Source organism: Sapajus apella, unplaced genomic scaffold (assembly GCF_009761245.1).
Source record: "Sapajus apella isolate SASKATOON/1434 unplaced genomic scaffold, GSC_monkey_1.0 scaffold41, whole genome shotgun sequence".
NCBI classification, from domain to species: domain Eukaryota; kingdom Metazoa; phylum Chordata; class Mammalia; order Primates; family Cebidae; genus Sapajus; species Sapajus apella.
The window spans coordinates 12,862,483-12,995,464 of NW_022436981.1; the positions used below are offsets into that span (position 1 = coordinate 12,862,483).

The 132,982-nt window shown below is 35.9% G+C and overlaps 2 protein-coding genes and 1 long non-coding RNA gene across 5 annotated transcripts in view; 2 read left to right on the forward strand and 1 right to left on the reverse strand.

The window, feature by feature from the left end:
* The first annotated feature begins 6,642 nt into the window (after positions 1-6,642).
* On the forward strand, positions 6,643-67,510 carry GFRAL (GDNF family receptor alpha like). 2 transcript variants are annotated; one of them, XM_032299744.1, is made up of 11 exons: positions 6,643-6,810; positions 8,204-8,249; positions 10,313-10,442; positions 12,291-12,425; positions 14,023-14,175; positions 21,238-21,291; positions 22,372-22,702; positions 30,405-30,655; positions 64,787-64,882; positions 64,990-65,062; positions 67,387-67,510. In XM_032299744.1, exons 4-11 carry the CDS (start codon positions 12,401-12,403, stop codon positions 67,448-67,450), a joined length of 1,047 nt encoding a protein of 348 aa, XP_032155635.1. In that variant the 5' UTR covers positions 6,643-6,810; positions 8,204-8,249; positions 10,313-10,442; positions 12,291-12,400; the 3' UTR covers positions 67,451-67,510. The 2 variants fall into 2 exon arrangements, with proteins under 2 accessions (XP_032155635.1, XP_032155636.1); XM_032299745.1 differs by lacking the exon at positions 6,643-6,810 and having other exon boundaries at positions 8,158-8,249.
* Positions 47,986-63,589, forward strand: LOC116565862. The gene is made up of 3 exons (XR_004275629.1): positions 47,986-48,109; positions 49,492-49,500; positions 63,576-63,589. It is a non-coding gene; the product is annotated as an uncharacterized LOC116565862 (long non-coding RNA).
* A 34,534-nt stretch (positions 67,511-102,044) lies between the features above and the next one.
* Positions 102,045-132,982, reverse strand: part of HMGCLL1 (3-hydroxymethyl-3-methylglutaryl-CoA lyase like 1) — a 151,810-nt gene continuing 120,872 nt past the window's right edge. For both annotated transcript variants that reach the window (XM_032299746.1, XM_032299748.1), the window contains 2 exons: positions 106,852-106,977; positions 102,045-103,443 (listed from right to left, as the gene is read on the reverse strand). In XM_032299746.1, coding sequence (XP_032155637.1) covers positions 103,342-103,443; positions 106,852-106,977 — 228 coding nt within the window. In that variant the 3' untranslated portion in view covers positions 102,045-103,341. The remainder of the gene's footprint in view (positions 103,444-106,851; positions 106,978-132,982) is intronic.

Sequence of the window (132,982 nt, forward strand, 5' to 3'; positions counted from 1 at the left end):
TCTATATCTCTGTTTTGGTACCAGTACCATACTGTTTTGATTACTGTAGACTTGTAGTATAGTTTGAAGTCCAGTAGTGTGATGCCTCCTGCTTTGTTCTTTTTGCTTATCAGTTTCAGGAGATTTGGGGCTGAGACGATGGGTCTTGTAGATATACAATCATGTCGTCTCCAAATAGAGAATTGACTTGGCTATGCAGGCTCTCTTTTGCTTCCATATGAAGTTTAAGGTGGTTTTTTCCAGTTCCGTGAAGAAGGTCATTGGTAGCTTGATGGGAATAGCGTTGAATATGTAAATTACTTTGGGCAGTACGGCCATTTTCATGATATTGATTCTTCCTAACCATGAACATGGAATGTTTCTCCATCTGTTTGTGTCCTCTCTTATTTCGTTGAGCAGTGGCTTGTAGTTCTCCTTGAAGAGGTCCTTTATGTTCCTTGTTAGTTGTATTCCTATTTTATTCTTTTTGTAGCAATTGTGAATGGCAGTTGATTCTTGATGTGGCTCTCTTTAAGTCTGTTATTGGTGTATAGGAATGCTTGTGATTTTTGTACATCGATTTTGTATCCTGAGACTTTGCTGAAGTTGCTTATCAGTTTCAGGAGATTTGGGGCTGAGACGATGAGGTCTTGTAGATATACAATCATGTCGTCTGCAAATAGAGACAATTTGACTTCCTCCTTTCCTATTTGAATAACCTTTATTTCTTTTCCTTGCCTGATTGCCCTGGCTAGAACTTCCAGTACTATATTGAATAGGAGTGGTGAGAGTGGGCGTCCTTGTCTAGTGCCAGATTTCAAAGGGAATGCTTCCAGTTTTTGCCCATTGAGTATGATATTGGCTGTTGTTTTGTCGTAAATAGCTTTTATTATTCTGAGATACTTTCTGTCAATACCTAGTTTATTGAGGGTTTTTATCATAAAGTGCTGTTGAATTTTGTCAAAGCCTTCTCTGCATCAATTGAGATAATCTTGTGGTTTTTGTCTTTGGTTCTGTTTATGTGGTGAATTACGTTTATAGACTTGCGTATGTTGAACCAGACTTGCATCCCCGGGATGAAGCCTACTTGATCGTGGTGGATAAGATTTTGATGTGCTGTTGCAATCAGCTTGCCAGTATTTTATTGAAGATTTTTGCATCTATGTTCATCATGGATATTGGCCTGAAGTTTTCTTTTCTTGTTGAGTCTCTCGGGTTTTGGTATCAGGATGAGGTTTGACTCATAAAATGATTTGGGAAGGATTCCCTCTTTTTAGATTATTTGGAATAGTTTCAGAAGGAATGGTATCAGCTCCTCTTTGTATGTCTGGTAGAATTCGGCTGTGAACCCATCTGGAACTGGGCTTTTTTTGGGTGGTAGGCTCTTAATTGCTGCCTCAACTTCAAACCTTGTTGTTGGTCTATTCAGGGTTTCTACTTCTTCCTGGTTTAGGCTTGGGAGGAGGCAAGTGTCCAGGAATTTATCCGTTTCTTCCAGGTTTATTAGTTTATGTGCATAGAGTTGCTTGTAATAATCTCTGATGATGGTTTGAATTTCTGTGGAATCTGTGGTGATATCCCCTTTATCGTTTTTTATTGCATCAATTTGGTTATTCTCTCTTTTCTTTTTTATTAATCCAGCTAATGGTCTGTTTATTTTGTTGATATTTTCAAAAAACCAGCTCCTGGATTTATTGATTTTTTGAAGGGTTTTTTGTGTCTCTATCTCCTTCAGTTCTGCTCTGATCTTAGTTATTTCTTGTCTTTTGCTAGGTTTTGAGTTTTTTTTTTTTTTATCTTGCTCCTCTAGCTCTTTCAGTTTTGATGCTAGGTTTTCAATTTTAGATCTTTCCTTGCTTCTCATGTGGGTACTTATTGCTATATATTTTCCTCTAGAGACTGCTTTAAATGTGTCTGAGAGATTCTGGTATGTTGTGTCTTTGTTCTCGTTGGTTTCGAAGAACATCTTTATTTCTGCCTTCATTTCATTGTTTATCCAGTCAACATTCAAGAGCCAGTTGTTCAGTTTCCATGAAGCTGTGCGCTTCTGAGTTAGTTTCTGCATTCTGAGTTCTAACTCGATTGCACTATGGTCTGAGAGACTGTTTGTTATGATTTCCATTATTTTGCATTTGCTGAGGAGTGATTTATTTCCAATTATGTGGTCAATTTTAGAGTAGGTGTTATGTGGTGCTGAGAAGAATGTATATTCTGTGGATTTGGGGTGGAGAGTTCTGTAAATGTCTATTAGGTTTGCTTGTTCCAGGTCTGAGTTCAGGTCCTGGATATCCTTGTTAATGTTCTGTCTGGTTGATCTGTCTAATATTGACAATGGGGTGTTAAAGTCTCCCCCATTATTGTGTGGGAGTCTAAGTCTCTTTGTAAGTCATTAAGAACTTGCTGTATGTATCTGGGTGCTCCTGTATTGGGTGCGTATATATTTAGGATCGCTAGCTCTTCTTGTTGCATTGATCCTTCTACCATTATGTAATGTCCTTCTTTGTCTCTTTTGATCTTTGTTGCTTTAAAGTCTATTTTGTCAGAGATGAGTTGCACCTCTTGTTTTTTTTTTTTTTTTTTTTTTTTTTGCTCTCCATTTTCTTGGTAAATCTTCCTCCACCCCTTTATTTTGAGCCTTTGTGTATCCTTGCATTTGAGTTGGGTTTCCTGGGTACAGAACACCGATGGGTTTTGGCTTTTTATCCAATTTGCCATTCTGTGTCTTTTTATTGGGGCATTTAGTCCATTTACACTTAGGGATAATATTGTTATGTGTGAATTTGATACTGCCATTTTGATGCTAGCTGGTGTTCTCGGCCTTTTTGTGGTGTTCTCTGTATTTCCTGGACTTGAATATTGGCCTGCCTTGCTAGGTTGGGGAAGTTTTCCTGGATAATATCCTGAAGAGTATTTTCCAGCTTGGATTGATTCTCTTCGTCGCGTTCAGGTATGCCTATCAAACGTAGATTAGGTCTTTTCACATAGTCCCACATTTCTTGGAGACTTTGTTCATTCCTTTTTACCCTTTTTTCTCTATTCTTGCCTTCCTGTTTTATTTCATTGAGTTGATGTTCCACCTCTGATATCCTTTCTTCTGCTTGGTCAATTCGGCTGTTGAAACTCGTGCATGCTTTGCGAAGTTCTCATGTTGTGTTTTTCAGCTCCATGAATTCACTTATATTCCTCTCTGTGTTGTCCATTCTCGTTAGCATTTCATGAAATCTTTTTTCAAGATTCTTAGTTTCTTTGCTTTGGGTTAGAACATGTTCTTTTAGCTCACTGTAGTTTCTTACTATCCACCTTCTGAAGTCTGATTCTGTCATTTCATCACACTCCTTCTCCATCCAGCCTTGTTCCCTTGCTGGTGAGGAGTTGTGATCCCTTTTAGGAGGAGAGGTGTTCTGGTTTTGGGTGTTTTCATCCTTTTTTTGCTGGTTTCTTCCCATCTTTGTGGGTTTATCCACCTGTTGTCTTTGTAGTTACTGACTTTCAGATTGGGTCTCTGAGTGAACTTCCAGTTTGTGGATGCTGAAGTTACTTCTTTGTCTTAGCTTTCCTTCCAACAGTCTGGCCCCTCTGCTGTAGGACTGCTGAGGTCCACTCCAGGCCCTGCTTGCCGGGGGATCACCTGTAGCAGCTGCAGAACAGTAAGGGTTGCTACCAGTTTCCTCTTCTGCTATCTTTGTCCCAGAAGGATGCCCGCCAAATGTCAGTTGTTCTCTACTTTATGAGATGACTCTGTGGCTATATGGAGGTCAGGGAGATGCTTGAGGAGATAGTCTGTCCTTTATTGGAGCTCAAGTCCTAAGCTGTGAGCTCCGTTGTTCATTCAGAGTTGCTAGGCAGGTAGATTTAGGTCTGCTGCTGCAGAGCTCATAAACTCCCCTCCTTTTTTTTTTTCCCTCAGTGCTCTCTCTCAGTGAGTTAGGGCTTTATTTATGAGTTTCCGTTGTGCTGCTGCCTTTTTTTTTTTCTTTCAGGGATACCCTGCCCAGTGAGGAGGCAGCCTAGTCACTGTCTGCCTGCAGAGGCTTGGCTGAGCTGCTATGGGCTCTGCCCAGCTGCCATGTGATATTCCCTGCAGTCCTGTTTATATGGGTATAGTTAGAACTGCCTTGGCGGCTGGGCGCAGTGGCTCAAGCCTGTAATCCCAGCACTTTGGGAGGCCGAGGCTGGTGGATCACCAGGTCAAGAGATCGAGACCATCCTGGTCAACACGGTGAAACCCCGCCTCTACTAAAACTACAAAAAATTGGCTGGGCATGGTGGCGCGTGCCTGTAATCCCAGCTACTCAGGAGGCTGAGGCAGGAGAATTGCTTGAACCCAGGAGACGGAGGTTGCGGTGAGCCGAGATCGCGCCATTGCACTCCAGCCTGGGTAACAAGAGTGAAACTCCGTCTCAAAAAAAAAAAAAAAAAAAAAAAAAGAACTGCCTTGGCAATGGTGGCCCACCTCTGTTATGGCGGACTCTCTCAGTAGTAACAGGTTGCCTCAGCCATGGTCAGACTGCCTCCGTAGTGTTGGAGTGTCTCAGTAACGGTGGACACCCCTCCCCCACAGAGCCGGACCATCCCGGTTTCAGCTGTGCTTGCTGTGAAACTCTCAACCCAGAATGTTTTCAATTATTGTTTTTTGTTGTTGTTGTTGTTGTGGGGGAGGGGAGTCGGACCAGCCGAGCCTGATCATCTGGCTCCCTGACTCAGAGTCTTTTTTTTTGTTGTTGTTGTTGAATGGTCGACTCTTTCCCTGTTGAAAAGGTGCTGGGATCTCCCCTGCCGGGACTCACTGAGCCGGCTGAAACAGTGGCGCTGAGATTCCTGGCAGTTTTTTTGCTAGGAATCTCCTGGCCTGGCTCGCTATTTCAGATGAATGGGCAACTCTGCCATCTCAGGGCTCCAATTGCCAGCTAAGAGGGCACCCGGACCAGTGTCTTTTGTATGGAGAACCAGAGAACCGTCGTGCCAGGACGCAGGCAAAGCAGCCGCATGGGCTGAAACAGTCGCGCTGGCAGCCCATGGGGCTCCTCCGCCTGGGAATCTCCTGGTCTGTGGGCAATAAAAATCTGTCTGGAAATGCGGCGTCCACTCACCCTCTACACTTTCACTGGGAGCTGTAATCCTGAGCTGTTCCTAGTCAGCCATCTTCCCCCGATCCCCGCATAGAGTTTTATTTAACAATTTTTCTTTTCTTCCCTTTTTATATGTAGCTTAATTTGCATCCTAATGTATCCAATTCATGAAACTAGGGTCTGTTCCTCATTTTTGTTTTTGTAGAGTGTTTGATACAATAGTCTTTTAGTAAATACTGCTGTCTTTTGCCAAGGTGTGAGGTCGCGTGCATTTAACTGTCATGAGAATTATACCTTAGCTAAAAACAAATTATTAAAAAGCAGTTACATACATTTAGGCAATTTCAAATTAGAATTTCAGAGCCTTTGGATGACTCAGTAGCAGCTCTGGATGTGATGGCAAAGCCCAAAAAGCTTAGAACTCATCATGAAAATTCCCACCAGAGCAGCTGTACTTTCTTTTGTTTTGTTTATATATTACAACATTTTACTTGAAATATAGAATAAATTTTAAAATCAGGCACAAATAATTAGAAATTATCGAAATCGATGATTCTCTCTCTAAAGTGTTATGATTCAATAGCAGCTTTCATTAAAATAATTGAGAGTATTATATTCAGTGACATTAAATTGGGGTTTATTAATATGAGGTGTCTATAATTTGCCTGGCGTAAAATTGTGTTATCTTTTTACTAAACTCATTGAAATTCAGTACTTCCTGTGCTATCTTTGTCACTAATAGAAATTACATTTATTTTTATATGACACTGCATTTGTGGAAGTTCTCTCAAATTAGGATCTATGATAATCACTACACTGAAATTACAGTATTTTTAGACTCACTTGGATCTTGATATTGACTTCTGCAATAAGGAAGCATATATATTACTTACCACAAATTTAAAACGTATTTTGACAAGTACATTTTAACATACTTCATTTCCTTTGTAATCTTTAAAAAATTTTTGCCCTTAAAATATTATTCTGGGAAGGATTCTATATGAAAGAAGACTAATGGCATAATGCACAGGCATTAACTGGTAAAACAGCTGATATTATTTCATGTTGGAAAAGCAGCTATATGCCCACAAGTGCTTTCTATATTTGTAAGTTATATACCTCAGAAGCTGTATTTGTTTGGCAAAGATTAGCACCATTCACTCTGTGTCTTACATTCAGTTTCTGTGTATCACTGCACTCTAGAAAGGAGTACACTATGTATCACCTTCCTTGAACAGAAAATTGTTATGTTGTTCTCTTCATGTGTTTCATAAGTTTATTTTTTTGTGTTTGTTCTTCTTAAACTCAGCACTTAGATGCTTTACTAAGCATGTGGCTTTTGCTGCCCCAAGATCCCTTCAGCTGCTTCTTCTAATACCATAATTTTCCTTCATGATGCGCCCCTTCTCCACCATCAGTTTCTGTGTTTTGAATAGGATCAACTCCACTACAACCCTGTATCTGTGATACTGGACATAAGGTAAGTTCCTTTTGTAAAACCGATGGGCACTTGACACATCTAGAACTGATGTGACTTAATTCTGCAACTTTAATAAGCAAAGAATAACACTTTCTACTCTGCTTTCTAAGAGACAAGGCTGTTAGCCAAAGGCTTGACATTCATCTTCCCACCAGAAGGAAAGAATGGAACTGGTAGAGAAAAAAGCAGCTAAGAGACAGGAGGAAACAAACAACATAGACCCAGAAGAAACAGTTTAAAACACGGCTGAAATTAATTCTTCCCCTGGACTCTTCAATTATGGTAGTAACCAACTCTGTCTCTAGCTTAAGTCCTTTTAAGATGGCTTATATCAAGAAGAACAATTATCTTGGTAGACGTCATTAGAAAAGTTTAGCCACTCAATCCCTTGAAAAGAAGAAAAGACTGATTAGTTTTATGATATTATAATGCTTCTGTTAGGTAATAAATAAGCCAGCGAATGTAATTTTTTTGTGATGTAAGCCCCTCATATACATACTTTATATTACAGCAAACATTAATACGATCAATACATTTTACAGAGGAGTGAATAACTTCCAATGCTAAGTCACTTATCTTAGCTCTATAGAGAAAAACATTGTTATAATTTTTGTTTGTTGGACTCTAGAGTCTGTGTTCTTTTCATTATGCTTGCTGAAAACAAAATATAGTATAACTTCTCTACTAGTATAAAATAAACACGAACAGTATGCAATCAAAAACTCAATTGCGTAACTGCACTAATACCTCTCTCCCATCCTGCTGTCTTCTTACTTTCTTGCTGAAGTAGCATTTTATATCTTTTAAGGATTCGTTATGGAAATGTCGCCAGGTGATTTAAAAGTAGAAGTCTCATGACACCCCTGGGGAGGTAATGTGCTGTAGGTTTACTTGAAGAAGGGCATATCCAAACTAAGATATAAGATAAATAAGTCCCTCTTGAAACTAGGAAAAAAAAATAGTTGTCAAGTGATGAACACAAATGTGGTTGATTATCCTTCCAGTGGAACACAGAATTTCTGCATCACTGGAAAGAGTATTTTTTTTTTACACTGTAGCTGTATTTGGAGGATATGAGATACTATAGCTGAAGTGGCATAATTTTTAAGCATACTGGGGTTTGTGGCACATGTAATACAACATTCCTTGTTTGGGAAGTAGCTTCCAAGTATGTATGATGTATATTAGGCTAATTCTAGTAGAACTTGAATTTTGCATACATTTTCCAGAGCTACTATGCCTCTCTGCTTTTCCATACCCTCAAATGACATGAATTTGCCTTAATGAGGTAATTAAAATGTGGAAGCTGAGTATGCTTGTGTCTTTGAAAATTTTGGGTCATATTTGGGAGGCTTTGAAGTAGTGTACTATTTTAGTTAAAGAAAATCTTTTTTTATGAATGTGCAGATTATGTATCATTTTATTTTGCTCATGGGCTTTCTTAGAGGCATAATATCCTAATATCCAACACCAGCACACTCAGGAGAATAATTGAATTTGAATATAATTAGAATAGTTCACAGCTTAGGAAACATTGGTGAGGAAATGATGACGTAGGAAGCTGACTTGAATTGGTAATGGTTTTAGGAAGCAAACACAGATGCTGATGCCTTATTCTGGACAGTTACTGTTAAGAAAGTTGTCAGAAGAAACACATCTGCCTTTTTTTTTCCAGGTGAACAGCCGTGAGTTGTCCAGCATGATAGTGCTCATTTTCTTGGGTAAGTGAATAGTGCTTCTGGTTTATCTGAATTACTAATAATACTAATTCTTGTAAACTGAACACCATCACGCTTAAACTTAACAGCAGCTTATAATATGAAGTACCAAGTACATTACAGATTTATACTTTAACATGATTTATTCCTCTTGCAAAAATGTACGCTCACTTTTACTTATTTCTAACTCTATACATAATGCAGAATGTAAAAATTGCATTAATCTCTCGGATTGTTTCTGTGTATAAAGTGACCCAATGATTTTGAGCTATTTATTAGGATTAATGGAATTCACACGTGTTAGAACCTTTTAGAAATAAAACCTTCCAGTATCTGTTTACAAGTTATAAGATGAAAAATTTCTAGCTGTTATCTATTTTATTTGCTTTGAAATTAAATAAAAATAAGACTAATTTAAACCATTCAATTTCCTACAGTGTTAATATTTGCTAACAGTCATTTAGTGAAGTAAAACAACTTAACATTATATCAAAATGCCTCATATTTTGATTAATTTTCATAAGCTAGAGCTGAAGCATGAACTTATTTCTCTTTTATTGGATCCTATGAATGTATTATAAGATGTTGATGAAAAATAACTTATTTTTATTTAATGCAGAATCCAAGAAAATCTATTTTCTAGATGTGTGACTGGAGAATATATTATATCTTTTTTAGCGTTTGGTAGAATCTATAAACTGAATTCAGAAAAGAAATAATTGTAATCTTAGCTGGATAGTGATTTTAAACATATGCCATTTTATGTTTAAGCTGGCATATACCTGATGAATAAAGGCATCATTGTGGGCAAGAAAGCAAAGCGGTGTACTTTAAATTGTGTGGGATATAAAAGGAGAGTCAAATCAAGTCACGGAAGCTTAAGAAGGAGAGAAATGCCTTCTGTATTTTCAGTTTGTCTTTGGTTTAAGTAATACTTTTCCATTATTCCAGAATTTTGCTTTTTGTACTTATTCCTAATACATTTTCTTATTTTTGTACAGATTTTGAATATTTATTTACTTTTTTGTTGTAAAGAGAAATATGGGACACTTTAATTTTTATAGATCAGGCAGCAATATAATGAAGCTCTCAAAACGCATGATAGACTCATTATGACCATAGTTGAAAAGGCAATGGCCTCTTATTTTCATCTTTTATTTCTAAATTAACTTGACACCAGGTTTCATGAAGGAGGGAGATAATTTCTTAACATGGTTAGAACTAAAATTTTTCTATTTGATAGGTTGTATCAACATTTCCCATATTATACTCTTCAGAAAGCTTGTCAACATTATCTAAATGGGGAAATAATGAGGAAAATACCTGTTGGCAAAGAAATGTGGAAAATGATGGACTTTAAAAACTGAGAGCATTTAATAGGACAATGAACCCTATACTTCTTTAAAATAGTGATAAAATTTGCAACACTATACATCTTAATAATTTTAAAATAGAAGTTATTTTTCATGGAGCATTTCAGGAGAATTCTTAAAAAAATCCTAGGTTAAATACGAAAACACAAATCATAGGAATGAATAAGACAGATTTTGGAAATGTAAAGTTATATTTTTAATTCTTGTGGAGCAAATCATTGAGGTGGTTTTCTTAGCTGATTAAATATTTTGTCTGAGTAGAAGGTACGAGAAATCCAATAAAATAATCAATTAAGTAGCTTATTAAAAAAACAAAAATGTTAAAGGAAATAAAACATATTTGGGAAACATAACATGTAGAATTTCTAAGTGATCATTACTCTGAAGTACTGATGAGGTTTTGATGATATATCCAGAAGATTGTCACTTATAAGATGCTTGAGGGAGCTTTTCACAGGATATAATGATTAATGGCAAATAAAACGCCATTTTCTTATAAGTTTATGACTTCAAATTCCTATTTCTGTGTTTCTGGAAAACTGGATTTGGCAAAGTATCTTTGGGCTAGGATCAAAAGGGTCCTATTTTTCTGTTTCTGGGCTTGCCGACTAAGGAAAACAAGGGCTTGACTAAATGAGGTTGTCCATGAACACAAGAGAAAACAGAAAGCTGATATGTCCATTTCCACTCCAGCCCTCAGCAAGAAAAATGTTGCCAAGCTACACCCATGGGCCTAATCTCCAAATGCAGTGACCCAGCAAGTAGTACACATGGTCCAATCAGTTGTCTTGGATTCTTCTTATAAGATGATATTTGGAAAGAGGTAAGATTTAAAAAGAAAAAGATTTTAAGGCCTTACTTGAAGTCTATCACTCTACATTGTCACAGGTGATTCATAATTAACAACAGCATTTAAAAATTCAAATAGGCATTTAGTTATAGCTTGACTCTCTTGGTGACAGTTACTGTAACTGTCTCTGTAACACAATTGCGATCCCCATATTTTTTTTCTATTAATCGCTTTGGCTAGTGTCACTTAATATGTTTGCAGAGTCAATTTGACTAACTTGTATAACATATTAAATTAACATTTCTGTTTCCTTGATTGTTTTTAGAAAACTTGCTGAAACCATTTCTCTTCTAGCAAAAATAACTTGTAAATATCTGGAAGGTATTATTTTTAGATGTTATCAGTCATTTACATATCTCATATATAAACAACTAATAAGTTGAATATAAGTCAGTATACATGTATTAGATACTCATAGGTTATCATTGTGTTTGGTGGTGAAAATACAGTTATAAATTATCCTTAATGTCTGCCCAGGTAAATCTGTGCAGTACAGTGGTGTGGAGATAAGCATGTGAATATACACACTGCAGAACAGTAAATCCTGTAATTGGGAGATCCCCACGGTTCTAGTAAAATGGATTAAAGATGTCAAATTCAGTTTGAGTGTGGAAAAATGCGAGTATGGAATTCAGGTAAAGTTTCCTGAAAATAGATAATGATTGTGTTCAGATTTAAACAACAAAAAGGGTTATTCCAGAAGAAAAAGAAAAGGAATACTTAACATGGACCAGACGGTAAGTATGCGGCATGGATCATTTGGAAAACGATAAACGCTTGAGGCCTTCCAGATTGCACATGGTAAGGAATATGAGAGCCTTGATATGAGAAATCATTTAAAAGATATAAACAGAAAAATGGCAACACTAGAATAGTGCATTAGGTAGATTAGGAGTTATAACTTACTTGAATAATGTTCTGAATAAGATTCGAACTAGAGGCTAACTGGCTAATGAGTTAAAAAATGCTCAAAGTGAAAGTCAACCAAATTTAGCAAGAATGAATATGGGAGAGTGAAGTTGAGGATGGAAAGTAGTCTACCACAAAACCAAGATTTCTATTTGCTTATGTTAATTGTGGCATGAATTGTAGATGGAGTAGAGTGGTTCACAGCAGAACAAGGATGGTGAAGACCATGTTAAAGTGTTTCTGAAACATTCAGGTAGAGATAACAATTACATATCTGACTGGAGCACTGGAAGTACTGAGATTGAATTACACATTTGAGAATCATCAGACTAAAGATTTTACTTCAAACCCTAAGAGTACATGGAATTTTCTGCAGAGAATATATAAAATGAAAATAGAAAAGCTCTGATAAGAGAACCTAAGCTAAAATTACACTTTACCAGAAGAATAAAATGATCTGGGAAGAATTTTAGCTGTGGACAGAAAATACAAGGTAGATAAATATCAAGAGAACAAGAAGGCTGGACTGCCAAAGGAAGAGTTTCAAAAACAAAAAGTCATCAAAATGCTCAACGGTGACATGAAGTCTTAAAACCTTTAAGTTGGATTTTAAAGGGGTAGAGACATTTTTTAAGAGTAGTTTTAATGGAACAATAGTAAAAAAAAATATAAGTTAAGAATAAAGAGATGATGAGAAGGTAAAATGAAAAAATTTAACTTATTCGTTTAAAAATCTTAAGAACAAATATAGATCTACAGCTAAAGAGGAGGTTAAGATTATTCTGACAATCAGTAATTTCACTACATGTTATTTTCCATAATTCTGCCCTTTATCATTAATAATCTAGATTTGAAGAAAATGGATGCCATGCTGACATTACAAACTTGTTTTTATTGTTGTTGTTATTCAAGCTGTGGGCCTGAGCTTGGAAAATGAATACACTTCCCAAAGCAATAATTGCACATATTTAAGAGAGCAATGCTTACGCGACGCAAACGGATGTAAGCATGCTTGGAGTGTAATGGAAGATGCCTGCAGTGATTCAGGTAAACAAGTTACTAAAAATGCAGTCAAATTATTTATTTTCATGAAAATAAAAATAAGATTTGATATTTTGTGATTATCCTAGGCACTAAGGTTTTCTCTAAGTATCTTATTCAATCTTGACATCAAATTGATTCACTTTTAATTATGTATTAGCAAATTTAATTACAAAATGATTTTCTTAATTACTAATGGGCTTTAATTACTGATACTGAGAGCAGTGTTATTCAAGATTTCAGATAATTTCTTACCTCTCTCACCATGTATAATGCTATAATTTTATGCATGCTTCTCAGAACCATGGCAGCATTTTTTCAAACGAAAGATTATTTTGATTATATGTCATGATAAAATAGAGAAAATAAAAGTTGCTTTAATAATAATTGTTGTGTATTTGTCCATGTATAATGTACATTTTATATTCTTGAAACTTATATACAGTATTTTCAATTCTATGTCAAGAACAAGTAAAACTATGGTTTTGGTTTTTAACTTTTCCTACCTTTCAAATGTTTGAGGCAAGGTTCAAGAGTTGAGAATGTGAAGATTGGAGAGTGACTGGTATTTTCTTAAAAAGAAAAAATATATATATTTTGAATATTCAAATAGATAAATAAGCATTGAATGACAGCATTGTAGTAAAACTTCTTTTATTAAAAGCAAATAGAATAAACTGACTATATGGTACAACATAGTTTATACAGTAGAACACTGTTATACAGTGTAAATTCAAAGGCATAATTTATTTGCTCAAAGTACCAACTTTAAGATGAGGACAGAGGATGACAAAAATAATTTATTTGTTTTGTTGATTAAACTTCTTGCTACATTTTATAAGGCAGTTTAAAATATGTTGTCAAAGTATTATATTTCATTGTCACAAATTGTAACTTATTTATTAATTTTAGTGTACAAATTGCAAGTTGTTTGCAGTAATATTTGCGTAATTATTTTATATATAAAGCTGAAATATACATATTCTCAAAGGTACAACTGAAATAAACTCAAGTAGTTTTAGTCAGAATAATAAAAGAAAAATTTCAGGTAGAGGAGTATATATTTTTAAATTAATGCAGAAAAATGAAATATTGGTAATTATGAAAGACTTATTCACTTATTCAATAATACTTACTGAGTGCTATGTTCCAGAACCACATAATTTTTAATGATAAATTTAAAACCACCTGCACATCTCTTACTATAGCCTTCGAATGACATGAAAATAAAATAACAGATTAAGACAAAATAGCTGATGAAATAGATAAGCAGACAAAATGTTAAGATTAAAGAGCATTCTGGTCACCTAGGGTGGGAATAGCCTTATTTTTACTGAAAAGCAAGAAATGGCATTCTAAGTAGGAACAAAGCTATTTTAAAATGCAGAAAATTTTAGTATAGAAAGTACATTATGGAAAATATTCAATGAAAATAGATGTTTTTCTTAAAAAGTCACTTATATGGATGTCCTATTGTAACCCCAGATAATCTTACTATATTAATTATTCAGATTAATATGTTAAAAGTACTTTAGGGAGGAAGAATCCAAAATTATAATCAGATTAATATCTATAATGTTATGTTTTTGATTGTGAGATCCAGGTGACACCTGTAAGATGAGGAATTCATCATACTGTAACCTGAGTATCCAGTACTTAGTGGAAAGCAATTTCCAATTTAAAGAGTGTCTCTGCACTGATGACTTCTCTTGTACTGTGAACAAACTGCTTGGAAAAAAATGTATCAATAAATCAGGTAATATTTTGTTATAAGAAATGTTTATAATCATGAAAAAGAAAGCCACAATTTCAAAATTCATATCTATGTAATCTGATTAATTTTTTTTGTAATTCGATTAATTCATTTCAAAGTTTTATTATTTTTAGAATTTTGTTGGTACATAGCAGTTGTATATATTTGTGGGACACATGAGGTTTTTTGATACAGTTTTTGATGTACCTTGGGATTTTGTGAGGCATTAGACCTCAGTAAACACATGACATATTTCTTAAATTGCTAACCACAATTTTAAGCTTCATTTAAGTCATTAGCATTATAGATTGACTCACTCAATTCTTATATTTGTGGGGTTTATTGTGGCTTTGCACAACACCTGGATGATATAAGACAAATAAGATATTATCCTTGTGGTTAAGGAACTCAGAGTCTACCAGGAGAAATAAAAATTTAATTGCTAGAGTTACTTGCCTTTGCATAGGAATATTTAATCAGGCTAATGCACTGGAGTAGTGGTGATCAGCTAGTCTGGTACATTTTGTACCCTCAAAATGTACCTTTGAGGGTACAAAAAAGACATTCCAAGAGAAGTGCAAGATCAAACAGTTCTAAAGTGAACAGTTTTTAGTCTATAATGTCCCTATGTACTATGAAAAGTAGTCAGCTGAGGAATGCACCTGTTATCATAGAGTCCTAATCTCTTCTTTTATAATCAACCTTCTCTCACTTTATAAGAGGCAGATTTACCTCTCATCTCCATGGAATGATCTCATCGTCCAACCCATTTAATCATTCCTGGTGAGCTGATTAGACAATTTTCTGTTCCATAATTTTGCCTTTTCCAGAATATCAACAATTGAAGTTATGCAACATGTAGCCATTTTAATTCAGTATATTTTATTTAACATAATACATTGGAGATTCATTTATTTTTCTCATGCACAAGTTGTTTTCTCTTGACGAGTAGTATTTCATTGTGTGAGTATACCACAGATTGGTTATCCGTTCATTATTGAAAGTAAACTGCATTATTTCCAGGTTTTCAGGGATTAAAAATAAGGCTGCTATAAATATTCATATACAAGACTCATACGAACATAAGTTTTATTTCACTTGGGTATGAAATTGTGGGGTCACATGGTAAGTATGTACTTAATGTTACCAAAAGCTTCTAAACTGTAATTCAGATTTAATGTAACCATCAATGTATAAAATTTCCCGTTGCCTCAAGTCCCCAATAACACTTTTATTTTTTGCCATTCTAATATATATTTAGTGGTATCACATTAAGGTTTTAATTTATACTTAATGTTGAGCATATTTTTATGTGCTATGTGCCATCTATCTTATTTGGTAAAATATTTTTTCAAACTTTTGCCCATTTTTAAATTGGTTTTGGTTATTGCATTGAGTTTTGAGAGTTGTTTCTGTATGTTGAATAGATTTTTTTTAATCTGAATTTCTGCTTTGTATGTTTTTAGTCTGTGTCATTATTTCCTTGAGTGTCTTAAAAAACAGAATTTTTAAAAAATGGTGAAATTCAGTTGATTTTTTTCATAGATCATACTTTTAATGTTGTAGCTAATAAACATTTCACCAATTCGCATTAACAAAAATTTTCTCATATAATCTCGAAATAATGTAGTTTTCGGTTTTATATTTAAGCCTATGTTACATTATGAGTTAATTTTTGTATGCAGTACAAGATACAAGTCAGATTTTTTTTTTCATGCAGATATTTAATTGTTCCATTCACATTTGTGGAAAATAATAACAGTTTTAGTTTTCTCAAAAGTCATTTGGCCATGTATTGGTGGCTCTATTTCTAGACTTTCTATTCCATTCCATTGAATTAATTCTGCACTTTTGCAAATATTCTACAGTCTTACTGTAGCTTCACAGAAAGTCTTGAAATCAAGTAGTGTGATTCCTTCAACTGTTATTTAAAAAATAATTTTGGCTATTTATTTGTCCTTTTAAAAATATTTACCTGTTTTTGTTGTTGTAGTTACTGTTTTTGAAAGGGCCTTGCTGTGTTACCCATGCTGGAGTGTAGTGGCCCGATCTTGACTCAGTGCAGCCTCTGCTTCCTGGATTCAAGCAATTCTCATGCCAAAGTCTTCTAAGTAGTTGGGATCATAGGGGTGTGCCACCATGCCACACTAATTTTTGTATTTTTAATAGAAACTGGCTTTCGCCATGTTAGCCAGGCTGGTCTCTAACTCCTGGGCTCAGGTGATCTACCCACCTCAGTTTCCAAAACTGCTGAGATTACAGGTGTGCACCACCTGGCTGGTCCACTTTGCCTTTCCATAAAAATTTTAGAATCAGATTGTCAATGTCTGCAAAGAAATCCTGCTGACCTTTTAACTGGATTTACCTTGAAATTATAAACCAATTTACTATGTTGAGTGTTCAGATCCATTAATATGATATATTTCTCCATTTATTTTAACTTTATTGATTTAATTCATTGTTTTCAATATATAATTCTTGCACATTTATTTTAGGCTTCTACAAACACATTTCGCTTTTTGGTACTGTTGTAAATGGTAATTTATTTTACATCCTAACTCTCTGTTGATTATAGCGATTATATAGAAATACAATCAACTTTTATACATGGACCTTACTCTATGACTGGCTAAATGCAACTATTAGTTGCTGTTGTTGTTTTTTGTTTTTTGGGTTTTTTTTGGTAGAATCTTCAGGAAATTCTACAGAAGTAGTCTTGTCATCTACAATAGAGTTTCACTTTTCCCTTTCCAATCTGTAGTCTTTCTCTTTCATTTATTTTCCTTGCTTTATTACCCTGACTAGAGCTTTCAGTATATTAAATAGAATTGTTAAAAGTGGGCATCCTGTCTTTTCACCTGTCTTAGGAAAAAGACATTCAGCTTTGTACCATAAAGAGTGTGTGTGTGTGTGTGTGTGTGTGTGTGTGCGCGCGCACACATGTGTGTGTTCTTTGCAGGTTCTCTTTATCAGGTTGAGGAAATTCCTGTATATTTCTTTTATATTTCTGGTTTTCTTTGTTTTTACAATCATAAATGGATAAATAAATGCTGAATTCTGCAAATGCTTTTTTTCTTTATTACTGTTAATTACTTCAAACATTCATCTTTTCTTTTTCTTGGGACTATTCCAATATTTCTGGCAATTTCAAAATATATAGTAAATTAGTGTTAACTATAGTCCCTCTGCTGCACTATCAAGTAGTAGAACTTATTCCTTCTTTGTTACTGTGGATTTGTACCCATTAACCAACTTCTCTCCATTTCTCCTCCCCCATATCCTGCCAAGTGTGATCACATTTTTTTCCTTTAGTTTTTCATATGGTGAAATTTATTATTTGATTTTTGACTGCTGTTCCAGCCCTTCAATTCAAGGCTAAATTCTGTTCAATCATGGTGTATTATTCATTTTGTTTTTCTGGATTCAACTGCTAATATTTTGTTTAAATAACTATGTTCGTGAAGTATATTGGCATGTTGATTTGTTTTCTTATAGTGTCTTTGTGTGATTTGGTATCTAAATTATGCTGACCTTGTAAAATGAACTGGGAAGGATTTCTTCCTGTTCAGTATTCTGGAAAAGTATAAAAAGAATTGGTATTATTCCTTCCTTACATGATTGATTTCATTAGCCAGGAAAGATATCTGGCCCATGCTTCATTAAAAGGTTTGAAAATATAAATTCAATGTGTTCATTTGTTGTAAGACTATTCTTGCTATCTATTTCTTTATGGGTGAGCTTTGGTAGTTTGTGTCTTTCATCTGTTGAATTTATTTTGGATTTTTATTCTTTAAGTTTTCAATTGACTCTTTCTTTCTGGTTTCTCTCAACAAAGATGCTGCTAGCATTTCCTAATTGTGCTTTTTAATGTCTGTAGCAGTTGCAGCAATGTCCTTTTTATGTTTATATATTGATAATTTGTATCTTTCCAATTTTGCTATTTACTGTTTCTTTGTGTGTAAGTCTGATTTGATTTTAAGGTGCTCCCCATTTTCTTGCCATTTAACCTAAAACCCTGAACCACTGATTTGAGATTTTATTCTTTCCTCATGTAAGCATTTAATACTATGAATTTCCTTCCAAGTACTGATTTAGCTATAGCCACATATTTTGGTATGTTGTTTTAATTTCTATTTATGTCAAAATATTTTCTTCTGTTCCCTGCAACCTCCTTCTCCTGGGTTCAAGCTATTCCCCTGCCTCAGTCTCCCAAGTAACTGAGATTACAGGTGCACACCACAATGCCAAGCTGATTTGGTATATTTAGAAGAGACAGGGCTTTGCTATGTTGACCAGGCTGGTCTTGAACTCCCGACCTCAGATGATCCACTTTCGTCGGCTTTCCAAAATGCTGGGATTACAGGCATGAGCCACTGTGCCCAGGCAGAAGGTTGTTTAATTTCCTAATATCTGGGATTTATCAGCTATTTTTATTATTGATTTCTGATTTAATTTCAGTATCATCATATAACATATTTTGCATGATCTCAATTGTTAATTAAAATAATGGCCAAAAATCACCTATACAATGTGATCATGGTATAGTCATCTGTAAGGATACACACATACACACCAGAAACACAATGTCAATTATATGATGTGATACATGCTACACACATGATAAGGATACACACACACACACACACACACACACACACACATAGACAAAGTACTAAAAGCCATAGAGTATGAAATAATGGTGACTCAGAAGACTTCACAGAATTGTCAGACTTGGGCCTTTTAGGGTAGGTTAGGTTTCATTAGGGAGGCAAAATAAAATGGGTATTTTAAACCGAAGAAATAGAATGAAGAGGCGAACATTTGGGGAGCAACAAACCCCTTGTTAAGCTGGCTAGCCGAATGGAAAAATATTTGATGACCCTTGAAAAAAAACAGATATTTATGAAAAGGAGGAAAACTGAACTTACATATATTTGTAAAGAGATTAGATTTCAAACTGTTGTTATGAAGAGTTGTTACATATTTTAAATAGAGGATTATATCATCAGTTTCTCAAAAGGTATTACAGGCAGTAAGGTAGGAATGTGGGGGGTGGGCAGAGAAAGATGCAGGTCAGGAATACCACTAAAAAGCCATCAAAATAATTTGAGATAGAGGTGATGCATGCCTGAACTAACACACTGTTCCTGAAAATTATAATAAAACTCCTGGTGTATTTATGAATAATAATCAATAGGAATTGGTGACCAGTTGGATATGAGGAGTTTAAATGTATTAAGCATAATCTCCAGGTGGCTAGCCTGGAACAAGGGGATTGCTACACACTGAACCAAGAAATAAAAACTTGTACAGGACTGTGGACAAAAGTGATGAGTTGTATTCTGAAAACATTGCATTTGAGGCATGTTTTGGAATATTCGAGTCAGGAATATTAGTATTTTTTTTTCTAACTTTGCAATGATTAAAAAAGTCTAAAAAATGTAAAGGAACATGTCTCATCAAGCTGGCATTGGGAAGCAGGGATCTTGAGGAGAGAAATCTAAAATAGAGATACAGAAGTTTATAAGTAGATACAAAACATAAAGGAGAATAAGGCTGTCTAGGAAAAAACACACAGGGAGGAGAAAAATATTTTCAGAACAATTTTATGATATAGTTGAAGAGGCCAAAAAGAAGTTTTTAAAGACAGGAAAAGAAGTTACAAAGAGTGGAATTTTTGATGCTGGTGAAAGAGAGGACCTCATTTAACCTAAAGACACCTACACCACACAACTGTACGTGGGGAATTACAGCTTCAACGTATAAATTTAGGGGGTATGGGACAAACATCCACAACAGTGAGTGAGGCTGTGGTTTACTTTTGCCTACAGAGTAGTTTATTGAATGTATTTTAGTCAGTGGCACAGCCTTACTGATCAGACCCAATTCAGAGGTATTAATCCATAAATCATGTTCAGCCTAGACTTCTGTACCTGTTACAAAAGCTATGCGATTTACTGGGATCTGCTTACTGGGATTTTATTAAATATGGAATAGTATCACAGAAGTTGGAACCTCCAGATCTTCCTCAGAGAGATAGGATGATGGGTGGCATCAGGAAGAAAGAGTGATTCTCAAGCTGGGGCTTGATCAATTAACCAAACGAAAAACAATGCCTAGTGAGAATAACTTGGACAATGTAAGGAGTCTGGAAGGCCGTGACACACCTGGGGGCAGAAGTAAGTTTCTTGTGATAGTACCATCTTATATGTGCACTAGACTAGTAGGTAGAAAATAAGAACAAGCAGCTCAGATTAGTACACAATCATGAAGGGGCATTTATGCCATAACAGAAGTTAATACCTTAATATCCAATGAAAACATAATAATTTTCCCTTTAAAATGAACATCATATCATCTGATTCCCTCACCACTTTATGAATACATTAATGTTCCTTCTGTTTTCTTTTGGTTTAATTCTATATGTCTATATTTCCTTCTAGGCTATGAGATGCTTGATGACAGGGACTGCAGATTTGCATCCTCAGTTTGTCACCTGGTACATAGTAGGGAGCCAACCAATGTTTCTTTAAAGATCTTGAAATTAGATGAACACTGAGTTCATTTCCATTGATGAAATTTTCCAATACTATAATTTTAATTCCTAAGAACTCTCGGAGGGTAAGATAATCAGAGATGGGATTGGTTTTAAAATTGTATTCAAATTAATTCAAACTACCTTACTTACGAGGGTTTTTATGTTGGGCGGGGGTGGGAGATGGTGCTCAGAAAATATTCCTTCTGTTTTTTTCTCTCCAGTCAGTGTCCACTGTTTGTTTACTCTGTGCACACCATTGAGTCACTAGCATTTGTTTAAGTCTTGAAGTAACTGAATCCTCAGAGTAGGGATGTTTATCTCACTTGAATGATATTTCAGAGGCTTATTTTCTTCCTCTATACCATACTAATTTTGAATAACAAGGCTTAAATAAGTGTTAGACAACCTTGTATATACTTTTGCTTGAATATATGTGGGCTTTATTCATTTATAAATGTAGCCCACGTTTTCCTAGGAAATTTAGAAAGTTGTTCAATAATGAAATAGTTTTTTTGTTTTCCTTCTAGATAACATAAAAGAGGACAAATTCAAATGGAATCTAACTACACCTTCCCATCATGGTAATGTTTATACGTTATTATTTTGATTGGCATTGCAAATACTTGACAATATAATTTAAAATGCAGTTACCATACTTCTTAAAGATACATTAATACAAAATAAATTATGTGGTTTAACAGTTCTAATATAACAAAATGCAACAAAATCATTTCATTTCTTCTGCTAATGATGATATTAAAGCAACTACTTTGCCCATTCATTATCAATTTATAGATGTGCTAAGAAATACTTAATAATTAAAACCAAATAGTAGGTTGGGCATGGTGGCTCATACCTGCAGTCCTAGCATTTTGAGAGGCTGAAGTTGGTGGATCCTTTGAGCCCAGAAGTTTTAGACCAGCCTGGAAAACATGGCAAAACCTTGTCTCTACAAAAACAAAAATCAAAACTTAGCTGGGCATGGGGGCATGTGTGCCTGTGATCCCAGCTCATTGGGAGGCTGAGGCAGGAGGATCACTTGAGCCAATGAGATGGAAGTTACTGTGAGCTGAGATCATGCCACTATGCAATAAGACCTTGTCTCAAAAAACAAACAAAAACCCAAATACTAGATATTGATTACATTTCACGGATATTTGTGATCCTATAAGTTATTTGGCACCAACTGTTTTGTGCATGCTTGTGTATATGTAGAAATATAAACATTTATATATGCTAGAATAACTGTGTGGACCCTCTATTCAAGATTCCCCTCACAAAAATGTACAGCAGAACAAGAATCATTTTGCCTTGAGCCAATGAGCTAACCATAAGCTATATAGTTCAAATGCAGTATCTGAAGATTTATTGTTTACATTTGAAAACCTTGGACCAGGAGATTTTTTCTTCAGCTCACTTTTGGCCCTACACACTTCCCATCACTCTGGATCACAATATCCCATGTAGATGAAAGATGATTCCAATAAGTCTACTATGTCTCAGTAAATTTATACTTGTTCTAAAAAATGTAATGTTTGCCAAAAATAGGACATTGGTACATCATTGTATTTTGCTCATAGACGTCTCACAGTGTTTTATAGATTCTGTATGTACAGTTTTGTATTTACTTTTCCACAACCTGGGCATATCATTGCTTTCAGGATTCAAAAGGATGTGGTCCTGTTTGGAAGTGGCAGAGGCATGTGTAGGGGATGTGGTCTGTAATGCACAGTTGGCCTCTTACCTTAAAGCTTGCTCAGCAAATGGAAATCCGTGTGATGTGAAACATTGCCAAGCAGCCATACGGTTCTTCTATCAAAATATACCTTTTAACATTGCCCAGATGTTGGCTTTTTGTGACTGTAGTCAGTCTGATATACCTTGTCAGCAGTCCAAAGAAGCTCTTCACAGCAAGCCATGTGCAATGAACATGGTTCCACCCCCTACTTGCCTCAGTGTAATTCACAGCTGCCAAAATGATGAATTATGCAGGTGGGTAAAAACACTCATATCTTACTTTCTTATTTTGGCACCTTATTTGTTACAGTCTAGTCCTAACACTTGATCTCATTACATTAGCTAGAGTTCCCACCATGATCCAATACAGTGTAAATAAAGCCAGACAATTCATATTTTTTTTGAATCTGTGGTATATGTACAGTATTGTCTTTGAAATTCAAATGCAGAATGGATTTTTGAAATAAAAAATTCGGTATGTCAAAATGTGGTAGCCATGAAATGGTATTATAAAAATTACATATTCAAGTTAGACTAATGAATTGGTTAATATACCTGACTTATGTATCAGCTTTTTAAATTGTTTCTTGGTTTAATTACATATAGCTTTTATAAATATTATTTTGGCAGGAAGACCCTTCAAAGTTCAAAATAAATTCTTTCTGTCTCAGGCTGGAGAACAGGAAGAAGAAGGGAGCTTAAATACTCACAAGAGTGGTGTAAGGTCAGAGATAACCAGGTCCACACATACTTGTATCTTTTCACGATGTTAGGCTTTAATTAATACTGTTCTATCACAAAAGCCACAAGCTACATGGAATTCCCAAAGAGGCAATCTCCTTACTACTTCTCATTCACTTTGTTGTCAGAGCCATAAGCACACAGGCTCAAGCCACTCCACAAATCAGTCAATATTGCAAACCATACATAATAGTATAGTTAATCAATATGTAAGTGTTATGGGTTAAACATTCCACAACAAAGTAATATTTAACATTAAAAGGGACAGAGAAGATGGTTAATGAACCAGTCCAGGAAGAGTGACAAAAGCAAAAAGATTCTTCTGGTCTTAACTGGGCTGTCCATTGATCCCGCAACGAAGAGTCTTTGATGTAGGCAGAATCGTTGGCAGTAGATGCTGGGTGCTTATCATGAGCAATGGAAAGACAGCGTCAGGTAAGATGGCCATTTTGAGCTGCCGAAGTCCTGCTCTCTTTATGGCCAGAGTCCTCTTGAGAGGACAGATAGTGGAAGAGAATGCTTGTTTATACCCTTATGTGGTCGGATGCCGTCTAGTTTATTTAGCAAAACATTTTGTTCCTGTTGGAAAAGCGCCCTATGAAATGTAAGATGGAGTCTTTTTTGGAATTACTTATGTCAAGGATGCTCTATACAAGTATGGTTTGGACAATCTAGCACACATGTATACCATGATTGTAGGAATGTACTTATTCTCCTCTTTCCAACCTCACACCTCTGATTCCTGGGGGAGTAATGTTAGTTGTTTATTTATTAATTCAAAAAAGTTAATCAAGCACCTACTTCTACTCTAGGCAGTGGTGAATAAGAGAAACAAATGCATATGGATCTTATAGTCCAGGGAGAAGACAGACACTAAATTTAAAAATGTATATGTTGTTTTAAGGCAATGAGCACTCTGGAGTTTAAAAACGAACAGAATAAAAGGAATTGTGAATGGGCTCAAAGAGTTGCAGGGTAAATGGGGTAGTCCTAACAGGAAGCATTTTACTATACTTGAAGTGAGAAAATGGGCCTCTCTCAGTAGGTAATCTGAGAGAAACGATACTAAGCAAACTGACCAGCCGGTGCTGAGGAAAACATACACATGTCATGTCAGAAAAGCAGTGAGGGTAGAATGTGCAAAGGGGAAAGAAAGAGAGGATGAGGTGAGAGATTTAACTGAGTGGGTGCAAACAAGCCTTTATCATATAAGGGCTTGTGGGACACTGCCTAGGACTTCAGACATGTAGGTGGCTCAGTGTGTGATTTATCATATTTGTCCGCTTGTTTCAACTACTGACAAAAGAGAAAAACATAATGACATCAACTTCCTGAAGGTTTTTAGTAATCTTCTTTCTTTTAGCTTTTTAACTATGTCTGCTCTCATTCTCAGTCACTCTAACTTAGTTCCAGATCTTATAAACAGTTGTTAAAAAGAACTGCTTCCTTATAGCACACATTCTATGAAATTAGTGATAAGGAGCTAAGCAGAGTCCTAGAGCATTGACATATTTCTTCAACTCGTCACGTAGGATACCAAAGTTCTTAAAATTTTATTCAAGAATTTTTCATGCAAATATGTGTTAGTTATTTTAAGGCTTATTATTTTTCTTGAGTGAATAATAAAGGCAGTGAAAAATTTTATAATGCAACTTAAGTTATTCAAACTCATTTATCATCTCAAAAATCCTTATTAGATGTGATTTCTTTTTACTTATTTTAACATCCCTAACATATTTGAAATAAATATTAAGGTCAATGACAAAGACATTTGTCATAATTAAGGTCCCAACAGGTGGGGATTTTTTGTTATTGTACATAAAATAATGGTATCACCTAAAATCAATGAAATATGGTAAACATATTTGATTACACTACTTTTCTCACATCAAAGAACTAAAACTATTACTGTCCTGCCTTTCTAATGATCATATTCCTACATCAACAAACCTAATAATATATTAACCAGCCAGGGCCAGAGGACGCCGTTGTTTTAATAGCTATCACTGTAAAAATATCAGATTTATTCACAGGTGGGTACCCCGCTTTGCCTGATTCCAGTGCCAGGGCTTTAGATATGCTATCCAGTTATCTGGAAGCCGTTAGCATTCAACCTTCAAAGCATGCTGTTTCTGAGTAGACACATCAAAGAAAGTATTTTAATAGCAAGTGATGGCTCTGCTTCTACAGTCCTTGAGAATTCCTGTGATAGACTCTGAACCACACACTCTTACACTAACCTCCCCTTGGTATCAATACCTTCTCAGATGAACTGACATAGAGTTCATAATTTTCCCCAATAAAGACTCCCAGGTTTAACCACCTTTTCAAAATATTTGGTGTGGGGTCTGGAATGGGATAAGCATTCAAAAAACATCATCTCCCTTCCTCTCACTTTTGAATATTGTACACTTAATTTTTATATTGTAAGGTACATATACATATTTCTTCACATGTAATTTCTTTCTTAGATTAGTTCAAGAGTAAGGACTGTGTGTCTTCAATTTCCTTTCACTATGTGCAAATAGTCCCTTAATGAGTACTTTAGAGAGGTGACAGAAATGTTATATAATATTAGTAGTCAATGTGAAAAGACAAATCCTATCATTTTCCCAAGCAAATTTTGCCTTAGGGAGATTTCTAGCATTTATATTAAATTATTGTTAATGTAATTCACATGAAAAACATATCTCCAAGTGGCAAACCACTTCAATGAGAATATTAAGCCCTTTATGATACTTACCTTTTTTGCAGAAGTGCCTGTATATAGGCAAAGCAGGGCACTTCAGCTTTAAAATATAATTTCTGTTCCTGTTCCAGATTTTTCAATTCATGATGGAATTTGGAATTCCTTTATTTTTTAAAAGCCAAAGAGGACAATTTAAGAACCATTTAATTTTCTCTAGTACAGATACCCTCTCAGAGGTGAGATTATGTCTTGCCAATTACACAAAAGCCTGGGTATTTACAGAAAATTATAATCCATGATATTTTCATATATTAACTCAAAAAAGTAATAACAAGGTATTTGCTTGGAAAATATTCTAAATACTTTTAAACAGGTATGTGTTCTTATTTATTTAAAACAGATGGCATCATCTTATATACTTCTCTGTACATTATTTTTGTTATTTTTCCCTAAATGTGGATTAAAGATCCTTCCATAATTGCATATAAGAAAATTCACACATTGGGGCCTGTTGAGGGTAGGGGGTAAGGGGAGGGAACTTAGAGAACGGGTCAAAAGGTGCAGCAGACAACCATGGCTGACGTATACCTGTGTAGTAAACCTGCAAGTTCTGCACATGTATCCCATTTTTTTTTTAGAAGAAATAAAAAAAAAAAGAAAATTCTCCAATTTTTGAATGGCTATAGAGTATCCCATTGCATGGAGGTGGCTTAGTTAATTTGCTTAGTCTCTTTTGGACATTTAGACATACTCTAAGTTTCTCATTTTATTGGTAGCTATTGTAAATGGGACTATTTTCAAGATTTGGTTTTCAGATTGTTTGCTGTTATCATATAGAAATGCTACTGATTTTTATATGTTAATTTTATGTCTTGCAATTTTACTGAATTTGTTGATCAGTTCTAAGTGTTCTTTGGTGGAGTCTTTGGGTCTCCTCAAATATAAAATTATATAATCTGCAAACAAGGATAATTTTTCTACCTTTCTAATTTGGGGTGTCCCTCCCCCCCCTTTTCTTTGTCTAATTGCTCAACTAGGACTTCCAGTACTGCGTTGAATAACAGTGATGGAAGTAGGCATCCTTGTCTCATTACATATCTTAGAGGAAAAGCTTTCAATTTTTCACCATTCCATATGATACTAGCTATGGGTCTGGTCTGTCATATGTGCCATTTATTCTGTTCAGGGATATTCTTTCTATATCCAGGTTTTAAGGGTTTTATCATGAAGGAATGTAGAACATTATCAAATGCTTTTTCAGCATCAATTGAAAAGATCATTAGTTTTTGTCCTTCATTTTGTTGATATGTTGTATCAAATTGGTTGATTTGCATGTTGAACCATCCTTGTATCACTAGGATAAATCCCACTTGGTCATGATGAAAACAATGTTGATGTGTTGTTGAATTTGGTTTGCTAGGATTTCGTTGAGGATTTTTGCGTTAATGTTCTTCAGGAAAATTGGCCTATAGTTTATATTCCTTGATCTGTCTTGTCTGGTTTTGGTATAAGAGTGAAACTGGCCTCATAGAATGAGTTTGGAAGTATTATTTCCTCTATTTTTGGAAATATTTTGAGTAGAATTGGTATTCTTCTCTAAATTTTTGGTAAAATTTAGCATTAAGTCCTAGATTTTCTCTTGCTGGGAGACTTTTTTTTTTTAATAGCTTTGATCTTAGTACTTGTTACTGGTCTGTTCAGGATTTGGATTTCTTCATAGTTCAATCTTGGTAGGTTGTATGTGTCTAAAAATTTATTTATATATTTTAGATTTTCTGATGTATTGGCATATATTTGCTCATAGTAATCTCTAATGATCCTTTAAATTTTTGTGCTATCAGTTGTAATATTTCCTGTTAAATATCTGATTATTTATTTAGATCTTCTGTTTCTTTTTATTAGTCTGGCTGATGGTTTGGAGATTTTATCTTTCCAGAAGACCAACTTTTCATTTTGCTAATCTTCTGTAATTTTTTTTGTTTCACTTTCATTTATTTCTTCTCTAAAATTTATTCATATTTATTTTCTACTATTAATTTTGGGTTCAGTTTGCTCTTGATTTTCTAGTTCTTTAAGATGCATTGCTAGGTTGTTTATTTGAAGTTTTTCTTTTCTTTTCTTTGTTTTTTTTTTTGTTTGTTTTATTTGTTTGTTTTTTGAGACAGAGTCTCACTCATCACCAGGCTGAAGTGCAGTGGTGTGATATTGGCTCACTGCAATCTCCAACTCCCTGGTTCAAGTGATTCTCCTGCTTCAGCCTCCAGGGTAGCTGGGATTACAGGCACATTCCTCCACTCCCAGCTAATTTTTTTATTTTTAGTAGAGATGGGGTTTCACCATGTTGGCCAGGATAGTCTTGATCACCTGACCTTGTGATCCGCCTGCCTTGGCCTCCCAAAGTGCTGGGATTACAAGCACGAGCCACTGTGCCCAGCCTGAAGTTATCCTACTTTTCTCATGTAAGTGCTTATTGCTATAAACTTTCCTCTTAATACTGCTTTTGCCATATCCCATAGGTTTTGGTATGTTGTGCTTCCATTTTCATTGTTTTAGTAAACTTCTAAATTTTATTCTTAATTTCTTCATTTGCACACTGATAAATCAGGAGCATATCGTTTAATTTCCACTTATTTTCATAGTATTCAAAGTTTCTCTTACTATTGATTTCTAGCTTTATTCCATTGTCATCAGAGAAAATACTTGATGTGATTTCAATTATTTTGAAATTTTTAAGACTTGCTCTGTGAGCTAACATATGGGTTGTCATTGTGAATGATCTGCATGCTGAGGAGAATAATGTATATTCTTCAACTATTGTATGAAATGTCCTGTAAATGTCCTAAAGGTCCATTTTATCTATAGTGCAGATTAAGCCTGATGTTTCTTTGCTGATTTTCTGTCTAAATGATCTGTCCATTGCTGAAAGTGAGATGTTGAAGTCTCTCTCTTTAGCTCTAATACCATTTGCTTTACATGTCTAGGTGCTGCAGTGTTGGTTGCATATATATTTACAATTGTTATATCCTCTTGCTGAATTGAACTTGTTGTCATTATATAATTACGTTCTTTGTCTCTTTTTATAGTTTTTGTCTTAAAATCTATTTTGTCTAAAAAAGTGTAGCTACTTCTGCTTTTTTTGTTTGTTTGTTTCCATTGGCATAGAACATCTTTTTTCGTCCCTTTATTTTCACTCTATGTGTTTTGTTACAGATAATGTATGCTTCTTAGAGTTAACAGATCATTGGCTTTTTAAATTTTTAATCCATTTAATCCATTCAGCCATATTATGTCTTTTATCTGGAGAATTTAGTCCATTTACATTTCAAATGATTTTGGTATCCAGTGTACCAAAGTTGTATTTTTTCAATTAAATATTATTTAGTTATCATTTTGGCAATGTTTCATCGTTAATTTTCTGAGTAAAAATTTACCTACTTATCTGTAAGTAGCTAAATTATGCAATTTAAACTTAGTAAAACACATATTTAAAATGAATAAATAGCATATAGGTACAGATGTATTTTCTATCGAAATGACAGTCAAAACTTCAAAGTTACATTTAGAGGTTATCTTATATGTAACACTTAACTGCATTGAAAGAATATGTTTGTTCTTCTGGCCTAAAAAATATATGTTCAGAAAATTTGTAGTATTTCCTTAATTATAAGTTTAATATACATTAATTAAAGTTCACTATTATATTAAAAAGCTTGTACTCTGAGTTGAATTAAATATTTAATTATGACAAACAATGCAGCTTTGGTTTTTTAACATAGTAGCACCCAGGTGGACAAATAACCTCATGAAAATGTCATATTCTCATAGGGCTTTCATACATGTTTGATGGCATTCTACTCAAGGAAGGTTAAAAAGCAATTTTAGGTAACAAATATTAAATTGAAAGGTTATTATTCTTGCATCCACTAATAAAAATATGTTCTTATTGTTAAAAATTCAAAAATGAAATTAGTGTACATTATCCATACTTTTATTCAATGTTATTACAGGAATAATCAAATACATAAAAAACTAGTACCTCACAACATATTGTAAATTCTAATTAGTCTGCTTAGTCTGTTGAGAAAGTATAAATCACCTCCCATCCTGTGAGATAACTGACTTGAAAGGTCAGGTAACTTGTTTGAAATCACTTGGTGTGACACAGTGGCCAAAGACTAGCCACAAAACTATATTCAGAACAAAAAATTGCCAATAATCTCTGAAATAGTTCATACCTCAAATCATCATACATGGAATAAAATTAGTCATAAAGGAAAATCCATCCAGGGAATCCTCAACTTAGCCTCTGTCTTTCATCACACACACAAAAAGACAATAATTCACAAGATTACAATTTCTCCCATACTCCCTATGGGAACTTTTAAAATTATAAATTTACTTTTCAACTATCTACTAGCATCTCAAAGGTATTGTGTTTTATGTCATTCATTAGGTGATAGGGGATCACATGTTAATGTGAAATGATATTATTTGAAATTTAATTATTTTTCTTCACTCTTTCTCTAGGAAGCACTATAGAACATTTCAGTCAAAATGCTGGAAGCGTGTGACTAGAAAGTGCCATGAAGATGAGAATTGCATTAGTGCCTTAAGCAAACAGGACCTCACTTGTTCAGGAAATGATGACTGCAAAGCTGCTTATATAGATATCCTTGGGACGATCCTTCAAGTGCAATGTACCTGTAGGACCATTACACCAAGTGAGGAATCTTTGTGCAAAATTTTCCAGCACATGCTTCATAGAAAATCATGTTTCGGTAAGTTCCTCAAACAAAATTCTCTATCTGTATATATTTTGTTTTTGCCTATACAGTACAAAGTGGTAATCCAGCACAGAAAATTTATTTACAAAGATATTTTTGTGTTTCTTATTGCATTTGAAAATTTGCTTTCTATTATGTTCTGTGTATTTGCTATTTTACTCACCTGAAAATAGTACATTTTTAAAATTTATATGATAGGTCACTCTTAATTATCATTTATTGATTTCAATGTCAAAGCACAGAATGTTTACTCTGTCAGATAAATGGGTATATTAAGTATCTGATACTACATAACAAACCACAAGTATCTATACTTGTTATAAAACAATGGCTTAAAACAATAACCATTTATTTGATCACATTTCTACATATTGGATTTGGCTCAGCTGGATGGCTCTTCTGGTGTTCTTTTTGCGGGTCACTCATGTGCCTATAGTCATCTGGTGCCTACAGACTCTGCTGAGCCTGTTTGGTCCGAGATGGTATTAGCAGACACCATTGGCTGGGTTGGTGTGGTTCTCTTCCATATGACATCTTCAGCAGTATAGCCAAAAACTCTTACATGGCAGTAGAAGACTTCCTAATGTCTAAACCCCATTATGCAGCTATCTAGTATCTTCTGCTCTCACATTTGTAAATATTTCACTGGACAAAGCAAATCACAATGGTGAACCTCAGAGTCACTGTGGGAGAGGACTACATAAGGATATGAATATTCAAGGTCAGATTAATCATGAATCGTTACTCTAACAATCTACTATAATTGGCAGTCCTGACCTATGTACAATATATTCAGTCTTCAATTTAGTTTTTCTCCACTTGGTCTTTAACATATCTGCTGATCAAACTAAAATATGAGATGGAAAACATATTTTCCAAAGTTATTGTTTAATTTAGGGACAAGAAAATTCATACTTAGGAATTTAAATAATTTGTTCAGCATCTCAAAGTGAGCAAATGGTCAAGAGGGACCTTTCTGAGTCTTAAGGAAAGAACCTAAAGATGTGATCATGTACTAATTCAAAACTTCTCTTATTATCCATCTTCAGGGTTAGATCATGCAACCGTCTATGTCCCCAAACTTCCACAGCCCCCACCTCCTACCCCCTAGGTCCCTAGCTGTAACTACCATATCTGCAGGTACTGTTTTTAGAAGGAAATAATGGGTATTTACTGTTTCATAGCAAACCAAATCTTTATATTTATTGAAAAGGTTTGACAGATATATATCTATACCTACATCTGTATCTGTATCTGTATACAAATATGCATTTATACATTTATATTTCTATTTTTCTTTATAGATACTTAGAGATACACACTACCTAATGTGATAAAACTGTGATTTGTTGTATATTAGGCAATAGACACACAACTCAGAGTGTATGGTTTTGATTTCAACAGTGTTTTCTGCAGAATATTCACCACAATTTCTATAATTAGCACTACAGATATATTTCAGCTGAAATCATGATACAGAGAAAAATTGCAGTGTTGTATAAGTCATAGTCTCTAATTTTCCTCTCATTAATATTAGTTCTGTTGAAACTGAAAGTATTTACAATGAATGATTCATAAGATTATAGCAGAAAAATATCAAATAACTGATTTGGCATCAATCAAATTAAACTAATAGTAATATATACTGTTACATAATGGTGGTTATTTATAGGCTCTTTCTCTATATTAAATTGTATGAAGAAACATGTTGACTCTTAGGTTATTAATGACTCAGTTTCTTTGGCAAAATTCTCTAAAAATACAGGTCTAAACATTCTAGTTCTAAACCTGTTTTTCTCAAACATAATTACAATTGTGTTAAATTTTCATACTGTTTGGCTACTATAACATTTTCAGAGCAAAACATTTGAAGAGGCACTAAAGATGGACATTTAAAAATCCTCATAGTTATTTCACTTTTCTTTACTCACCTAGGAAGACTCTAAACTGTAGGAAGTTTTTGCTCCAAATATTACCTACTAAGACTAGGAATTTCAAATGATAAGTTTATAGAATTAAAGGAACCTCAAAGGCCTTTGGTTACAGTTCTTGGTAGACTTGTCCCTTCGTATCCATGGGAAGTTAATTCCAGGACCCTAATAGACACCAAAATGTGTCCGTGTTCAAGTCTTTGATATAAAATGGTGTACTATTTGCATATAACCTATGCATATCCTTCCATATACTTTAAATAATCTCTAGATTACTTGTAATACCTAATACATGATTTCCATGTAATGCTATGTAAATAGTGGATATATCTTTTACATTCATATTATATTTTATTGTTGTGCTGTTATTTTAAAATTGGTTCTTTCTCCCAAATATTTTGATCCAAAGTTGGTTGAATCCACGGAGGCAGAACTCACAGATACTGAGTGTTGATTGTACTTGAATTAATAGCAAAAAATTCCAAACGAAACCAAAAACCAAATCCTTAGGCCTTGCCAATTCTAACAAATCTTTATCCATTACCTCAAATATATGGAAGTAGCCCAAGGATATTTTTTGAAGAAAATATGTCTCTCATCCTTGCCCTGACTTCTCATATCAGCCTAGCATTTTCATGCATTTTCAAAAGATCCATCATTACAGTATGTTTTCAAAACCCTTTAGCTTCTGCTTTCTTTACTTGAAAGTGTCAGAACTGAGTAGAACTGAGAGGACAATGAAGGCAGGCTTTTCGGTTTGTCACATTTGCTTAATTAAATGCATCATTTCTCAAACTCATTTGACCTCAGGCCACTCGTTTGACCTCTGTATTATTCATTTGAGTAATATAGAGGTCAAACTCATTTGACCTCTATATTACTTTATTATATTAGTTCTGTATTTTTTTATGTTAGCTCTCTACTCCCTTTTTTATGCAATATACTCTGTTTGTTACAAATTTTTATTGCTTTATTCTATTGTTCCACAATGCTGACCACGACCCACTAAACTGATTTTAAGACTTACTAACAAGTTGTTCACTTTCTTGGAACATAAATTTATCTACAGATAAAATTTATGAGATTAAATAGCTTGCCTGGGGTTCTGCATTGGGGCGTGGTATAGTCATGACCCTAGCTGGCTGACTTGGAGCCCACTATGTTCTCCTGTTTGTGAAATGATAAAGAAAAAAAAAAGCAAAGACAACTTGTATCTGTTCCATATCCTTCAAAGCCCTGTTAGTCCAAACTTCATAGTTCCGTTCTGAGAACTAAGCTTTGAAAATGCACTGAAGAGCCCTTGTCTGTTCCTGTGCACAGGACTAGACTCAGGTAGAAGAGCATCCTGCACATACCATGTGTTCTGTCACCAACCTCCACTTACCTGCTAACCTCTGGATTCACAACAAACTTACTTGTCTGTAATATTCTGTAGCACAGAACAAATTGGTGGCACTTAGAGCTAATAGAGAGATGAGAGACATGGCAGAGAGAGGAATTTGTTAAGAGACAGAGGACCACAAACACACAAAAAAATGAAAGGATCCATTATTGTGTTTAGTTCATTCTACTGAAGGAGTGGGGAGGATATACCTTAAGCTGATAGAAATGTTCTTTTTGCATTTCTCAGAGCATTTTTTAAATACCAGTTGTATAGTCAACTAAAAGAGATATGAAATACCACCATTCTGCCCCTAAAGACTCATCTTCATTTGAATAATTAAAAGAAAAAGGAGGCAGAAGAGAAGGAGGAAAAGGAAGGAGGAGGAGGGAAGGAAGAAAAGAAAAAAGGAAAGAGGAGAAGGAGAAGTAAAAGGAGAGAAAGAGGAGAAGGGGGAGGAAGAGGAAGGAGGAGAAGAAGGAAAAGAAGTAGGAGGGAAAAGAGTGAAGCTGGAGGAAGAGGAAGAGAAAGAGGATTAAGAAAAAGCAGATCAAACCCATATTGAAATACCATCTCACACCAGTTAGAATGGTGATCACTGAAAAATCTGGAGACAACAGATGCTGGAGAGGATATGGATAAATAGGGGTACTTTTACACTGTTGGTGGGAGTGTAAATTAGTTCAACCATTGTGGAAGACAGTGTGGCTATTCCTCAAGGACCTAGAAATATAAATTCCATTTGACCCAGAAATCCCATTACTGGGTGTGTGTATGTGTGTGTGTGTGTGTGTGTGTGTGTGTGTGTGTGTGTATATATATATATATATATATATATATATATATGCCCAAATGATTATAAATCGTTCTACTATAAAGACATGCACACATATGTTCATTGTGGCACTGTTTACAATAGCAAAGACCTGGAACCAACCCAAATGCCCATGGATGACAGACTGGACAAGGAAAATGTGGCACATATATGCCATGGAATACTGTGCAGCCATAAAAAATGATGAGTTAGTGTCGTTTGTAGGGACATGGATGAACCTGGAAACCATCATTCTCAGCAAACTGACACAAGAACAGAAAATCAGACACCACATGTTCTCACTCATAGGCGGGTGTTGAGCAATGACAACACATGGACACAGGGAGAGGATCATTACACACTGGGATCTGTTGTGGGGAGCTATGGGAGGGACGAGAGGGTAGGGATGTTGGGGAGGGATAACGTGGAGAAATGCCAGATGCAGGTGACAGGGGGATGAAGGCAGCAAACCACCTTGCCATATATGTACCTATGCAACAACCCTGCATGATCTGCACATGTACCCCTGAACCTAAAGTACAACTGAAAAAAAAAAAAGAAAAAGCAGAAAACTTCTGTTCAGTAAATCGTACAAGGGATGGAAAACATAGCAATACAAATGTGATACATGCTTAAACAAATTCAAAGAATACAGAAATAACCCCATTCTCAAGAGATAGCCAACGTTAATAGGCTTGGTGTATATTCTTTTGAACTTTTTCTTGTAATACATGCATACTTTGAATACCTTGTATGTACCCAAACATGTCTCCTTTACCCTGACACACATACACCCCACACACATTTTTAAGGCCATTAAACTATATTTACTGATTTACAGCTTGCTTTTTAAACTTAAAAAATATATGGTGGACCCATTTTTTAAGTATTTACATATATGGTAGCTTAATTGGTTTTTAAGATCACGTCATATAATATAGCTACAACATTATTAAGTAATCTCCTATTGATGTGAATATTTTGTTTGAATGCAATTATTTTTGCAGACATTGCTGCAATAAATGTTATTGCACATATTTACTAGCATTTCAATAGAATAGGTTTCAAGTGGTGGAATTACTAGACCGTACAATTTGTGCATTTTTAAATTTGGTAGAAACAAAAAAAATCCCAGTTTGTTCCAATTACATTATTAATGAGAAAAAAATCATTATTTTTAATTTATATTTTTAGTATAAACAATATGGAACATCTTTTCAGTGGCTTTTTGGAAATATTCTATTAATTCTTACCTACTCTTATACTGTGCTTAAAATACCCTGCTTCTTTGGTCTCAGTAAATGACACTTTTTGCCTGTGTCAGCTGTTTGTATGGATATGTGAAGAGTTACTGATCTGCATACCTCCTTAATGATCCTGATAACAAAGTGATGACCTGGAATATGATAGTATCCCCCATTCTCTAAAACAACTAGGACCTACAGAAAAAATGTGAAATATAAATGGAGACAGTGAGCAATCTTGCCTTGCTCCTGATCTTGAAGAGAATTATCTCATCATTTACCATTAAGTCTGACATTTATTGAAAATTTTTTTGTAGGTAACTGCAGATTGGAATAAAGAAATTCTCTCCTATTCATGGAATGAAAATCACTTTAAACAACAAATGAATGTTAAATTTTATTAAATGCTACTCTGCTTTTGAGGATCTCATCTGAAATATGTTCTGTACTTTTTAGTAATTGTCTTGTGGTAGACTGATTGGTCATGGTTCTAATATTGTTAGATTACCAGAAATAGAACTAAAGTATTCATTTCTAAACACATTCAAGAATCTCTATTTGTACAAAAAGAAAAAAAAGAACAGACAAAATAAACCCAACTTATTAATTAGCACCCTATCTTTTCCCTTTCACAGACAAGTTTTTCAGAAGAGTTGCCTGGGTTCATTGTGTCAATTCATTCTTCTCCTACAGCGTGATTGACACTTTCCAGTCTGGCTCCTGGGTTTAGATCCACTCACAAAAGCAACTTTCCCATAGGTTATCAACCACATCCAGCTCAGAGGTCCTGAAGGTCCTTGTCTTATTTGGATTTCAAGCTACCTTCAAGAACAGTTGATATACTTTTCTTTCTTGATATACAACCCTCACACCTTGGCTCCTATTCCTCTGATCACCCTGAGTGCTCCACCTTGTAGGCTTACCTAATTGGCTAATTAATATTTGTGTTTTAAGACTCAGCTGTAGATTCTCTACTAAAGTAACTCTATAATCTTCTCCAAGGAGCTCCCATCCATGGCCATAGCATCATCAATTCTTACATTGACTTACAATCTTTAAGGAAGACCTCTTTTCTAAGATGCCAATTCAATTGTCTGTCTACCTACTTGATATATTCTTTGGGATTTTGAGATTATTATATAACAAATAAGCTTCAGAACCTCAGTGGCTTTACAGAATGGAAGTTTATTCCTTGGGAGTATAAGTCCAATCATCATTAACAATGGTCATTTAGAGGACTAGCCTATTTCCAACATGCAGCTCCACCCCACATAGAACCTCCAAGTCTTCGCTACTCAGGTGAGGATAGAGAAGTACAAAATGTAGAATGCGTCACAGTCATAAAAGAGCATTTTATGGTTTGATGGTAGCAACAGTGCACATTACACACACTCACAGTCCACTCTCCCCAACTCAGCCACATGGCCATACCTATCTCCCGGGAGACAGGGAACTAAAGTCTAGCTTTGTGCCAGGAGGAAAGGCAACCGTAATTTTTGTTGTTGTTGTTGTTGTTGTTGTTGTTATTGCTGGTTTTTTAAAATTTATTTATTTGACTTGAGGTGCATACTATATCTGGCATTCTCCCCATGTTATCCCTCCCGCAACTGTAATTGTTAATAAACAAGCCAGTCTCTGTCACGGTTTACCCTTCCTTTTCCCAAATATCCATTGAAATTTTATGTTCCCATGGAGAATATGCTTATTCCTTTTCCAATAGAGACATCTTAATGTTTTTCAAATTTTTATTCAGGGTCAGCCACCAACTCAAAGGCCCGCATGTTGAAAAACGTGCAAACCAAGTGTTGTGGCACCTTATAGCAGACAGGCAACCCACTGCCATCTTCCTGACACAGACACTGAACACTAACACACCCAAACCCCAACTTTATACCTACATATAGCATCAGGGACAGCATAACTTAAAAAAAAACCCTTCTACTCAAAATCAGGAAAAATGGGAGAACAATACCACACAGTGAGTTCCTACATAATAGGCTTTGTGCAGCCTCTCTGGCAGTGTGGATTTCAGTAAGGAGGTATCTGTGAATCAAATATCTGTGAAGAACCACCCTCTATGACTCCTGTTTTCTTCTCTGAAAGGCTCTTCCTTGACCACTTTTCTCCATGGCCATGTCTGAAACAGGTTTGGGTGAGTACACCCACCTCAGGGAACATGGAATGCTCATATCCTAATCTTGTTCATAGTTTGAAGGATTGAAAGTTGTTTTAAAGTTTATCAGTCACAGACTTTTGCAAGCAGGCTGGTGGCTCCTTTGGCAATATAATCTCGAAAAAATGTGTTAGGCTTCTCATGTACTTGCTTTTTATCAGTTACATGTGCCAGTATTCACAATAAAGAAAAGTTTCTTGACTTAGTTCCCAAGTTTGCCTTATTTCTTTCCTTCCTCACCTCTGTGCCTCTCGTTTTCTCTTTTAATAATTTAAGCTAATCTAAACAATAGACTTGTGTAAAAAGGTAATACCCTTAATCTGATAGTTGTTCCATTATTGAATCAATTTATTTAACTCAGAAATACTAGCCCTTTTATGATTGGAGATATTTTCTTTTTTCTTTCAACTTTTATTTTTAAGTTCTGGGATACACATGCAGGATGTGCAGGTTTGTTACATAGGTAAACATGTGCCATGGTGCTTTGCTGCACAGATCATCCCATCACCTAGGTATTAAGCCCAGTATCCATTAGCTATTCTTCCTGATGCTCTTCCTCCTCCCACCGCCCCCTGACAGGCTCCAGTGTATGTTTTTCCCACCGCGTGTCCATGTGTTCTCATCATTCAGCTCCTATTTATAAGTGAGCTCATGCAGTGTTTGGTTTTCTACTCCTGTGTTAGTTTGCTGAGGATTATGGCTTCCAATTCCATGCATTTTCCTGAAAAGGACATAATCTCATTCTTTTTTATGGCTGTATAATATTCCGTAGTGCATAAGTACCACATTTTCTGTATCCAGTTTATCATTGACAGTCATTTAGGTTTATCTCATGTCTTTCCTATTATGAATAGTGCTGCAGTGAACAGACATGTGCATGTATCTTTATAATACAATGATTTATATTCCTTTGGGTATATACCCAGTAGTGGGATTGCTGGGTCAAATGGTACTTCTGCTTCTAGATCCTTGAGGAATTGCCACACTGTCTTCCACAATGGTTGTATGGTAGTTTTGATTTGCATTTCTCTAATGATCAGTGATGTTGAGCTTTCATATGTTTGTTGGCCACATAAACGTCTTCTTTTGAGAAGTGTAATTCATGTCCTTTGCTCACTTTTTAATAGGGTTGTTTGTTTTTTTTCTTGTCAATTTATTAAAGGTCCTTATAGAATCTGGATATAAGATCATTGTCAAATGGAAAGATTCCAAAAATTTTCTTCCATTATGTGGGTAGTCTGTTCACTCTGATAGTTTATTTTGCTATGCAGAAAGTCTTTAGTTGAGATATCATTTGTCAGTTTTTGCTTTTGTTGCAATTGTTTGTGGTGTTTTCATCATAAAACACCATTTGCCCATGGCTATGTCCTGAATGGTGTTGCCTAGATTTTATTCTAGGGTTTTCATAGTTTTAGGTTTTACATTTGTCTTTCATCCATCTTGAGTTAATTTTTATATATGGGGTAAGGAAGGGGTCCGGTTTCGGTTTTCTGCATTTGTCTAGCCAGCATTCCCAGCACCATTTATTCAATAAGGAGACCTTTCCCTCCTGCTTGTTTTTGCCAGGTTTGTCCAAGATCAGATTGTTGTAGGTGTGTGGTCTTATTTCTGAGCTCTCTTCTATGTGTCTATATGTATGTTCTTATACCAGTATCATACTGTTTTGGTTACTATAGCCTCATTGCATAATTTGAAGTCAGGTAGCATGATGCCTCGAGCTTTGTTCTTTTTGGCTAGGACTGTCTTGGCTATTTGGCTCTTTTTTTGCTCTTTATGAATTTTTAAGCAGTTTCTTTCTAATTCTGTCTAAGAATGTCAGTGGTAGTTTAATGGGAATAGCATTGAATCTATACATTACTTTGGGCAGTATGGTCATTTTCATGATACTGACTTTTCTTATCATGGAATGTTTCTTCATTTGTTTGTATCCTCTCTGATTGCTTTGAGCAGTGGTTTGTAGTTCTTGACAATGTCCTTCACTTCCTTTGTTAGCTGTATTCCTAGGTATTTTGTTCTTTTTGTAGCAGTTATAAATGAGAGTTTGTTCATATTTTGGCTCTCTGCTTGCCTGTTGTTTGCGTATAGAAATGCTAGTGATTTTTGCGCATTGATTTTGTATCCTGAGACTTTGCTGACGTTGCTTATTAGCTTAAGATGCTTTTGGGCTAAAACAATGCAGTTTTCTAGATATGGGATCGTGTCATCTATTAACAAATATAATTTTACATCCTCTCTTCCTGTTTGAATACCTTTATATCTTTCTTTTGCCTGATTTCCCTGGCCAGAACTTCCAATACTAGGTTGACTTGGAGTGCTGAGAAAGGGCATCCTTGTCTTGTGCAGGTGTTCAAGGGTAGTGCTTCCAGCCTTTTCCCATTCAGTATGATATTGGCTGTGGATTTGTCATGGATGGTTTATTTCAAGGTATGTTTCTTCAATAACTAGTTTATTGAGTTTTTAACAAAGTGATGTTTCATTTTATCAAAGGCCTTTTCTGCAACCATTGAGATAAGCATGTGGTTTTTGACTTTGTTTTTGTTTATGTAATGAATTATATTTATTGATTGGGGTGTGTTGAACCAAACTTGAACCCCAGACATGAAGCCAACTTGATCGTGGTGGATAAGCTTTTTGATGTGCTGCTAGATTCAGTTTGCCAGTATTTAATTGAAGATTGTTGCATCAATGTTCATCAAGAATATTGGCCTGAAGTTTTCATTTTTTGTTGTACCTCTTCTAGGTTTCGGAATCAGGATGATTCTGTCCTCATAAAATAAGTTGGAGGGGAGTCTCTCCTTTTCAGTTTTTTGGAATAGTTTCCTTAGAAATGGTACCAGCTCTTTGTACCTCTGATAAGATTCAGGTGTTAATAACATCTTGGTTGGTAAGCGATGTATTAATGCCTCAATTTCACAACTTGCTATTGCTTTATTTAGAGATTCCACTTCTCCTTGGTTCAGCCTTGGGAGTGTATATGTGTCCAGGAATTTATCTGTTTCTTCTAGATTTTCTAGTTTATGTGCATGGCAGTGTTTATAGTATTCCATAATGTTTGTTTGTATTTCTCTGGGGTCAGTGGTGATATCTACCTTATCATTTCTGATTGTATTTATTTGATTCTTCTCTCTTTTCTTCTTTATTAGTCTAGCTAGCAATCTATTAATTTTACAAAGAAAACCTCAGCTCCTGGATTTGTTGATTTTTTTTGAAGGTTTTTCATGTTTCTGTCTTCCTCAGTTCATCTCTGATCTTGGTTATTTCTTGTCTTCTGCTAGCTTTGGTGTTTATTTGCTCTTTGATATTTTTCAATCTTATCTTTTACTATTTGGGACCTATGAGTAGTCAGCTTTTTAAATGTTAGGGGATTCTTATTTTAATGCCTCTGACCTTTGCTTGAAAACCAGCCAATTTCTACCTGAGCTCATTTCTCTTTGGTAAAGCCCTGTTCATTGCAGCCAAGAGTGAGCCATTCATACTATCATTACAGCTCTTTCAAACCACCTTACCTTGTGCTACTGGCTGGGTGGATATCTCATCTCCTTTGCAAGTTGTACCAAATAATTTGCCAATTCAAAATAAAAAAGGGTCTCCATCTTTCCAGCTCCTAATAGGCATTTTCGTACTACCTGACGGCTAAGACAGTTCTACATATCTTAGGTTTACACTACGGCGGAAGCCTACTTCAAGTTGTCAATTTTTATATAGGCTAGGCCATCACTAAGCCATCACTGATAACTCATCAAATACCAGTAGGTTGAGATAATTAATTTCTAATTATTATATAAAATATAAATACATAGGGAAGAGGTAGGATGGGTTGAGTGAGTTAGAGGAATTTAGGTGTTATACAGCTATTTAGTGATTCCAGATGTTTCTACTTTATGGCTGTACCCTCTTCTAAATTCACAGATGCTGCTTTATTTATCCTGCAGATTCAGAAAAAGACATTACACTGGAGATTTTTAGAGGCCAGTCATAATTGCATTGCACATGTGCTTCTGTTTCTAGTTATCTGTGGGGAGGCTGGGAAATGTAGTTTAGCTCAACACCTGGGAGGAAGAACAGTGAGTTTGATGAGTGGCTTGCCAGTCTTTGCCACAGTATTTCCAACAAAGCATATAATCTGTCTTTCTAAAACTATTTCTATTTAAATATCATTTGTACCACTCTATTATAGATGCTGAAAGGTCTGAAATTATTTTTGAATATGGCCAGTATGTATGACAGAGGACAAAGCATAAAGCAATGACTTGTGTTCAGTAGTTTATCTGGAAGCACATGTAAGTGAGATGGGGTGTCAAAGTACAAAGATGCAATATTGAGTTGTTTTCTAATTCAGGTAACTGAAGTTTGCTTCTTTTGCAACCTTCTAAAATGCTTTGTGAAATACAGAATTTTATTCATAGAAGAAAGGTGAAAGCATTTGACCTTTGGATCCTGTCGCTTACTTCTTTGGGGTGACCCCATTAGCTTGATTTTCTAAAACTTGGATACAGTGTATGCATTTCATGCTTCAGTGGCAGAAAAGCACTGGGAAGAGAAAAATGAGAAGCATGGTACAATGTCCAAGACGAAGCACTCTTAGGTTGTAGATGCACAACAATATTAGGCATTCTATGAAACATTTTGATGGTGGGGAAGGAAGACAAATCCATATCCAAAGTAGGTATAAATTTTAGCTGGAAAGCATTCCTACCTCTTTCAAGTAGAAGGGTTATGGTATCATGAATCTGCCATCAAATTGCTAAAATAAGATCTCAGTATACCTATCTGTTGTTGCTGGAAGGTTTGCCATTCAGCATTGGCAGAGCGCTGACTGATCAGCCTTAGGGAGGGGAAATACACTCTCTCAGGTCTATGCATAGCTGCAATCCTTGCCACCACGGCTACATTCTTCAAGCTCATTGCACAATTATGGTCATAGAGGGTCTTCTTTGCTGTGGATACTATCTGCAAGCAAAAGTCTGAGATGTAAAAATATACCCACATCATGCCACTACCATGGGTCCTTCCACAAGTCTTTTTCCCTCATTCCCTTTTCTACAATCTTCCAAGTCGGCTTTTTTTATCCCTTTGTCCAAGCAATTTTCCACTGACCATGAATCTTACTTCTAGCCACTTCTCTTTCCATACAAAGTAACAGTCAAGAGTACTGCTCATGTTCTGCCTGTGGGAAAGATTTCCTTTTACCACTGTCTTCTACAGCCACCTCTACATGTATTTGTAGTCATCTGTGCATGGACAGTTAAGTACTGATATACTGGGCTTGTCTTTCTGGGAATCAATTATTTAACAGATCTGATAATACCCAATAGGACCTACATTTCAAATGGCAAGGAGTCTTCTAATAAAGATGAAATAGCCTTGCTTCAGAGCCCAGGGTGTCTGTGTTGTAACTCTCCTGTTGAGTTCTTACCAGAGACTTCATATACCATCCTGAGAGTTTGAATGAGATTGAGTCTATAAAGTGATTATTAAATAGCCAATACTGTGTATACGTTAAAGACTCTGATTTTATTTTTTCAACTTTTATTTTAGGTTTGGGGGTACACGTGAAGGTTTGTTGCATAGGTAAATGTGTGTCATAGTGATTTGTTGTACCTATTATTTCATCACCCAGGTATTAAGCCCGGTACCCAAAAGTTATCTTTTCTGGTCCTCTCCCTCCCCCTCCCACCCCCATCAGGGAGACCCCAGTGTCTGTTGTTTCCTTCTTTAAAACTCTGCCTTTAAAACCATTATTTTGATTCTGGATTATGAGTTGAACCATTAGGCTTCTTTTATTTGATGCCTTACAAAGGCTATAATGAATAGTGCTACAAAATTTTAGAAATTTATTTTTTATGTTTTGCATTTTCCCCAGATTTATTTATTTTTCAAATTGATACATAAATTATGTGTATTTATCATATACAAATAATGTTTTGAAATACACATACACACATATGCAGACACACACTGTGGAATGTTTAAATCTAATTAAAAATACATAACCTCACATAGTTATCATATTTATGGTGAGAATACTTTACATTGACACTCTCAGCATTTTTTCAAGAATATAATAGGTCATCATTTACTACAGTCTCCATGTTGTACAATAGATCTCTTGAATTTTTTCTTCCTATTTAACTGTAATTATGCATTATTTGACCAACATTTCCCCAACAATCCTTGCTTTTAAACCATCCACCTATTCTTTACATCTATGAGATCAACATTTTTAGATCCCACATATAAGTGAGTTCATGTGATAATTGTCTTTCTGTGCCTGGCATTTTTCTTTCAGCATAATGTTATCCAGTTTCATTCATGTTGTTGCAAATAACAAAATTTCCTTTTTTTCCATGGTTGAATAGTATTCCATTGTGTATGTAGATCACATTTTCTTAGGTTCATTCCATATCTTGGCTGTTGTGAATAGTGTTGCAGTAAACATGGAGTGCAGATATATCTTCAGCACACTAAATTCACTTCCTTTGGATATATGCCCAGTAGTGGGATTGCTGGGTCATTTGGTAGTTCTATTTTTAATTTTTAGAGGAATCTGCATACTGTTTTCCATAATGGTTGTCCTAATTTGTTTCCATCAACAACATGCTATGGGTTTCTATATTAAGTTTTCACTAAAGCCAGTTGATTCCCCAACCCTTTTAGTAACACTCTTTCTATTATTATGAAGAAACATATGGTCACAAAGACAAGTCCAAACTATTGAGGAGTATTACTAGACATTAAATTTTTGGTTGTCAAATCTGGCAAATCCTCAGAAGTATAGAGAGAGTGTATTGAAAATACAGGTATTTAGTCCTAACCTCACTAATTCTAATTCAGTAGGACTGAGGTAGAGCTCAGAAATATGTATTTAAAAAATCATCCAGGTGGTTGTAATTTTCAAGCAAGTTTGGGAATCCACACTTGGGAAAAACCCAGTCACCAGCCATACATCCCAGAGTCTCTTTTCACTTACACCTCTCAGGGAATAAGAAATGTCTGTGCTCAGAAAGGAAAGACTAATAAGACTAATAACGTGTGGCTCCCAAGGTGGCCTGCGTCACTCCAGTGCCCAAAACAATTGTTGGGACAAATTAGCCACTCAATAAGTAGTGAATGAATGAATGAGTAAATGAATAAAAACCTATCATATTTCTATGGCAGCGCTGTTCTTGAATTTGGTCGTTTTTCTTTGCTTTATTGGAAGCTTCCTGATAATACTCCTTCTCTATTTAGAGCCTTGATTCTTTATGTTTCCATTTAAGCTGGAATTTTTAATTCAAATATTTGAGCAAAAGAATTAGGAATTAACAAGACCAGGCTGCTACTGTACACTTCAATAAAAACATTTCTAACTCCTCATATTTTCCAACACATTTCCTTTTTAGAGATCAAAAAGTCTGAGTGGTAGGAAATAGTTTTACAGTTGATCCTTGAGTGGCGTCAACATTGTAAATAAGCTACTGATCATAACACATTTTTGTTTTTAAATGTGTGCATCCCTTTAATGATGGATATGGTTAGCTCTGTCTATTAATGACAGAAGATTGTTCCCAAGATTTGCAGAACCAGTTGGCTTTTGTGAAATATTAACATAAAAACTCTTCAAAATGTGTTTAGTCTTTTAAGAAGCTTTAGAAAAGAACCTTTCTGTACCTGTTTCTACCATTTCATTTCTTTTTATAGCAATGCTTCTCACCCATCTGTCTATTGATCCCTCATGTTAGATGTCAGGATGCTAGCAAGATTGGTTTATTCATCTAGCTTGTCTGCATTCAATGGGTAGATGATTTATTTGGCTGCATTTCATCCTGCCTTACAATATTTCATCTGTCTATTCCCAGTGAAGGTCTGGATTTAAAAATAACATTCCATTAGTGAGCATTTTTATAGAAAGTACTTTAAATACACCCTTTTATATATGGAGGTGCATGTACATAGTCTTACATTTTTTCCTTAGTACATAAAATTTTAAATTAATTTTAACAAAATAATGTAAGGACTGTGCCAAATGAATTAATAAAAGCTCAAACTCACTTTTATAAATATGTGTTATAATTTTTACTATTATCTGATCACTGTCTGAAGAAAGAAGATTACAGACTATAAATAAAACAGTGAGCTAAGTGAATTGTGAAAGACATTTCCATTGCAAAAACTCCTCTCTCTTTCTCTCCCTGTCTTATGCACACATATATACATACATATATACATAAATGCACATACATCACCTTCTAGTATAGCCAATTCATATAAATTAGTATTTCAGAAGCTTTATGTTACGTTTTGGCTTTAAATAAATCACTTCATCTAGCCAAAACCACTGACTTTTTCTTGGTTTCTACACAAAACTCTAATTCAAGTCCAGTTTCCTTCAAATTCAGTCCAGGTGCTAAAAATCCTCTTGGTTTTCCAAGGAACATTCAGCAGAATTTCTCTGTTCTGTATTCATATTTATAACATAACCTGTAAACAGTCCAGTATTTGGTATTTTCTGGATTAAAATGGCTCCATGGTGAATTTGTAGTCCATCAAATTCATAGACATTCACTTATAAATGTTTGTTTTCTATCTTAGAAATAAGTGATTATTCCTTAAGGATCTTGTTTTTTGTTATTTGCATTGTTTTGAATTCTGTAGAGAATAGGCATGTGTTTTAAGTTAGCAATAAAGATAATAAAAGCAAATAAATGTTTATTTAAATTTAGTTTAAATACCATCCAACATAAAAATGTTAATTCATAGTAAACTCTGTAACTTTTAGATTTTATGCTATTTGATATATATGCTTAGAATTCTAGATAATTTTTTAGATTGGGTCCTCAGGGATAAATCAGTGTATTTAACCATGTTTAGCTCTCAGATCTGAAATAATCAGTTCCCGTTCTTCCACTTTACTTCCTCAGCCTTACTCTTACATTTTGATTAAAAACAATGATCAGCAACAATGACTCTAGAAGTCAAGTTTTGTGCTTGGAAATGTAAATAGACCTTATTATAAGACCATAGCCATAGAGAGCGTCTAGCACCAATATGTCTGGATTCAAATAATTTTTCCATCGTTTACAAGATAACTAATTGTAAGCAAGTTAATTCTCTCACTTTCCTTCAATTTCCAGTCTGTGAAATGAAAATAGCAATAAACATTTCTAACTGAGAATGTTGGTACAAAGATTATATCAGGAAAGAAATACCTGGAACATAGTAAAACTCAGTAAACAGTACCTCTTCTAGATTTTGAGGGGTTTGAAAAATCAAGCAAATCAGTACTTTTTGAGTCATTATGATGTTAAACAGGTAATATGGGAAGAAAATTTCTGAATGATATAGATCTATGGTATATTTTCTTAGATTAAGTGACTTCTTAAGTATGGTGTTATCTTTGAGTAATTTTAGGGCAGATAATTAACTGGGGCTATTAGTTGCAAATTTCACTGTGTATAAGAATCACATGATTTCCAGTTAAAATGCAGGTTCTGATTCATTAGGTCCGAGGTAGGGCCTGAGATACACATTTCTAACAAGCAACCAGGTGAAGCTGATGCTGTTGGCCTAAGGATCACATTTTGAATAGAATATCAATTACCTTAACAATTTATTGAGGACATTTAAAAAATTAATTTACTATCCAATCTCATATACAATTATGCGCTGCATAATGATGTTTCTGCCAAAGTCAGGCTGCATATACGATCATGGTCCCATGAAATTATAACACTATATTTTTACTGTGTTCTACCTTGTTAGAGTATGTTTTACCTTCTCTATGTTTAGGTACTTAATAAATACTATTGTGTTGCAGTTGCCTGCAATAGTCAGTATTCAGTAACATGCTGTACAGGTTTGTAGCCTAGGAGCAGTAGGCTAGACCATATAGCCTAGATGCGTAGTAGGCTGTACCACCTAGGTTTGTGTGCATTCTGATATTTGTACAACAGAATCTCCTAATGATGCATTTCTCAGAATGTATTCTCATGATTATTAAGCTACACATGACTGTACATACCTTCCTGTCCTCTACTGGGAAATAGACTAACCTGATTGACACGATGCAGTTTCTAATCCAGTGGGCTTGAAAACTGGGGTATTTACATTTAGGACAAGCTCCCAAGTGATGCTGAAATTATTTGTCCAGGTACCACACTCTATGAAACATGGGCTTAGAGTCCTCATTGATTCTTTTCTGAAAATCAGGTGGCTTCTGGATATGCTCACTTACTTAAATCATAAACATAGCATGCACTACTGTTACCTCCGTAGAAAGAAGTTCAACACTGTTTGCTTGAGATACCATCCTGATGTTTTTGAATTTGCTTACCAAGTCAATGGAACAAAAGATCTCACTCATAATTGGGAGTTGACCAATGAGAACACATGGACACAGCGAGGGGAACATCACCCACCAGCGGGTGTAGGGAGTTGAGGAGAGAGAGCATTAGGAGAAATACCTAATGTCGATGACAGGATGATAGGTGCAGCAAACCACCATGGGACATGTATACCTATGTAACAAATCTGCACGTTCTGCACATGTATCCCAGAACTTAAAGTATCATAATAATCTCCTGCCCTTTTAAAGCAACAGCCAAAGATATTGCTTCCCCTTTTAAAACATCCCCAGATTCAACAGAAAGAGAAGCCTTGTTTTTTGTTTTTCATTAAGTGTAAATAAACTATATTCCAGAGGCATTAGTATCAAGATTACTTGGATCACTGGAAGAATTCCCATTGCCCTCACAATTTTACTGTTCACATTGATAGAGTCAGAAAACATCTGAACACTCAGTGTCATCACTAGATTTTCAGCATCAAGAACACTGTGTTTAGAAAGTAGTGAAGAATTTGTGCTTCACATTGAATAAAATTAGACTTGGAGGTAAAGAGCAACCAACAGATGTGTGTGTGTGGGAGATCAGCTGGATAAGGTTATTTGTTTAAACATCTAATGTCAAACTGGAATACATTTGAGTAAGTCATATTTTCCATGGTAACTTTTGCAACTTTAGAGGTTCTGTGGTCATGGCAATTAGAATGTGCATCAGAACTTTGCAAACAGGAAAGTCTCTGTCCCTTGAGTTCATTCTAGATTTTCCTAACTTTCTCCAAAACACAGCAAAAATGTCATACTCAGCTTCCAGGTTAGACTATGAATAATGCTCCACCCTTGCTGATGGTGTACTTGGGGCTGTCCTGGAAGGCATCAGTCTTTCGAATAGAGTGGTGGAGCCTATGGATGAGGTCCACCTGTGTAATTGGCTTTACATTTGCTGTCACTTCTAACAGAAAGCACTAGAACTATCTAGTGTTTCCCTTTGAGCACACTACTGCTTTCCTCAAAGAAACTAAAGAGATAGTGAATGACTAACGGCCAGAAGCATATCATGAAAACATTACATTAATAGTATTAGTATAAGAATCTGGACAAACTCTTAATTATCCCATCTGACCAACAGTAAGGAATCTTTTCATGGATCTGCTTGCCACTTTATCTCAACATTATAAAATAATGACATGAAGAGAATTGAAGCTATAAAAGCTGTATCTTAAAAATGTAAATTTAATAAACATCTAGGCCAGGTGACATGGCTCACACCTGTAATCCTAGCACTTTGGGAGGCCGAGGTGGGTAGATCACGAGATCAGGAGTTCAAGACCAGCCTGGCCAACATGGTGAAACACTGTCTCTACTAAAAGTACAAAAATTAGCCAGGCATGGTGGCAGGCACCTATAAGAGTCTAGGAGGCAAATTTGATCCCTACTTCCAGAAGGTGGTGTAGAGGAATTTAGTTACCTGCTCCCTAGCATTCATGTTTCTCACATATTAAATTCTAGTAAGGATTTCGCAGAAATAGATGATCTTTGATATTAGATGTGTTCTGATAGTTTTGGATTAGGCAACTGAGGTTAAGTTCAGGGCCATCGAAGCAAACTCCAGACTGACTGTCTATATGGCCACCTCTCGGGTGACTATTTTTTAATGTTAAAAAGACCAATAACCAATCAATAACTTTCCTTTCCTATTACTATACTAAAATTTTAAGAAAGTGTGTATTATTTCTTTCTTTACCCTCGGAAAAATTCTTTCAGAGAGCTAAATTGAGATTTGGGATAACAGAGTTTTCTCTAGTTCCAGATTACTTATCTTTTATTGCTTTGTTCAAAAAATTCTACACAGCTAATAATGTGTCCAGACTCAGTAAACGATTATAAGAAGGCATGTTTCTTTGCTTCTAGTACCTATGTGTTTGAATCTATAAAACTGCATATTTTTAAGCAAGGAAAACAATAATTTTCTCCTAAGGGGCATTCAAAATATGATGTGGAAGTTTTGTCATCTACAAATCCAGTAAGTTAGCCACCATTTGCCATTTTGACCAGGCACTATTGTAAATGTGTGTGAATTTTAGTGAATGTGTGTCTTTTGGCTCTGTTTCTATAAGTACGTGTGCATAGGGAACCTGTATCTGTTTTAATTTGGGCAACTTAAAATTAGATTACTGAGAGAAATCCAGCTTCCCCTCATCTCTCTCAAGATTTGACTAAGAAAGGCATCATATCTGGCTGCATCTTCCACCTTTGTTGGCTAAGATTTCAGCCAGATACTCTAAGAAATTATCTGGAAGATTTTATCTTAGGACCTTTCAAAATTCAAAACTCCCTTAAGAGAAGAGATATGGAGGAATAGTTCCTAAAGATGTAGCCTATTCCAGTGGAGACAAAAATGCTGGCTTTAGTTTCACCACTAGGTTTACTTGCACTCAAAAGTTCCCATTAAAACCCAGCTGGTTTAAATTTTGTCTGCAGACCTGAAACCCTGCATATTTGGCTAAGGCTTCCTATTTTGCAGTAAATGCTTCACAGGGCTGTAATCTGGAAATATTGAAGTGTACAAACCCTCAGCAGAAACAACAGGAGAACAGCTGTCTTCTACCTCCCCTTTCTCCCAAATCTACTCTTAAAGGCATAGGTGTTGTTAAGAGAGGGGAAAAAAAAAATCTGCCACTGAACATGAAATGTTATATGAAGCATCATTTGACTACCTTTATTGTTTGCTCAAAGCCAAAAAATAAAGATTAAAGAGTTGCCATTGATAAGTGAGGCAATTCACATGTTAGTATTGCTAGAGAAGAAAGGAGCATTTCAGATCATGGAGGGAAATAAAACAACAAAACAATACTGTTGCGATTTGAACGATAACAGCCTTCAGTATATGAAATCATAGTGTTATCTTTTCCATTTTCCACCCTTATACTTTCATTGGCTTCATACAATCCTCTTGTTGCCTATAATTGGGAATAAGGTTAGTGCCAAAGCTGCATTAAACAAGCAGTCTTTCCTTTATACTTTCTGTGCTTCGTGATTGTGTATGTGAAGTCATAAAAATCATTTATTATGAGCATGTGTATTCTTGGCTTAAAGAGCCAAGTATTCTTGTGACAACAATATAATAGCATCAGATGTATTGCCATAAAACACCATATGTGGGCACTTAATAGTTACTGCCCTGGCACCTACATGCTAGGATATCATCTTAAAGAGGGACTCCTTAGAAAAAAGAAAGTTTGGTACTTAGACAAGTAAAGCTCCTTGGATGAGGTAGGTGAGTAATGAGTAGAGATTTGTAAAGAATCCATTGATGATGCCAGAGTTCATCTTCCATTAGTATCAGATTTTCTCAACTCATCTGCTTGAGTTCCTTTCATGAGTCCAAGAAAATCCTTTACAACGTTGCAAACATCAATAAATATCTCTCAGGCTAAAAGTTGTAAGAATGTTTTAATATCACATTTGTAGCTAATAAGCTGTAAAAATGAGCACAACATAATTTTTATTCTGCTCACCCATTACTCTTTGGAAAGCATTTATTTAGGGCATTTTGTACAAATCATAGTAAACAAATTAGTTTTCAAACTAGTTAGAAGAATGGAGAGTGTGTGAAAGCTGCTGCATAACACGTACGAACCCTTGGTGATGTTTTGAGCCTCTGAGACAGATACTGCTTCCTATTGTCTCTGTCCTTTGTTCTAGCTTCTGCCTTAGGGTGCAATGGATTCCCTTGGTTGCCACTGAATCTAGAGACTAAGCTTTCCCAATCACAAATGCACTTCAAGTTTGCCATAACTCTGGGACTGATGTTCTACTACGGCATTAGCACCTGAGTCAGGTGCCCAGACACTTGCTATAGACACACGATAGTGTCTTTCAGAACAACTCAGTTGCCAAAGGATGCTACAGTCCACTAGTTCCTGACTGCAGGTCTGCATTAGTTGGAAGTGAAGGCTATCTAAAACAAGAAAAGACACATAATTCGGTAGGTAGGGTTTTCTCACTAGGTGACTCTTCTTAGAGATATACTGCTGCATGTCACTGGGGTCTGTGTAGGAAGATGCTACTCTTGATGTTTTAAATTTCCAGGCCAGACATGATTCAGTCCCTGCATCTCTATTCACTAGTTCTTTCTAGTATAACAGACAGTCTAAAACTTACAATGGTATTTTGTTGAAAGAACATATGGTAGCTATTACATTGAAAATGTACACTAAGCATATGTCTACAACCCTAATAGCTACTTCCAACACTTCCACACAACTGCTTCGACTCAGTCAATTTCTCTCACTGTTCTTTGGCCCACACTGCCATTCCAGCACCCCTACCCCAAAATGGAAATATTGTTCCTTTTAATTGTTTTTGTTATTTTAATACTGCCAGGTAGCCAAAAGGGAACTTTTGAGGTGGTAACATCTCTTACTGATCCAAATATGTTTTTCTTCAGTTGGTAAAACTGGCTTAGCATGTCTGGTTCTTCTCCACCAGCTGATTTTCAAAGGAGTTTACATGTTAACCATAGAACTCCCCGACCTCTCTCTCCTCCAGTCCTTCCCCCAGCTCACCTCAAAAACTATGAACTTCAATTCTACTAGCACACTATAATGTTGTTTATGATCTGATTTCTCTTTTTCATTTCCAAAATCATGAGTTTTTCTCTCTCTACGAGTTGTCTACATCCTGACTGTATAAATATCTTTAATGTTTTTTATTATTTTTTAAACTTTATGTTAAGTTCAGGGGTGCATGTGCAGGTTTGTTATACAGATTATATGTCATGGGGGTTTGTTTTACAGATTATTTCATCACTCAGGTATTGAACCTAGTACCCATTAGTTATTTATCCTGATCCTCTCTCTCCTCTCACCCTCCACCCTCCAAAAGATCCCAGCCAGCATGTATTGTTCCCCTCTATGTGGCTGACCATATATTGAAAGGGCACAGAAAAGGTTTTAAAATTATGGATGCCTAGTACTTATCTCTACTTTCCCCTTTCCCTATTAAATGAAAACCTACAGCAATAGAACCCAGAATCTTTCATTGCTCTGTAGGTAATACTTATGGTTTACTAGTAGTTATACTAGCCAAACATAATTTCTTAATTAAAAAAAAAGATCCTGTTGTATTTCTCCTTTGCTATTGTAAACAGTGCCACTACGAACATATGTGTGCATGTGTCTTTATAATAGAATGATTTATAATCCTTTGAATATATACCCAGTAATGGGATTGCTGGGTCAAATGGAATTTCTGTTTCTAGGTCCTTGAGGAATTGCCACATTGTCTTCCACAATGGTTGAACTAATTTATACTTGTACCAATGGTGTAAAAGTGTTCCTATATCTCCACATCCTCTCCAGCATCTGTTCTCTCCAGATTTTTTACTATCGCCATTGTAACTGGCATGAGATGGTATCTTATCTCAATAAAAAAGGATAAAAACATGAGGGCAAAATCTCAGTAACTTGCCTAAGGTACCTTCTGCAAGATACCTTACATATCTTGTCTCATTTAATCCCCACACACACGAAAAATAAGTATTATTATTCTAAAATTTCCTAGGATAGAACACTGGAGCACAGAAGAGTCAGAAAAAAAAAAGAAAAACAAAAGTAGAAATTTTAGAGCAAGGTTTTCAACCCATGGTTTGAATCAAAGGCTGACCTCTTTCTACTATGCTACACTATTCTTCACTACGCTCTGTTATCTATGTTTCCTAGGAGTCTATTTTTATTTCAAATTCTAATTATGTATTTGTGGGTATATGTAAAGTGATACATCAGCTGGAAAATCCACATTTACAAAAGGCGCTAATACCTCACACGGTAATGCAGTACTGTAAGAAGTTTATGAATAAAGGGAATGCGGCCCTAACTGATGTGGTATAATTTAAATCTCAGTAGAGATAGTGATGTTGCATCCTATACTTTTTGAAAATATGGTGGACTATAAATTAACACTGGTGCATAATAAATAAGGAGCGACTGCAATTAATGCATATCTCACTGCCTAATATTTCCCAAACAAGAAGGGAAATCATTCCCATTTCCAAGGTGGAAATATTCAAGGCTCTCCTAAACTTTCTCCAAGTTCACTTTCCTCCTTTCTCGCCTTTCTTTAAACCCTTTTCACTTTTTCTTCTTTTTTCACCTGCAAGTCTGTTGACAGGTATATAGAGAAGAGAAAAGAAAAAGCTAGTGTTTTTTAAGCACCTATAATCTGTCAAAATTTTCATCTGTGGTCTATTACCCCCCTGAATTAGCTTTTCCTATGTTATATACTAACATGCAATTGCCAAATTTCAGTGGCATGCAAAAGCAAAGATTGATTTCTAGATCACGCTACGTGTAGGCACCTGTCGGGGTGACCGCTGAAGTTCTGCTTCCCATTTCTAGACTCAAGCTGAAGGCACAGTTGTTATTGGGAACATGCCATTTTTATGGAAAAGATAAAAACAAGCAACAAGATCACTCTTAAACGTCTGCATGAACATTATATGTGTTCTTTCTGCTTTCATTTTTGACAGGTGCAAGTCAAGGTGAAGCCCAATATCAGTGGAGTAGTAAATCTACACCTCCCATAGAAAATGGTGCTCTAACTCAACAGGGCATTGGATAGTGCATATATATATATATATAATCTTTAGAGCAAAAGAGTAGTGAATCTGTATAAAAAAATACAATCCATCCCAATTCCCTTTCTATATAGGAGAAAAATGAGGCTCAGAGGTTAAATAAACGATTATAGACTAGTGCATCTAGTGGACGACTCATTTAGGATTGTTTTTTCTAATTCCACAGCCACTGTTACTGCATTTGCATGGCCAGGTTAAAAAGAGGGGACAGACTTAGTTCTTTCTTCTATTATTTTTTCATCTTTCATTCCAAATAGTTTCTAAAACATCATGACATCTTAAGGACTTAGGAATAATCTTTGATTTAATCCTCTTCATTTTTTCATATCAAATAAAGCTCAACATTGTCTAATGCTTAATAATGATACAATTTTTTGAGCACTATTTCAAAGTTTCTTCACCTATTGTTTCATTTAATTTTGAACCATAAGTTTTGTGGTAGGCACTATATCATTTTAAAGACAAATGGCTAGACGTGATGGCTCACCCATGTAATCCTAGAGCTCTGGGAGGCCAAGGTAAGAGGATTGCTTGAGGCCAGGAGTTAGAGGCCAGTCTGGGCTATAATAGCACAGCCGTGTGTCTAGAAAAAATAAAAGTAAGTAGGGCATGGTGACATGGCCCTGTAGTCCTAGCTACTTAGGAGGCTGAAACAGGAGGATTGCTTGAGTCCAGGAGTTCAAAGTTGTAGTGAAGTATGATTGTGTAAGCTGGGCAACAAAGCAAGTTCTTGTATATACGTATATATAAATGTACTTTAGATTCTGGGGTACATATGCAGGCCATGCAGAATTGTTGCATAGCTACATACATGGCAATGTGGTTTGCTGCCTCCATCCTCCTGTCACCTATATCTGGCATTTCTCTCCCTTTTTTTCCTCCCCAACCTCCCTACCCCTCACTGTCCCTCCCCTAGTTCCCCCCAACAGACTCCAGTGTGTGATGCTTCCTCCCCTCTGTCCATGTGTTCTCATTGTTCAACACCTGCCTAAGAGTGAGAACATGCACTGTTAGATTTTCTGTTCTTGTGTCAGTTTGCTGAGAATGATGGTTTCTAGGTTCATCCATGTCCCTACGAAGGACACAAATTCATCATTTTTATGGCTGTGTAATATTCCATGATGTATATGTGCCACATTTTCCTTGTCCAGACTGTCATTGATGGGCATTTGGGTTGGTTCCAGGTCTTTGCTATTGTAAACAGTGCTGCTATGAACATATGTGTGCATGTGTCTTTATAATAGAATGATTTGTAATCCTTTGGATATATACCCAGTAATGGGATTGCTGGGTCAAATGGAACTTCTGTTTCTAGGTCCTTGAGGAATTGCCACATTGTCTTCCACAATGGTTGAACTAATTTATACTCCCACCAACCGTGTAAAAGTGTTTCTATGTCTCCATATCGTCTCCAGCAACTGTTCTCTCCAGATTTTTTAATATCGCCATTGTAACTGGCATGAGATGGTATCTTATCTCAATAAAAAAGGATAAAAACATGAGGGAGAAATGTCAGTAACTTGCCTAAAATGACTAAGTGGGGGTGAAGCAGAGTTGGTTTTTAATCCATATCAGATGCTAACACTTGTGCTGCTATGCTCTGCATCATTCTGCTTTCCAATGAAAATCTCTTTGTTTTAAATATAACCTACACTTTCTCTCTCGACTCCAGCTTCTGTTGCCTATTTTTAGTTTTTATCTTCTATGTCTAAATTTCTGCTGTAGCTTTCTAGTTAGATTTCACTCACTCAACCATCCTATACACCATGACTAGACTAATTCTTAAACTCTGCCTTGGTCACTTTTGTGTGCAGAAGATATTCGTTGCTCTCCCTTCTTCCTACTTTCATCCTTCCCTCATTTAAACTCCTTCATCTGATTTCCAAGAACACCCAAAGTGCAAATTATTCTTATTTCTTACAAGTTCTCAAAGTGCACAATTTACCTGGTTGTCACTTATCAATTCAACCTTGCTTTATTCATTTTTCTCCTTACTGGAAACTAGATCAAGAACTTTATGAGAGCGAGTTCATGTATCGTTCTATGAATATTTCCCCATATTGATTGTCATTATGCTAGCTTTGAAGTAGGAAGTAATTACTTACACAGGTAATCTTTACTTGGGTCCAAAGTTGGTGCCAGGAACCATCACATGGTTCTGTGGACATTTATAGGTAACTGGAATAAATGATCTATCAATTCAGTTCTGGTTCTGCTGTAATGGGTCTCCTGAATAGACAGCAGATTCTAAATTCTCCATATCTCATGGGCACACGCTGAGAAATTGGAGAACGTCAGATTAACTGGCAGCAAAAGGGACTGATGTTGCATCACATTGAGCTCTCTAAGGAACGACAGGACTAGCATTTGAAAGGTCAGGCGTCTTTCAAACCACAGGGTGAAAAGTTTGCTAGAACACATGGACACATAGAGGTAAACAACACACATGGGGGCCTACGGGAGCGTGGAGGGTGGGAAGAAGAAAAGGATTTAAAAAAATAGCTAATGGGTACTAGGTTTAATACCTGGGTGATAAAATAATCTGCACAACAAATCTCTATGACACAAGTTCACCTATGTAACAAACCTACACATGTACCCTTGAACTTAAAAGTTAAAAAAGTAGAATAACATAAAATAAGTAACTAAAAAAGAAAAAAAAACAGGAAAATTTGCTTGGCTTCCAGAAACAGAGACGAAAATAAATTGTGGTTCCTGACAGTTGTATATGTGTGTCCAGTAGAGGTAAGGATTATAAATTAGTACTTTCATTTATCAACACAATATTTTCAGCACGATGTTCTCTTGCCTTTTATTGATTAAGCAAAAATAAAGATCCTCAATGAACATCTTATGCCTGCACAAATTTTATAAAGCCTTGCAATTTAATCACATACATCCATGTTTTCTAATTTGTTTCTTAGATTCTAAAATATATCCCCTGGAGAAAGTGAATTTAGGCAATTTATACAACTATATTATGTTAAAAAAAAAACCTGAAAAATGCTTGCAGCAAAAATGCGTATATTATGTCTAACCCAGAATTTTCTAAATTCATTTACTTGTGGGTTCTTTTGATTGCCTAAACCATAAAAGTATTTTGCAGAACTAGTGTTTTATGGAGCATAAAAACTCAGCCTCTTCTAAAAAAATGTGGAATTTACTGTGTCCCCTTGAAAATAGAAAATTACAGAGGGTTCTTCTGTAGTAAAATGGCCTGGGAAAATCTTTTCCAGGAGGTGGTCTTTAGGCAGAACCTGAAGAAAGAGAAGGAGTCTGCTCTTGAAAGAGGCAATAATAAGGGGTAAGTGCTCCAGCAGTAAAGAAAATATTTAATGTGCTTGGTAAACTAAAAGGAAGTAAGAGAAAGACGAAGGAAGGAAAGGAGGGAAGGAGGGAGGAAAGAAGTCTTTTGGTGGCTGGAATGAAATGGGCAAAGACAAGATTTAACGTACCAAAGAGATTTCTAGGGTTTAGATCATGTAAGACTTTCTAGACATGGTAGAGGCTTTAGGTTTTTATTTAAGTTCAGTGAGAGGCCATTGAAAATATGAAGCAGGGGATATAAATGATTTCATTTGGATGTTTAATAGATCACCCTGACTGCTTTCACTGGAGGCAGGCAGAAGTGAAAATGGAAAAAACGTTGAGATTATTGGGGATTTTTGTTGAAGCACCTCTGTTGGAATATGAGGATCACTTTAGCTAGTTCAGTGGAATTTGCTATGAGGAAAAATAAAGGTATCTATTTACGTAAAGTTAACAAGACAAATTGGCTAACAGGATATGTGATTGAAAGAAGGAGAAAAAATCTAGGATAATTTCCAGATTACCGGAATGATGTGGATGGGCTATATCATTTACTGAGATGAGAAACACAGTGAGAGAAGTTAGTATAGTAAGAGGAAACCTCAATTTAGTTCACAACTTGTTAAATTTGAGATGGTTATAAGATATACAAGCAAACGTATCGAGAAGGTAACTCAATATGAATCTGTAGTTCACTTAAAATCATTGGAAAATTGACATCACTCAGTGAGATTATTAGGTTTCTTCTTACTAAAGGGGAGGGGCAAGACTGAATCTTATTATAGGGAAGGGCCAGGGCTGAACTCCAAAATTCTGAAGTTGAAGACAGCAGGATAAGCCAATGAAGAAGAATACTTGAAATAGCCAAGTAGGCCTTAACTGATCTTGAAAGAATAATTTCAGTGGGATAATGAAGTAAAAACCTGTTTGGAAGGGTTGTAAAGTGAAATGGGTTGAGGAATGGAGACAATTATCAAGACAGCTCTTTCAAGACATTTGGCTATTGAGAGATAGTCACAAAATGAAAAAGGTAATTGTCATATTGACAGTTTAATGCAGTAGTATGAGACCTTTTCAAGATGGCTTGAAAATGTACTAAAGAGAAAGGAAGGAAAACTAGAGGTAACAAAATGTTCTCTGTGTCTTCAGCTTTTTTTTTTTTTTTTTTTTTTTTTGTATTTTTAGTAGAGACAGGGTTTCACCGTGTTGACCAGGATGGTCTCGATCTCTTGACCTCGTGATTCACCCGCCTCGGCCTCCCAAAGTGCTGGGATTACAGGCTTGAGCCACCGCGCCCGGCCGTCTTCAGCTTTTGAATGGTCTTTGGGTAGTGACCACAAAGACATCAAATCTGATGTAATTTTACACCACATTCATCAATACTGAAAAAGTTCATGTGGATCCCTTTTTTTTTTTTTTTTTTTTTAAATCTCCACTCTCTGTCAATAGTAAATGCTCACTAAATACTTGTTGAAGAAAGATAGGAAAGAGAAAAGGAGGGGGAGGAGGAAAAGAAGAAAAATGAGAAAAAGAACCAAAAAGAAATCCCATATTTTATCCTTGTTTTCCCTTCTTTTCTTATAATTGTGCATTCTTACTGATGGAGTTCCCCAAGAGCTGTTAGCCTAATAATAATCTTAATACATTTTAATCTTCAAAACAATCTTGCAAACATAGGTAATACTATTTTACATATACAAAAACCAAGGCTCAGGAGAATTCACAAAATTTTTAAATTCTTTTAGATATCTCTAGCCCAGTGGCCAAGATGATTAATTCTTTGCACATCAGTAAACAAACTTGATTGTAAGAGTTAACATCAGTCAAAATAATTGCTTAACAAATTTTTGTTATTTGGGTGACCATGTGGACTGCAGCTGGGAAACTAAATTTACATTTTAAGAAATGGTGAAAAATATCCGAGTTATGTGAAGTTATAAGCTATTTTTCTTATCTTTAAGATAAGAAAAAATGAAACATAAACAATCATACACTACACCGTAACAGATGTGCTATTTCAAATGTGAAAGTTGCAAATATACACTTTTTGGCCTACTGGATAATTGCATGAGCACAGTATTGTGATAGCCTTATTATATTGTACATTAGACAGACAGTATCGATTCAAAAAGGTTACTCTCTAAGGATAATTAACAACACATTTCATACATTATATTGAGCTTCCTCCTACAGATTTGCAAATATGTGTTCAGGGAAGATATACTGCAATTATTTCTTTTCCATTTCAACATTCAGTAATTTATAAAACTTTCTGGATTATCTCATTATTCCAAATGACTATGAAGACTCTCCAAAAGGTATCTCTTTTATTTTTCCTAACTCTCTTGCCCCCGTTGTTTTCAATCAGCCTATGAAAAAATATATATATGTAAGCCAGCCAGGTAAAATTTTACGCATTTTCCAAAGGGTAGCTGTTAGTGAGTTACTCAATGTCAAATGAAGACATCAAAGCGTATGTACAATGGTACTGTCACTTACATATATTTTTCAGTAAAAATATTCCATACATTGAAAAATCTCCACATATGAAATATAAAGTTTTGAAATGTATAAATTACAGTACAAACTATTTTCATTTGTCTTATTTATTACAAGCTCGCCTAGTGCTTGTGTATTTTATAATTCTAAGTAAAAATTACTGATCAATTTTGTGAACTTAGTTTTTTCCCATTAAATTCATTCTAGATACAGGCATTTTCCCCCCAAGCTGACTCTTCTAAATTATGTTTTAATTAAAATGAAATGAAGGTCTAGAAATTTGCAGTTGGTGATATGTTTAATCTCTATTTCAAATTATAGCTCAAGTATTCCGACATTTATTTCTAAATCACTGCTTTGTCTCTGATCTACCATAACTTCTACAATGCATTTACCATTTCATATCAATTATACAAGCAGCATTTTAGTCTCCACAAACTCTCAACTACTATTGCACAAGGATTTTGGAAAAAAAATAATACTAATGCTCACCTCTCCATAGCTCATTTGAGGAGAATACTATCTAAGTTTGTTCCTAACGCAAAATTTAATTTAATCTTGATTTCCCATCAAATGTACAGGGATTTTACAATATAGTTCATAATCGTGTTTAATTTCTCAAGGGTACAAGTTAAGATAAACAAGTCACTGACAGTGTTTATCTATAAATATAGCAGATGGCGTAGGACTGAGGTTAGTTATCAACTTTGCCGACTTTAATTTCATGGTTATAAAATGCTGTAAACCTCACTGTTTATAAAAGGCAGGGAAGGAACCCCAGTGGGCCTCAGTAGCCAAGAAACCCTCAGTAACATTAATCTCTCTAACTGATATTCGGTATCCTCCCAGGGTGCAATATTTAAGATTGTGGAGTGATTGCTAGACGCATTTAAATTTTCACTGGGATCATTAGCTAACATTTCTGTCATTGATCTACTATAACTTTGTTAATGAGTTCCATGTGAGAGGAATTTCATAAATGAGATGATTCTTTCTAAACTGTGCTAGGTGAATGTTTAACAATCACTGAAGGCAGTTACATATCTTTAAAAGAGGCTTATTTTTTTCAAAATAATTTTTTTCTTTTGCAAAGATGAGCTGTGACACACAAGTAGATTAAATGTACTTAAGGATAGAATTTCATAAGGAAAAACTATAGCATCATTTAAATAATTAATCATCTAATATATATTTAGGCTATAAATCTAGCAACAACTTTTTTTTAAAGGCCATAGGACTTAAAAAGAAATAAAGCTATTGATTCTTCATATTCTGAATTGATTTAAATATATAATTTTATTGTGATTATTTGTTTTGCTAAAAGTCCATATAATCAATGTGATTAAAATTAATTTTTAAAGGAGCCCTTATTTAAAAAGTATTATTTAAAATTTCTCAATTTTTTTCATTTCAACTTTATAGTGAATAAAAAATTTTACAGTCACAAAAGTAAAAATAATTCACAAGTTCTACCTTTTGAGACAGAGTCTCACCCTGTTGCTAGGCTGGAGTGCAGTGGTGCAATCTGGGCTCATTGCAACCTCTGCCTCCTGGGTTCAAGACAGTTGTCTTGCCTCAGCCTCCAGAGTAGCTGGTATCACAGGCATGGACCACCATGCCTGGCTAATTTTTGTGTTTTCAGTAGAGACGGGGTTTCACCATGTTGGTCAGGATGGTCTCAATCTCTTGACTCATGATTCACCCGCCTCAGCTTCCCAAAGTGACTTTTACATTCTTAAGTGGTTTATTTTTCATTCTAAGAAGAAACGGCTTTTTTTTTTTTTTTCCTAGAGTCAGGGTCTTGCTTTTTCACCAGGCTGGACTGTAGTAGCTTGCCCACTCCTGGGTTCAAGTGATACTCACACCTCAGCCTCCAGAGAAGTTAGGACTACAGGTGTGCACCACTATGCCCAGCTAATCTTTAAATGTTTAAGAGATGGGATCTTGCTTTGTTGGCCAGTCTGGCCTCAAACTCCTGGGCTCAAGACATCTTCCTACCTTAGGCTTCCAGGTGCCAGTATTGTAAGGCTCAGCCATGGTGGAGGCTTCTTAAATAGATGATAATCCAATATGCAAGTTGGAGACTAAAACTATTTTACTAAAAAAAATGGCTTAACTGTATTTGAGTTCAGGCTGCTTGAGAATGAGTTTTCTAACGACAAAATCCTTGGTTACTTTTTTGGTCTTATATTGGGCTGCTTCTCTCTGACCCACTCTGGGAAGTTTATTACCGTTCTGAAACTCCAACCCATCTGTCTACTGATTATTGTTAACATAGTGCTCAGATCTTGGCTCCCAGTAAGCTGTCTTCTGAACACCAGCGGCCCTAGATGGAGAGATAACTGAATGGAACATTTGGTAATACAATCATGTACCTCATAAGGGCATTTTATTCAACGACAGACTATACTTCACTGGTCCCATAAGATTATAATAGCGTATTTTTATAGTATCTCTTCTATGTTTAGATGTTTAAATACACAAATATTTACCATTGCATTAAATTTGCCTACAGTATTTAGTCCAATAACACACACTGTGCATGTTTGCAGTCTAAGACAAAGACTATATTGTACAGCCTAGGCGTGTGGTAGGCTATATCACCCAGGTTTGTGTAAGCATATTCTGTGATGTTCACACAAGGACAAAATTGCCTAAGCATGCATTCCTCAGCATGTATCCCCACATTAAGCAATGTATGACTGTAGATTTTCTTATCTCCCTTCCTGCTCAGAACCTGTTGTCACCAGTTTTCACGGGGTGTATAATCCCATCGTTTGAGACATTCACTTTTGTAAACAACTGTCTACTCAGAGTCAGGTCTCAAAAATGCATAAAACATCTGTGACAGAAGACAGCAAAGCCTCTCTAAAGTGGAAGCTTTATCTCATTTTTCTTACTGCCTCAAGACCAGCTTTAATGTTCATTACATAAATTGGTTACTAAACTGTTGGTTTGCTTGACATTCATATTTGTGTCCAATTAAGTCAAAACTAGCAGATTTCACTTTAAAGTTATCGATACAAAATCACCTAAAAGAGATCTGTCAGTTAATTTTAACAATTGCATCTTTCTGTCTTTAAAGTAGAAAAGCCAGAGAAAACACTGCCTGTACAGGGAAGGATTTCTTTTTATGACCTGGCTACTCTGCAGCATGATTTCTAGAGTTGTGAGGCTATTGGAAACTGGTTGGAATGTATTTCTCAGAAACATGGCCAAGAAGACTAGCGTCTCAGAATGGGCAGGAATGCTCTGAAGGGAGGCAAAATAGGTAACAGGAGAAACTGAAGGTTTAGCTAATGGAGAGAAAAAGAAAAAGACAGAACAGGGGAAATAAGCAAAACTAGGATTCCAGTATCTGAGTGTAGCGGTACACAGAGAGCCTGGTGTAGAAACTATTTTTTATGGGAATTTATATACATAGTAGGTGTGAGGAATATGAAATATTCTTAAAAGCACATTAAAACAATCACTCTCATAAAGAAAGGATCTTTTCAATTTCCCAAAGGATGGTCTAAAGTTACTATCTTTTATTTTTCTTGTCTATATATAAGATACAGTGAGTTATGTTATAGTCATTGTACTAATATTGGTTTGTAAAAAAAAAGTCTTATATAGGGAAATTATCTGATTAAAAGGGAAAAACAAGCTATTAACATTTAAGAGCATTGTTTCTAGTTTTATTCAAATCTATCAGATTAAAATAATGTAATAGAAATAATTTGCTGCCTTATAAGATAAAGCAAATTGTAACCCATACAATGAAAATAATGTATGATATGTAAACACTCTTATCTCTTTTTTATTATTTTATTTCAGATTATCCAACCTTGTCTAATGTCAAAGGCATGGCGTTGTATACAAGAAAACATGCGAAGAAAATCACTTTAACTGGGTTTCATTCCCCCTTCAATGGTCAGTTAAAAATCAGTCCTTTATCATATTTATATTATTTATTTCCTCTAAAAATCCAGTGCTTGTTTTTGTCTTAATCTTTTTTGTTTGTTTGTTTGTTTTACTAGGAGAAGTAATCTATGCTGCCATGTGCATGACAGTCACCTGTGGAATCCTTCTCTTGGTTATGGTCAAGCTTAGGTAACTGAATATAAATCAGAAGGAAAGGGCTGAAAGGGAGTCACTTAGCTGTGTTAAAGCATGTTGCACAATGGCTGAGCTTACAAAAAGCCTGCGAATGAAAGCTTCTCTGTTAAGACATACTAAATCAAGTTTTATGTGGCATAGGTCCATGGAAACATTACTTTCAGTCTTCATACATAAGGGAAATGTGATCATAGGAGATTTTTTTATGTTGCATTTAATAAGCACATATGCATTGTATGTTCCCTCAAATTAAGCTCTTATCACTCTTTTCCCTTGGCTTCCCTACTAAATCCAAATTGAACTTTGCTGCATTCATTATCCAAATTATTTGCATGATTGATAGGCTCACATAACTGACCTGGTGTTTACTGCATACAGTTTATATTTACCCAAATATGTATGCTTTACTCAAATTTCTTATATGCTAATACATTTTATTTTTTTAAATATGCAATTATTAAAAGAGACATTTAATAAGGTTGCACAGAGTGCATTAGAAAGACATTACTGTTGCCTGACATTAATTTATTCTCCAAATCTTGGCTGCTCTTATTGCTGGAATGTAGTAATGCTCCAGCAGGCATGTGAGACATTGAGATGAGATATACATCAATCTCTAGATTTCTAAATGTCTAGGGTTTAAAATTTTTCCACTTATTTGGCATTTACAACTATACATAAAGGAGTGTGGACTTGCCTTTAATTAAAAAAAAACAAAAACCTCATATTTAAAGATCAATCATGTCCATTTGCTTATTCTTTGTACATATGAGTACATGTCTGTAAAATTTGAGTAGCATACATATTAATGAAGAAATATACATAAGTGTGTATAAGGCCATATATACATGAAAGTACATACACAAACTATATTCTGTCAGTAAGACTGGGCCTTCAGAGGAACAGAAGTATTCATTGGAGATTTACCTCATGACATTTGACACCTAGAAAGATTGATTCAGTCAACTTATACAATGCATGTAAACATATCTTGCTCCTCCAGAGATCTCAGACTTAAAAAGGCCTTGACAATCAGGCAAATAAAAGACTGACATGAGAAGTTGTATGGTGATACTAAGAGGTCAGGTACATACAAACATCCTAATTTATCTATTTTTAAATGCAGTACCAGCTAAACAAAATGTGTCCACTGTTTGGATCCAACCCCTCTAAGCATTTAATTCGATATTAATTGAAACCAGTACTAAAACACACCTTTCCTCCAAGTCCTTAAGAGGTATATTTGTATGAGAAGATATCTCATGGGTTCTAAGATATGGTTTGAAAGCCAAATAATTGGAGTCCATTACTAAGAGGAAAAAAATAGCATTTGAAATTTAAGTCCTTGAGAACACTGTTTAGTTACTATGCCTGCCTAGATATTCCATGACAAACATTGTTTCAAAGAAATATGGACAGTTTTCTGGCCTAGCAAAAATCTACCCTTAATGGTTCTCAATCTTTACTTCTTAACTACATACAGAATGTGTAAAGTGTCCACCCGTTCCATGATCCCATTGGTTTTTACGTATTACAGTTGTGCTACAGATAAATAAGGTATAGACTGACCACTCATAACTCCCTAAGTATTCACTATAACTTCATCTCCTTTCTCACCTGCTTAGGAGACATATTCCTTTGTTAGATGGCATTGGGGTTGTTATTATGGATAAATATTTAGAATTTATTCTAATGTGTCTTTTAAAGCAAATTATTTGTACAATTAAATATATTTGTATTTAGATACAAATTATTTCCTTATAATTTAAAATTTATCATAATATGTAATCTGAAAACTCCAGACCTAAGGTAAAAGAGACCAAAGTTAAAGCCACTATAAAACGTACAAACTGAAACAAAAGCATCATTGGCAACAAAACCTGTGTTGCCCACACCTGGACAATAATGCTCCCTAATGAAAGAAGGATGGTTGCTATTTCAGACATTGTACACTCACCTGACAGTCAGGCCTAGCCTATGTGAATACCTATTTTCTGTAAAGAATAAGATACTTGCATTTGTTTCATTTCATGCTATAGAAAAACAGCCATAAGCCTTCAAAGAAGCTTGCAAAGAAACAACTAAAATTTTAAATATTTGTGGAAAAAAAAGGCCTTTAAAAAATGATAACTTGGACATCATAGTTAGAGGTGTGATGCTCCTTAGAAAGACCATATAATATTTTACTATTGGGACTTTACATTCTGAAACTTAATTTTTTCCTCCAGGTGCAGACTCCAGCAAAAACACACACACAAGCACATTTGTGAAATCCTTAACATGGCATGTTGCTAACTTTTACTTTTACTTTTATACAGAACTTCCAGAATATCAAATAAAACAAGAGATCCTTCACCGATCCAAATACCTGGAGAACTCTGATTCTTTAGGAGCCATGGACCCGTAACAATCGCTTTCTTTCTCTTTTACGTTTTTGGGTGGGGGGAGTTTCACCCTTGTTGCCCAGGCTGGAGTGCAGTGGTGTGGTCTCGGCTCACTGCAACCTCTGCCTCCCTGGTTCAAGAAATTCTCCTGCCTCAGCCTCTGGAGTAGCTGGGATTACAAGTGCCAGCCACTATGCCCAGCTAATTTTTTGTATATTTAGTAAAGATGGGGTTTTGCCATATTAACCAGGCTGGTCTTGAACTCCTGACATCAGGTGATCTGCCCATCTCAGCCTCCCAAAGTGCTGGGATTACAGGCGTGAGCAACTGAGCCCAGCCAACAATCAATTCCTTTAAAGCAAATCCAACAGCTGATCAACACACTATTCCATCTATCATCGAGAAGGCAAATGATAAAATATTGGTTTAAAATATTTTGGTTTATCGAAAACATTGGTTTATTAAAATTAAAATATTAGTTTTAATTTTTAATATTGGTTTATTAAGTATAATATGGCATGATGATATTACTTTTTTCTTAATACTCAAGAAAAAATATACAGCGGTATCTTTTACAACACTGGCATAGAAATAAAGTTACCTTTGAAGGCAAAAAGTGTTATCCCAAGTCACGTTTTGCATAATTTGCTCTATGATTAATATAAACTCATATTAATTAGTTGCATACTAATATGATATAGTTAGCAGGTTTCCTGATCAATTACATAAGTTCCCATTAACTTGCTGAAAAGAAAATGTTAATACATATATCCAGTTTCTGTGTTATTTGTATATTTTGAACAAATTTGAAATCGGTCACTAGCATATTAGCATTGACTTTGACTTCCTACATATATCTGATTAAATGAAAATGTTAAAAAATTGGAAGTAACATGTTTGAATTTTGTAATTTGAATACTGCTGAGTTTTACGTTTTGAGCTTGATATCTCCATTTTACTCTTATAAAATATAAAACAACTACACTGGGTTAAACAAAGTCAATGTGAACTTCAATAATGATAGTTTTTGTGAATTAAATCTTTCTAGGCTAACTTCTGCAATAATAAAGTAACATCATCATTGTTACTTTCTATAATACTCCTATACTGTGACTTTTGGCCTGGTTTGACGTCAGAGTATAACTGTGATTAGAAAATTGTAGAAAATATGTTTATTAGTTAGAATTTTAATACTTGTTTTCAATCATCTGCAATTATGCTCGTACATGTTACTCAAAATAACCATGAGGTTGCATTATCTATAGTGGCACAGAGGCACAAATATCCAATAACCAGAAGATATTATAATAACTGTGGCATATTTACAATTAAAAATTTAAATGGTTTCTGCTCATTTGGTCTCATTTCTATGCTATTCACTACACTTCAGATTAAACTGTCGACATTAAATTAAATTTGAAGTTAACATTTGGCTATGTTTACTCGAAGTAACTGAGAAGCTGTCATTTATCTTTTAAAACAGGGAAGAGTAATTTGATGAGTCACAGATGTCTCTCAAGGAGTTCTGTATATTCTAGTGGCTATGCAGAGTATTAAAGTGAAGAGAATGCAGGGATTTCCATCTCCCGATCACTGCCATTTAATTTAGGCATGGTAATGTCTGCGAATACGCACACTGTTCTATGGAAAACTGAGAAAAGAAGTCAAGTTGCTTCTAGAAACATGCTTGTGTTGAGCGGAGAAGGGGAGAACAGACTGTAAAAGGGATGGGTTCCATGGGAAACGGAATCTTGTTTCTTAGAACAACAAGAATAAGTAGGCAGAACCTCAGAAGGGGGAACCAGCATGAAGAATTGAGGGCACACTAAATCGTCAGTCACCTGTCTATAGAGCAGAGTCCAAATTGAGAGAGAGTAGGGCATACAGCTAGTAAACATCAGGACTAAGACACTGAGACACCAGGCTAAAGAGACACTATAAATGTAGAGTGTGGGCCTCTTAGGACGTAGTCCCCATCTTCATTGTCTTTCACTCTTCAGTCCTCTGGGAAGCCTTTCCTAACTTGTCCTTCCCTGTAGGTCAAGGATCCTTGTTCAGTGCTTCCCAGCATCCGTTGCTCACCCATCTTAGACTGCTACACTTCACTGCCATGGCTTCATTTATTGTTTTTGCTTAGTAAATTATAAGCACCCCGGCTGAGTCTGTTTGCTCATCTTTGTTTTCTATTCCTTAGCACATAGTGTATGCTCAATAAATAAGTGTACAGTGACAGAGTTGCTTCGTTTGGAATGCTACAAAGTGCTGCAAAATAATTTTAAGCAGATTTTTGAATAAAAAAAGTTATGCTAGCAGATATAGAAATGGTAGACTAGAGAGGATTAAAACTGATGTTGAAGAGACTGCTTAAAAATGTACTAAAATAGCTAACACATATTGGAAGCACTAATTTATTGCACTAAGTTATTTGTTCAACGCTTACTTATTGAGCATATACTATGCATCAGTCACTGTACTAGGGACTGGAGATACAATCCTGAGCACAGTCTTCTAGGAAATTTGAAAAACAAAGTAAACAAGGTAATTTTTGAAAGTGATAGATACCATAAAGAAGTGAACAGGCTGCAGTGATCGTAGAATGATGTGAAGAGAAAACATTGATGTGAGAGAGTCGAAGGCACTGCATAAATCTCATAATTTAGAATCAGTGGAGACTTGGGGTCAGATATTTGTATGAGTGGAGATTGTAAGGTTCATGGTAGGAATGAGTGTTGAATATGCTTTTGTGCCATTAGGTAAAGCATGGTGCCAGTTAGAAAACTGGCTCATACAAGTGGAACTTGGAATGGGAAAGGGCAATATGCTAGTTATTTTAAGGTCTGTTTCAATCTTCCTCCACCTCTCACACACCCCTAAGAGCTGACATATATGCAATGTAGGCTCCTTTGTCCTAGGCTTCCATTTGGTTCACTCCATGGTGAGAAATGGTAGAAAATGGAGGAGAAATCCTTGCTGAGATTTCTCCACAGGCTGGCTGTTTCCTTTAATTGTTTCTATCAGTGTGGCCTTTTCTATACACATCTTTCCTCAATCCCAATAAACCTTACCAGTCCTTCTCCCTGTAGGCTTAGTGGTGTTAACAGCTCAGTTGTTGTCAGACCTGAGTTCCTGGACTCTGCCTTGAGGTTTTTCCAACTATCCATACCTGTATAAAGACTACCTAACTCAAGCATTCTTAAGAGTCATTCAATTTCAGGTAAGTTGCAGTTTATTCTAATTGGAGTATGCCATCTGCTTCCTGGTTCCCTGACACTGGTAAATATTTCAAGTTTAGACCAATTGACTTCCTAACACCAGTGACAAATCCATGTTGAGTCACCTAATGGTTAACTGGAAAATGTGATTCTAGCACTGGTAAGTGGGATCAAGCTAGAACCACTAAATTTCAAGATGTCCAATATCTTCCTTACGTCTCTCTCATCCCAGATGAGATAGCAAGTTTATCGTTGTGATTTCTGGGGAAAAAGCAAAACAAAACCCGAAAATGCTGTAGGAAAGGATAGCCAGATCACCTGGTGGCACAGATCACAGACCTCTCTGCGAAGGATTTGACCACTGATGAAATTTCCTCCAGAGCGGTCTCTTTCTCCATAAGCTTTTGTACCCCTAGCTCCTTCCGCATATTTACTCACAGCCTCTTTTCCTTCCTGGAATCCGTTCCATAAACACCCACAGGTGTTCCTGGGACCCAGGAGTCAGCAGAGCAGTACCAGCTGGAACTCCACGAGGTGAGTCAGAAAGGTCTCTCCAGAAAGGCCTTTAGGGCCATAGGAAAACAGGGACTTTGTGGTTATGCCAAAGCTGTTGCTACTTTTGAATTCCCTGAGAGATTCCTGAGAAACAGATCTTGGGGTTATTAAAACATGTATCCATTTTCATTGTCATGTACAGAGAAATGAATACGAATGACTTGAATGAATAGAATCCTTCTTTTTTATTTTTTTAGAATAAAAATATTCTAAATTTTTCAAATTGTGAGCTCAACAAATGCAAGAATTCAATCTGAGTGACTGATGGTCAAACGATGGTATCACTGCTTTCAAGGCAATATCAGGTTGGCATGTACCCTGTGGGAACCAACATTGCAATTTTTACATATCCGTGTCTGCCTGCTCTGCTCTTTCACAACTTGTTCCCCCTCAGAACTCTGAGATGAATACCACCTGGGCTGCAATGATTTACTGCACTTGAGTTTCTCAAATTGTTCCCAAAGTGCCTCTTTGAGGCTTCAGTGTCTATTCAGACCACACTGATTGCACCCCAAAACTTAGGGTAGTAGAATTGGTGTTTCCAAAACCTCAGGCAAGTCAATTGCCATAAATGTATTTTTAATAAGAGTTACCATAGCACAGTTGTTTATAATCTTGGTTCTACTAAGAAGGAAACATGCCTTTAAAAAACAGTGGCTTCAAATTGTACTTCAGCAATATTGTCAGATTTAAATATAGGTAGTAAAGTCATAAAACTTCATAAAACTCTCCATCTAGTGCACATAATTAGGTTAATCTGTCTATGAAGTGTAATACATAACTATCTTGAGTATAATGGATTACTTAATATTTGCAAATAATTTTAAAATCTATACCAGCAGAAATAAAGAAAATATTTTCTGAATATTTTATGTCTAGGTAAAAGTAACTATATAAAGCAGCCATCTTTCAAGTATAATTTTTATTTGTAAACCCAGTTTGATTTGGATATATGTATATAGTACATATTAAGCAGAGTTTTTAATTCACAGCTTCATGCTTTTAAACATTAAACTCACATGTGTTAGTTTCTATGGGCATACGTTATTAAAAGAGGTTAAGGAGAATATATTCTCATGATTACCCAAAATTAATTTCAATAAAATAATATTGGAAGACAGAAAAAAATCTACAGATTTATTTAGGATGACAAACAAAATTAACATTAAAATGTTTTTGAGATTTCACTGGAATTTTCTAATGTAAGTTACCTTGCTGTTTTGGCAGAAGTTAAATGACTGGTTTTGCAGTCTATTTTTGTAAGGTCCATATAATTAAATGTTTAGTGAATGCTTAATTACATGTGTTACATTCTTTTAATGCTTTGAAACAAATGTAATTTTTACTCTTTTGGCTGAAAATCCTAATTTAGTGAGTATGGGAGATAATATGCCTCTTAAGAGTAGCAGAAAGTGTTAAAAGGGCAATGTAAACATATGAAAAAGAATAGTCATAAATTCAAAGGTGGAACACATATCTACAAATACCACATACTCATTACAATATAATTATTTCAATCAATGGGGTTCTAGAAAATAGTAAAAGCAACTAAACTGTATAAGATTATTCTACATGCTTTACATGCATTATGTAGTTTCATCCTGACAAAAACTCTGTGTCAATTGTCTATTTACAGAATTAAAAAACAAAATCCTGATAATTAAAGAAATTAAGCAATTTCCCAAGCTTCAGAGCAGAAAATTGGTAACTGAGCACAGATTTCAGAATCTTCCATCTTATTTTCTAAACTCTATCACCAGCCACTGACAGCTGTAATTATGCAATTCTTATACTTTTAAAAAAGGCCCAGGAAATATCTGTTTTAAATATTCTTCTCTAAATATAATTTTTATTAACTTACATATCTGAATCACATGTATAAGTTGGAATACTAACATTAAGTCCAGGGCAAAACATCTCCAGGGTTGGTTGACTTCATGGCTGAGTGATATCTTCAAGGACTCAATTTTTTTTTTTCTGCCATGCTTACAGTTGCTGAGTTGATGGTACAGTTCAGGATTTATTGGAAGACATAGAAACATAGGAATTCAAATTACTATAATTGACTTAGTAAGAATTTTTCATGAATTGCCTAGGAGAAGGGTGGACTGTGAAACAAAATCTATTAGCAAGGATGAACAGGAGAGGGCTTTTGGGTAGGTCGCCAATAGTTTCTGCTAAAAAAGTCTAGATTACCTTCACCAATTAGTTATGAAGCAAAATGGCTTCAAACAAATAAATCAGATTAGTTTGGGTTTAGGTTCTACTTTTCATTTTGTTATTTGGAACTAAATAGTCCACACCTGAGATAGTGTTTCTCTATGTATACCTCTATGGAAATGCTCAAGCTCCACTAATTTAGGATTTTCTATTTATTAATGAACAAAGTTAAGTAAATAAATTTAAAAATAAATTGTTTTGTGTCAACAAAATAAATATCATCTTTTCATGAAAACTTTTCCAGAAACTTGTGGATCATTCATTTATTGAGACTGAAAGAGATTAAAGTCTGTGGAGCTGACAGTTAAGTTGCAGAATACAGTGGCTAGTGGAGGAATCACCGCCGCCTGGGTTTCTCCTTGATGTGGTCTCCTGGCTGTGTCACCACCCAAATCTCATCTTGAATTGTAGCTCCTATCATCCCCATGTGTTATGGAAGGCACTCAGTGGGAGGTAATTAAATCATGGGGTGGGTTTTTCTCCTGCTATTCCCATGATAGTGAATAAGTCTCACAAGATTTGATGGTTTTATAAAGGCGAGTTTCCCCCCACACAGTCTTTTGCCTGCTGCCATGTAAGATGTGCCTTTGCTCCTTTTTCACTTCTACCATGATTGTGGTGCCTCCCCAGCCATGTGGAACTGTGAGTCCATTAAACTGCTTTTCCTTTATAAATTATGCAGTCTTGGGTATCCTCATAGCAGCAGGAAAATGGACTAATACACTCCTCTTTTCTGAGAACTGTATTCCACATAGAAATACTCTTTAGACTACTCATCTATTGGTTAGATATCTTTTTCTTAATAGCTCAGACAAGGCAAAAGAATAAATGCTTCCCAGGCAGTAAAAAGGATATGCCAAGTAAGTGTACCATTAAGAATAGGAAGGGAGTGTTTAGAAGCCAAGGATGAGATACGATATATAAAAGTAAACAATGGGAAATAAAATTCTACAAAGTGAAAACATAAAATAGTTGTTTGTTAGGCACAGTCTTCAGAGATACCCTATTCTCTTGGATGAATCAAAATTAGTCTTTGCAAATAAAATGTGATAGGAATAAAATATTAGAATTTAAAGATATATAGTAGGAAAGGAAAGCAAAATGTGTAACTTCCCCTAATATCTCAATAATAGAGAAAGAACATGGACATAAGCTTTGAGGAGTTTAACAGAATGAAATGATAGATTGGAAGACATATATATCTAGCATTTTCATGATTGCATGAAATCTGATGTGGTATAGGGTAATGGTGAGTAGAAGTGAACAGAACTGGGAGTCCTTATTATTGGCAGCAATATTGAAATACAGGTGTATTGTTTATTGTATAGTGAATTATTTTTCATATGAAGTCATATGAAGTATTCTATTTCACTATATTTGTTCTTATTTTAATGATGCTACTACGTAACAAAGGAAATAAAATGTTGTTCTATATAATTATTCATTCACTTGATCATCTTAGAAATACTGCAAATTTCTTTCATCATAAGTATTAATCTTTTTCTATTTTTCTTCTTCCTTTTCTTTCAACTCGTTTTCCTTTTTTCTTACCAGGAGGGGAACAAGCTCAGAAAAGTTAGCAACAGGCAATAAATAGAATGCTCTGAAAACAGCTAACGCATTTAGCTTAACTCTTTTTTATTTTATTTTTATTTTTAAGACAAAGTCATACTCTGTCCCCTGTGCTGGAGTGCAGTGGTGCAATCTCAGCTCACTGCAACCTCTACCTCCCAGGTTCTAGCGATTCTCCTGCCTCAGAATCCTGAGTAGTTGGGATTACCAGCACTCCACCATCAAGTCTGGCTAATTTTTGTGTTTTTAGTAGAAACAGGGTTTCACCATGTTGCTCAGGCTGGTCTTGAACTTCTGACCTCAGGTGATCCATTCACATCAGCCTCCAAAGTGCTGGAATTATAGGTGTGAGCCACCACACCTGGCTTAGCATAACTCTTTTGTTGATTCAATACCCAGTTATCTTTCACAAATATATTTTGAGAGAAATAAAGCCAGGAATGCTTATTGATGTAACAGATACAAGAAATGGGGAAAACCTAGAATTCAATGTAGTTACACAGAATTTTTTTTTTTGCCTGGAGTAGAGTGTGACTAGCAGAAAAGGAAAATATGTGTTTGGTCTTTTTTTTTGTTTGTATCCAGCTGTGTTTTAAGGTAGATGTAATTGTTCAAATATTTTTAATTGGCAGTTGTTATATGAAAGTAGAGACCCACAATGCAGTCTACCTCAGCTGGGCACAGTGGTTCATGCCCCTAATCCCAGCACTTTGAGAGGCCGAGGCAGGCGGATCATGAGATCAGGAGCTTGAAACCAGCCTGGCCAATATGGTGAAACGCCATCCCTACTAAAAATACAAAAACTTAGCCAAGTGTGGTGGCACACTTTTGTAGTCCCAGCTACTCAGGAGGCTGAAGCAGGAGAATCACTTGAACCTGGGAGGCAGAGGTTGCAGTGAGCCGAGATCCTGCCACTGCCCTCCAGCCTGGGTGACAGAGCGAGACTGTCTAAAAATAAAAATAAAGAATAAAGTCTACCTCAAATTAGTGTATGAATGTTATTTAAAATCACGAGAATGGAAGAAACTACATAAAAAATAAAAAAAAGTAAGAAAAGATGGAAAATGACCAAAAAATGACTTGGATGATTCCAACACCTAGTGATCTGGAAGAGGAAGATGAGAAAGTCTGAAAGCAAGGCTGCTGTAAATGCGTGGCTAATGAGAAATAAAGGCTATCAGAAACAAGCCAAAAGTGTAGAGATTTTACGATGGAGGGCAGGTTCAATAATGTTGGATATTGCCAAGAGATTGAATAAAATAAGGTCTAGAATTTAATTTTGGCTTTGGTAGAAAGAAAGTCACTGAGATGTTAAACATATCTTACTGATGTGGTGAAGACAGAGGCCCAGTTGCCGTAGATTGAAGAGAGACTGAGGAATGAGGAAATGAAGGCAATGAATACTTACAAGTCTTGTGAGAAGTTTTGCACTCAAGAGGACCATTACAATGGGTGTTTATGTGGAATTTCTGTAAAGTATGAGGTCATCAACAGAATTGAGAGGAAGATGTTGGAGATGGGAGAAGAGGTAAATTGTGAAATGGTTATCTTGGGGAATAACTTTACTAGGGAGTATAAGGCAATATTGCTAAGCCTGCCTGCATTGAAATCCTCACTGACACACATATGAATTTATGATCAACTACCAAATTATCTGAACCTCCGTCTTCTCTACTAACAGGGAAATTTCCTGTTAATTTCCTTAACAAGGAGATTAATTGCACTTATAGGATTTGAAAGGAGTAACTTTGTTAATATGTATAAAGCCATTAGTGAGAGGTATATGTGAATTTTCTACTAGGCAATGATTATAATTTCTCAAATCACTTGACCTTTTTGAGAGTTTTGGTTAAAAACACAAAATATGTCAGTATAGTTGAATGATTTTCTCCATTAGATACAGAGAGATAGGTATTACCACAGCTGGAGTATTTCAAAGTAAATGTGATGAAGAGAAGAAGCTGCAGCAGCAGAGGTTATCTACAAATGTGTGGTTTAATGTTGAGCCTTTCTGGAGGATGATGGGAAGACAGCAAACAGGTCGTGGATAATTAAAGGTATTTGGGGCTGCAAGGCATAGTGGTCTCACTAGAAATCAAGAGTTGTTGGAAGGAAAAAGCCAGTTTTGGTACAGATGATTATTAGGCACGAGCAGGGCAGGAGACGGCTTTCCTGCCACCCAGTAAAAATGTCCACTTCTCTAAAATGATAATTTGGCAGCACCAGGGAGAAGCCATTTCCTAATGGTCCACACCTGTTAACATTAAAATGTTAATTGAATGCAGGCCCTAGGGGAAAAGCACACTCCGTGGGCATGCGTGAGATAAAAATGGTGGAGTATATTCTGTCAGGAGCACACTCCACTGGAAGGGGAAGAAAGCCTCAGATGGGCCTGCGTATAACCTCCGGAACACAAGGCGCTTGCTCAATCTGAAAAGGTAAGGAAAGCATGGGGCATGCAGAAAGCCACCCTAAAGAAAGAATCGTGGGGAAGAGGTGGGCCTGTAAGTCCTAAGATCACATTTTAAGGCTCTTTTTTGCTGTCTTCCTTTGCCCTCTTTTGTTTCTTCCACCTTCAGGTGTCTGATTGGGTCTCTTTCAAGATAATTTTCCTTTCTTTCCTGTTCTAAAGCCTTTCTAAATTTCCACTCCTGCTCTGAAACTTGCCTTGGTATCTTTCTGGTTTATGCCCCTCAGTTGAATTATGTCTTCTGAGGCGGCCAGGACTAAAGTTGCTGTGGAACTGGTGTGGATTCACTGCTGGTAACTGGAAGTAACTCGGATCTCTTCCACCGCTGACAGTTGGAGAGAGCTGGAAAAATGGGGGATGGGGGTAAAATCAATTTCAGAAGTTATAGTCACTAGAAGTGTTAGAATGGCCGCCTGAGTTAGAGGGGGCATCAAGAGAAAATATTACATTTAAATGAAGTGGACAAGAGCTAAGAGGTTAGGGTATCTATGGAAATATTAAAGCCACTAAGGATGATAATAAGAGCAGAGATATAAGCCAGGCACAACAAGACAAATTCTGCACAATCTTGCATGTGGAGTGTAAAAAATAAAATCAAGCTTAGAGTAAAGTGGTAGTTACCAGAGACAGGAGGTTGAAGGGAATAAAGAGAAGTCAATCCTCAGATTAAAAATACACAATGCTTTAGACCATGACACATACTTAAATCAGAAACTCTAGAAAGAGGCATGGGTATCAGTGAGTAAAACTTTCTCAGGTGATTATAATGAGCAGACAGAGTTGGAAGCCACTAAATCAATGATATTCAAAGCTTGGCCTGCAGATCAGCAGTGTCAGTATCATGTGGAAGCTGTTAAAAATGCAAATTATTACCCCAGCAGACCAATTAAATTAGAAACTCTGGAAGTGGAACCCAGAAAGCTGTGTTTAACAACCCCCAGGGTGATTTTGATGAGGACTGATGTTTAAGAACAATAGCCCTGGGCCCACTGCAGCATGGCTGGTGCCTGAACGCTCCACCCCATAGTCCCATTAATTTTTGGCAGTTTCCTCCCACAGCTCATGTATGTCAGGACCTTGAGGTGGATTTTATATTCTTCTTGATTCCCTTTTCTGCTTCCAAAATTTTCCCCTTATTGCTACTTCAAAATACCCCAAGTCATTGAGGAGAATGTCATTAAACTTGGTTAGCTATTTTTTTTTTCATTATCTACTTCACTTACTGTATTAGTCTGTTCTTACACTGCTAATAAAGACATACCTGAGACTGGGTAATTTATAAATGAAGGAGGTTTAATTGACTCACAGTTCCACAGTTCAATCATGGTGGAAGGCAAACGAGGAGCAAAATCACATCTTATATGGTGGCAGGCAAAAGAGAGTATGCAGGGGAACTCCCCTTTATAAGACCATCAGATCTTGTGAGACTTATCCTCTATCATTAGCAAAGCATGAGAAAGACCCTTTCCCATAATTCAGTTACTTTACACTGGGTCCCTCCCACAGCATGTGGGAATTAGGGTAGCTATAATTCAAAATGAGATTTGGGTGGGGACACTGCCAAACCATATCACTTACTATGCTTCCTATAATCCTTTATCATTAATGACTCCAGTGTTTGACTCAGTCTACCCCCCAATTCTTGTGTTTCTTCTGTAAAAATTGTATATATTTATGATAATAATGTCTCGATATGTATACACAGCATGGAAAGGCTAAATCAAGCTGTTTAACATATGCTTTACCTCATGTGCTTATTTTTGTGTGTGTGGCAAGAACACTTAAAAACTACTCTCAACTATTTTCATTATTCAACATATTGTTATTGACTGTAGTCATTTTATTTAAAATACACGTTTTGAACTTACTTCCTTTGTATAAATGAAATTTAGATGATACTGTGTATCATAAGCCCACGATGCAGAATAATTGAATGAGAGCAAGGAGAAAGTACCCCTAAGAGGTTAAAGATGTAAGGGAGTTTGCAGGTAACAGAGAGTGAATTCCTGAAGCCCAGTGGCAGGATCTGAAAGGGCAAAGAGGAATGAATGGAAGACAGGATCCTACTAGGAAATAAAAGAGTGAGGAAATAAGCACAAAACAGTGGTTGGTCGGGAAAGCTGGGACTTCCCATAGCATTTGAGGCTCTCTTGGATTTGTCCTGGAAATCACCATGAATAAAGGATCTTGGAATGATTGATGTAATGCAAGCTGGAATGTTGTGACGGTCTGAGTGGCCAGTCTTGCCCCTAGCTGGAGAGATCATTAGACATGAATTCTTCTTTCCTCATGGGAAGGAGAAAGGAAGTTTTCATGGGAGAAGGAGAAACAAGCAATGTCTCAAGCCTCTGCAAATTGTGACCTTGTAGATATTGCACGATTATATGGTTTGAAGCACTATTCTTAGTACTAAAAGAAAATCTGCAAGTGATACTCATATTCAAACATGAATACAAAATCCCATTTCAAAAGAAAATAGAAATGGATGAAAATTATCTGATTCTCTGATGCCCTATGGTTGGCTATAATGGATTTGTTCAATTGAAAATAGGCAGCTGAAGGTCAGCAAGATATTAACAGGCTCAGTTTAGGCATTTCCAAAGCCTGCTACTACAGCAAGAAAAACAATCTCTTCTGGCCTGCTGATTGGTGCTTGTTTCTACATGAAAATAAAAAGTTTTAGTTAAAATAGGAACTTAGGTCATGTTTTCACCATTTCTTGTTTAGAGTAATAAACAGCTCTCTAGTTTTTCTGGCCATGTACATGCTTGTCCCTCCAATCTGACAATTTTTTTTTAGATAGAGTTTGGCTTTTGTTGCCCAGGCTGGAGTGCAATGGCATGATCTTGGCTAAATGCAACCTCCGCCTCCTGGGTTCAAGCAACTCCCCTGCCTCAGCCTCCTGAGCAGCTGGGATTACAGGTACACACCACCATGCCTGGCTAATTTTTTTTTTTTTTTTTTTTTTTTGCATTTTTAGTATAGATGAGGTTTCTGGCCAGATGGTTCTCAAACTCAGGCAATCTGCCCACCTCGGCCTCCTAAAGTGCTGGGATTACAGGCATGAGCCACTGCACATGGCAGACAATTTTATTCTCACTTGTCCATGTATTGCTTAAAATGTTTCAGTGCCTTCAGGCTGCTGAGTAAATTACCTACCATAGCTCTAAAGCTAAAATTAGCGTAACTTCATGACTGAAAGCACAGTCCCCAGAGCAAGACTTCCTGGGGTTGAAGTTAATTATTTCATAATGATTAGCTGGGTGATTTGGGGCAAGTTAGTTAAACTGTGCCTTTGTTGCTTATGTATAATAAAGAAATAACATAGTACTTCTTTCATAAAGTTGTGAAGATTAAATTACTTGGTACATACAAAATGCATTAAACAGTGTTGGTGTGGAACAAGAGCTCTGTAAATACTAGCTATTATTATTGCTCTTCAAGCAATTTCTATGTGATTATCGGCACCTGTCTCCCCCAAACTCATCTGCATGAAGCTACAACTCACTCCCTGGGTTCCAGCCATAAGGCATTTGTTTTCATCCCTTACAACTAATAGGATTATTTTACCAGTAAACCTTCATATTAGCTTTATCATCCATTTAGAATCCTTATTTCTCTCTTCCACAAGTTAATTCCCATGTATCATTCAGAATTTAGATGGTCACTTCCTTGGAGAAATTGTCACTGGTGTCTGTGACTAGTAGCCCCTCTTCAAGCACCATGTACCTCTCATTTAAAACAATTATTACATGTGTGATCATATATTTGTGTGGTTATTTGATTAAGCCCTTTTCCCCTCTACACCCTCAATCTGCATGAGGCCAGAGACCTATTCTGCTTTGCTCACCAGTGTATCAGCAATACCTGGTGCAATTCCTGTTAGAGAAATGCATCAGTTTTGAACAAACAAGAAACAACATTTAGAAATTATTGTAAATTTGCATCTGCTACATTGGGTGAACATGGGTTAAATCCGTAAGTATATAACAATAAGTTTTATTAAGAACTAACTTTGCTTTTCAATCATATCCAAAATAGATTCTGTGGGTTTTTGAATCATTGAGCAGTAAAGAATAAGAAAAGGAACTATTAAGACTAATTTACATATTTGTGTATAAACATTTATAAATTTGGTAACTGTAACCAGATTTTGATGATAGGGTATTATCATTAGGGACCAAGCATTAAAGTAAAAGAATACTACCCTTAATCTGGGGTATTTGATGTAATGCCCATTTGGACAGGGAGCAGTTGGAGGAGTTAGCTTTTGCCACTGGTTTCAACTTTAGTTTTCCATCTTCCTTGAGTGACTTGGAGGTGACAGTGTACAAAGAATAAAAAAATTTAAAGTAAACATTTTAGGAAGAGAAGCATAATTTTACAAATAGATCTTTCTCTCTGTAAGTTCATTTTATAACCCCAAATTCTCATCTTCTGCTGCTTTCCAATATGTTACTTGCTGATTCTGTGTATGTGTGTGTTGTTAAAACTCTATACTTACTATAGTGGCAGCTCTAATTTAATTTATAACTTGGCCAACACAGGAACATCTGAGATAGTTCTGTGTAATCAAAGAAACGTACAAAATTAGGATCAAAACATTATACTACTACTTTACAACATATTACATGAAGTACCCAAAGATAGCAAATATTTATCTGTATATTTATTCATAATCTGGTATCAGAAGCCTTTGATGCCCCCGATGATAAGAAAAATATCTTAAAATTACCAAGAAAGGTAACCTAAACATTTATTTGTATTAACTAAATCCCTGTAAAATAATTAATGAGCTATTTTAACTTTGAATTTTCAATTGGAGAACTCTCATCTCTTTTACTCTTCTCCCTCCTTAAGAGGGTATCTTTGTGATTGAAGAGCATGCCGAGGTGTGCATGCTGCCTTCTGGATCTTTGGTGGTCTCTGCTATGGAATGACTGTCTTGTCTGCTCTCTGGTCATACTGCAGCAAAGTCTGCTGAGGAGTGGCTGGTCCATCCTGATAATCTGGATACCAGGGTTTCTTCTCATGGCTTCCAGTTTTATGGCTTCTGTATACAGTGGCTCCTTTGTCTAAGACTCTTCTGGCTCTCTAGAGAGGATCTCAACCCTCCTGCATTCCTCTGGAGAGTGAAATAGCTACTTTCTCTGCACATTGACATACTTGGTGGAATCTAACTTCAAACCCCTCCCTCAGCTATGGCTTCTTTCCTGCTGGAGTCTCAGTGCCATTCTGATTTGGCAATGTAATCGGTATCAATGCACAGCTTTGCTGAGAGGCAAGAAATAAGGCCCTCTTATACTGGAATTTCCCCCAAACTTATATAGGTGTGAGTGTTGTTCTTCATTTCTACTCTGACCACAAACGCATGGTAGGATCAAACATAGGTGGAATGAGATAGTGAGGGGGAAGGGGGAAGTAATCTTGGGAAGGATTTGGGACAGGCCTGCCCTCAATTTCTCCAATGTTGGAAGTTCCTATCTACAGTGGTCTTTTCCCACAACATATCCTCCACAGTTTTTGCCCTATAGTTTTAGTATGGTTTTACAACTCAAGTCTGCCAGGGTAGGATCATGATACATACAAGGAAGTTTTAAAAATACAGAAAACACTGCTTACTTGCTCTCAATAAAGCCTGGCTCCCAATGCTGTTGTTTTTTAAAGTTCTTGAAAAGACTAGCTTTTAAGCTCAAACTGAACAATGACTTCTTCATTCTAGGACTCTATCCAACCTATCCTAGGGGTAATGAATACCATCATGCCACTGGTTTTGGAGCTGCAGAGCATCATAAGTTAAGGAAAATTTTTAAATATTGGTGGCTTAAAATTATCTGTTATTTCCTATAACTTACACACAATGGCTCAATGAAAAGCTAGTTCAAGTAAAAGAAATCAGGTGAGAAGAGCTGAGAAGACACAAAGGAAAAAAGAACAGGGTGCCACAGGGTATTAAAAATTGTACTTTTTTCCTTTCTGTTCATCTCCTGTATTATCTTAACTCTATTGCAAGTAGAAGACAAGAGAGTTATTATTATGGTAGAGAGAACCTCAAATATAAAACCAGCTATAAGGTAACACTTTTGTAGACTTTATAGGCTAGTTGCCTCATTATCATCTTGCAAGTCAATGTTATTATCATTGCCATAGATCAATCAGAGAAAAATGCTCCAAGTGAAACGAACATTTCCCCACATTTGATTCCATTGGCTGGTCAAATAACCCTTTTGTTAAGATCTGTAAGAAGCTAAGATTTCTGAACTATAAATGGTTGGATTCCACTTGCAAATGATTTCTTTGTATATATCACAGACACTAAATCTGGTATCTAGATATGTTCTTTTTTATGATACAGTTGCTAGAAAGCTTAGAGTTCCATTTGCACCTAATCTTTAGAAAGTATTCTTGATTGTACAGATTTTTATTTTTCAATATCTGTTTGTATTTGCCTTCATTGTCAACATTGATTATAATACTACTGCTACTAGTGATGGGTGTATAAAGTAGAATAGGGTGGGTTATTCTACAGTAACAAGCAACAATGGAATATCAGTGGTTTATAATAACAAAGGTTTATTTCTTGCTCACACTTCAAGCCCAGACTGCTCTATTGCCTTCACTTGGAGGCCCAGGCTGAAAAAACAACTTTTCTGTGAGATATTACTAGAAGGAAATGAAAGATTATGACAAAGCACATGTTTCATTTTAAAACTTCTGTCTAGGAGTAACACATGTCTTTCCTGCTCACACTTTGGCCAAAGTAAGTCATATGGCTGCCTAAATCAGTAAGGCAAGGAATTGTACTCTTTCCCCAGAGAAGACGGGGGATACCAGGGGAAACAATACAGTCAAACAAAATAGATTCCATTTACTTAAGCAATTATTCAATGTAGTATACATGCAAGAGTTATAGATTTAATACTCATCAGACTTCTGTGTGGTTTGTACTAGGTTTTTCTTCATTTTATACACGAACAATAATAAGTTTAAAGAAACCAAGACGTTTGTTCAAAGTTATACAATTGATAAGAAACTGAGTTGAGATTGGAACTGGATTTTTCTATTCTAACCTCAGTTTTCACTCCTGTATATTAATGTATCTCTTCTGGGATAAAGAAGAGGAATGCATTTTTAAATATAAGAAACAAGTAAGAAGTTGAATGATCTACTTTACCACTCCAGAGTTAATAAAATGCAGTTTGGTGGCAGTGAGTTTGCCCCCACCCTGCTTGAAGAATCAATTGCCAATGGTTCAGAGTAGCTGCTAATGAGCTAATAATCTCTCAGTAGCAGATAATTAACCTGCAACCTCTAGGCACCTATCAGTTGGTGTTCAGAAGACCAATTAAATAAGTCAGGTGGGATGGCTCAAAGAGGTCAAAAGCAGATTTTTGAAGTAGAAAAATTATGTACATTAAATGATATGTATAAGAAAGTATCAAAGGGAGAATTAAGATCAAACCTATCTGATTTTTGTCTTTGTCTTTTTAAAGATGCCATCCTTTTACGCATGAAAACAGACCTGTGGCTAGCCAGTTGGCCCAATATCATTTATTAAACAAGTATTCTCCATTGCTTGTTTTTGTCAAAGATCAGATGGTTGTAGATGTGTGGCCTTGCCTCCAAGGCCTCTGTTCTGTTCCATTAGTCTACATCTCTGTTTTGGTATCAGTACAATGCTGTTTTGATTACTGTAGTCTTACAGTATAGTTTGAAGTCAGGTAGCGTGTTGCCTCCAGCTTTGTTCTTTTTGCTTAGGATTGTCTTGGCTTTACAGGCTCTCTTTTGGTTCCATATGAAGTTTAAGGTGATTTTTTCCAGTTTTGTGAAGAGGGTCATAGGTAGCTCGATAGGGATAGCATTGAATCTATAAATTACTTTGGGCAATATGGCCATTTTCACGATATTGATTCTTCCTAACCATAAGCATGGAAAGTTTTCCATCTGTTTGTGTCCTCTCTTATTTCCTTGAGCAGTGATTTGTAGTTCTCCATGAAGAGGTCCTTCACATCCTTTGTTAGTTGTATTCCTAGGTATTTTATCCTCTTTGTAGCAATTGTGAATGGGAGTTCACTCTTGATTTGGCTCTATGTTTGTCTGTTATTGGTGTATAGGAATGCTTGTAATATCTGCACATTGATTTTGTATCCTGAGACTTTGCTGAAGTTGCTTATCAGTTTAAGGAATTTTGGGCTGAGATGATGGGGTCTTCTAAATATACAATCATGTCATCTGCAAATAGAGACAATTTGACTTCCTCCTTTCTTAATTAAACACCCTTTATTTCTTTTTCTTGCCTGATTGATCTGGCTAGAACTTTCAATACTATATTGAATAGGAGTGGTGAGAGAGGGCATCCTTGTCTAGTGCCAGATTTCAAAGGGAATGCTTCCAGTTTTTGCCCATTCAATATGATATTAACAGTGGGTTTGTCATAAATAGTTTTATTATTTTGAGATACGTTCCATCAATACCTAGTTTATTGAGAGCATTAAGCATACAGCGCTGTTGAATTTTGTCCAAGGCCTTCTTTGCATATATTGAGATAATCATGTGGTTTTGTCTTTCGCTCTGTTTATGTGGTGGATTACGTTTATAGACTTGTGTATGTTGAACTGGCCTTGCATCCCTGGGATGTAGCCTACTAGATCGTGATGGATAATCTTTTTGATGTGCTGTTGCAATTGGTTTGCCAGATTAGGCATAGGCAAGGACTTCATGACTAAAACACCAAAAGCACTGGCAACAAAAGCCTAAGTAGACAAATGGAATCTAATTAAACTCCAGAGCTCTGTACAGCAAAAGAAACAATCATTAGAGTCAGCCAACAACCAACAGAATGGGAAAAAAATTTTGCAATCTACCCATCTGACAAAGGGCTAATATCCAAAATCTACAAAGAACTAAAACAAATTTACAATAAAAAAAACAAACAAACCCATTCAAAAGTGGGAGAAGTACACGAACAGACACTTTTCAAAAGAAGATATATATGAGGCCAACAAACACATGAAAAAATGATCATCATCATTGGTCATTAGAGAAATGTAAGTCAAAACCACATTGAGATACCATCTCATGCCAGTTAGAATGGCAATCATTAAGTAATCTGGAGACAACTGATGTTGGAGAGAATATGGAGAAATAGGAACACTTTTACACTGTTGGTGGAAGTGTAAATTAGTTAAACCATTGTGAAAGACAGTGTGGTGATTCCTTAAAGACTTAGAAATAGAAATTCCATTTGACCCAGCAATCCCGTTACTGGGTATATATCCAAAGGATTATAAATCATTGTATTATAAAAACACATGCACATGTACGTTCACTGCAGCACTATTTACAATAGCAAAGACTTGGAACCAGCCCAAATGCTCATCGATGATAGACTGGACAAAGAAAATGTGGCACATATACACCATGGAATACTATGCAGCCATAAAAAACGATGAGTTTGTGTCCTTTGCAGAGACATAAATCAATTGGGAAACCATGAATTCTCAGAAACCTCACAGAAGAACAGAAAATCAAACACCACAGGTTCTCACTCATAGGCAGTGTTGAACAATGAGAACACATGGACACAGGGAGGGGAGCATCACATACTGTGGTCTTTTGGGGGGTTCTAGGGGAGGAACAGTAGGGGCTAGGGAGGTAGGGGAGGGATAATATGGGGAGAAATACCAGATATAGGTGACAGGGGGATGGAGGCACCAAACCAAATTGCCATGCATGTACCTATGCAGTAATCCTGCATGTTCTACACATGTGCCCCAGAACCTAAAGTACGATAATATATATGTATATAAGTATATTTAATAGTCATAAAGAATTTATTCAGAAATTATTTTAAATATATTTATAAGTAAACAACAATGTAGGAAAATACCTTTTGTTGATTAAAATTTCTTCCACATTTTCTTATAAGTACTATAATTATGTTAGTAATAGACTTAGGGCTAGAAAACAAATAGTGTATGTATTTAAATTATTTTATAAACAATCTTCAAATTTTCTAATTTCCAGAATATATGACTATGTATTAAGGTCATCCTTGAATGTCTCAATACATACTATGCTGCTCAGACTAAAAGTAACAGGCCCTCAAACAGTTGGATAGCATAATTTTCATTTTCCTAATGTATACCAGAATCTAAATTGCATCTTTCATTCATTTGAAACCAACCATTCAGTTATGGTAAACTGACTTGATGGGAAGTTTATCTTAAGACCTACATAATTTTTGTCCCTTGTGTATCATACTACTTGGGGAATATATTTTCTAGGGATAACATATGGTAGAACAATCTTTCAGGTTACCTGTCATGACCCTGAGTTTGCATCATGGGAGTAAAATATGCTTCCAATTAAAATTGTCCTATGGGGATGGTATTTTTTATGAATGTAGGATAAAGAATAGCAAAGGAGTCTGGGCTGTATTTGACAGCTGAGGTAAAGCACCTTGAATCAATAAAAATGCTTATTAATTCCATCCTAAGTACTTGCCATTGTTTCACATTGACATGATTCTATATATAACTAGATTTGGAAACGTCTAATACAGGTAGCTGTCCAGATTAATAACCAATATTCTTGAAAAAGGCCTACATACTGACAAAAATAACATCAAATAAATAATTGCACGCAGAAGTTTATGGGTTCTGTTTTAGGCGCCTTGAGAGTCACAAAGAAATTTAAAAACATAATTTCTTTTCCTAAATGATGCTCCTAAAAATAAGACATATAATTTTAATTTAAGTCTATGTAGACCAGGGCTTATGGAAGTTCTGTTCTTAAATACATGAATTTACTTTCTTACAACAATGATCCAAGCATGCACAAGCTATTTTTTTTGGTTGAACTCTGCATAATGCTAAACCTGCTAAACATTCTACAGAGTCAAGTAAAATCTGATTGAGAGTGATTTATCTTTATTTTTCTATATTCTTTTCTCAGCATAGTCTTTCAGATTCCTCCACATTTGGTATATTATTCAGTACAAAGCAGAATTATTATGTTACACAAAGTCATATCAATTATTTAATACAGGCATACCTCAGAGATAGTAGGTATTTGATTTCAGACCACTACAACAATGCAAATAACACAATAAAGTCACAGGGATTTTTGGTTGTCCAGTGCATAGAAAAGTTATGTTTACCCTATACAGTAGTCTATTAAGTGTGAAATAGCATTATTTCTAAATAAACAATGTACTTGCCTTAATCGCAATATTTTATTGCTAAAAATTGCTAATGCTCACTGACCATTCAGGGAGTTGTTATTTTATTATCTTATAATAGTTATTATCTTATGTTGGTGCAGGGTCTTACCTTGATGTTGATGAGGTGGTGATTGCTGAAAGTTGGGGTGACTGCGGCAAATTATTAAAATAAGACAACAACAAAGTGTGCCAAATTGACCTTCCATTGATAAAAGGAATTCTTCTTTCCACAAAAGATTTCGCTATAGCATTCTATAGTACTTGATAGTATTTTACACACAAAAGAACTTCTTTCAGAACTCGAGTTATTCGGCCAGGCGTGGTGGCTCACGCCTGTAATCCCAGCCCTTTGAAAGGCCGAGGTGGGTGGGTCACCTCGGCTCAGGAATTTGAGACCAGCCTGGCCAACATGGTGAAACCACATCTTTACTAAAAATACAAAAATTAGCTGGACGTGGTGGTGGGCACCAGTAATCCCAGCTACTAGGGAGCCTAGGCAGGAGAATTGCTTGAACCCGGGAGGCGGAGGTTGCAGTGAGTCAAGATTACACCATTGCACTCCAGCCTGATCAACAAGAGCCAAACTCCACAGCAAAAAAAAAAAAAAAAATGGATTTAATCTTCTCAAACCTTGCCCCTAATTTATAAACTAATGTTCTAAATTCTTTGTTATTTCAACAATATTCATAGTATGTTCATCCGTAGATTCCATCTACACAAACCACTTTTTTTGATCATCTGTAAGAAGCAACTTCTCATCAGCTCAAGCTTGATCAGGAGACTAGGGTAATTCAGTCATATCTTCTGACTCCAATTCTGATTCTAGTTCTCTATTTCCACTCGATCTGCAGTTACTTTTTCCATTGAAGTTTTGAATTCCTCAGCCATCCATGAGAGGTAGAATCATCCTTTTCCAAACTGTCAGTTAATATTGTTATTTTTATTTCATTTCATGAGTCACAAATGTTCTTTATCACATCTAGAAGAGTGAATCCTTTTCAGGAGATTTTCAGTTTTTGTTGTGCATATCCATCAGGGGAATACCTAGCTATGGAAGCTACAGTCTAGCAAAATATATTTCTTAATTAGTAAGACTTGAATGTCAAAATTACTCCTTGATCCATGGGTTGAAGAATGAATATTTTGTTAGCAGGCATGAAAACAACGCTAATTTCCTTATACATCTCCATCAGAGCTCTTGGGTGATTATGTGCATTGTCAGTGGGCAGTAACATTTTGAAAAAAACATTTTTTTCCTCTGACCACTACGTCTCAATACTGCGCTTAAAATACTTGGCAAACCATGCTATAAATAAATGTCCTGTCATTTAGGCTTTGTTGTTCCATTTCCAGAGCACAGACAAAGTAGATTTAGCATAATTCGTAAAGGCCTTATGATTTTTTGAATGATCAATGAACATTGGCTTCAGTTTAAGTCACCAGCTGTGTTAGCGCCTAACAAGTCAGTCTGTCCTTGCAGCTTTGAAGCTAGCATTTACTTCTCCAATCTATAAAAGTCCTAGATGTATCTTCTTCTAGTGGAAGGCTGTTTTGTCTACACTGAAAATCTGTTGTTTGGTGTAGCTGCCTTCGTCAATGATCTTAGCTGGATCTTCTGAATAACTTGCTGCAGCAAGCTTTTCTTCTGCAACTTCCTCACCTTTCTCAGCCTTCACAGAATTAAGGAAAATCAGGGACTTGCTCTGGGTTAGGTTTTGACTAAGGGGATATTGTAGCTGGTTTGAGCATCTGTCCAGGCCTCCCAAACTTTCTCTGTATGAGCAAAAAGGCTTTTTCACTTTATTATCTGTGTGTTCCCTGGATTAGCACTTTTAATTTCCATTCGGAACTTTTTCTTTGCATTCACAACTTTTCTAACTAGCACAAAGGGCCTAGCTTTCAGCCTGTCTGGACTTTCACCATGCCTTCCTTTCTAAACAAATAATTCCTATCTTTTGATTTAAAGAGAAATCTGTGACTCTTCTTTTTACGTGTACATACATAGGCCATTGCAGTGTTGTTAATTAGCCTAATTTTAATATCGTTTTGTCTCCGTGAATAGAAAGACCCAAGGAGAGAGAAATAGAAAACACATACAAGTATGTTTTCCATCTTATGCAGACATGATTCATAGCTCCCCAAAACAATTACAATTGTAACATCAAAGATGACTGATCACAGATCACCATTATAGGTATAATAATAGTGACAAGGTTTGAAATACTGTGAGAGTTACTAAAACGTAACAGAGAAACAAAGTGTGCACATACCGTTAGAAAAATCGTGCTGATAGACCTCAGTGCAAAGTTGCCACAAGCCTTTAATTTGTTAAAAACAAAAAGAAAGAGAGAAAAAACCCAGTATCTGTAAGAGTAATAAAGCAAAGCATAATCAAATGAGATATTCCTATATTTGGTCTTCACTACATATTTCTAGTTTGTTATTATACCCTATTTTTTTCCTGGATCATATTTTAGTTTACCTACTTACTCACATCTCGGTATACATATCCAAAGATACAGTAGTTTTGCTTTTGTTATACTTGCTGCAGCCCACATTAGAATATCAACTGTTTGGCCAATCACAGGGGAGGAGTTAGAAATCCATCCCCTTCCTTCCACAAGAATCTCAAGATAATTCAAAAATTTTAGAAGATGGTCATCATTCCAAATCCTTCTTAGCAGCCAGACAATTGGAGGAAGGAAAACATGTCTCTTTCCTTTATATTTATTCAGTTCTAAGGAATATGTGTTGTTTGAGAAACATTTGTTGAACTAATGATATCACATCATATAGTAAAATTAATGCCTGTTAAGTAATTTTGTCTTTGTAATTTATGACTTCTTTTATGAAACAAATACATAGATGAGGTAGGGATTGTTGTGTCTCAAACACTAACCACAAGATCAAAGAGAGTACAGAGATTTGAAGCTCTAAACATAATGTCCAAGCAGCTGCCTAAATGAATTCTTTGCATATTATAATCTATGAGCTTCTTATTAATTGGACATCCAGATTCCTCCATTTTCCCCTGTGCTTCAACCATATTAGCCTACTTTCAATTTCCAGAAATTCATCAGGCTTCTTCCTTTCAGAGAATTCTTCAGCATGTGTTTTCTTCACAAGAAATATGTTCTCTTCTTTCTCTTCTACTATATAGCACCTTACCCTTCTTTCAGATCTCATCTCATGAATCATGTCCTTTGCATGGACATGTTTGGTTATGTGCTAGAGAATATGATGAGCTTAAACTTCTCCTACATAGCACTTATTCCAAGTGGAATTGTACTTTTTATGTCAATCTCTATCTTAAGATTTTGATTTTGACTCACTATTCTCAAAGTCTAGCATCCATAGACAATCGTGTACCATTTATAGATGTATTTAGAACATCAGTTATCAGACCTTTGCCACAGCATCCAAGTTAGAGAAAAATGAATTTAGAGAAAGATGAACTTCTTAGAGAAAGATGACCTTAGAGAAAGAGGAACTTCTTCATAGCACTCACTACAAGTGCAATTGTCATTTTATCTTAATTTTTATGATTGCCTCATTAGACCATTCCACAAAGAATCATTGATAATTTTACTCATTGTTATATCCCTAGCACACAACACATCCTTGCCCTTACTTGGTGAGGTTGACTTAAATAGTCGCTTTACCAGAATTCAGTCTCACCCATTTTCATACATAGAATTATGTTGTTTTTTTTGGTGTGGGAGTACACCCAAATACACTTCTTGAAATCCGAAGCTCTTTAACAACTAAGTGATTAGTTGTGATGCGACACAGTTATGGCTAATGAAACTCAGGGTTCCTGAGAAACCTGTAAGTTTAGAGATACACAGCAAGATTCCTATTTTTCCTTCTTCTGGCCTTCAACATGAATGTAAAGTTTGAGTGGTAGCTATCTTGGAGCCATTAGGAAATTAGTATGAAGATGTAAGCTAACCTGTCTCCAAGCTAACAAGGATGATGAAGCAGAAAGATGGCATTTATTATAGAGTATTGTAAATTCTCACATTGACAAGATGGACCTCACCAGAAAACTGGCTCAGATGTTGAGACTGATAATGCCACACCCAACCAAGAGAGTCTGAAGATGTTAATTACTCATGTATTAAACTTTCTCGAAAGAATAGGATAGAAGGCAAAACAGATCCAACAATAGTTTCAGTGAAGGAAGGTGTGAATCTCCCTGGGCTTTATTGGTTGGGGGATAAAGCCAAGGTGAAGATTCCTGCATAGTTGAGCTTTCCTGCTGGTGATCACGTGGTGGTTTTTACTTCCTCATCAACACCAATGGAGGGAGTACCTGGGCTTTCTTAACAGCTTGCTGACACATAGCACAGAAAGAGAAGAACTGAAAGTTGACAGTGGTTGTACATCACCACTGACGTTTTGTTACATGGGGTATTAGGACAATAACTGCAGCCATGTACTCTGTATTCTTGTTAGTAGCAGATGATCACAGTCCTAATTGTACAGTAAGTGCTCAATAAATATTAAATGATGAAGAAATGAATGGGAATTTATGAGGTAGTCAATTGATTAGACTTTCGGGGTCTCAATTTGTTGTGTGTGTGTGTGCGCGCGTGTACATTATGGCCTTCAACTTGGGTTTTGTAGCAAAGATGAGAACTGATATTATAAATAAATCTAGGAATGGTAGATGATTGTCTACAGAGGGTAGAATTTGCTGACAAATAGAGAGTCAAAATCAAGATAAGTAATCTTGAGGAAGATAGAGATAGACATAAAAATAGACAAGCATATAGGAGTACATAATTTGCCAGAAAGAACTATAATTAAGATTAAATAAACTTTTTTAGAAACTCCTTTATATTTTTCCACTTGAGCACTATTGATTACCAATAATATAGGCTGATCTAGACCTTGGGCTCCATACAATCTTTCCTGGAAAACCCTGTCGAGTACATCAGATATACTTTAGAGTTACCCAGTTGCATCTATTCATTTGACCTGTACATCTACACCTGTCAACTTACAGAGTGCACACAAAACTTTCCCTGTGTAACTTTCTCAGCACTAGAGTATAATATCCATCAAGACAGGCATGTCTGCCCTATTCTCCACTGAAATGTGAGAACTTAGCAAAGTGTTTATTTTATACATATGCACAATAAACATTTGTTAAATTAATGAATAAAATTCTGAATCTTATAGGCAAATAAGAACTCTGATTTGTATTTGTGCCACTTATTTTTCAGGAGAAGTTACAGGTTCATTCACAGTTCATGAACCTGTATGTGAGACTAGTTTAGCAAGAGTGGTTCATACACCAGCTATATCTTAGCTACTTACGCTTTGCTACGCCTCCCCATCTTCAAGTATTTAGGATAGTAATTAAAATGGGAAATTTCAAGAAGTCCCTTAAAAGGAAGTATACTCCCAAATTAGGAAAATAAAAGCACAGCTTTTCAAAACAGAATAATTCAGGTTATTCAGAATAAGGCTTATATTTGACCATACTCATCTCAATAGCAACTAAAATTGTTGCCACCATTTATAGTAACATTTCCAATTTCTCAAGGTAGCAAAGTCATGTAAATTACTTATGAAATGCTACAATGTCTCAGATATCATGAGAGATACTGGGGATATACAGGTACATATGCAGTCTCTGTATTTTAGAAGCTTGTAGTCAAGTGGGCAAGACTTATATGTAGCAAATAATCATACAAAAGGGTGATCAAATTTAAACAATTGTCATGGGAATGTGCTGAATGAGTATAAGACACCCCAGGAAGAGAATACTGAAGCCCAAGAAATGAACATAAGAAAAGGAGCCCAAAACTATTTGTTTCGAGGGGGTTTGAACAGAGGTAATAAAAGGGAGGATGTAAGTAGATAAGAGGAAATTACGCTAGATGGTATATAGAATCTATGTTAGGATTGGCCCTGTGTACAGCAAAGAGCCTATAAACCGGGGGAAAATAAGTTATATTTGATTTAAGCAAGGTAAGTCCAAACAGAACAATAATTCCTACAGAAATGTTAATTCTTTAAATAATTGGGAAATAAAGTAGAAATTTTCACTTACCTGGGAATCACATATTTTTAATAGTTCATCTTTATTTAGATAAAGAACGTGGCATTATACATGGGTTATAAGAAATTTAAATACATGGGCATGTTGGATTATGCCTATAATCCCAGCACTTTGAGAGGCCAAGGCAGGCAGATCACCTGAGGTCAGGAGTTTGAGACCAACTTGACCATATAGAGAAGCCCCGTCTCTACTAAAAATACAAAAATTGGCCAGATGTGGTGGCACATGCCTGTAATCCCAGTTACTCAGGAGGCTGAGACAGGACAATCATTTGAACCCAGGAGGCGGAGGCTACGATGAACAGAGATCACACCATTGCACTCCAGCCTGCGCAACGAGAGTGAAACTCAAAAAAAAAAAAAAAAAAAAAAAGGTGTAAAAGTAAAATAAAATATGATTATTAATCTAACAGATAAGTGAATGATATGCTTTCAAAATCACTGCCTTGCAACTCTAGAAAACTATTCAAACATTCTGACAATAAAGCAAATTTATTCACTGCTCACTGGAATTGTCTTAGAAACATCTGACACATTCTTTTGAGTTACCTGGAAAGTAGAATTTATTTTTTCCTTTTTCAGCCTGGATTTTATTTTTAGCAATAACTGAATGTCATTTGGACAAAAATCTGGTGAATAAAGTAGACAAACTGATTAATATCATGCTAACTAAATTAATAAGACAAATATGGGTAATATTATATTTGTTCATATAAGCACAATATAAAATAAAATTTCACTCCATAGTGGTGACATTCAGTTTCTTTAATGGAAGAGACTCAATGAAATTCCAATTCAAAAAGATAATGTCGATGTGGAGAAATAGGATCACTTTTACGCTGTTGATGGGAGTGTAAATTAGTTCAACCATTGTGGAAGACAGTGTGGCAACTCCTCAAGGGCCTAGAAATAGAAATTCCATTTGACCCAGCAATCCCATGACTGGGTATATATCCAAAGGATTATAAATCATTCTACTTTAAGGACACATGCACACATATGTTCACTGCAGCACTGTTTACAATAGCAAAGACCTGGAACCAACCCAAATGCCCATCGATGATAGACTGGACAGGGAAAATGTACATATACACCATGGAATACTATGTAGCCATAAAAGATGATGAGTTTGTGTCCTTCGTAGGGACATGGATGAACCTGGAAACCATCATTCTCAGCAAAGTGACACAAGAACAGAAAATCAAACACCGCATGTTCTCACTCATAGGTGGGTGTTGAACAATGAGAGCACATGGACACAGGGAGGGGAACATCACACACTGGGGTTTTTTGGGAAGGGGCAGGTTGGGGTGGGGAGTTGGGGAGAGATAGCATGGGGAGAAATGCCAGATATAGGTGATGGGGAGGCAGGCAGCAAATCACACTGCCATGTGTGTACCTATGCAACAATCTTGCATGTTCTTCACATGTACCCCAAAACCTAAAATGCAATTAAAAAAATATATATATAATGTCATTAAATTGAATGCATAGCTTCCCACAATAACGACTTTGAAGGACAACCATGGTTGTACACATTAAATACCCAATAAAAATTGTGCACTGTTATAAAAATTCAGAAGGTTCGGGAAACAGCCCCTAGTGAGTCAGTGGTAAAAGACAATTTCCAGCCAGGCGAGGTGGCTCATGTCTGTAATCACAGCAGTTTGGGAGGCCTTAGCAGGAGGATCATTTGAGGTCAGGAGTTTGAGACCAGCCTGGCCAGTGTGGCAAAACCCTGTCTCTACTAAAAATACAAAAATTATTCAAGTGTGGTAGTGCATGCCTATAATCCCAGCTACTCTGGTGGCTGAGGCTTGAACCCAGGAGGCAGAGGTTGTAGTCAGCAGAGATCATGCCCCTTCTTTCCAGCCTGGGTGACAGAGTGAGACTCTGTGTGAAGTGAAAAAAAAGAAAATGTCCAGGATGTAGAATATCACGAGGCTTTTAATGACTGGATGGACATATCTTCTCCACACATGTACAAACCCTTTACAGAAGCACACCTGTCCCCACTTAGGCTCTTAGCATTTCTTATCACATGTTTCTTCCTTCTTCCTCATGCCCATAATTCTAGCCTGAACTACTCTCATCCTTGAATTCTTTGAAGATGTTTACAGTTGAGAGAAAAGACGTACTGTTCTTTGATTAAAGGAAGGTCCATAGATATGTTTTTCTGTATACCAATGTGATAAGTACTGAGCATACAGGCTGTTATAAGACTGAGACAGATATTGGCACCCTACGCCTTCCCTTCACCTCTGGAATATACACACATTTACAGTACAGGTTTTGTGAGATGACTTCCAGATGATTCAGTTTTATCTAGACATAGCTTCTGTGAAAAGCAGGCAGTGATTCCTTGTATTTCTGTGGACCTTTCTGAATGCTGCTGGAATGTCTGCCCAACAATCTAATACATTGGCATTGGCGTACAGACAGTGAGAGGTCACTCTGAAGGCCTTCTGATTGAAGACACCTTTTCAGGATTCATACAGTTCAGGATAATGTTCTGGCTGGCTACCTACGATATTTTGCTCTGCCTCACTAATGACAAGGGACTTAATAACTAGCTGGAGAAGGAAAGTTCAGATGAAATGGTAATCAGAAGTTTTGATTTATTTCCTCTTAATTCCTAGAAGGGCATAATCCCTTTTATAAGCCATATAAGTTTGATACTATGGCTCAAGGCAAAGAAAAGATGACCCTCAGAGAAGCAAAGAATAGTATTCTTCAACTAAGTATGCAGTTCTGCTTTAAAATGGAACCAGGAAGGACAAGAAGAAATCAGAAGCTTTCTAGGTAGTCCGCCGAAAAAATACAAATAATATGAAAATAGATATCAACATCTATCTGCTCACCTGTCCACCTGTCAAAAGACTGAAATAAATTCCTAATGTTAATGAAATTTTTGACTTTAGATGATGCAGGATATAGAGTCTAAGCCTACTATGAAATTTCTTAGATAAGTTTTTTCAGCCAAAGTCTCAAAACAAGTTCCATAGCAAACTAGTGCCATATGAAGTACAGAAAAGAGGTCAGCACGCATACCTCAGTGGTACAGCATAATAAGGAAAACATGGGACTCTGGTGCCAATTTAAGACTATGTGTTCCTGGAGTTTGATGATGAGCTGTCTTTTTTGGAATTGTTGCAGGCCCTTTAAGACAACATACACTTTTCATGGAACGGGGTATAGAAAGAGAGCCTCCCTAATTATTAACTCACAATGGAGGGGAAGTTCCACTCCAGGGCAGTGCTATAAGAAACGAGAATAAAACTGATGATTATTAACATTTATTGATTACTTTCTAAGTACCAGGCACTTTGCCAAACACTAACAAGCATTATTTCATGAAATCCTTCCAATAGCTGTATAAATAAAGGCTCTTATTATCTTAGTTTTACAGATAAAGGAAGTGAGATTTGAAATTAGATTTAAAGACCTTAGGTAAATTGAACAAGTTTGCATAGACATTGAGTAATAGAACCAAGACTCAAAGCTGGATTGTGTGCTTCCAGAGCCTGAGATCAGATGGTGCCAAAGAAGAGTCGATAGAACCCTGGTAGAATTTTTCTCAGACTCGAGCCTCCTGGAGAAATCCTAATGATGAGGCTACTCACATGTCTCTTAGAACTTATGAAGCTGGAAACAGAGTCCAGGGAAGAAATGTGGTGGAGGACATTGACATCTGTTTTGTAGACCTCACTTCTCTCTTGTCAGCACTGTTCACCCTGGAAATGTAGGCTGGAAAGGTATGGCTGTTTGGATTATATGAGCGCTAGTTCAAAATGATGATTTTTTGTGTAAACATAGGACGTTCAATAAACCAAATCATATCCATTTTTCTCCTTTACTAATTACAAATGTGGTAAATCACTGCCTTAGAAGGGCAGTGATCCTCAAACTTTAGGGTTTTTCAGAATCCCCTGGAAGATCTGTAAAAACACAGATTACTGGTCCTCAACCCAGAGTTTCTGATTTAGACATCTGTGTTGGAGTTTGAGAATCTGCGTCTCTAGTGAATCCTAATTTGAATTCTAATGAGTTGGTTCCATAGTTTGGATATGTATCGCCTCTAAATCTCATGTTGAACTGTAATCCTCAGTGTTGGAGGTGAGGCCTGGTGGAAGGTGACTGGATCATGAGGGCAGATTTCTAACAAATGGTTTAATATCCTTTGGTGCTGTCGTTGTGATAGTGAGTCCTGAGTCCTCTGAAGATCTTGTTGTTGTAAAGTGTGGTACCTGCTTCCTACTCTCTGTCTTGCTCCTGTTTTTCCATGTAAAGTGCTTGCTCCCACTTCACCTTCCATCGTAAGTAAAAACTTCCTGAGTCCCTCCCAGAAGCAGATGCTGGAGCTATGCTTTCTGTACAGCCTGCAGAACCACTAAGTTCAGCCTCTTTTGTTATAAATTACCCAGTCTCGGGTATAGCAAGGCAAGGACTGGCTAACACAGTTGGTGACCTATTACTGTCCTTCCTCTCTGGAGTATACACAGATTCACAATCCGGATTTTATAAGCTGGCTCTGAGATAATGCAGTTTTCTCTGAATGAAGCTCCCGAGAAAAGCAGGCCATGTTGCTGATGCCCCTGGGATCACACTTTGAAAACCATTGCTCCAGAGTGGAGATTTTCAACTAAATTTGCACATGAGAACTGCCTAGTGTACAATTTTTTAAACGCTGATGCCTGAAGTACTACTCCAGACCAATTAAATCAAAATATCCGTGGATGAAGTTCAGGCATCGGCATTGTTACACTCCTCTCCCATCACCCATTGATTAATCTAATGTACAACATGAATCGAGATCACAGAGAATAAGTTTGTGTGTCAGTGACAGAAAATTAAGGGTATGTCTCTGCTAAGACTTGACTCTGAAGTACCTGTACATTACTACAGGAGTTTAAGGAATAGTGAGTAGTGAGGTCTTGATATCAAATCATTATGAAATTTTAATCTCCGAATCATATAGATAACAGCTGGTATAACAGGCTTGCTTTTCTTTGATGACATGTTACAGTGTACTTTTAAATAGGCAATGCAGTTCTTGTTTCTTCGATAGAGAGGACACACGTTACAGAAGTTTGATGAGAAAACTAAATTTTCCTGGTCATAGCTGGAATGGTGTATTATGCGTGCATGTGTGTGTGCCCGTGTGCATGTGTGTAAGACAGAAAAGAATTGCGTTAGCCGGGCGCGGTGGCTCAAGCCTGTAATCCCAGCACTTTGGGAGGCTGAGGCGGGTGGATCACGAGGTCAAGAGATCGAGACCACCCTGGTCAACATGGTGAAACCCGTCTCTACTAAAACTACAAAAAATTAGCTGGGCATGGTGGCGCGTGCCTGTAGTCCCAGCTACTCAGGAGGCTGAGGCAGGAGAATTGCCTGAACCCAGGAGGCGGAGGTTGCGGTGAGCCGAGATCGCGCCATTGCACTCCAGCCTGGGTAACAAGAGCGAAACTCCGTCTCTAAAAAAAAAAAAAAAAAAAAAAAGAAAAGAATTGCGTGCACTTTTTAATGCCCATAGCAAAGCTAATTAGTTGCTTATTATAGCTGTTGCCTGTTTACCTCAGGAGGGTTTTTATCGCTATCGATATAGTCAATTTGTTGTTATCAATTCCCGCAGTTTCAGTTTTACTTTATTCCTGCTTAAAAAGATGTGTTTTCCCTTGCAGTTATGGTTTACCTAAATTTTCTTAACCTCTTTCATGTATATATGCATTCATTCCTTAATTCAATCATTCAACATACAAACTAGGACAAATAAACCCTAAAAATCTATTACGGTCTCAGGCTATATTTCATATATATATTTGAATATATATTTTCTATGTGTATATATATATATTTAGAAAACAGAATTCATTCAGAGTAGTTTTCTTCTTTAAACTCCCAAATGTTTGAATTAAACACGTTTCTATCCTTCACTCCAATTAACATTTATTGGCATTTAGTGCCAGACCCTAGCACTATGTTCTAGGCACTATGGAACTCAGAGTGAACAAGATAGCAAAGCCCTTGTTCTCATGGAGTTGGAAAAAGAAAGAACAAATAAATAAGAAGGTAACATCCTATAATTAATAATTAAAAGAGTTGATGTGAGAGGATGTAACAGGACTTGCTTTAAACTGAGTTGTCCAGGAAGATTCATTAAGGAGGTCAAATGGATGCTGAGACCTCAGTGACAAGAGGGAGCCAATCATGCCCAGGGAAAGAGCCAGGGAAACAGCATTACAGGCAGAGACAAAATTAAGATAAAGGACCTGAGATGGATCGGAGTGTGCCTTGTTCCAAGATCAGAGAGAAGACAGTGGGCTGGACTACAGTGCACAAAGTAAAAAAATGGGACAAGGATTTTGAATGTACATGAAGCTTGAGATGCCTGTTAGACACCCAAGAGGAGGTATCAAATAGGCAAGTGCTTCTCAAAGTTGTTTTGCGTATGAGTCATACGAGGATCTTGCTTAAAATGCAAACTGTGATGCAGTAGATATGGAGTGAAATCTCAGATTCTGTATTTCTCAAAAGGTTCCAGGGGATGATCCTGCTGGTCCTGGACTACATGTTGAGTTGTGAGGATGTAGACAGCTGTGCATTTGTGAGTCTGCAGTCAAACATAAAGAGAAGAAAGAGGCCAAAAAAAAAAAAAAAAAGGTAGAGAAAAGAAAACCAGAAAAGAAATTCTCTTTAAGCTATCAAAGGGATGGAGATGGTTTGTGCGGAGAACGGTTACAAAATACCTGCCACAAGCTTTCTCATAGTACATGTGATGTGGTAGCATCAGCGTATTCATGGAAGTGACTCAGCAGGCTGACGTGGATGCTATGTAACTGGGCTCTAGACTGTACTTGGAGTTTCTGACTACTTGCTCTGCCTTTCAAAGTCCATGGTTTTCATTTCAAAACAGCAATGTTTTCCCCTTAATTGTTACTATAAGCAGTTTGTAACAAGAGATGCTTTGCCAAATATCTCAGATCAAGAACTGTGCAGCTTTGTAAGAAATAGGAAGTCAGTCTCCTCAGAATATGGGGTACATATCTAGCTGTACCCGCTAAGGGCAGGTGTCCCATTACTGCCACAGTGTGCAGGGTCATATACTTCATGAGAAGAGATGCACAGGGAGATGGAACTGAAAAAGATTCATTAGCAGCTTGGATTTTGTCTGCTCCCTGCATTTCCCCCAACTCCCAAAACAGAGAATTGCTCTCAGTATTCCTGCTTCAGAACCATGCAATGTAATTATAATCAGTATTTCTCTTATTTTCTTGAATTTATTTTTTTCAATGGTTTTAATGAATATTTCCTAGAAAGTTCACAATACTCATTTCTATTTTTCAATTTTTATTCAAATTTATTCAAAGATCATATCACCTGGCTATTACTAGAGAGGCCTAAATAAATACTAGAACTGACATTTCAGACCCATGTGTCATAGTACTGCCCCCATAAAATTTGCATAGGTTACAGAAATGTTTTTCTTGAATAGTTCTCCTGCTCCTCATCTCTGTCTTTGATATATTAAAGCTTATAGTTTCTGGCAGTAATTTCTAGGACAATAAACAAAATTTCAGCCACTTCAACTTTTGAAATAACCACTAAAATAGTCAATCCCCCAAAATTGTGTGATGTAATCAAAGCACCATGAATCAAAGGAAAACACGCATTTCATTAACTTAAAACTATCTTAATATTCTTAGGATTACAATGATATTTCCTTCTGCTATTTGAAAGTGATCTGAAAAGTATAAAAGCAGATTATGATACCTGTATCAACCTATTCTTATCACTGCAATTTAGACATCAGGACAAAAATAATAGCTTACAATTTCTCAATAGTTGAGTAACACCATGCTGGTTTTTACTATAAGTGATGAAAGGTAATGTATGGTAAACTGGAGGCATGTAACAAACACAGGAGGTTGTAATATGTTTCCAGGATGTGGCATCTTGCCATTGGCCACAGCCTCTTGGAAGCAGATAAAGTCACTGAAATAGTTAACAGATGTTAGCCATACTCGAAATATGAAAGTTCTATTGCTAAAATTATGTAGGGTCAGATGGAGATTTGGCTTTTGGTCCATAACTTAACTGACTTGGCAAATGAATAGTTGAGATCCAGAGGCATAACGAATGATATTGAGGCCACACACTCTGCACACTACGCAGGAGCTCGTAAACTACTGACAATGTGTACACTGTGCTAAGCCTGCCTGATTAAGTATTAACACAGTATCTGATTCTTGGGGAAATATGAAGTCGATTTTCCAGTCTACTAAATTAAAAAGTTATTTCTACAAGCGCAACAGAGAACTTTTTTCCAGGTTCAAAAGTATGACAACAAGTTTATTATTTATCCTCAGCTTGCCATTTACCTGATGACTGATACTGCTTTTTGTTGACTTAATCTATCCAGTTATAATCTTTTTGAAAAGTATCTCTTTTTTTTGCCACCCTTGTCTATTATTTCACATATCAGAGCAAGTTGACATTAATGATTTTCAGATGAGTATTGTAGCTGAAATTGATCTTCTCAACCTTAACTCTTAAATCCACTGAAGTCAAGCATTGAAGGAGGCTTGTGCTACTTTAGAGTTAGTGGTTTTATTCACAGCTTTGCAAATAAAGTCACCAGCTTCCATCACTTTGTGTAGATTCACACCCTGGTGAGGAAAAGAAAGAATACCAGGAAGGCAGAGGAATTAGAGAAATAAAAGACAAAACATAGCCTTTTAAATTTTATTAGTAGTTACTTAACCACTTAAAATTCCTAAACAAAGTGGTGTTGGTATTATCAATTCTGGGGCAACATTTGTTTTCATGAATAATGTTGTCAACATTTTAGATTTTTCTGCTTTATTACAGCATATCTTGAATTTGACCCTTGTCTAATAATATAGGTAGACACACTTGAATAACATCATAATTCAGGCTGGTATCTAAAGTCTAGGAAGGACAATAATGGAACTACAAAAACAGTCTACAAAACATCACTGAAGGACAATGAAGTGATAATGTTTTGGGGAAGTTTATAGATAAGAACTGACTTAGAAAAAAAAACACTATCCTCTATGAAGAAACAAACTTGAAAAAGCTGTAAGGATTACAGAAAAGGTGAATGCATATATATACATATATGTTTTTTAAATCAAGGTCAGAAACACTAGTATGATATTGAAGAAGGTAGTCGCAAGTGAAATAAAATGAAGTAGTATTTAGTACACATCTGGAACTTGTTTGCCTGAGAGGTTGCACCGTCTGAAAGAATAAACAGAATCAACAAAAGCTTAGGAAAATCCACGGATGACAGATATGCAGTTGGGTATTAAGGCCAAGTTCAGGGCATGGTCTTGGCTTTGGTGTAATGAAAGGGTCACTATCAAAGTCTCCACCCAGCACTTTTGTTGTCTCAGGAGGAGGCAAAGCATTAGGAGGATTAAGCACAATCTTGCCCTTACAAGGCATTTCATAAGCTTCTATGTTCTCCCTCAATATGAACTAGAAACACTGTGGGCTTAAAATGAAAAATAGTCAGCTTTCCTTGCTTTTAAGAAGTACTCTTTAATAGCTATGGAAACGTATCACGGCTTTTCATAACCGAATATCATTTTAGAAATTAGAGGCATTTCAATATAGCTAATTATGTATCTCTTTAAAAATTAAAAATATTTTGTAAAATGACACATAAATTATTTTCATGATGTGTTTTTATTATAAAGTTGCTTTCAGGATCCTAACATTTCCTTTGGTTTGAGAAATTTGGTTTTGTCATAGTAATGGATTTATGTGGAGTATTTGTTAGGCACATTTTTAGTTTAACATCCTTAATCCAATGATACTTAAATTCCATAAACAATTAACTTCGGATGCCTTTCACTTATAAATTACAGCCAGCAAGGGTCGATAGAGAGATATTAGTCATTAATGTTTTTCTTCTCTTTGCAGTAATTCCATTTGTAACAATTATGCAGTGGAATTTGTTGGTTTCACAGCAAAAAAGATTTTTGTTTTGGCTTTTCTCTACCACTTTAATCAATAGATATCATTTTGAAACAACACTGTATGTATTCTTAAATCATTTAGCAGGTGCTTAAATATGCCTCATGTACTATGATAGGTTGTGGAGTTTCAAGAACCTCATGTGGAATGTGGTTTCTGCCTTCATGATCAAGCAGGCAATATGGACTCATAACAGAAAATTCTGTACCATAAAGCCACAAATAGAGATATGCCCAGGTTATTATGGAGGCAGAGATGTGAGGCCACCAACCCACTGAGGGGGAAATAAAGCAGAAGGAAATATGTCAGGGAAAGGTGCCAAGAAGGGTAAAGCCTGACCCGAGTTTTATACCAAAAGTATAAAAGAGGATGGAGGATGTATGGGGCACTGTTCATAGGCAGAGAGAAGAGCAGTCCAAGATACCTTAATAATATCATGGCATAGATGGATGAAGATGAAATAAACCATTAGTACTGGAAAAAGTAATAATAGGTCAGATGGTGTGATAGAGCACAGCCTTGCTTTCAGGAAATTAGAATCCACTGATGAGTGCTCAAGGAGAAGTAGAGCCTATTCATACTTGTATGTTAGGTGTAATCCTTTGATGGTAACCTGGAGGATAGTTTTAAAGGCAAGTCTGGAGCCAGTGATGAGCATAGAGGATGAACGCTCAGGAAAGGGATGCCAACCTGCATCAGTGTAGTCACAGCAGTGTAGTAAAGAGGGGACAAACAACCCAAAGCTATCAGTGGATTTCAATTTAGTCGTCTAAATTCCTAAGAAAGGAACTATTTATGCTCATTTTATGTCATTGGCTTCTGATAGTAATGATTAAAATATGATATAAATGAAATAATATTTATTTCTCACCAGAGAAGATAAGCAATAGCTTTTGGTGTTTACAGGCAACAGCTGCTGGTGTTTAGTGCCAAGTGAAATCAGTCTTTCTATAAATATTTATTGAGCGTCTTTATGCCATAGGTAACAGGTATGAATAAGCTGTCATAATTGCTCTGTGGTTGCATGGGAAGATAGACACATAAACAAGATAATGCTATAACCTTTTGGTAAGTTTAGAGGGACTACAGAGGGGAACAAGAAAACATTAAGGGGAGGGACGAACAATTTGACCTGGGGACAGACAGGGAGATGCTAGATGGCATTTTTTTAGGATGGTGGTGACTGACTTTCCAGGTGAAATGGAATATGAGGTATAAAGCCATTTCATGTGGTAGTAGAAACCTGAGCAAGGGGTAGAAGTGAGGAATAAAATGCTCTAAAACTGTAGACTTGAAGCAAGTTTAAGCTGCAGGCATGTCAGTGTAAGTAGACTGATGGAAAAGGAGGGATAGGAGAAGCAGGGAGTAAAATCCATTTTATAATACAGATGATGATTTTACATCTCAGAAAGAAATTATAAATGTCTAATCATCTGTGATTTTTATATCTTTTTTAAATAAAGCTATTCCATAGACTAATAGGTCGTGCTAACAATCATAGGACAAAACAAGATGCTGATTGTGATGGATGTGGTTATCCAGCGCGTGACTTTTCAGGTACAACTTGCAAAGAGACTATTCTTGCCATCCAGGGTCTCACATGCTAAGTATTATGAAGCTCCTCTTTTTCACTGATGATTTACAAAGTGTCCTGGAATTTTTTCCAGAAGCCGTAGTTGTCACTGTGACAATCAAGATCTCCGTTTTATCCAAGAAAAACTTTCATACAAAAAACAAAACTGCAAAACTCAAAAATCATAAGAGCAAAGACACAGACTCCAACTCACAAAGTGTATAAAATCGAATCAGATAATACATGAAAAAGTACTTTAGAGGTCATGAAGCACTATAAAAATGTGAAATAATAGCATTATTGGTGATTGAGCTATAGCAATGAGTTAATTCATGAAGCCCCCAAAAGAATTTTTATTGTATTTTCCTACTGTGCATTTTAGCAAATAGCGAAAGTGTAGTAAAACGTTGACCTCAAAATTGCTTCCCACATCTGAGAAGCATTGCAATTTGGGGCTGCAAGGAATGCATGAATATTAAAATATGTTAAAGCAACTTACCGTATTGAGCCCCAGGCCATGAAGCATATATATCAAATCCTCAGTGGCTACATTCCCAGAAGCACCCTTTGCATAAGGGCAACCACCTAATCCGGATACTGCAGAGTCCACCACATTAATTCCCATCTGGAAAAGAAACCAAACCACCTAAAGCTTGTACATTTATGGCATGTAAATTGTTGCATTTCTAGTTAACCTGTGGTAAAGAGCAAATAAGCAAAATCTCAACTGGTTATTCAAATATGTTACTTACCCAGCGGCCTCTAGAACAGTCCCTGGAGTGCTTATTTCTTTTATGGCTAATCTTGTCTCTGAGGCAACAGAAACTCTACTAAGCCTCTCTGGAACTAGAATAATCTTTGATCAAAAGTAAAATGGTATTGTTTGTTGATAACAGCTCAACTGTACGTGGTGAAGCTCAGAGTAAGGTTAATTTGCTTCAGGTTTTCACATATTATCCAATTCTCAACATGAAATATTTTCAACATTTTGAATTCAACATCGAAATGCCTTAGATGACTGGTATGTGTAGGGGAGAGGAGAGAGAAGTCACTGGGTTTGAAATAGGATTTTGTGGGCCCACTTTACTCATTCGACTTACCCAATCTTTATTCATAGAATCATTACTTTGTACACAAAACTCCACTGCTTTAGAAGAAGGAAGAAATAATTAAGAGGCAAAACACTCGCCACCAGCCTTAACACCAGCTCATATTTATTGGGTCCTCAGTAAGTGCTGGATGCTGTTATTAACAAATTATGTGTATTAATTCACAATTCTCCCCAAAACTCATTCTTTCTGTGAATTGGGGATGCTTGTATCATCCCCAATTCACCAAAAGAAAACTCAGGTACAGAGGGATCAAACAATTTACCTAGAGTCAACATCTGGTAGGTGAAGTCCTCTGTCTCCAGGAAATCTACACTCTGCCTTGATGTATAGCTTTTGGGAACATGAGAGTTGGCATATGATCGTGTGCTTAGGAATATCATAGGTAGAAGGGCTCTGTGTGTGCTGGAGAAGTTATGGAAGACATGAGCACAACAGGGCCTGAGAAGGGTCCTGGAGATCAAATGCTAATAATATGAGAAGAACAGAGACAGGCATGCCATTCCTCTGTGAAAGGTAACAGATTGGTAATCAGAAGGCACAGTAAAGGCTAATCTGATTCTTCACTCTTGGGCATTAACGAAAAAGTAACATGACCACATCGAAAATGAGAAGCACCTGGAAGCAGAGCTCTTGGTCAACCAGCTAGATAAGTGGTTCTTAATTACAGGTCGCTGCTACATCCTCAGAGGTTTTGATTCAGAAGGTCTGGGCTGGGACTTGACAATTTGAATTTCTGACAAGATCCTGATTGCTGATGCTTATGTGGGAATCTCTTTCTTTCTCCCTTCCTTCCTTTGCTTCTTTACTTTTTTTGATAAACTTTTGATTTTAAAATAGTTTTTGATTTTTACAAAATTTGGGAAGATAAAACAAAGTTCTTATGTATCACTCAGTTTTCTCTATGGTTAACATCTGTTACAGAAAACATTATTCAATAATATGTATTAAAGCACAGCAAAGATGACTTCTTTAGGAACACTGCAATAGGCACAGGGACCACATGCAATGCAGGAGAAATAGATTGTGCTGAAATCCAAATACAGCACAGGCAAGTGAGAATTTATGGCCAAGGAGTGGAGTTGGGGTCAGTGGATTAAAAATTACTAGAAAAGGTAAGGGTGAACAGAATTCTGGCTAAACTGACCTACCAGGATTTTTGCTGAAGACAGGTTAGGGTGATCAGACATGATCTTCGGGTTGGTGGAGGAGGAGAGACCTAATCAGATAGGGTGTTTAGATATTGAGTGTAGGGGTCCTTGTTAAAATGATTTAGCAGAAATTGCTGAAACTAGATTTTATGAGGAAGTGCAGAGGCGGGCTTAGAAGAAGTTTTAGAAGCCTGACTGAAGTTTAGTTTCTTTGTCATATCTTATATTATTATGGTCTATTTGTCATAACTAAAGAACACATATTGACATGTTTTTGTTCATTAGAATCCATACAATATTCAGATTTCTTTAGACATTTAAAAAGACATTTCTGTCTGAGCACAGTGGCTCACACCTGTAATCCCAGCCCTTTGGGAAGCCTAGGCAAGTGGATCACGAGGTGAAGCGATCCAGACCAGTCTGGCCAATATGGTGAAACTCCGTCTTTACTAAAAATCCAAAAATTAGCCGGGTGTGGTGACACACGCTTGTAGTCCCAGCTACTCAGGAGGAGGAGGCAGGAGAATCACTTGAACCCGGAAGGTGGAGGTTGCAGTGAGCCAAGATTGCATCATTGCACTCTAGCCTGGTGACAGAATGAGACTCCCTCTCAAAAAAAAAAAAGAAAAAAAAATTCTAAAGAATTTTTTAACTAATGTCTTCTATCTGTTCTGGGAGCTTACCATATGTCAGTATACCATATGACATTAGTAGTCAGGTATCCTTAGGCTCCTATGAGCTGTGACAGTTTCTCTGAACTGTTTTGAGTAGTACAAGCCATGTTTGTTTGTTTGTTTGTTTGTTTTTGTGAGACAGAGTCTTGCTCTGTCACCCAGGCTGGAGTGTAGTGGTGCGATCTCGGTTCATTGCAACCACCGCCTCCGGGGTGCAAGAGATTCTCCTGGCTCAGCCTCTTGAGTAGCTGGAATTATAGGCACATGCCACCATGCCAGGCTAATTTTTGTACTTTTAGTGGAGATGGGGTTTCACTATGTTGGCCAGGCTGGTCTCGAACTCCTGACCTCAGGTGATGTGCCTGCCTTGGCCTCCCAAAGTGCCAGTCATGTATTTTGTACAGTGTCCTTCAATTTGGTTTTGTCTAAGTTTTTCTCATGTTAAGACTGGAGTTAAAGAGTTTTGGGAGAAGACCACAGAGGTGAAGTGTCATCCTCAAAGCGTTATATCAAGGATACATAATATCAATATGAGTTATGATGGCTGATATTAACCTTTATTTTCTGGCTGAGGTGGTAGCTGCCTGGTATCTGCAGTATAAAGTCTCCCCTTAGTCTTTCCATATTGTACGTTTTGGAAAAATGTCACTATGCATAGCTTACAATTAAAGAATAAGGAGTATCTACACAAAAACTTAGAACTTTCTTCTTTACGGGAAATTTGTCCATTTTCTCATATTTATTTATTCTTACATATATTTATGTCAGCGAGAACTCATAGGTAATTATAGGCATTTATTTTGCACTTTGGGTTATAATCTAATGCCAATTTATATCTTTTGTTGTGCAAATTGTTGAACATATGGCCACTGGGAGCTTTTTCAGTTGGGTCCTGTGTCCTTCAGGCATGCCGGAGGGACTGTGAGTTTTGAACCACTTTCCTAGAGTTTCCTTTGCAAGACTTAAAAGGGTACTTACCAAGTCTCACAAAGGAAGAACTACAGTCCTTAAAAAGCCCTAGAATTCTTTGGGACCTAAGGTAAGTTTAAAAAGGATAGACTTTTTTTTTTAACCTCCATTTCTTCTTATACTCTTCAACATGGAAAGGCCTCCATTGCTTTCTTTCCATTACCACAACATATGTTACATATTGACCTGACAACCTTAGTCATATTCAGCAGTAAAATACTGGTACACTTAGGACAGTTTTCATTTCCTATGTACCAAAGCAGGAAGAATAAGGAATTATACTCTAGAAGTGAAATTTGTGGCATTGTCCGGTAGTTGGAAAAGGCAAGTATTAAGATGTTGGCCCATCTCTGGGAGTCTGCCATGATAGAAACAGGCAGGGGCATTTATTTACTTAGATGTTAAAACCGATCTATTCGGTGCACCTGAATGTATCAACTTAGGAGCCAGAAATTTCCATGATTCTGCTCCTGTCATCCCCTTAGAATCACCTGGAGCCCTTTTCAAACGACTAATGCCCAAGCTTCTCCCCAAGCCAATAAATCAGAGTCTCTGTCCTAAAATCCTCCATGATTCTCAAACCCCTAAAGTAGAGTTTCTTATCTTTCCCACCCTTTATCAATCCCGGAGTATGAGTCAGCTTTAACTTTAGAGAAGCTTTGTACCCTGGGGCAGCAAACAGTTAACCAAGACTGGTCAGCATTTCAAGAAAACCAGGTTTTGAAAGAAGACCTAAAATAGTATGAATTAGCAAGTCAGAGGAATCAGCCTGATAGGTGAGAAATAGCTTCAGCCTGAAATGTGGATGATTCACTTTTGGGATCTGGAATCCACGTATCATGTTCCTTTTCACTACTGAGGATCAAGACCCTGCAACTACAGGAGTCCCAGAAGGGAAACTTGTTACCTTGTCAAAAGAACAGTTTTTAGTCTTAATTGGCCTTTTGGGAAAGAGTGAGGAAACAACAGCCATTCTTCTATTTTGTAACTAAAGGCCAATGTAACCTATTTGGGAAAAAGTGAAAGATGTATTTACAATAGAGAAACCAGTATTACCACAGAGGAACAATAAATGACCAGTGTCACACTAAAGCAAATATAAATAACCAGGAAAGCCCCCCCAAAAAAAAAGTTCCATCTCACATTAAATCAAAGATTTTGAGTGAAAACTATAACACTGAATTTTACACTTTCAGACAACAATTAAAAAAGAATGTTGGCGGCCGGGCGCGGTGGCTCAAGCCTGTAATCCCAGCACTTTGGGAGGCCGAGGTGGGCGGATTGAGACCATCCTGACCAACATGGTGAAATCTCATCTCTACTAAAAATACAAAAATTAGCTGGGCATGGTGGCATGAGCCTGTATTCCCAGTTACTCAGGAGGCTGAGGCAGGAGAATTGCCTGAACCCGGGAGGCGGAGGTTGCAGTGAGCCGAGGTTGTGCCACTGCACTCCAGCCTGGTGCCTGGTGACAGTGAGACTGTCTCAAAAAAAAAAAAAAAAAAAAATGTTGGCAACAAAACAGTATAGTATAGATCTAAAATATATAAAACACTTAAAACACTCTGCAACTTCAACAATATGGACTAATTTCACAAACAGAAGCTTGTTTGAAAAAAGGCTCAAAAGAAGACATATCATATGATTTCATGAAGATAAAGTCCTAAAATAGACCACACTAATCAAAGCTTTGAAAGGCTAATAGTTATCCTTTGAAGTGTGAATATAAATGGACACAAGGAGAGCTTTGAGGGTGTTGGTAATATTGCATTTTTGAACTCAGTTGGTTACATTGATAATATCAGTTTGTGAAAATTCATTGAGCTTATCATTTATACGCATTTCCATATAGGCATTATACTTAAATAAATATCAGTGAAAAAAAAGGCAGTGTTGTTGGAACTGAAGCTAAATGGGCAAACCCAAACTAGGAGGAATATACAGTAAATTGGAATCCTTTTGGTGAGCAATTGATTAGTAACAAGTCTTCACTTGTCCATAGTCTTTGTCCCAGCAATTCCTTATCTATGAGTCCTTTCTAGAAATATTTAACAAATTCTAAGAAACTCTCACTAGATAAAAATAGAGACAAACCCATATGGGTGACGTATATTGTATATATGTTTTGTGTAGGATACACAACACACACACATATGTTTATATAAAGACTCTTCATAGTATTTTTTTTAAAGAATGAAAATTTGAGAATCATCCAAATGTCTCACAATGGAGAATAACTTTATGGTGCAGCTGTAAGACAAAATGATGATACTATTTAACTGCATGGTTAAGGGAAAAACAGTTTAGAACATGTTACAACAGTACATAGAGTCATGATGTAATTTTCTAGAAGCAAAAAGGATTTGGGAGATATAACAGGTGTTAACAGTGATGGGTGCTGTGATTACAGATAATTTATTTTACTTTAATTCTATCTCTGCTTCCCAATGCCTCCACAATGAATGTTAAGTACCTACATAAGTAGAAAAAGTTAAAAAGTCTTTGAAAAGTTTAGCTAGTAATAAAATGATAGCAAATAATGAATGCAAATAAATCCAGGACTCTGAATTTATTCATATTTTGCAATAACAGGTATTTCTAGGATCTAAGACTACAGGGCTAACCTGCAAACATGCTCTGGGTGAAGGAAGACATATTCTGAGTAAAAGAGGACATGTAAAGTGATCTTTCTGACTTTTCTAGTACCAGGTTAGCTGTGGACACAGGTTCTCTTTCAGTAAGCTCTATTCACAGATTGACTCAATTTTAAAAGCAATATGTGGACTTAAAGTTTAAGCAATTTTAAAGAGTTTATTCAATGGTATATTACCTGTAAAGGAGAATATTAAGGCATGAGTTCCCTTTAAAGTCTCTCTTTTTAAAAAAATCACAGTACTTTAAAAACATTTTAATGCAATTTCCCCTAAATTATCTTCTTTATTAAGTGTATAATCTTCTTCACAGAAATAAAAATATTTTCAATGACAGTGTTATCGTTATACTAAATTATATGCTCTCATTTCTAAACAAGCTGATTTGGAAATTTCTAGTCATAGTCTTCTAAGAAAATTTCACTATGTATGTTTTCTTCATATCTACTTCCTTATTTCATCAGAAATAATTTTAATATGATGTAAACAAGCTCTGAATAAACTAGGAAATCATTATTTCTTTTTATTATTATCTTCTTTATTATTAAGAATGGGAAGACATTTTTATGTATCCATTGAAATTATATTATTGTGTATTTGAAAATAATAGATGGGCCATGTAGCTGATTTTACTACATGAGAGACTTTCAGTATTAAAGGATTACTCTTGGAAAGATGTTCCATTTCTCTCCCTTTCAAGCACAATCGCTACATTAAGACTCAGGTTTCTGTGTGTGTGTGTGTGTGTGTGTGTGTGTGTGTGTGTGTGTGTGTGTGTAAGAACCAGCACAAACTTATGTTTGCACCATATATCACAAAAGCAAAACAGTTATTCTTTATGTCTATTTTTGATTTTTGTTTTTGAAGGTAAGTCCATTTTTAGATGAGCAACCACAAGGTGGCAATATAGCACCAAAATCCACCAAGTTAAAGTCAAGCATTTATACCCCACTGTGTTGCGGTCCCTCAAAATTGCAAACAAATACATAGTTTTATATTTATTAAACAAGTTATCTACATTTAAAATAAAGACAGGTTTACCAATGGTGTAGAACACATGAAAATGTAGTTCAATATATTCAGTATATTTTTATTGTTCCTCTGACTTAAAGTGTTTAACAAGCACATTCTTTGTGCCAGGGACTTGGAATACATAAAAGTCCTGCGGCTCACAGAATTTAGCATGATAAATTAAAATGACTATATAGTTTGTCACTGAGAAGTAGCTTATGATTATCCAATGAGAAGCAACTGTTTTTAAGGTTCAGAGAACCAATGCTTTCTAAATCATATACATGTTTTTATATATATTTATATATAACACATATATATAGCATATATAATTACCTATTTATATATAACATATATAATATATAAATCTATATAACATATGTATATTAGTAAATTTATATAATTATAACTCTAAAGGCTGAGATGTCCTTGGCTTCTCCTTCTCTCAAAGTTCGCAATTAAAGCTATTAACCCAGTGGCCCAGGATACCACTAACTGGGTGAATTCAGTTAAGAATGCTCTGTCAACTTGAGCTCTCTGCAAATGTACTTGGACCTAAGGCCAGAGGAAAATGAATAAAATGTTAGTGGCAATATTTTCTGGAGAAAAGTAAATTGCTGTAGATATATCATAAACATACCATGTGTGTACTCTAATCTTAGGTGAGCTCTGAGGCGTATTGATGGTGTGTGATGTTCTAATGCTCAGATGTTACTGATGTGCTAACTAAAACTGCCATCACAACTTTTTCTTGTTGCTATAAGATCTTATTGCCCAAATAAAATGAATAAATACAACAATAAAGGGAGTAAAAAATAGTTTGTAAAATTTCTAATCTGTATATTTATGTTTTCAAAATCTTTTCTAAAACCTAAAAATTTTAGATAGTGAGGTTACCAAAGTCCCAAAAAGCAATTAGAGCTGTATTTTTTTTTGAAGTCATCTATATTTTTTACCCCCTAAGATCAGCATTTTCTTTAATAATCTGTAGTGTTAGATTTAATTTAAAAGAATAAAATTTCTGAAATGAAAATTCTTTTAACATGAATATTCATTTAAACTATCAAACTGTGATTAGTTTCCAATATTTTTCTTCTTAACTTGTTTCTCATAGCTAATATTCACTTTACCAAAGAATTGAAAGTACCCATACATGAAGTATTACTCTTACTCCAGTGCCCAGGCCAAATAATACTAACACCAATAAGCCCAGATCTTGCCTTGAGGTGTGTCTCAACTAGGATTCTAAATAGATACTACATGAGCTATTGCCCATTTGAGAGGGAACCCTATCTGCCATTGATGTGTATTGTGAACATAATACATGTAATATGTAAGTGACAGATAGTGAGCAGTTAGCATACCTGAATTATGCCAATGTTTTAATAAACAGGAGTATATATAAAAATCGGTAAATAAGATATATCTAAATATAAAGAGAGAGAGCTATGTTGAGGAATGACTAAGCTAATGTGATTATTAATCAAAATAATTAGACTTCTCATCTTTAAAACTGGTTTTCCTAAATGCTTCACTCCTCCTTGCCTTCAAAAGGAGATAGATTAAATTCCTACCTTCATTGGATAAATTCAAATTGAGATAGAAATGGGAGCGTGTACTTAGAACTCTTAGAGTAAGAAAAAATAGTAAAATAATTTTCAATTTCTTTAAGACTAAAAATAGTAAATACAATTAGAAAACATTTACTTAATTGATTATTTTTTCACAGGGATTGTATCATGTGCTTCACATACGGTAAACCTCCATAAAGTCAACCTGAAGTGATTAGTAATGCATTCCCATTTTACTCATGAGTAAACTGAGATTCACGAAGGGCAACTGATAACGTCCTGCTTCATATGTTTAGTATGAGGCAGAGTAAGAATGCAAACACAAGTTTATCAACTGTGTGCTACTGCACAGTATTAATAGTTAATAATAAAGACCGACTATATGCCAGACATGTTACTAAACACTTTACATGCATTGACTCATTTAATCCATATAACAACTCCAGGGGGCAGGGTGTGAATTAGGAAAAGAACACTGGCAAATCAAAAAGCTTCCTTTTTGAGACGTTCTGAAAAGTTTCCACACAAGTTGGCAACATTAGCAAACAACTTCAGAAAGTAAATATTTGCTGTCCTAGTGATTGTATTTCTAGGAAGTTAGCCCAAGAGAGCCAGAAATGTTTCAGATAGATTTATGTTCAAGGGTGAATATTTCTTGTAATATTACTCATAACAGTGAAAATAAGTTCATAGGTTAAATGTTTAAAAATAGAGCCTGAGTTAATAAATTACATAAGATTGACTATTATGAAACAGTACAATATTTCTGTACAATAAAATATATATACAAAAATATATAACTCTATAAACAGTACAATATTATATATACAAAAATATACAATGGTTGAAAAAATGAAGAGGAAATGGAAGATAAAAGAACAGGATACTAACTATAGTTCCATTTATTTGTGTTTCTGTATATTTTTTCCAATCCTCTATAATAAATATATGCCACTCATATATTTAGGACAAATGAACTTTATTGATAAAGTTTTATCCCACTCTTTTTTCATAGACATTTCCTTCCTCTGCCAGTATCATACCCCCAAAACTATACCGGTCTATTTTAGGCTCACCTTGGTTGAATTCCATTCAAATTCTACAGATGATTCATCTCAGAATCATCTGCTTTTGCCTGTTGTTGATTGGATATAGCTTTTATCACTTTAATTCTGTAGCCATCCATGCTCTCTAACATCTCGGAATAAAATAATTAGCCCAGTGCTCCTCAAACTGTAATGAGCATACGATTTCATTTAATAGGTCTGAGGTGGTACATGGGATTCTGCATTACTTAAAATCCTGAATTACGCCAATGCTCCTGATTCCCAGAACACACTTGAGTAGCAAGACAACAGATCTTCCTGGAAACATCTCAGGTGTTAATATATTTAGCTTCAGTCACAGTGGCTCCCTCCTGCCTTCTGCAGTTTTTCTCAGAATGATATCATCTGAGTATTGGAATCACCTGATGTCCTAGTTAAAAATGCAAAGTTTTAGGTGCTATCTCCAAAACTGAATTTTTCTTGTAAAATGTATTTATTGTTTCAAGATCCAAGATGGTTTCTATGGCTAAAACACTTTTTTGACAATTTGTTACCTTGTGACTGAACTGTTTATCTGTGGCAGATAGAACTAGTTCATCACCGAAAGTCTGTTTCTTCTTCCAGGACCTTCAGCTAGCTGACATTAGCAACCTGCCCTGTCCTTAGGTATGCATGTGTGACTACAGTCTAGCCAATGGCATGCAAGCAAAGTAATACAGCCCATTTCCAAAACATGTTTTCTTAGAGACTACAAGCATCCTTCCTCTTTAATAATCAAACACAGATGACATTGAGGCCTTAGGGAATGGTGAGCCACAAGGAAGCAGCAGCCTGAGTTCCTGAATGACTACATGGAGGAGACCACACCCATTTACCAGGAACTTGTGCAGTGGGCTGTTAAATCAGTGAGAAATAAGCATCTATGGGTCAAAGTCATTATCACATGTCACAGACGACACGGGATAAAAGGAAGAAGGGAGCTGAGGAAGAAGTTGAGGTGGGTATATGTATAGAGAGATATGGTAGTTATGTGAGGCATGGAAGTAGAAAACCATAAAAGACAGAGCAAATTAAATGGAAGTAAGGAATGATGCCATGAATAGAGGAGAAAATTAACAAAGAAAAAATATCATAGATTAGGATGAGTTTTGGGACCGGGGCAGAAAGAGGGAGGTGAGCCAGGAAATTTACAGAAAAAACTGTCCTTTGAGTCAGGGTGTAAGTAGAGACAACATATATCCCTTAACAGAGATATGTTGTTAAAGGAACAAGGTCTCTGAAGCTTTTGTAGAAAATAAATAACCAATCTCCTTGAGACAAAGTAATTGAGTTCATTGGCTGAGAGTACTACAAAGAATTAACCTCATTTCTAGTTTCCTGGCATTTGCTTCTTTTGGACTTGTTTTAAGGTGGGTTTTCATATCAGCATAGCCAATTGGAATGGATATACCAATTGATACAAGGTTAGATTAAAATCTGCCACTTTGCTAGATACTTTCTATTTGCTCCACATGTTTTTAAATTTGTTTCTCCCCTTTTCTGCCTTCTCTTCTGTTAATTGATGTTTTAGGATTTTATTTGATCCCTTCTGTTGACTTAATATTTAGATCTCATTAAATTGTTGAGTAGTTGTCCTTTCATTTACAATACACACCTTTAATTAACCATAATCTATCTTTGAATAACCAGTCACACATAGGGAAGGAGCTTCTAACAGTATATTCTCCATTCCTTCCATGTATCCTTTGTGCTATTGTTTCTCTATCTGTGACTTTTACATAAATATACTGACAATATATTGCTACTATTTTTTACTCTAGGCAGTTGGTTATCTCTTAGAGCAATTAAGAATAAGGGAAAAAGAATCTCATCTTGACTTATTCCATTTCTGAGTTCCTTGAAGGAATTTCGCTAGAATTAAAAACCTCAGAGATCCTAATTTTGTTTCTGGGTGAAAACTCACTTTTTGGAGGTGGGAGAAAGATGATGAGTTAGTGAAAGAGACAAGGAGTTCAGGAGGAAGTTCAATGTCACAAGCCAGGGTGGAAAAACTTTCTCTAAACACATACCACAGTGATGAGTGCAACGGATAGTTAAGAAAAATGACAGCTGAGAAAATCCACTGGATTTATGCCATTGACAAGTTTTGAAATTGGTCATCTCAGCAGAGTGGCAGGACAGGGTAGAGATGGCAGCAGATTTCAAAATAAATGAAGAGCATACAGCCTAGTGCTTAAGAAATCAGTTTCAGAAGACAGACTTCTGTTTGAACCTGTTGTGCCATCTTAATTGTGTGATTTTGATAATGTCATTCAACCTCTCTGTTCCCTCAACTGTAAAATGAGGATAACGGTACCAATTAACAGGCTTGCTGAGGATTCTATGAGACCTTTCATGGCATGTGCTTATCACATAGGTTCACACATAGCATAACGCTAGATTTTAAAAGCATATGACAAGGATGTAGAGGCAGACAGAGGACCTGTGATTAAAGGAAGAAGAGAGTTGAGAAGTTGAGGGGGGTATGTGAATAAAGGAATATCGAGATTATGTGAGACATGTAAATAGAAAACCATAAAAGACAGAGCTAATTAAATGGAAGTAAGGAATGATGCCATGCATAGAGGAGAAAATTAACAAAGAAAAACTCTTCTAGATTAGGATGAGTTTTGGGACTGGGGCAGAAACAGGTAGGTGAGCCAGGAAATTAACAGAAAAAATAATTGTCCTTTGAGTTAGGGTGTAGGGAGAGACAATATATATTCCTTAAAAGAGATATGTTAAAGGAACGAGGTCCCTGAAGCTTTTGTAGGAAGTACATAACCAAAGTCAAAAACAAAGTAATTGAGTTCATTGACTGAGAGCCCTACAAAGAGTTCATCTTATTTCTAGCTCTCTGACACTTGATTCTTTTGGACTCAGCCCTGCCTTGCATTCACAATAGTCTTCAGTGTGTGCACAAAGAAAAAGGGATGAAACTAATGGTCGTGGGGAAGAGGGGTAGGAAGAGAAGGAGGCAGACCATAAACAATATTGTGCTGACAGTGACTATTCAGGTGGAGGTTCCCATGTATTTTTTATAGTAATCTACAAATCACCAACATTTACAACTAGACAATTTAGCCAAAATCCCTTTTATTGTTTAATGATTAATCGATTTAAAATGAATTAAGCACCATAGTTCTCACCAAAGGCCTTTTGGAGTTTATCAAAAGTCACATAGGTGGTCATTTATAGGCAGTTATAGTGATGGATATAGAACTTAAGCCTTTCTGTTACTGGAATTTCACTAGGAGGAAGGAGGTAAAAAAAACTTCCAGTTCCAAAGTAGATGTTAGTAGGAGACCTACCTAATGTGAAAATACAACTAAATGTTAATAAGTTCTGTTAAAGTATGTTAAAAGACAAAATAATTGAAAACAGTGGTTCTGACAGAGAATGAACAAAGTTATAAATACTAATAAGCTACGGATGGCTTGTGAGAATGTACAGACCAAATTTTTGAAAATGGTCAAAGCAGCAAGCAGTATATATAAGCTTCATGATGTCTGTAATTTCAATTTATCTCAATCCATTATACCTTCAGCATATGGCATAGTACCTGGAACATAACAAGTTGTTATTCAAATATTTTTGAGGACAAATTGAACAAATAATGAGTATACCACAATACTGTATGTAATATCAAGGCCTGGGTGCATATAGGATTATATATGGTAAAAACTGAACTTGAAGACACAACACTGCCTTTTTGAGGACACAAAAATAAAGGAACATTTGAGTGGATCACTACCTATCTCGTTTTCTCCCTAAACCTTCTTCTCCTCTTGGGAGTGCCTGTCATAAAGAAGGACTTCTGGAAACTGCTCATTGACTCTTTTATTAATCTTGGCTGCAGCTGATTGGACCTAAATTTGATCAATCACAGTCTTCTCACTAAGACTTGGAACAGCACAAAGACAGAATCCATCTTTCTAAGAGGTGAGATGTACAGCAAATGAGCTGTGGACCACTAACTTTTTCCATGAATAATGGAGAGCAGAGAAATTCAATCTATAGTAAAATGAGAAATGAAGCATGGGTGAATCAGAGAAACATGGCCTGAATTTCAGACAGCTTTTTGGTCCTTCCTGAGGTCCCGCTGCATTCTCTTACCCGCTTTATTTTTGGAAGTGGGTACTATCATAATCATCCTCATTTTATAATTGAGGAAACTGAGGCATAGAATGTTTAATATGATCATGTATAATGTTACATGTTTGGAAAAAGGTAAAGCTGAGATTCATAATCGGGTAAAAAAGACGTCTTTCTAAATATCTGTTCTTGGCTTGTGTGCATAATTTCTCCAAGAAGTTTCCATGAGACACCTCTTTATCTTCATAATGAATTTTCCTTTTTGTTTAAGGAAGCCTGAGTTGGCTACTGTTCCTAGGAAACAGACTGGTAACTAGTATCATTAAGTTAATGACCTGGCACAGAAGATATTCATTAATACGAGGAACTTTAATACAAAGGAGAATGTAGGAGCTATTATGAGAATTATAAACAAAGCTATTCAGAAACATCAGTGAGAGTGTTTGTATATTTTGTAGTGGAGCAAGGAAGGGGCGGAGAAGAGGAGGGATAGTGAAAATGTTAAATCGTTTGCCTCTGAACTGGGCTTTGAAGGATATTGAGGAGGGTGGGGAGATGATGTGGGAAGAGGTGTTCTACAGAGAAGAAACAATGTGAAAAATCATACATACGGTGAACATGCCAAGTGTGTACTAAGAAGATTTTAATGGGATGTTTATTGTAGGGACTCTTGGGATACAGATGGAGTATAGTTCCTGATCACGGGAGGCCCTGTGCCTTGCTATAAAATAGGAGCTTCATTCTCTAAGACATAAAGGTCTATCTAAGGTTTATGAATAATAATGCCATCACCAGCGCTTCCTTTTTTTTCTGATTTTGCTAGCAAAGGAGCAATGATTGAGATGGATAGAGGCTGAAAAATATGTAAGCAGAAACACTTGTTAGAAAATTAATGCAATACATCAAATCATTAGTGATGACTATTTAGAAAAAGATATGTTAAGGAATAAACTTGAGAAAAATTTACAAGGTAAAATACTGTCTAAATGAATGAGGAATGACTGAAGAAAGAAATACCATTAACAAGGCGCTGAGATCTCTAGCTTAACAACAATTTAGTGGAGAGGATCTGTTAACTAAAGTGGGGGATAGAATCACCTCTAGTGAAAGGTGAAAGTTGTTTTTTAAAAATCATTATAGACATAGAAAACTGGCTATTTACCACGTGATGTTTCCTGAAGCATTCCTAATTATTCAAAACTAATTGAAATTCACATTTATTTTCCAACTTTTTTTTCCCCTTTCCCATGTGCAGTTAAAGTGATTTCATCTCTTTGGTAATGTTTATATTTATAGTTAAACATCCTTGTAACTCAAATAATTGGGCTCCATTGTTCAGTACAATAATTTAAAAATATGTGATGCAGTGATTCCTTGGTCCCTGGGAGGAGCACGAGGCTTCCCATCTGCTGAGTACCAAGGGCAGAGTCAGGGGTAATGAGTGATAGGAATTTCATATGGGTTTGGCGGAGCCCTGTAACAAAGGAGAGTGGTCTTGCTTTCGAAAGTGTGTACTGGAGGGTATACAAGACTCAGAAGCTCCACATGCAGCTGACTGAGGTAATAGGGCAGCAAAGGGTGAGTGAGACACCTAGCCAGTGGCTTTCAGGCAACTTCAAAGAATACAGAACACTCAAACCTGGCATAGAAAGCATACCACCAATTCCCATTTCCCCAGAAGAGCTGAAAGATAACCGGTGGGCATGAGGGAACTAAAATCATGACCCAGAATGTGGCACGGAATATGGGCTAGAGTTGGGTGGATCACGGTTTTGGTACCATCACAAGGACATAGCTGAATGGGCCAGATAGTCACATCTCAGGGAGGACTAAGAATGTTTGCGGACCAGGTAATTCCCCGTTAATGCCAGGATGATACTTAAGCCCTCTTCAAACTTAGCTCACTCAGAGGAGGCAGGGGAAAAAGGATAGGAGGAGCTGGAAACACTGTTTTAAAGGAGAAGTGGCTAAGCAGATTTACAGATGTATTCCACCATTTATTAGGAGACATCTATTTGGGGAGTATTATACTTCAGAATTCATTAAACTGGACACTGTTGTGTTTTTACATAGATATAAAATATTATTATGTATTCTGTAAAGTACAAAATATTGTACAGGCCAGGCACAGTGGCTCATGCCTATGGTCCCAGCTACTGGGGAGACTGAGAGAGAGGATCACTAGCCTAGGAGTTTGAGGCTACAGTGAGCTATGATTATACCACTGCACTCCAGCCTGGGCTTCAGAGTGAGACTCCATGTCTAAAAAAATAATTATGATATTATTTCTTCATATGAGTATTACCATTCATATTCTTGTTGTTAGTTTCAAATAGCTCAAGCTCAACTTGGTTTCTAAATGACTTAGCAAGGACCTTGCTAGATTGAGAGCCACAACTGATAAAATATCTAACAAGATATTTATGTTAACAATAGTATTACTTTTTTAAAGCATTGGGTGCAACTTGGAGGAAGAAGGAAGCCTGTGAATACATAAAATATTTTTTTTTCTGGCACTAGAAATAGTCCAGTCGAAGGCACCAGAAATGATGCAGTTGAAGCCAGTTATTCAAAGAAGGCAGGAAAATAAACATAGGTATAATTACAGTTAACTATATAGGAAGAGAGCAGCTTTGGAGCAAACCTGCAAATCTAGAAAACATGATATAACCTATGGTTGAGGCAGTTGCAGATAGTTTCCTTGGAAAAGGCTCAGAGATAGATGAGAATTGTAGTTGGGTAGCTCAAGATTATTATGTGGTCAAGAAAGCAGACATATTCTGTGTGATTCCAGAGGCAAATAGACAGATGTAGATTTTGGTTGATTTTGGGGGATAACTCTCTAGCTGTTTAATGCTGCCCAAACACAATTGGGTTAGCTTTCAAAATCATGATATCCTTGCTACCGAAGTATTAAAAGACAATCTAAAGGTTGCAGAAGGAATCCCTTCCACTGTTAGTGAAGGCATCAGCTTTGATGGCCCTAGGATTTTCTCCAATTCTAAGTCTTTCTGTGGATGCATATTGAACTTGATTTGCTCAATTATATCTAATTCTGTCATCAAATTCTAAACACAGCCAAAAAAAATTAGAATCTTAAGTGCTTTTGCTATTATAGTTTTGGGCAACAGCATTATTGTGATAGATTCATTTCCTTGGCATCTGAAGATAGGATGTACAAATGCTAAGCAAAGACACAGTGACTTGGGGAAGGTCAAATGCATATAAGCTTCCAGTGGCATACAACCATGATGGTCAGTGCTAATAGCCAAGAAAAAAAGTCATATAAGACATAATTTTTAAAACACTTGCTGAAGATTCTCACTGAAGAGCGCCAAACCCACACATACTTGCTGTTATAGCAAAGTTGCCAAATACCACTAGGCCCACAAAAGCTCCTGTCTAACCTGTAGCATATTTTATGTTTCTGTTTTTACTTTAATGCTTCAAAATACCTGAAATTCAATGTCATTTTTCTTGTAAAATGAAAATATATAAGAAATAATAATCATTAGATCCGAATCAAATTCAAATGCTGTTTCACTCACAGCCTAGATAATTCTAAAGAAAAAAAAAAAACCACACATATGAGGTATGCAGGAAAATACACAAAGTATTAATCAGGGATAGATTAATGTCCAAGGAAGAACAGGAGTTCTTCCTTGTCCATCACATCTTTGCTATCATCACAAGAGACTGACTCCTTCAGGATGCATTTCCCCAGTTCAGATATCAACTGGATTCGTAGAGTTCAGCCTATAGAAAGCTCTGCTGTTAGGAAGAAGTCAGAATATTTCCCACTGACAGCTTTCGGTGGTATCTCAAGCAGAAACTGTGTTGTCTTTGCGGTCTCCAGTGCCTTCTGTCGACCATGGACAGGCTCATCATGGCTCCAGCTCTCACTGTGACTCTGGATGCTGGGATCCAATAACACTGCTTCTTTCTTTGTCCATCCAGCCTGTAGGACTCACTGCTATTGCAACAGTGGTTTCCTGCTACTGCTACTCTCATGGAGTACCTCCTTAAGAGTGAGGCAAACAGGGCCCAAATTTTAGAATGCCATTCAGCCACTGAGTTGATCAGCAAGTTGGAGATCAGCACCTGAGAAAGAGTGCCTCCTAAATGTTGTGTTCTAGGTACCTGGTTTGCCTTACCCCAAAGAACCTGCCAACCTCTGGGCTGCTTTTTTTGTCAGATGTTCACTTTTATACTTTTCCTCTCACCTGTGTTTCCTACAATCGATTACTTTTGTGTCTTCTGCTTTCTGACTGATCCCTGAAAAATCTAATCATCCTTGCCAAGGAGTTGAATCTTGAATTATTTTCTACTTAACTCTTATCAAAGGCAGGCTGGGCGAAGTGATATTAAAGAAATGCACTTTATGAGATTCATTGTCCATCTTCTTCTAAGTATTTTAGTTCTATCCTCATGCCAATTCAGTTCACCAGAAAGTTCTGGATCTCATTAGCTCAGACTCCTGCAGAGATAGCTTCCTTGAATCTCATTTTCAGCTTATTCAAAGTCATGATAATAAATAAATAAATAAGTAAAAGTCTTGTGAAGCAGGACTCCCCCCGCCCCACATTTATTCTTAAAATCCCCACTGGAGACATTGTCTATTTATTTTACTGTGTTATATTCTTTATTAGCCAGGATAAGTAGGTTGAGTTATTAAAGCCAAGAAAGGGCTGGAGATAAATTCATTGGTTCCGTTAAGTGAATTATAGAAAAAGTTTGATTGGTTAATCTTGGGAAACACTGAAACAAAGTCTGCAGTATTATCCTTCCTTCTGTCTCTTTCATCCTTTCTTTTTTTCCTTCCTTCTCTCTCTTTGTCTCTCTCTCCCATCATTTTTTTCTCTGTGTGTTGGCTTTATTCTTTCAAGTCATCTATGTCAAAAGTCACAAAATTTTATATAAGAGAAAAGAGCTTTTTTTCATAAGCTCTAACTAGAAAACTTTTGGGACAGTGATGTTTATTAACCCACCATGAGTCACACATCCATCTGTGCACCAGTAAGGAAAGTCAGTGTACTAGAATATGAAAATTTCCCTCACTGGGGCCACAGGAGCACTTTTTAAGTTAGAAGTTGGGGGAGGAAGGGAGAAGGATGCTACAATTTCTGGGCCTTCACTAGAACCACGTTTGGAGTGATGACATATTTTCCTAGAAGTGGGGGATTATTTTGAACAGACTAAACAATAAATATTCACTAGATACCTTTTCTAGAAACTATTCAATCTATTCCATTGAAAGTATAATACAGGAAAAGAATTTATTAGTTTTAAGCTGTCATGTTTTTCCTTAAGTCTTTGTTTTTAGGAAACTTAAAATGACATGTAATGCTTGCTAGTGGAAAGTATTGACTACATCATTGTACAGATATTTATTGGGTTCCTGTATTGTACTAGGTGCCACGTATACAGTAGTAGAAAATAAGGCATACAAAATTTGTGCTCTCATGGAGCCAGTTTTTAGTGGGGAAGAAAAGCGCCTATGAAGGCTAAACAAGATAATGATGATACAGGAAAGCAAGTGACAGGGTAGAGATGCTAATTTAGATCATTTTGTCAGGGAACATTGTTCTGATAAAGGAGTATTTGAACTGAAACCTGAACGAAGTGGGAGGTTAACCATGAACTGGTCTGAAATAATAGTGTGTAAGGAAGGTCAGAACCAAATGTCTTGACAATGAGGATTTGATGTGTTTAGACATATATTTGTTGTGTTTAGAGGTATTTGATGTGTTTAGACAGAAGTAAGGAGACCACTGTACTTGGAGTGAAGGGGGCTATGGAGACAGTATTAAAAAGTAATATCAGACACATAGTAGGGTCATGTCTTAGGAATAAGTATTTACTAATCAGGTCAGTATCATTAGTGAATCACTTTGAAGACCCTGCTAGCATTTTTTTAATGATGAGATTAGAAGAGAAAATATTATATTTTGTGCATTGCACTTTCTTCCACATCACAAAAGACTTTGCTGTTTGATAGACCACAGTGTTTTGGATAAGTAAACTACATGTGCTAGGGAGAACGCTATAGGTCAAAGCTTAAATGAAGCCATTAACAAATTAATTTGAATAATTTGTGTCACATGTATACTTTCTTGTCCCATGAAGTATGTTTCAACAAAAATCTGTACTTTATAACAGAAGATTTTAGCTTCTTACTGGAAAATGCAATATTAATTTTGTAAACGTCTATTAGTTGAATGAGTTCAAATTTCACAAAGCAGCCTCCTCTCCTGTCAAAGTTAGTATAGAACGAGAGCTTTTAAGACAGCATTTGTATTTATGTAAGCGAAAGAGTAAATCATGCTATCAGCCAACATGTACTAATTATTCACTCACAAAAAACTTAGCACATTAACATATTTCAGATGTAGCCCTTGACTTAAGACAACTCAGAATCTAGTAGAAAAGATACAATGTATTTATGGAAAATTAAAAGGGAGATTATAAGAAGTTTTAATTCAGGCCAGCTAGGAAAATATTGTTGAGAGTTTAAGGAGGAAGAAAATTATTTTAGACTGGTTAAGTTGAGGGAGATTTTATAGAGGAAATGACATTTGAACTTGGCCTTGAAAAGTAGGGAGATTCAACAAGCAGAGACCGAGGCATGGGGAGCAGTCCTTAAAAAATATAAACAACATCAATGACTGAACTTGTTAAGAGCAGTTTCCTGTTTACTGATGTTTGACGTTAGTTCTGACATATTGCTGGATCCCTCCTGCTATGTAGCACACTTTGGTACATGTCTCCCAAAATACGATGTAATAACTATTTATTAAAACATATTCATTAAGTGGTTTCTATGTACAACCCACTGTGAGGAATATAAATAGGAATAAGATGCACTAAATTGAGATATATAAATCTAGATGCTCACTAGAATAAATTTTATAGAGCCTTATGATGCATATACATATACATATACTTACACTTCTCAAATTTCACTCAAATGTTACATTGTTGAATATGTAGATATCCAGATAAATATATAGATATAAATCTATATCAGGCTGTGTTACTCTGTATATGTATGTGTGTATGTCTGTATTTTGGTTACGTTATAGAGCAACTATTTAACTTAAAATTCTCATTTTAGAGGAATTTTTTTACAGCTAATATCTATAGAACTTCTGTAAGTACTATGGTATTTCTTAAGAAAACTATGTCTGCTATTGCTCAGTATTTTAGGCTTGTACCTAATCTTTTATCAATTACTCACATTATCCAACGTGTCCAGGAGGAATATACATCAAGGTTTTTGAACCATCTAACAAATGCATATATATATATATATATATATATATATATATATATATATATATGGCTGTGTTTTGGAAACTTTACAGAGGTGGGACCCTTCCAGGCAGTCTCTCACTAAGGATAACAAATGGAGAAACCTATACACAAAAGGAAGTACAATAAAGTATAGCTATATTTGCAAAGACTAATTTATTTTAATACATATAAAACTAAAAATATTATTTTCAAGTTGGTATTTAGCTCTAAACCAAATACTTTATGTATACAAGCAATTTGTTTCACATTACTAAAGACAAATGACAGACATTTGAAACTCATAGAAAGCACTAAAGTTAAATTTTAACCATATTTTTTATCTGTTTTTATCAACCACATCTTTGTAAACATTACTTAAAACCAGATAAGGGTTGATGCAACAAATATAGCAGCAGTGGCCTTTGGTTTTATTTTCAGTTCTTTATTAACTGGACGGTTGACTGTGAAAAGTTGCTTAATTTCTTTGAACCCTACCTTCCATTTTGGAAAAGTGAGCTATTGAAATAGTTCCCTTGGAAGTATTACTTTCAGAGTATATATATAACTATTCTGTAAAAAAGGAGGAAAGATTGAGTTTATGGTTGCTCTCCTAATTGTAAAGGAAGTGACATATGGTTAAGAGCTCCCTATAAAATTTTAATAAAATGGCCTTTGAGGTCCCAATATTTATATCTGCCAAATATCATCTGATTATGGAATGGTATTGTTTTGCACATGGTAAGCAGGCAGCCTACAAATGTTTATTGATTAAATGAATATATTTTGTGCTTCCAGTATATTATTCAACTGACAAAATAATTAAAAATTTAGAAATGCCATGTATATTTAACATAAAGAGAAGTGCACGTTCATTGTGCAATAAATCTTCATGTTTTTCAAAACCAAAAAAAAAGCTCTTCTTGTGAATCACAGTTCTAAACATTTTGTAAGTCATAGGTTGTTCTAAGAGCCTGAAGGAAATATGATGTCATATTACTAGAAAAAAAATTACATGCATAGACAAATGCTTAAAATTGTATATATTGATCTGATCCATGGGAAAACACTTTTCTAAAATAAATCTGTTAAATTCTCTTAATTGTCACCCATATCTAAAGGCAAGGGGACAGCATTCTGTGGTTACCTGAGCTCTGTAGTCCAGGTACACAATTTTTCTGTGTCAGTATACTTAAACGCAGCAATTTTTGAAATTTAGTATGACAATAAGTTTTAATGTCAACATTGCTTATTTATTGTAACACTAGCAACATTGAAATATTTATCTGACCAAGTAAGCTAGGAAATATCTCTGAGGCATATAAAATACAAGACACAATTTCTTTCCATGAAAAACAACTTAATGTGTTTTATTAAGACTCTTGCCCTTAGGGTGCTGCTACAGGATTTAGAACAAAAATAATTTAACTCTCTGCCCTGAATGTAGAGAAAAAAATCTAACTTGTATTAAATAGCATCTATTTTGGAGTGCTTTGTTGACAAGCAACGTAAACATTCTGAAGAATAATGTTCCACTATTTTTATTTTTAGTTATCTAGACAGGCATCTAAGGAAGTAAAGATTTTTTTTTTAGTGTAAATGTTTTTTTTAAGAGTCAAAAGAAGAAATATGTGAAACCTATTCCTTAGTTTTCTGAAATCTCCAACTGGGAGAAACATATATACAGTACTTTTAAAGTTTAAAGAAATGAAACAAGAAAGGCAAACCACATTATAATTCTCTGAGTAAAATAATACTATGTCCACCAAACACTATTGTTACCATGAAAGTTTGGCTAGAGTTTCAATGCCTGCTAATTAACCCTGAAGGGTGGATAGGGGAGGCTGCAATCAAGTATATTGAAGATGCTGCTAAATTTGAAATACAGTAAGGGTTAGGCAGAATACTTGGAATCTGGTAAGAACAAGAATATAACTAACTTATTTTTCATGTTGCTTTGACTAGTAAATGTGCTTGCTAAAATCTGGTTTGTTTTGGTATTTCATTTAAAATTAAAATCATCGTGTAAACAAGAGAAGGTAACCATGATTTTATCAGAACTTAAAGCATCATGACATTAGATCAAGATATATGCAAAGTAACAGTTTGTATTTTAAGTGTAGGTATACTTGATTTGACTATTTATACGGAAATAATCTAAAAAGTACTCAAGATAGTCAATTAAAAAGTGACTATTCTGCATGTTCTAAAATAAATATCTATGAAGAACTACTCAATAGCACCTTGCTAATGAAAACAATAATATCTCTAATTTTAGAAGAAGACAGTTAAGTAGAGGGGAAAATAAATAAAAATATAATTCAGGTTGGTTGTTAACTACTATGGCAGTAGGTTCATATGATTCATTGTGGTCCATATGAATGACACTCCTACCAAATACAGCAAATCAACACCAAACATTCTTTGCATACCATCAGATATGCCACATATTCATGTGAGTATGGGGCCTTTGGGGAATTCTAATGCCATATTCTGTTAAAAATTAGAATAAATAAATAAGGAAGACTATATGACAATACCTCATAAGTGTTGAAATGTGGTCGGAAAGACTGCTTTGCTTCTCTATGCTTACTTTTCTTATTTTTTTATTATACTTTATGCTCTGGGGTACATGTGCAGAACGTGTGCATTTGTTATATAGGTATACATGTGCCATGGTGGTTTGCTGCATCAACCCATCATCTACATTAAGTATTTTCCCTAATGCTGTCCCTCCCCTAGCTCCCTGTCCCCAACGGGCCCTGGTGTGTGATGTTCCCCTCCCTTTGTCATGTATTCTCATTGTTCTACTTCTGCTTATGAGTGAGAACATGCAGTGTTTGGTTTTCTGTTCTTGCAATAGTTTGTTGAGAATGATGGTTTCCAGCTTCATCCATGTCCCTGAAAGGGACATGAACTCATCCTTTTTTATGGCTGCATAATATTCCATGGTATATATGTGCCACATTTTCTTTATCCAGTCTATTATTGATGGGCATTTGGGTTTGTTCCAAGTCTTTGCTATTGTGAACAGTGCTGCAATAAACATACATGTGCATGTGTCTTTATAGTAGAATGATTTGTAATCCTTTAGGTATATATCCAGTAATGGGATTGCTGGGTCAGACTTCTCATCTGAAATGCCATCCGCTCTCTTAGAAGCTTGCCTTCCTCAAAACTCTCATCTTTATTTGTTGCAACTACACACGAAATAACTTCCTCCCTTCCTATGCTCACCGTATATGCTCAGTCCCTGGGTTTTCTCCCTTTCTCAATTATACCACATCTTAGCTTTCTCCCCTGCCCCCATGACCTCTCAAACTCTCAGCAGTAGTTAACTGCAAAATGTATAGATATGGCACTGACTCCATCACAATTAAAAACACTGTTTATATAAAAGAAAACTGTATATGAAAGGTACAAAGAATCTCCTCTCAACTGGAACAATATGTAGGGTCAAAACTCACTGGGCTTTTGATGCTGAGTCCAAACAATGTATACACACACCCACACACACACCCACACACATTTTTTTTTTTTTTAAAGAATCTCTGTTGCCCAGGTTGGAGTGCAGTGCATTGGCATAATCTTGGCTCACTGCAACCTCTGCCTCCAGGGTTCAAGCAATTCCCCTGCCTCAGCCTCCCGAGCAGCTGGGACTACAGGTGTATGCCACCATGTCCAGCTATTTTTTTTTTTGTATTTTTAGTAGAGACAGGGTTTCACTATGTTGGCCAGGCTAGTCTTGAACTTTTGATCTCAGGCAATCCGCCCACCTTGGCTTCCCAAAGTGTTGGGATTACAGGCATGAGCCACTGTGTTGGGATGCAAACAATCTTTACCCGAGAAAAGAGATAAATGATATATGAAAAAGTGGCCCTTACAATGTGAAAATTGCATGGCTATTTTAAAGTGAATTTTAAAAGATGTTATATTTCATGATTTAAGCTATTTACATTTATACTTTAAGTTCCTCACTTTAGAATGCTCTACTAAAAAGAAAATTGCAGGAAAGTTATTCTAAAACATACAGATTTTCAAACAACCTCCTTCAGTAAAATAAATTCTAATACAACTGCTTCAAGATACACTAAAAGAAACATAACATTTTTGGCTTAAACCATTGGGGCAACTGCAGACCTTTCACGTATTTAAAACAAAATGTCTGCTTTCTTCTTTTCCTAAATCTAGTAACCCCTAGGCATCTCTCCAGTTGGAATAATCACAGAAAGAAAGTGAGCTTTGTTTTTTGTTCTGTTTCTGATTGAGCTGTCTGCTTTTCTACTCCATGTATTACCGCTTTCCTCAGAGAACACTTGGGATATACTTTCAGAATAAAATACTTTCAACCTCTTTTGAATGTTTTAAATCTCACCTCCAGGGCAATGCTTTGTATGTACAGAATCATAAAAAAAAAATACAGGAAGAAAAAATGAGAATATAAAACAGGTGGAAATCAAACTATACAATGCTTTAGACTAAAATATCTTATTTTGATGATAGCTTGTTTCATTCTTCATTTGTTCATACACTTTGAGTTTTAAATATTAAATTTGTAAAGGGGCTCTGTAGATGACCCAGAATTAACATTTTAAAAGATATGCATATCGAGGGACAATAACTGTGAATAATATTCACATTAGATTCCAAGAGAATTTAATTCTCTGAATTTACTAGTGTATAATATCAACTGAAAACATAATTAAATCTATGTCATTTGATTTTTGTAAAGATAATTTAATGGTTTAAAAAAATCTCACAATATTATTATAGATAAAAATATTAGACTCCTAGTTGCAAGTAGAAATCAAATTTTTACATATTTCACTTTTTCCTTTTCAATTTGATTTCTGTTTGCAACTAGGAGTCTAATATTTTTATCTATAATAATATTGTGAGATTTTTTTAAACCATTAAATTATCTTTACAAAAATCAAATGACATAGATTTAATTATGTTTTCAGTTGATATTATATGCTAGTAAATTCAGAGAATTAAATTCTCTTGGAATCTAATGTGAATAT

What these genes read in the sequence shown, in the direction of transcription:
- GFRAL (XM_032299744.1), top strand. Translation starts at nt 12,401, where the DNA reads ATGGAAGATGCCTGCAGTGATTCAG. An exon ending in AACTACACCTTCCCATCATG is followed by an intron (nt 21,292 to 22,371) that starts GTAATGTTTATA and finishes CATTGCTTTCAG; the next exon opens with GATTCAAAAGGATGTGGTCC. An exon ending in GTTTCATTCCCCCTTCAATG is followed by an intron (nt 64,883 to 64,989) that starts GTCAGTTAAAAA and finishes TTGTTTTACTAG; the next exon opens with GAGAAGTAATCTATGCTGCC.